The following is a 144179-nucleotide window of genomic DNA, read 5'->3' on the forward strand; positions in this document are numbered from 1 at the left end:
AGCCTCGCGGTTTTGTCATAAAAGGACAAGAGGACAAAGTGTGTAGATGTAAGAAGGCTTTGTATGGGTTGAAGCAATCTCCTCGTGCTTGGTATAAGAAAGCTAACACTCATTTGGTTAAATGAGGCTTTTGTAACAGTCCAACAGAAAGCACATTGTACGTAAAGCGTGAGGATGATGTATTTCTCATTGTGGTTCTTTATGTCGATGATTTGCTGATCACTGGACCAAATGAGAGACGTATTGCTGAATTTAAGGCTATTTGAATGCTACTTTCAAGATGAAAGATTTGGGACTGTTGCATCATTACTTGGGTATACAGTTTAAGCAGTGTGATGGTGGTATTGCCTTAGTTACATAGAGACATTGCTATGTAAGTTTGGACTTGAGGATTGCAAACCTATCGCCACTCCCATGGAAACAGGTTTGAAGTTGAGTCTACATGATGCTGGCGATCCTGCTGATGTCACTCTTTACCAAACTGCTGTTGGCTGCCTCATTTATGTATGCAACACGAGGCCAGATATTCAGTTTTCAGTCTCATAGGTCAGCAGATTTATGCATAGCCCAGGGTCTAAGCATTGGCAGGCTGTCAAGAGGATTTTTTGCTACCTTAGTGGCACTTTACATCTTGGCTTCTTTTATCCCAAGGGGGGATCATTGCCGCCAGACTTACATGCTTTTTCAGACTCAGATTGGGCTGGTTGTTTTGACACGCGAGTGTCCACAAGTGGTCTTTGTTTCATGCTTCGCAGTTCATGTATATCATGGTTGAGCAAGAAGCAACCTACTGTGGCCACTTCGAGTTGTGAGGCTGAGTACATGGCAATCTTCACAGCTACGATTGAGTGTGTATGGCTCAGACGCCTTATGGCTGATTTGGGTGTTGGGCAGGACACTGCCAACACTATCTACACTGACAGTCAGAGCGCATTGGCAGTTGCGACGAACCCAGTTTTTCATGCTCGCACAAAGCACATTGAGGTGCATTACCACTATGTCAGGGAGAGGCTCTCAGCAGGAGAGATCAGCTTGGCTTATGTGCCAACACAGGACAACCTTGCAGATCTTTTCACAAAGGCATTGTCTCGTGAGAAGCTTGAAGCTTTCCGCAAAGCTTTGGACTTACTCCCCTTTGTGGACCGATCATGTCCTTAGGGCATGGTACTTCCCTTTACTCATGTGCCAACTCTCGTTCACCGCATCACTCCAGGGGGGATTTGTTACCATATACATGTGGTAGTGATGTGTGTGAACACACTAGGACCGCTGGGGCATTTTTTCCCTCTTTAGGAGGTTTTTTCCCCCGTGCATTGTATATAAGCCCATCACTCTAGGGCTATCTATCTTTCCTTTGCACACTAAGTAACACACTCTCTATTGTGTGCCTTGAGCTTCCTTCATCTTCTCCAAGCTGTGGGTGTTTCTCTGCAACCCTAATTCCAACAAGAATTTGAGGGATACGATCAAGTTGATTTGAAGCCTTTGAAACCGCTTAGTACGGATAATCCTAGGATTGGAGTGTATTGTTGGCAGGATAGAAATGTCAAATATCTTCTATGGACTGCGCATGCCAAATCAGGACAACTAACATCCATGAAGATCATCTATATCTTCAACATGAAAGATAAGGGTTCAACAAATCTACTAACCTGCCTGTTTAGGGATTTTTATAACAACAACTTTATTATGATGACTCCTGAGGAGATGCAACAAATCAAATAACAAGGGTATTCCATAAGGGATTGGATATTGGGCCAAGGACTAGAAACTATTCCAAGAGAAGAACACCGTGAGAGATATTCCGAGAGTAATGTTAGAAAACTAGAAACCACCTCATCACAAAGAAAACCGGGTGACACTAAAGCCAGTCCAGTGCTACATGAGTCACTATTTCCAACAGACTGGTTTGAAGGACTCAAAACGGGACCAACTGCAAGGAGACCAAGAGTTAATCCTAATAGACGTGTCAGACCAACCGATTTTCAAAAATGGGTCAAAATATACAGTGGATCTGGAGATCCCTATGAACACTTGACAAGCTTTAAACAAGTGCTAAGAACAGAATGCATATTTGATTTCCATACCCAATTCAAGGGGTTTGGAATGACATTAGAAGGAAAAGCATTGACATGGTTCCAAAATATTCCACCAAGGTCAATCATGGACTTGAACACATTAGCTCAAGGATTTGTAGCTGCATGTTCCAAAATGGGATCAAACCCAATACGGTAGCTCAAATCTACAACTTTAAATAGAAACAAGGTGAGTCTGTTAGGGATTGTGCAACTCAAATGAAACAATACATTGCAAGATGCCCAAAGCTAGAGATACCTGCAGAAGAAAGACTAGTATCATTCTTTCTAGAGGGACTGCTAAACAAAGAACTTCATGTTATACTGTATATATAGCAAGAAGCATATACTGTATATATAGCTATACTGTTAAATAGAAACAAGGTGAGTCTGTTAGGGATTGTGCAACTCAAATGAAACAATACATTGCAAGATGCCCAAAGCTAGAGATACCTGCAGAAGAAAGACTAGTATCATTCTTTCTAGAGGGACTGCTAAACAAAGAACTTCATGCTATACTGTATATATAGCAAGAAGCATACAACCCTAGAAGAGTGTGTCTTAGATGCTATTGACTTATGAGACAATTGTGATATTTTCAACGAAGAAGATGTCCCTAAAGATAACCAAAGTGAGAAAATATCATCCACTAAACCAGCACAAGTGGAAACGGCTACTGCAACACCACTTTCAGCCATAGAAGACATGCTCAAAAAAATGAATGACATGATGAATAACATGCAAAAAACACCTATGAGTGGACCAGGGCAAGGGATAGCTCAATAGGGACAACCAATTAGGCCGCAAAAATGGTGTGCAATTGAGGGTAAATGGACCAACCATGAGACCAATGAGTGCTATTACCGACCAAAGTATGGTGAGAATGTTCAATACGTGCCTATGAGGCCACAAGGACAACCCATGTACGTGCCTATGAGGCCCCAACTCAAAGACCACCGATGGGTATGGAAAGACCTTTACCTGTGTTGGGTCAACAACCTCCATATCTGGGACATAATGGAGTGCCTGTAAAGTACATGCATCCAGAGGGAGTCATAGATGAACAAGCACTAGTGCCTGTTACACCCTAGCCGAGCCTAGTCCATCTACAATAGCAGTACAAGGAGATTGGTATAATCCACATCTACCACCAATGGAAGGACCTGTGACTTATACTCTACCAGAGCTTGCACCAATGTATTATGTGGCTAGTTAAGGTGTTAGACCTCCTATGGTAAGACCCATGATTAAGCCAAGATATGAAAACTGTCATAATTGTGGTGCAGATGATCATTGGAAAAATGAATGTCTAGAGCTTGACAAAAACCTCAAACCTATTGAAGCTTATTGCATACAATGTTGCAAAAAGGGAGGACACTTCCCTAAAGATTGTCGAAAGAATCCTTTAAACAAAGGTAAAATAGTAGTGAACGTAGTCCAAGTGATACCTAGTAGCTCATTTGAGAGCGAACCAATTGTTCCAATCAAAGTAATCACCAGAGCCCATGCTAAAAAAAAGAAATATAACTCCTCTGATGATTCGGAGAATACAAAAATTTCCTCTCAGACCAAAAGAAACAGAAACAAAAGGTATGAGATGAGAAAATAGAAACAACGGGATGAAATTGAGGAGAAAGCATAAAAGCTATTCTAGGAAAAGGTGAAAGAAACTGGAAGTGAAATCAAAGAAACCACCGTGAAATCTGGAGGATCAATTTTGGTAGACAAAATTTTTGAGCCTATTAATGCAGCCTTGTGTTTTAGGGGAACCACCTAAAGGAGTAGACAACGACCTACCAGATGCATATCTGTTCTCCGTGGAAATGATACCTCAATGATCGGAAAATATGGTATCATTGATGACCATAGCTCAAGTGGATTTTCAAAAACCACTTCCTATCACAATCGGATTAATTGAGCAATTGGCTATGTATCAATTACTAGCTGGTAGGCTATACAAAAGAAATCGAGATGGAATATTGCTATTGTGCATTAATCCTGAGGAGAAAACCCAATACCTAAATCAAGCACATATCACCATAGTAGGACTTCACTTTGTGAAAGACCAAACTATGCAAAGGATCTTGAGACTTGGAGTATATTGGCCAACTATGAGGAGTGATGTTCATTCTTTTGTAAAAGATTGTCCTCAATGTCAAAAACAAACACCCATACCTCATGTAACATTGTTCCAAATGTCACCTGTTCCTAAGTGGAGTAACTATCTAGTCACTTACTTATCGAGCCAAATTTTTTTTGAGGATATGAGTAAACGCCGTCAAAGAGCAATTGAAACTGAAGCAAGGGACTATGCTCTTATTGGAAACCAATTATTTTGGAGAGGTAAGGATCAACATTTGCGTCTTTGTGCAAATGAAGACGAATATATTCCCATTATAGAGCAAGCACATGCTGGATTAGATGGAGGTCACTTTTCTAGTGACATCACCGCAAGAGAAATCTTAATGGCAGGCATATGGTGGCCAACACTTTTTGCAGATGCCAAAGAATATGTTCGAAGGTGTGATGCTTGTCAACGAGCAAAAATGCCAACCCGTGTAGATAGCATGCCCTTAACACCAATAATGGGGACTAGAGCTTTTGCAAAATGGGGTATAGATTTTTTTGGGCCAATACAGCCACCTGCTTATAGAACCCTAGCTCAACATATCATTGTAGCTATGGACTATTTGACCAAGTGGGCCGAGGCTAAAGCAACTCAAAAGAATGATGCCAAAACCACTCCTGCATTCTTATATGAGTATATATTCACAAGATATGGTTTTCCAATAGAAACAGTCAGTGATAGAGGAACTCATTTTCTCAATGAGGTAATTGAGTATCAGCTTAATGAATTTATGGTCATCCATAACAAATCAGCTCCCTATCACCCACAAGCAAACGGACAAGCTAAGCATACGAATAAAATTCTTAGCTCGGTATTGACTAATGTGGTTAGTTCAGGAAGGACAGACTGAGAAATGAATCTCCATGCTACTCTATGGGCTTATCGAGTTTCATTCAAAACAGCTTTAAATGCTACACCCTTTAGCCTTGTTTATGGTCCTGATGCCATATTGCCAATAGAATTTCTATTGCCGACACTAAGGGTAGCTAAGGATCTTGAGTGGACTAGACATGAATTGTCACAGAGACTTGAAGATTTAGAAAAGATAGATGAGCAAAGGCTAACTACTGTAGCTCACATCTATGCACAAAAGCGAAAACAAAAGCAATTTTTTGATTCCCATCTAATTACAAAAATCTTCAAAAAAGGGGACTTAGTTTTAGTCTATTCACTTAAGCAACACATTCCCAAGTTTAAGAAAAAGGGAAACGGACCGTTTATCATTGAATATGTATCTCCAAGTGGAGCAGTTAAGTTGTTCACCCTAGATGGTGAACCGATGGCTAATTGGATCAATGGATGTCATTTAAAGAAGTACAATTTGCCACTAACCAATGAATTACTAGAAAGAATGCATGTAGCTAAGCAAAGAAAGATAAAATGACAGCAGGTTACTGATGAAGCCCAAGAGGAAGCTCGGCTTTGAATATTCAAAAGGAAAGTTGCTCTCAAGAATCAACAAATACCTGTTTCCATCAACACTCTAGAAACAGATACCGAAAGATGTCGTGTCAACAGATGATGAATGGTTAGATGGAATGGACCTTCGCATCAAAGTACATCTCAACAATCATAGCACAAATGCATTGGTCGATACAGAAGCTCGAGTAAATGCAGTCAGTTATTCCACATACAAGAAAGCAATAAATCAGTCTTTGACAGCAGGAATAGCGACTATAAAAGGATGCAACAAGAACCCAACACCAACATTGGGAGTAGTCAACTTGAATGTGATAGATAGTACATGGATGTTCATGTCCTCATTATTTTGTATGCCTACCAGATGAACACATGAATGAGACAATTATTCTTGGAATCTCATGGATGCGAACGTATAAGGCAGTACCAGACTGGGATACCAATCAACTCAAGCTATCACCTAAAGATGGACAACTCGTTGTTCCAATTGCACCAAGCAAAGAGGAATGGAAAGTAGGTCACCAGCAGAGAAAACCACGAAGCAATCAATCTTCTCCATCATATCGACAGGTAAATGTTACAAGTAGCATGCAAGGAGTCAGACAAATTTGGGTACCAAAAGCACAGCTTAAAGACAAGTTATTCAAATCTGGATGCCCAAACATCATCAACAATACCAAAGATGGTTCCAAGGTTCAAAACACAGAGATGAGCATCTCCAAGCAAGGAACCTAACATGAAATGGATTTGAAAGAAAAAAGAGCATTTATCTTGTCCACAAACTGTAAAACCGATCAAGCAATGGAGAGTTAAGTCTCAGAAGACTCAACCACACCATTCTGACCAAGACAAACCAAGATATCAATGGCGGCTAAAAGCTCGACAACAGTCACTAATGATACCAACAGCTCGGGAAATCAACATGCCAAAGAATCCTGCTAGTACAATCAAGCAAAGAGCACACAAGCTACAAGATTTGGTCTTTGGAAGAAAGCATTAAAAAACCTCGACATCAGGAACCCTTGAGTTAATTACTTAAGACCCAACTCTTGCAGAGCATGACGGTTTTAATAGCATTGATCTTCAAAGCATGGTAGAGCCAACCAAGGCTATGCATAGACACGATTGTTCAACTCATGCACACAGTCATCCCGATGTACGCCATGTAGGAGGGGTGGAAGGGAACTAAGTAATTAAGGGCAATGTTTGAAGAGAGAGGAAAAAGTTAGATGTTAACCTTTTTTTTTTTGCAAAATTACCTAATAATGCCCTTATAAATCATCAACAGGGGAAATTTAATTGATAATATCTCCCCGATGAGTGTAAAGATTGTATATATTATCAGAATATCATAAAAAAAAGAGTCCTTTTTGGTTATTTTTCTTGATATTGAGACTTAAAAATAAACAAATCCAACAAAAACAATAAAGCTGCGTTTTTCAATGGATTTACTTAATTATTGGATTTTCACTGCTTTTTTAGCGCATTTTGTTATTTTCTTTGATTTTTTCAATAAACAGGTAAAAAATTAATAATAAATAGCAAATGAGCTCATATGGAAAAACTAAAGATAGCTGATGATTAGAAACAGGGCGGACAGGCACAAAAAATTTCAATCAAATCGACAGATGGAAGCGGGAAGCCTAAATTAGGAGGCTAAACCTACTTTTGTAGAATTCTTGCAGAATGAGCTACAGGAATCCGATTGAAGAAATCTTTGAGTCTAACATAGATTTCATGGCCTAGTAGGACTAGCAGGGGAATTTGGGAAAAAATGGTTCGGGAAGTCCAAGTATAGATACCCAAGGTAGGCTAAAATCACCTCATTTCTACTTGTGGACTTTGGAGAGAGAGCTTTTCGACCTTCTTCACGCGCATTTTTTGGAGTCCACAATCGCTTGTTTACAGCATCGTCTCACACAAGACATGAGGGGTAAGTTATATACTTATCAATGATCCATTTTGTACGGCCGATAGCTAATCTAAACCCTTGGGAAACACCCTAGAATCCGAGCATTGCACGAAGACCTACGACCAAAAATTGACCATAGCGGCCTGTCAGCTCAACTGAACCAGACGAGATTTGAACTGTAGCATGCCCCTAGATAATAGAACACTTCTATATTAACAGTTGACCATTCGACAAGGATCGAGGGGGGTCCTAAGTAGGAAATCTAGGTTTTTGGCAAATGCCAGAATTGGATTCTGATTCCACAGACAACTTATATACGGGCTATATATACAATGTATATGGTTGGTTTCATAAAATCAATCAAGCCAAGCCCTCAAAAAGCAGAAAACAGCTCGAAGGCTACAAAGCATCAAATTTGATATACAAAGTCAAACTGACTCCAAATGGACCAAAATTGGATGAGTTGCTTTAGGACTATGTAGCGGACAAGTTTATAGCCTCAAAAGTGACTAACCAACTCTACAGGCCATGTGGCCACAAAAATCGATGATTTCAGAGTCGACAAAGCACGAAGTGATGCTGGCAACACAAAACTTTACCAAATTCAATTTAGGACTTGTTTTAGGTGTATATAAAATGTTAAGGTCAAAATTCTCAAGTTTTGCAAGAAAAAGTCAACTGCTATAAATAATCGTGATTATTTACTTTTGCAATATTTTGGCTTGAAAATGGTATCATCATCTCATTTATCACTTGTGTACACCTATTACATGCCACATTTCAAGTATGAGCCAAAAGGATCAATGATAACTTAGAAAATTGCCAAAAAACGCAAAGAAGTCCTTTCAAACCAATTTCTGAGTTATCAGTCACATTTTTTGATCCAAACCACCTCAAATCTCATACGCACAATCTACATCATGCCTAGAACCAAGTTGCTTTGAAAATGTCCATTTGATGAAAAAGTTAATAATCGTGATTATTTATTTTTTTGCCAAGATGAGGGGAAATTGCAACTTTGACCTTATGGGACCAAAACACCCACTGACCAAGTTTGAACAAATTTGGAGCTCAAAATCTCAAAATTCCTTTATATCTATTGTTTTAGAGATGGAAAGCCTAAATCTGACACCATTCTCACCCTGTGCACTCAAATAAGCCCACATTTCACTCAGAGTATCTATTTGACATATACTTCAAGCCTATAATGCCAAAATTGCAAAAAGTTGAAAAAAATTTCCTAAGCTGTAAATAATCGCGATTATTTACTTTTGTGTAAATTTTTGCTTCAACTTCAAGAATTTGATCTTTACATGTTTTTATGCATCTATGCATATTCAAAAATTGATTTGAAGCAAATTGGAATCAATTTGTCAGCAATTCAAACTGAAGGACATTTCAGAGCGGAATCTGTCAAATTTGCTAACTTTGACACTCTATTCACTTAACAGGGGCCATAGCACATAGCAGCAAAAGCTCAGAAAAATGAAGAGAAGAGAGTCAGGCGTGAGGAGATGAAGAAGAAGGCAGTGGCCGCACATCAAGAAGAGCCTCACTAGAAAAAGGTGAGGATTGAACGAGAAAAACAAACCTACAAAAGAAGCCGCCAAGCTGCAGGCTAGGACCCTAGAAAGTGCGTACAAAAAGAGCTAAATGGGCCGAGAACCAAAAACCGTGCACAGAAAGAAGAAGAAGACCCAAAGGATTTCTTGGAAAGAATGTGCCAGGAAGCGGAAGCATTAAAGCTAAAAGAACCCCAAGAAGCTGAGAGAAAAGCTAGAGAAGATGCATCCGAGCAAGAAAAACAAGTTGAGGCAACACAACAAGGTGAGACCCAGCACGAACAAAGTGAGATGTCTCCCAGACCATCATCACCTGCTACAAAACAACACGACCACCCCATGCCAAGTCCTCTGCCATCACCAACAATTAGACCCACTGAAGGAGAACAAAACAAGGAAAAAGAGCCTGGACCGTAAGAGGCAGCAGATTCTGCACAACAAGCATCAACTACTTCTGACCAAGATAAAGCAAAAGAACCAGAGCCGGAAAGGGGAGAAAGTCCTGAACCACAAGATACAACAAGTTTTGAGCAACCAAAGGAACAGAAAACAAAGGAAACCCCATCTACCGCCACCCAACAGGAAACGGCCGAGGCATCCACGAAGCCTTGAAAAGACAAAGCAGTAGAGGAAAAACCATAGCCTCAAGGGGAGGCACAAACAGCCGCCACAACCCCACCAAAAGAATGATCACAAGAGACTGTTGAAACATCTAGGCAGCTCACAGAAACTGAAGACTGGCAGACCAATGATGAGGTAATTGTCCAAGTTAATGAATATGCAAAGCATATGCAGGAGATGACAAAAAAAATGAGGTTAGCAACACTTACCCACAATGCTAAGGCTAAAGAGTTGGAAATGGTGATAGATTCTCTTCAAGGAGATCTAAAAGATAGATTAAATGTCATCACCGATCTGCAGAAACAAGTCCAAGAATTGAAAGCGGAAGCTGGACAACACCAGCTAGCCCGAGAAAAGCAGCAAAAGGAAATGGAAGAGCTAGGCGAACTTCTCATGAAGTTAACAGATGCTTGCAAGACCAAAGATGAACAGCTGACAGAAGTTACCAACGAACTCTTAACTACAACTTTGTCAGTTCAAAAGATCCAAGTGCAGCTAGATGTTGCAAACGCTTCACTAGAATACTCAGAGCAGAGGATCAATGATCAGTCAACCTTCTTGTGACAGATAAGAGAAAATACCATAGTTGCCTCGATCAAAGGTACACATGAAGTGTATAAAGCACTCGAGAAAAAGAATAAAGATCCCGAGCTAGAGCTGAAGCTAGAGCAATCACAACACAGAGACCTCGCATTAATGCGGGTAGAAAGAGAAGAAGAACTGCTCAAGGAGATAACAGAGCTGAAGAGAGTTAACCAGCTACTATGAGATGGACAACAAGAGACACAGGAAGAAGCAGGTACATCCGAACATCCCCACATTGATATTCTGTGAGTCTCATTTGCTGAGATGGAAACATAGCCGGCAAAAGGACTCGAGGGAGAAGAAGAATTTCAAGTACCATTAACATATGCCAATCAAGAGCCAATGGTCCATCTGTCAAAAGTTGAAGAAGATACGCTTAAGGAGAAGGTTGCTCAAGACATGGATGAGCAGTGGAAAGCAGCGATGGATTAGGAGTTGAGAGTTCTTCATTATATCAATGTTACTCAACTCACTCCCAACCAAATCAATGCACAATGGAATCAGCAATCACTGTCATACCCCTTGATCAAGGTTGAGCTGCTACAGGTCAAGGAACGACTGTACAAATACATACAAGTAGAAGGCGCAAATGAAGTCCACCCCAAGTGGAGAAAGATTTGGTTGAGCAAGAATCCTAGATACTTGATTTTGTTCACAAGAGCACCTGCGGCACTTCAAAGAGACCCAACTTTTTGTCCTATACCAAGAGTAAGGACGTGGCAAGCACACGAGGCAATGACAAAGAAGCGGCCTACATGGTTGAATTATCCGAGATTGCCAACTCCAGAAAAGGGAATGCCAACAGAGCAATACATGGTGAAAACCCTAACGAGCGCCATGTCATTCTTCAAAAGTCTCCCTTATCTTTCATGTGCTATGCTCTACAAAATTTTTCAAATGCTGCTCACATGCATTGAAGTCTTTCATTAGCCAGAGTAAGCAGGAGCACCGTGGATGTCCTTCCTTGAGAGCAATACGGACCTATGCTGCGACCTAAGCGGCCAACCTTCCAAAGAAGTCCTCTATGGCTTCTACGCCCGCTGTATGTTCTTGCCATCTCATAATATGTTTGCATTTGAGAAAGCATTCTACACAGGGTTTTTCACTTGGCAAACAAAGATCTTTGGTCCAGTGATCAGCAACATGACTTCCAGATTCGTAGGCTACTCCATTGTCGAGCTAAAGAACATAGTCACTATGCAATTTTTGCAGGTTCCACACAAAGAAAGAAAGATCAGATATGAAAAATCTTTACATGCACTTAAAGACCGCCTCGCTAGCCATCATCCGGAAGATTATTTCAACCCATGAAGCTGTGTCAAGGGAGGACACAGGCGAGGAGGGAGGAAATGTTAGCAGCGAGCTAACTCGGATACCATTTTTGGAGCTCTCATAGTAAAAACATTTATTATTTTGATGAATCAAGAATATTTTAACTCCTATTTTTCGGATAAACCTTGTAATTGATGAGTCGGGGCTACAAGCTTCCAAATTGTATCAACCTGTCTTTACTTATCTTTAGTTAGAGCTCTCAGATTATTAGTTTTGACCACCAAAAACCTTGGCTAAGGTATAAAAGCCAATTTTTTAAAGGTTTTGGATAATGAAATACACAGCGTGAGCTAACGGTGCTCACTTCTCTCCTTCTCGTGCTTCTTACTCCCTCCCCATTGTCACATTGCAGTCGTGTCTATTGCGTTGCAATCGTAGGTAAGAGCTCTACGCACTGACGTAAGCATTTCACAATATTTCGTAGCTTTTGGCGTCGCCGACCCGCAGTCTAATTTCATCATAAGTAAAAATTTACACTTCAAAATAAAAACTAAGCATAGGTAGGATATTGGGGCATCATTGCTAAGCATTTAGATGCATTCTGGGTTGAAAACGACTAAGTCAAAATCCACTACTGTTAATAATCGCAATTTTTGCACTTGACCTAAAGTGGGATTTGAGACCATAAGCATGTATGCTTAAGTCTTATAAACATATCCTAGAACTTTCGTTACATTTGGATATCATTTGATGCTGTAACGAATGTGATTTGTTTGCCGATGAACGATTGGCTTTTAGTGATTTTAGTCACTTGAGTGTAGCTTGAGTTAGATGCAAGTTGTTTGTTGTTTTTCAAGAGCTTGACAACCTTTTGTAGCCTCTATGCACTAGTCAAGTCAGTGTCATCCCATGGATTGACAATTTAATCGCGGTTCTCGCCACGTCTGCAATAAGATAGGAGTGAGGTTAGACACCGTCCCACAATGCTAGTAGTGCTTGTGGATGATACAACTTGTCAAGTAAATGGTATTGGAGATTTATATCTTGGTATCTTATCTTCCTCCACTCGATTTTTGAGAGGGGTATTACATGTTCCAGATCTTCAACGTAATCTTCTTTCAGCTGCTAAACTTGTTGATCTTGGTCTTTCTGTTGGATTTGGTCATACCAAACATCACATCAAGAAAGATGGATACACTGAAAAGAGGGAAATGAAAAATACCCAACACACACGATGAATGCCTCTCTATAGCTCATCGATTTCACAACACCCCTATCCACTAATAATCGCACACAAAAATACTCGATCTGTCAACCTATGCTAGCAATGACTACCCAAGCCCGTGCCCAACCAACCCAGACTATACACACTTAGGTGCAAACTATATCACAATAACTTTCATATATAACCCTGGCATCGCATATTCACAAACATGCAACTCAAAAAATCGATCAATGCATAAATCCTTGCCCAAATCTCCTACATGCACACACTCAAAGACGCTTCAAAATCCGCGACATATACCACGTTCAAATAGAGAGCACCACCACACTTGCATAAAAACGCCTCAGATAGACGACCCACACCATAGCATGAAAGCAAGAAAGAAAATGAAAATGATATATATCTACTCCAACAAAGAGTATATGGAGATCAGAGCTGGTTTCATGACTAGCGTAACCATAAATAAGAACATGTACAATGATGGATCCCACTTCAAAAAGACACCCTCTTTGGTGTAGCATCTGGCAAATCCGTGGTAGGTAAAGGGGGGGAAGAGCATTGCCGCCTCCCCAACTTCTGCTTGGCTCAAGGCCCTCATAACCCTTTTCAGATGGTGGCCATCTCCCTGTTGCTCAGCTTCTCTTGCCCTCCTCACGCCATGTGCTTTCTAACTTCTCCTCTTAAACTGGCTCTGCAGATCTGTTTTCAACCCCTTCAAGCTTTTGCAAGACCCACCCTTGCAATTGGCGAGTCCCCTATAATCATGAAACACCCTTGACTCTCAGCCCCTCCTCCTTTGTTCACGGACTAAGCCCTCCTCTGCGTGTAGGTTGCCTCACCCTCTGAAGCTGACCTCCCAAGCCTTGATATGGCGGCTCTTCCATTTGTAGCACTCGATCAACTACAGACCCTCCTTCTCCTCCTTTCATCCAGCCATCGACCATCCCTTTGCACTACTCCATGCCAGTGCAGTTTCCTCTTGGCAGCCTTTCTTCCCTCCAATTCAAACTCCCTGCAAAACCATGCACTCCCCCCACTCTTGGCTTCTCTTGGTCATCGCCTTCTATCGACCTCCTTGCCTTCTGATCAGCCATTGAAGGCCTTGCTATGCCACTGGATATCCTTGCTTCTCTACCCTATCCATCAGCACATGGTGGCCACTTTTCATGCGGAACCAAAGCCCATCTCACCTTTTCTCTCCAGCACACTATAGTGGCGTCATCATCACCTAAAGAGTCAAGCTCGATGGGTTTTCTTAAAGCTCAAAGCTACTTGTAGCTTACCTTAAAAGGAGTTTTCTGCTTGGCCACCGGTCCCAGCACCTGGGAGCCCATCTCCACTGGAAGCTTCATAAAAAGGACCTTTGCTCACGCTGATGGCCACAACTTACCATAACTGAATACAATCGATTCTTAAAAAAATGATTCCCAAAATATCTATTGAGAATAGCATTATCGTCTTGATCGTTGACAAACAGAAGCTGTCAAGGCTTCCAATATAAAATTGCTAGCCATTGGCCTTTACGATCAGTCTCTGCATACATATCATGATATCATCGGGAGCGAGGATATCCACCCACCCAACTTTAGCACTTATAATAGACCCAATCAACTAAGGTTGAAAGTCCTTTTTGGCCTGTCAAGAATTGCAGTCTGCATTTGTCATACATATCACAATTGGGTCTAATAAACACTTCATCGATCACCTGCTCAAGCACTTTACTATTTGCTTGGGAACCTCCATGTACTGGCTTCTGAGCTCTCCCTGGGCCGACCAAATCTGGCTGCACGTACCAACGCTATAGCTATTGCTTCTGGAAACGATAATCTACTTGAACTCTCTCTCAATGACGTTGTAGCAAATGTTGTCACTACTCCAGGTGATCATGATTGCAAGGTATGGCATCACCGCTTTATTCATGTTGATTTCTCAAAACTCCTTGATCTTCATTTTTGTTATCTTGTTCATGGCATGGATCTTAAAGATCATCCTCATTGAATTTGTAAGTTTTGCGCTCTTAGGAAACATAATTGTAAACTCATTTCTCTCTCAAATAGAGCTCATTCTCATGATATACTAGATCTTGTTCATATCGATATATGTGGACATCTACCTTCTTTGAGATCACAGAACTTCATTATGTTTATTGATGATTACTCATCGTATACCACTATTTTTTTGCTTAGACAAATTTGAGGTCTTGTCTGTTTTCAAACAATTCGACAAGACTGTGGAACTTCAAATTGGTCGTTGCCTCAAAAAGCTTTGCATTGATAATGGAGGCGAATATGTTTCTCAAGAGTTTGCGAGTTACTGTATTGATATTGGCATTCATCACACACTATTCCATATACACCTCAACAAAATGGCGTTGTTGAACAAAATAATTGCACTATTCTCATGATGTAAGACATATGTTGATTTATTTTGGGTTATCTCGTGTTTTTTGGGCTAAAGCTAATTTAATAGCAGTATTTATTTTGAATCATCTTTCTACTACTGCATCTTCAAGTAAGATACCCATCACAACATGGACATGTGACATTCCTTCTATATCTCATTTTCCAACCTTTGGATGTATTATTGTCGCATTAGCTTCTGTCCACTTTGTCACATAGTCAGTCGCAACAATAATATATCAGGATTGAGTGTCACAAGCTGCCAGACTTATTGGGCCTACAAAGTCTAAAGCCTATTTTTCAAACGATTGGGTTACTTAATAGGATGTAAGTGCATCCTTCCCTTGTGTGGTCTTGTAATGTTGGCATTCATCACAACCTTTCGCAAAAAGTGATGCATCCTTGAATAAGATGGGCCACTAAAAGCCTGATTGCAACACCTTTCTAGTAGTTAGTTCTCCTGAAAAATATTCTCTGGCTATGTCCATGTGTGCTTATTGCAGTATGTACAAATACTCATTCTCACCAACACAACATCTAAGAATATAGTCCTTCCCTAGTTTGTAGAGAGTTCCTACAATTAGAAAATAAGGTTCACATTCCTTTAGTAGCTTTTGAGCTCTATCCTTATGAAGTGTTGAGTTTATATGTGAAGCTACTCTAGATATAGCCCTTGGCCCCCTCTATATATATACCATCTTGAGCACATGATGGCCTCAAGCCAAAAAGAATGCGCAAAGCTTGACTTTTGACCATACATCGTGCCATTTTCGTCAGTGACCTGTTTTTCCTCTCAGCAACACCATTTTGCTAAGGTGTATAAGGAACTGTACATTGGTGTTTTATCCCACGACTAGCCAGAAATGCATTAAATTCATGCGACATATACTCTCCCCCCTCGATCGGAACGGAGGGTGTCCATAGTACATTTCGAGACATTTTCAGCCATAGCCAGATATTGTTTGAAGCACATAAAAACTTCGGACTTCGCTTTAAGCGGAAATACCCATGCATGCCTCGAGTAATCATCAATGAAAGTCACGAAGTACAGGTAATTGCCCAAGGACAGAGTTTGCATGGGCCCACAAACATCACTATGCACAAGGTGCAACCTGCATGTGGCCCGGACTGAACCATCCTTTGGAAACTTAGAACGTTGCAGCTTACCCAAAATACAGCCTTCACAAACATTTTTGACAGGTGCTTCAAGAGGTGGCAAAGAAGCAACCATATCAGATTTCTCCAAACACAGCAAACTAACAAAACGTGCATGCCAAAGTTTTGCATCTGAAATAGCCCTTGAATCTGCAACAGCATTTGCATAATTTTGTCCACACTTGTCATACAAAGTGAGCTTATACAGCCCACGGTACAAAAGCCCAGATGCAACAATTTCATCACCAAAACTGAGATCATGAATTGTACATCTGTCATCCACAAATTTGACTACAAGTCCAAGTCTAGCAAGTGCGGATACAAACAAGAGATTCTTCTTGATCCCAGGTACATAAAGTGCATCAACAAGTGTGAAAGAACTACCATTTGCAGCAGTAAGCACAATCTTTCCAACTCCCTGAACCGGATAAGAGGCATTGTTGGCACAAGTGACAGAATTCCCTTGAGGGACAGACTCGAGAGAGGTAAACAATTCACGATGTGAGGTAATGTGCTTTGTAGCACCACTGTCGAAATACCACACATGTGAATCTGCAGCAACTGACAAGCATGCATCATGGACAGCAGGATTGTATGTGCACTATGCGCTAAAAGCCCATTCTGCATCAACATCAGCAACACAATCTCCGTTCACAGAAGACTCAACAATGGCTGCATTTGTAGTGGAACCAGCATTTGCAGTGGAACCACCCTCTTTCTTCTTAGCCTCTTTGGCCTTCAACTTAGGACACGACTTGATCAAGTGATCATTGGCTTTACAATAATGGCAACGCATCTTCTTTTTTCCCTTATCACGAGAATTTCCAGACGAATTGCTGCCAGCAGAAGCATTAGGAACATAATTTTTTCCACTCGCAGCAGAACCATAAGAAGTGGCTGCATTGCTATTACCACCCTTTCTTTGAGAAGCAATAAAATCATGTTCAACTGCACGCTGTCTAGTCCTATTTTTCTGGAAAGTGACTCTTGCAACAGCAATGTGCATAATGCATCAAACTTGACAACTTCTGGATTTCCTTGGGTCATAAGTCTCCAAGTACTAGCAAAAGTCTGGTAAGAATCTGGTAAGGCATCAAGAACAGTCTGCACAAGGGAACTGTCTGAAATAACTTCACCTGCAAAAATAAGTTGCTCATTGATATCCTTGACACTGGCAAGGAAAGTGTCCATATCATCTTCCTCATGCATAATCTTCGACTCCAGCTCTTTATGTAGCAAAGCTATTTTAGCCTCATTGCGGCTTGCATAAAGACCTGCTAGAATATCCCAATCCTCTTTTGCAGATTTTGCTAAATGGATGTGAGGAACAATGGTGCGCTTCACAGACAACGCAATCAATGCATGAGCTTGCGCATCCTTAACATCCCAACGAGCTTGTTCTGCCATAGGCAAAACAACTCTAACAGCTGCAATCCTTGCAGCAAGACCTGCAACATCCTCAACATCGCCTACATCCTCAGAACCAAGACGTACATCAATGCCCTGCACAATGTTCCAGAAACCCTTTGACACAAGAACATGTTGCATCATATAAGCCCACATAGGGTAGTTGTCCCCATCCAACCTGTCCTCAGCAGCAAACATCTTGAACACATCTGTGTTGTTGTTGTGAGCCATGGTAAATGCTGCACCTGATGTGAAAACTGCCTGAAAATAGGAGAAATGGAGCGAGAACAACGTGTGCTATATAGCACAAACCATAGAAGACTATAAGGCACTTGTTATCCAGAAAACAGCATTGACAAAAATTCTGCATAAAATGACGAAATAGCTTGTGCAGTACTGTCTATAGTGGAAACGGAGACCGAAATGAGCCAAAATCAAAATTCTGAGCAGGCCCAGCTCTACAAGCTGTCCCAAAATATTTGTTGACCTGCGAACGCTTGCCAAAGCTCACTGAAATTGGAGAAAGTGAGCAGGCGTGTGCTGGAGCAGTTGACGACTAAGCCGCGGAGGACGGGACCAACTCTTATACCAATTGTTGGAATTAGGGTTGCAGAGAAACACCCACAGCTTGGAGAAGACGAAGGAAGTTCAAGGCACACAATAGAGAGTGTGTTACTTAGTGTGCAATGGAAAGATAGATAGCCCTAGAGTGATGGGCTTATTTACAATGCACGGGGAAAAAAACCTCCTAAAGAGGGAAAAAATGCCCCGGCGGTCCTAGTGTGTTCACACACATCACTACCACATGTATATGGTAACAATTCTAAAGTTGGTGATCCTTCTTTAGCTACCATATTTGGAATTATGTTGTTTACTTCTAACCCCCATTTGTCTATCACGTCAGGATTTTCGACTTGTAAATACTGAGTATCGTTTCTATCCATGTGCATTTTTCCTTGTTTGTTTGCCTCGATTTCCTCTTCGAACTCAATACCATGGTCATCAATGCGAATAGCATACTCTTTGTTAGGATCCAACTAAGCCTAAGCTCCATGGCGATTAGTCTTATAAAAAGAGAGTATGTGCTTATAGCGCACTGCCGTTCCGATTTCTGAGTGAGTTGAGTAGAATGACATTTCAAATGTTGAATCCAAAAAAGTGTCTGAGACTTCTTCAAGGATAGTGTGCAAGGGATTTCCTTGATTCACACTTTCTTCGATGGATACTATACTGGAGGTTTCTCCAAATATGCCTTGTTTTCCTAGTATAGGGCTAGATCTCAGGTTTATATAGACTTGTGAAGCCCTGGATAGAATATCTATCGTTGGATGGACTTGTTGTCAATTTTTTCCACTTGGTTTGAGTGCAACTTCCTTCAAGCTGCCGATTCCTTGTCTGCAACCTGATTCCTGTATCAATTTTGATCAAGTTAGCTATTCTTTCGCAAAGATTGTATAGTCTTTGCTAACTATTGTGATTGGTGTCTATGTGTATCACTTCAAATCGAGCTAATTAAGTCAGCAGTTGAGAGCTTCAGACTCTAATTTTTCAAAAAGTCAAAGGACTAATCTACAACCTGAAAACTGAGTGAACATGTACCAATTTGGATCCGATTGAACCCAAAATTGCCTGGTGGCCTTGTATTATGTTGGTCTAGCACTATACAAGTTCAAAAGTTAAAAATGGTCTCTCTGTGTAGCAGTAGATAGTAAATAATCACAATTATTTACTTTTGTCAGATTTTTTCACTTTTTGGCTTGATTTGCCAAGTATACAAATTGTTAAGATCCCTGGACAAGTTTCACTAAGTTTGGACAAAATTCTGTTCAAGTTTAGCAACTGTTTTGTGTCCGCACACTCTGCTTTCAAGAATCTGGCTTAAGTCTCACTTTTGTGATACAAATTTCACCAAAATTGATTTGTGTGGTCTACTTGATATGCTTGACCTTGTGGTATAATGTGCAAGATTATCAATTTTTGAAGCAGATGTAAATAATCGTGATTATTTACTCCAGCTAAGTTTTTGCTTTTTGTCCCAATCTTGACACAGATCTGTTAAGTATCTCAACTTAAGCACCCTAGCCAAGTTTCATCAAGTTTGGACAATTTTTGGTTCAAATGGTCATCAGTTTTGTATCCGCAGATTGACTTTGCAAATTTGGTCACAATTTTCAATCCAATGATCCAAATCTTACCAAATTTGATTTGTGGGCTTATTATAACATGGTAAGGCTAGTGGTATACTGACTATCAAAAAAGTTAAAAAATGAGACTAATGTAAGTAATCACGATTATTTACTTGTGGTAAATTTTTGCATCTTTTTTATCAACTGAGCATATACACATGTCTATCACATCAATATAAGCCTATGAATCAAGTTTCATTGAGTTTGAACAAGATTTTCCCCAATTTACACTCAAGTTCCCGGAAGTCAGTATAGACTTTAGATTTTACCCAGTTTTTGGTCAATTTGGTGATCCAATTTCTATGGTCCTTTACAAAGGTTGTTTGTACACATACAATGAGTCACTGATATCAACCTTGGTCAGTTTTGAGCTGAAAGTAAATAATTACAATTATTTACTTTAGGCCTAAACTAAACATTTTTTTGTACTTTTTCAATGGACAGTCTTTTCATGAGCTATTTTAAGCTTATGAATCAAGCCAAAACTTAATTTGGCCTAAAATTTCAAGAAAAAGTAAATAATCTTAGTTTTTTGTGAACACTTGAAATTTTTACCTAAATGTGTCCTTGAGCTTACCCACTGGTTCATACAACTTTTAAAGCATACTCTCCAGTCAGATTGAGTAGTTTGGAGTCTTTTCGTGCTATTTTCTAGCCGTAGACCTGAAATTTTGCAATTTCAAATAATAACTCACAATTGATTCTTTCGGAGAGAGCAATGTTCTGAAATCCACCTCGGATTCTACTTACCCTACTCCTAGGTTCTACTACAATGGGGTTGTGGAAAGTGTTCACAAACACTTGATCTTAAGACTTGTCTCGTCTATCAATCATTCTAAAAATCCTAATCTAGTTCTACAATCCTACAATCCTTAAGGCACTCAGCAAGTACGATTACTTCCAAGCTACCTCTACATAGCAAAAGACGACAATATTAAGCTATGCGCTTCTAAAAGAAAGTTTTGACTCTAGGAGATCCTAAACAAAGTTAAAGGATAACTTCACAAGACCCTCGTGCTTTTCCCTAGTTTAGGTCTCTTTGATCCTCGGCAGCGGCGCCAAATGTGGGACGAGTGTCTAATCTCACTCTTGTCTTATTGCAGACGTAGCGAGAACCACAATTAAATTGTCAATCCATGGGACGAAGCTAACTTGACTAGTGCATAGAGGCTACAAGAGGTTGTCAAGCTCTTGGAAAACAACAAACAACTCGCATCTAACTCAAGCTACAATCAAGTGACTGAAATGACTAAAAGCCAATCACTCATTGATAAACAAATCACATCCGTTACAGCATCAATGACATCCAAATGTAACAAAAGTTCTAGGACATGTTTATAAGACCTAAGCACACATGCTTATGGTCTCAATCCCACTTTTGGTCAAGTGCAAAAATCACAATTTTTAACAGCATTGGATTTTTGACCTAGTCGTTTTCGACCCAGAATGCATTTAAATGCTTAGCAATGATGCCCCAATACTCCGCCTATGCTTAGTTTTTTATTTTGAAGTGTAAATTCCTACTTATGATGAAATTAGGCCGCAGGTCGGTGACGCCAAAAGCTACAAAATACTGTGAAATGCTTACGTCAATGCATAGAGCTCTTTGTGCGCGTATGTCGCAAGTGTCAATGCAAGGAACTTGCCAATACACTGTGTGCGAGCCACAGATGGCTCCAAGCACGCGACTAGCCTAAACTAGTAAGCTCAAAGAAGACGATGGTGTGTCACTCACCACTCTACGCTTGCTGTCATGGAGGATTCCTCGCCGCGAAGAAGAGGGAGATGCCACTATGCCACGCTCAACCGTCTCGCCGTCGTCATGCCGCCGCAATGCTCTCTCTCTCTCTCTCTCTCTCTCTCTCTCTCTCTCTCTCTCTCTCACACACACACACACACACACACACACACACACACACACATGTGCGCATACACACACACACAAGGAGATGAAGAAGAAGAAGATGGAGATGGAGCAAGAGCACTCTTCATTGCACAAATGAGAGAATGAATGAATTTTAGGTTTAGTTGACTTTTATATGGGCTCGCCCCATTCACACTTGGGCACCCATGCTTAGCCAACTAATTCCTTGAATGTTCCAGTTAGAGTACGTCTCTCATCGGCGATCACTCTTACCCTTTTCCTATTGGACCGACAAGCCCGGTACCTGACTCTACCAAATAAATAATACAGCGTCCGTCGTAGGTGATAGGAATGTGCGTGAGGGTTAACATGCCCCCCTTCCTGATGTAGATTCCATCCTCGGAAGCTATTGAGTTGAAACTCGTTCGTTGAGGTGGAAGAGCATTTGAGATGAATGTCCTTAGCCTTCTTCAGTCACGCAAAACCAAACAACATTGGCACAGTAATTGCATTCTCATATACAATTAAAAAGCATATGCAGTTTTAGGCAGACAAATTGATTGGTAGAATAATTCTAAACCATTTGTCAGCAATAAACATTAAATTGCAATATAATCAAACGCATAAACAGTTGGGAAGGTAAAAAACTAAACAAGTTCGGGGTCGCTAATTCAACGGTCAAAAGGCACTAAAGATCAACTATTAATACCATGGATAAACTTCTTGATTTTCTTTGGTCAATTAAGTTGTTTAATCATGAGAGCCAAGTATTTCATGTTCGAGGGCTGACTAGAGGCTATACCTAGAAGACCTTGTAGTTAAGCTACGATAAAAGGAATTTCTCATGAAATCAATCACCTGACTGATTACCTTTTCGTTGACCCCCCAAAGTGTTTTCATGGTGATTCAATTTTGATGTGTGTGCTTATTTTGTATGCCTTGGGTTTCTTGCTTTTCAAGGAAAAGCACCCACACTGGGAATCTCTAGGGCTCTAGTACCATAGGCGATACATGTGAGTGGAGTACCAAATCAAGCTGAGGTTTCTCTTCCAGCTTAAGATTTTACATTGTGGCACTTTGATTTTTTGTTTGTTCGTTTTCAGCATTTTAATTTTGTAACTTTGGGGGGTCATATAGCACTGTTACCCTCCCCAGGCTCATCACACTAGTAAACTCCCTTTATAATACTTAAGCTAAAGTTCAATAGGGACTAAGCCCTAGTACATTTCACACAATGCTACCTAAATCGGATTAAGAACTTAAGTAATCATTAATTATTAGGAAGGCATTCCCCATGGTATTAAGAGAAGATCTTTAACACCTAGCTTGGTCAAAATAGCTTAGTCGGACTGCTTGATTTTTAAACCTAGACAAGTGATTATGACAAAAAATTACATTGAATTTAATGTTTAATACTAAGCAAATGCACTGAATATTATGCTACCAATCACAATTAAAGCAGACAAACATGGATGCAAAAAGATAAGGGGCAATGTTAATGGACAAGAAACACCTGTTTGTGTTGATGGTTGCGCTTGATTTGAAGTGTGAACGAGAGAAAGATTCCATAAAGGTCCAAATCCTAACCACAGCAACACGTTCCTGTATACACTAGGAAACACAAAGAATACCTCTAGGAGGCACATCAGTGGTAAAAGGTACCGACACTTATTGAACACGATTAAAAAACATAAGGAATCCTCACCTAATTATTTGCACTCCCCCTAGAGAGTCAAGGAAATAGGATATTGTAGAGATTGGGGGGAAACCCTAAGGCTTGATGGAGAGGAGCTGGGAGCACAACAGAAGAAGAATACATACGCACACACTCACACACACACCACCATGGCCACACACAGGTTGAAGGGGGAGAGCCAACGTACTGTATGCCCCCTTTCTTTCTTCTCTTATCTTATGCACTAAGGCACAATACACATTGTACTTAGTGTTAGTGGCTCACACAAGTGTATAGTTGTACACTTAGGGTTAGTGGCAGTTAGTGATGGGGCGGCGGTCGGCCACATGGCCATTAAACCTAACATTCTCCCACTTGATGGCCAATGTGGGAGACTATAAAAATGGAAGAGCACCACTCTTCACCCAATGCCCATCAACTCACGACAGTGTTGAAACTGATGGCTGGAGAGACTCTTAGTGAGTGCATCCGTTGTGTTCTCTGACGTAGGAATCTTCACTAAATCAAGGCTCTTGTTTGCCAGGCATTCACGACTGAAGTGATAGCGCACATCAATGTGTTTCGTTCTGGAATGAAACACTAGATTGTTAGCCAAGGCAATAGCACTTTGACTGTCACAATGAAGAACTAGTGTACACTACTCCAATCCAAGATCTTTCACTAGGCGAGCAAGCCAAATAGCTTCTTTGCATGCTTCACTCAATGCAACATACTCTGCCTCTGTAGTAGAAATGGATGTACAATCTTGAAGAACAATCTCCAAGAAATAGCAGAACCAGCAAATGTGTAAATCCAACCCGTTGTTGATTTACGACTGTCAACACAGCCTGCATAGTCACTGTACAAATCCCTGAATGGATGACTCTCCACGACCATAGCATAATAGTCTATCTGCAGTGCCACTCAAGTATGTGAGAATCGACTTGACAGCATCCCAATGCTTTTTACCAGGGTTAGACATAAACCTGCTGACAACTCCCACTGCATGTGCAATGTCAGGTCTTGTAGCCACCATGGCATACATGAGACTACCACAAGCTGAAGCATAAGGAATTTTAGCCATCGCATCTTTTTCCTCAACAGATTTGGGACAATCGTTCTTACTAAGTTTCAAATATGCATGCAATGGAGTACTCAAGGCCTTCCCCTTCTGCATGTTGAAACGATCAAGAACCTTGTGCACATACTCTTTTTGAGAAAGGTACAACAACCTCTTCTTACAATCACGAGTAATGCGCATACCCAAAATGTGATTGGCTTCACCCAAATCTTTCATGTCGAATTGACTTTTCAACTTGGTTTTCAAGTCAGCAATGTCCTTCTTAGAATGACCAGCAATAAGCATGTCATCTACATAAAGGATAAGCATAATAAGTTGTCCATTTGGTTGTCTTTTCATGTAAAGACATGGATCCTCATTACTGCACTTATAGCCTAGGGAATCTTTTGACCAAGATGATTATAGACATCTAGTGACCTTCTTAGTAAATATTGGTGTCTCTGATGATGAAGAAGATTTACATGATTATACGGATGGCACATATGGTCTCATGGATGATGACTTTGTTTTTCTCGATGACGAGGATAGGGGTTTAGCCTTGTTAGGTAAAGGCGGTGTGCCTCATCGTACTTTGCCTGTGTCCGCTGGCCAGTGTCCGGCTGCCCACATTTATCTCCTCATTCTTTATACATACAAAGAATAAGGAGCTCTCACTCACAAAAGAGGTTGAATTTCGGAAAGTGACGTTTTTCGATGTATCACCTCCTACACAGATAGCTCCAGAGCCAATTACTACACAGGCTAGTAAAAGCTCTGATCAGCCGAGGAGATCTCAAAGAGTCTCACATCCACCAGAACGGTTTGTTCCAGGTGTGGACTTTGTGTTGCTGACAAATAGTGGTGAGCCTTCTTGTTACAAAGAGGCTATGCTAGCCAATGATAAGGTTCAATGGGAACATGCTATGAAAAGGGAGCTATCCAGTATTGCAAAGAACAAAACATAAGAACTTGTTCCATTGCCAAAAGGTAGGAAAGCTTTGCCTTGTAAATGGGTTTACAAGAAGAAGATTGCATCCAATGTTGAGAATTACAAAGCTCATTTAGTGGGCAAAGGTTTCAAGCAAGAATATGGTGTAGATTTCCAGGAAATCTTTTCTCCAGTGGTCAAGATGACGACACTAAGAATGTTGCTTGCTTTGGTTGCCACTGAAGATATGGAGATTGATGAAATGGATGTCATTATAGCTTTCTTACATATTGATCTTGAGGAAGAGATTTATATGCAGCAACCTGAAGGGTTTGTGCTCAAGGGCAAGGAACGTTTGGTCTGTAAGCTACTGAAAAGTCTCTATGGCTTGAAGCAATTGTCTAGACAATGGTATCTCAAGAGACGTATCAGCCATTCTAACTCCTCGAAATTCCTCTCATATGCTAGCGTACCTACCAAATCCCATTCACAGGCAAGCACCGGAAAGACCATGTGAAACATTTGCGAAAAGTAACGAGGATACCTCTCACCCAAGGCAGGAGTGGATGACTCTAGCGTACTAGCCATATCTGTACACGTAAATAGATGATGATTAGAGTGCAAATATTACAAGGGTTGTGTTCTTGTGCATAATGTGTTTTTATGATTTTATGTTATGACTCTTGCTCTTTTACTTTTATATCTTATATTTGTGAGTATAAGGCTATATACATTCCCTAAGATTGGAGATTGAGAGGTCAGGGAGGAAGGTTGAGAGGGAAGCAAGTGAATGATGGATGTCAGCAAACACTCCCCCCTTCCTTGGGTAGATCATACTTTTTGGAATGATGTCATCACCCTTTGAAACCAATTGTTCCAAGTTGTTATAGGTGAAGGCTTTAACCAATATTTTTTGATCGCCCTATGTGTTTCATCTAGTTGCAAGGGTGGTAAGGTACTCTCCCATGATTTTATTTGCAACATTATTGTAGGTGGTGAACTTACAACGGGAGGTGCAAACTCTTTCTTGCTTGTATGGATATGTACAATGGTAGGTGGAGGTTGTGTTGAAGCTTCTATTTCCGTATAGGAACTACACAAAGAGCAAGAAGCTTCATTTGATTTTGTTGTTGCTGAGCTAGGTGGAACAAATCGTTCTCTCTTTGGTACCCAAACTAGCTCTGGAGCAGGTGTGTAGCATTCCGTAATTTTTTCCTTTCCGCAATCTTCAATTTGTTTTGGAGCCACGGGATTGAGCTCACATAGGCCCGGTGACAAGTAAGAGCACAATTTACGTTTTGGCACCCAAATTTGATCATTTCCTTCATAATAGTCTTGGGCTTCCAATAGTTTTTTAGGAATCCAACGCAACGTTTCTTTACATTTCTTGGGACGAATGGGACGTCTCTTACCAGGCTCCTGTCTTTTAGCATTGGCTATGGTTGTTAAAGAAGCTTTAGGGACCCACTTGTATGTTTTCTTTGTTATATTGGGATGGTTCTTGTGTGTCTCAAGCGTTATTTCAGTTACATCAGTTGAAGCTCTAAAGAGTTGGGCTATGGGGACATATGGTTCACCCTCTTGGATATGCAATGTTTTGGGTTTTATTTCCTTAAGAGGAAATATCTCAGGGACTATGGCTTGAGTGGCAGGGCTAAGAGTTGGTTTCTGTGTTGTGACACCCCCTGTCCCCCAATCAATAGTGCATTTGGTCGATATCATCCACGTGCATCCTAGGTTTATATTACCCTCCATAGTTCCAATAGGCATGACCAAAAAGTCTTGAGCTACAACCCCATTGTCATAACTGACAGAAGTGTGCCAGATTCCAAAAACCAAAGTTTTTTTCTTGTTGACATCCTTGACTTGGATAATACTCTTATATAGAGGTGGCTTCCCTAACTGACACCACACCCCATATGATAGCAAACTATATTTAGTACCCGTGTCCAATAAGGTGTTATATAGCACTTTTCCATAGGTGTTATTTAGCTCAATAGGGTATTGTAGATGTGTGTCAGAGTCCAACCAATCCTCATCGGTTTATACGTGGAATGCATGTGTGACTCCAAGGTTAGCCTCTCGTTTTCATCTTATGCGTTGTTGTCACTCCTTAGCCTCATCTTGAGCTTGTATCTTCTTCAATTCTATTTGTGCATTGGCTACCTTTTTTGTATGGGTGGCACATAGCTCCTCTTGGCTTAAAGGATCATAGTATCTTTTAAATTTGCTCCCATTGAGGAATCCAATGGTTTCAACTCCATCAAGAGTCTCCACACGAATGGTTCCTTGTGGGGTGATCTCACATACTCTATATGGTCCTTTTCCCGCATATTTCAACTTTTTCTTTTGGTTACGCACTCCATACATAAGGACTTTATCACCAACATTGATATCTTTGTTCTTTAGATGACGGTCAAACCATTTCTTCCTCCTATCTTTCTCCACAAGTGCATTTTGCACAGCTAATTGCCTCTCTTCATCTAGCCTTTCAAGGATATATAATCGCTCAACTATGGGGTTACCATCCCAACCTTCTTGAGAAGCTACTCGAAGACTAGGAACAACAAACTCCCATGGCATAACCACTTCTTGGCCATACACCATCTTGAATGGTGTGTAGTTAATGGCAACTTTGTACGCAGTACGATAAGCCCATAGAGCTGATGTAAGCTTTAAATCCCAATCTGTGCGATGAGCTTCCACCATTTTGGTCAAGATAGAGATTAAGGTCTTGTTGGTGCTCTTAGCTTGGCCATTTTCTTATGGATAATAAGGTGTGGACTTATGGTGAGCTATCATAAAGTTGGTAGTGAGTTCTTTTATTACTTCATTTATGAGTACCATTGTCACTCACAAAAGGGACAACCAAATCTTGTAATAATGTTCTCAAAGAGAAACTTGGCAATTGATTTTGCATCGGCCTTACGTGTCGCCCTAGCTTCCGTCCACTTTGTCACATAGTCAGTGGCAACGATAATATATCGAGATTGAGTGCTATGAGCTACCGGACTAATTGGTCCTACAAAATCCAAATTACCCCATTTTTCAAATGGTTGAATCACTTTAATAGGATGTAAGGGCATCCTATCCTTTTGTTGTGTGATCTTGTAACATTGGCATTCATCACATCCTTTTGCAAAAAGTGATGCATCCTTGAATAAGGTAGGCCACCAATAGCCTGATTGCAACACCTTTCTAGCTGTTAGTTCCCCTGAGAAATGTCCTCCAGCAATACCCATGTGGGCTTCTTGTAGTATGTATAAATACTCATCCTCATGGGCACAACGTCTAAGAATATCATCCTTCCCTAGCCTGTAGAGAGTTCCTGCAATGAGAGAGTAAGGTTCACATTCTTTTAACAGTTTTTGAGCGATGTCTTTACGAAGCTCTTTGGGTGGAAAACCATTAACTAGAAAGTTCACAATCTTCTCACTCCATTCAGGTATGGTTTCGACTAGGAATAGAGAAGTATCGGGCAACTCATCATTGACTCCAGTAGGGGCTTTTACCATTGGGTATGCGAGACAAATGATCCGCCATGACATGTCCAGGTCTCGCCACAACGGTAAAATCAAACTCAAGGCAAATTAACAACCATCGTGTAATTCTTCATGTGAAACAAGGTTTATTTACTAGATACAACAAGGCTTGATGATCAACATAGAACACAAACTTGTTGGCCAGAAGGTAGTAGCGAAATTTCTTCAATGCATAAATCATACCTAAATCTTCTCGCTCTGTAGTGGTGTAGTTTCTCTCGGCATCATTCAATTGATGACTTGCAAAGCTAATGGGGTAGTCCAGCTTATGTTCTCCTGGTTGAGCTAGAACACACCCAATAGCAAAGTTCGATGCATCAATATGCACATGAAAAATTACACTCCAATCAGGCACTCGTAGAATAGGAGCGCTAGTCAAGGTCTTTTTCAATGACTCATAAGCATGGTCACACTCTGTAGTCCATTGAAACTCAATAAGAAGCTTGTACAAAGGACGAGCTATCTCGGCAAAGTTTAAAATAAACCGTCGATAATAACCAACATGGCCCATAAACCTTTGAACTCCTTTATAGTTTGTAGGTGGTGGCAATTCAGCAATGGCTTTAATTTTGCTCGCATCTGTGGAAATCCCATTTTTGGACACTATATGCCCTAAAATGACTCCATGTTTAACCCAAAATTGGCATTTGAAAGGGTTTAAGGAGATGCGATACAATCTACACTTCTCAAACACTTTTCGTAAGCATGGTAGATGTTCTTTACAAGAGTAATAAACACAAAGGTCATCTAAGAAATCTTCACAAAACTCCCTCAAATATTCTCTAAAAGCAGTGTTTATGAATCTTTGAAAGGTAGCAGGGGCATTGGTTAAGCCAAAAGCCATAACACGAAATGCGAACATTCCAAATTCGGTTATAAAGGTTGTTTTAGCTTGGTCCTCCAGCGCAATTGTGATTCGATTGTAGCTAGAGTATCCATCTAAAAAGCTATAAGCTTCCTTCCCTGCAACTCTTTCAAGCACATGTTCTAAACATGGTAAGGGGTAATGGTCCCTCCTAGTGGCGGCATTGACATTCTTGAGATCCATGCACACTCTGAGTTTCCCTTTTTGTTTTGGCACATTCACTATTGGAGACACCCGTTCTGAGTGCTCAATAGGGTACATGAATCCGCATTCCACAAGCTTTTCAATCTCTTCTTGAACGATTTTTGCATATTTAGGATTCATTGGGTAGGGTTGTTGCTGAACTGGTTTAGCCATGCTATTCATGGGGATTGTGTGTTGCACCATGGAAGGTGGAACACCCTTCATATCATGATATGTCCAGGCAAATATATCCCTGAATTCCTTGAGAAGTTCTTTAAGTACACACTCCTCAGTCTCTGTCAAATCTTGGGCAATGAAAATAGGTTTGGACTCTTCTCCTGGGTCTGCTAACTCTATTTCCTTAACTATCGATGGACCATCATAGACTCCATTGCTCCCATCGATAGGTTTTCTTTGAGCCTTTGTATACACAACCTTACGTTCCTCTGTGGTATAGGATTTGAAATGTTCAAGTGCAGGGTGTAAGTTTGTGGGGTCCTGTTGTTCTGTGGACTGTGATTTCACTTCCGATTTCTTTTATTGTTGAGTTAACTCTCGATTTTGTCGTCTCCTTACGGTACGGCTCAACTTTGGCTTCTCTGTAGCCTCTAGTTGTGCGATGTCAATGGGTTGTGGACTACACCACATAACGCTTTGAAGGTATTCACCCCAGTTATCTACCAACTTTCAATGAGCATCACTATATAATTAAGCCATTCTGCGGTAGATTTCTTTTCATTTATTCTAGCACGCACATTTGCTCGATATCGTCGCCTCTTATATCTCTTACTCTTCTTGTTTAATTTTCGATTACAGCCGATCTCTAGTGAAGAGTCACTAGATGAATCACTACTTATCCACATTTGCACTAAGATTTAACTCAGATTCTTCGTCCTCATAGTCAATTTCCATCATCTATGTTTAAATCGTGTGGGTTATAGTCTTGTGAGGCTATACTGGTTCCAATGCCAGTCAAACCTTCATCTTGTAGGTTATTAGAAGCTATAAGCATTGCTTCTAGCATATTGAAGGGTATGAGTGGTGGCATTTCATCCCCCTTAGGTGTTACCCAGGTCGTCCCCCTATTTCCCCAAGTGTCTATGGTTGCTGCTAGGTGGACCCAATCCACATTGTCCGACTCAGTCATCCCAGGTAGTACATCCATATAAGGAGAATCTTCCCCAACATCAGTGTCTGCTTTACACGTGTAACAATACTGCAATGGGGCCGAGTGAATTGTGGTGTTAGATCTATGATCAATTATAAACCTGTTTCCTAGAGGATGTGCTTGGCCAGTTACAAGATCCACTCTAATGATAGAATCTTGGAACTGCAGGTAGACATGGTTTTTAGACCAGTCATGCACCATTTTTGCTTCCCTCGTGACAGGACGTCCTAAGATCATCTCCAATGCCATAGTGTGTTTGGAGAAATCCATAACAATGAAGGTAATTCTTATTTTATGTCCAAAGACCTTGATCTTGAGATCTTCTAGCATCCCAATAGGTTTAACAATAGACCCACTGGCCATCTTCACTACTATGGTTGTGGTCGCAAGGTGAGGTCTTCCCATAGTTTCCCAAAAAAATTTAGTCACAATGCTAACCCCAGCACCACCATCAAGGATTCCCTTCACAGTTAATCCCTTAGTAGTGATTGGTATGGTCGCATTGGATTCATCACCCTCAAACTATTGTCCCAACTTGTTAACAGGTATTTCTATAACAAGGTTCTCATCTAGGTTGGGTTGTGGATCTAAGTAATCCTCCTCTATTGGCATCTCCCCAACTCCATCCATCTGTGCAAATTGTGGTAGCCCAAACTTCAGTTCTCCATTGAGGAAGGCTCAAAGAGCTGAGACTAGCTCAGGGTCTTTATATAGTTTGGCCATGATGGTGGTTCTAACTTTTGAAGACATGAAATCCATCAATTGGGCAATGTTTAACGCCACCTTTTGGGCTTCATTCCCTTGATGTGGGGAAGATGGGATCTCCATTTCTTCAATAGGATCAAGTAGTCCCTTTGTAAACATTCTTTCCATCAAGAAGTGAGTACGCCCACTTTCCCGTGACTTTAAGTCACTTTCTTCTTGGATGACACTAGGTATGGCTAAGGATCTATGGAATTGGTGAGGTTGTTGTTGCGTAGGGAACACGGTGTCTGTAATCTGGATCTGCCTAGGTGCTGGTTCTAGATCCCTTTGGGTATCTTCTACCAAACTCCTTAATTGCTTGACTCGCTCAATCTCCTTGATGCATGGTTTTTAGGACCCCTTCTGAAGATGCAATAAAGGCACAGTCAGTTGTTGGGGAGATGAGGATACTCTAGTCCAAGGGATCTCGAAAGAGAAGAAAAATCTACTTCACAAGCACCAAAGAGTAAAAAGTGCCATGGACAGAAGATACGTGGGAACGAGCTCTTATGCATGCCTACAACCTATATCTTACAGAATAGCCCATTCTAGGTGTGAATTTCTAGTGAAATTTACACGAGGATGTTCGTGTGGACTCACAGCACAGCATACTCCGTTTTCACTTTTTTACCGACAGTAAATATTTTTACCACAGTAAATATTTTTTACCTACAATAAATATTTTTCACCTACATGGTAAATACAAATCACTTTTTACCTACAATAACTTTTTTTACCCATGGTAAATATTTTTTACTGCACCATAAGTATTTGGTAGGTAACAGTTCACTGTTACTAGAAGCAGTGATTGGGCATCAACAATGCAGTTACAAGAGGAGAAAAGGAGAAAATCTTATGGTAAAGGTGAGTCAACAGGGATAAAGACTTTTGAGTTGGAAAAAGACATGCTGATTTTTTCAAAGAACACGTGTCAAAAGAAGCCATGGTTGAGGATTTTTTGAGAATTTGATATTCAGGAGAATCCAGCTGCCACCCCCCCCCCCCCGCAGGTCCCCCCCTGACATGTGCAGAACCTCCAGTTTCAACAGCCACCTCACCTGCTCTTAAATGCTGGTCAAGGCCTTATCCCCATGTGTCACAATCAGAAAAATCAGCATTTACCCTCCCCTCTCACATCACTCTAGAGAATATCTTGATGGTGACATATCAGGTGACCTCAATCTGTTGACCACCCTAAGCAAAAAGTAACCCCAATTAGCGGATTTAAGCATGTTTATCCCTAATCCTAAACCCTCTCAGAAACCTATATAAGGAGGCCTTCTCTCACTCAAAACAACACACTTCACCCACTTCACCAAGCAATGAAGCTATGACGACATTGCTCACAACGAGGAGCTATGGATGGAGCTCTACTCTCTCTCTCTCTCTCTCTCTCTCTCTCTCTCTCTCTAATATGCTACATTACTAGCCCTAAAACCTAAATAAGGAGTCTTCTCTCATGCTCCATGGCCACCATCCTCGCCATCATTCTCTAAGGTATTGATGTGTTGCTAGTAGGATCATACCTACTTGCTGGGTTGATTGTTTTTGACAAGGGATTATGCTATCCTTGGCTTGCTTCTCTATATCCTTGTTATGTATGATCAGATGCCGTTGTATTGTTAAGATGATGTCTTCGTTTCTATGTGTTTTGCCATATGTTTTGATGCCATCATAATGCCAGAAGTCTCACTTGCCTATGTGCACTATGTGTGAGGTCCCTAAACCTCTTAATTTAGGGTGGTGCCCCCCTTTGTTTTGTTCTTTGCTTGTTTGCATGAGGCGTGGTTTGTGGAGTGTGCACGAGAACAGAGGCCACCCGATTGCACTGCTCTTTTTCCCGCTATCATTTTGGTGCCCCCACTGAGGAGGGCTACACAGACCTTCAGTCCACAAGCAATGAAGATGTGCAATCTACAACATGGACGAATGGCGTGAGGAGTTTGCAAATTGGAGAACAGAAGAGGAGGAGGCTTTAGAGGCCTTAAAAGCTTTCATCGAGGTCTTGTTACCAGGTTGCAGTGTCATTGAAATTCAAGAAGTAAGTTCTTCTACATGCCTTGTTCGTGATTGTCGCCAACGAAGGAGAGTAAGAAGAAGAGCTTGATATACCTCTCCTCTCAACCTATGAGTGCTCCAGAAACCTCAAACGCACACGAGCTTACAATATTCTACATCAACATACACGAAGGTACTGTGACACACATTAAGGGAAGAGAAAGCATCACCAGGCCTCTCTTTCCTGAGGAGCCGACTAAGAGGAGGAAGATCACCTCTACACCTAAGTGGCCCAAGGCCGCAGCGCGTGCTCAAGCGTAAGGTAAGATTTGGCTTAATCTCATTAATAAGGGATTACATGACCACTACAGGCAAGAAAAAGGCTAGTGAGCAACCAACTTCAACCTCCAACTTGCAACCACGACTCTCACCCCTAAATCCTCCTGAAGCAAAGAGGCGAAGGCTTGCCTACAAGATTGCCGCCCGTCTGCGAGTGCTCCCAGTGCACTTTGTGAATCCAGACACCACCAATCCCAAGCCAACCTCCTGTCTGCGTGAAGATCACTTTGGATATTGTCCAAAGTGCTTTGGAGACCGGGTGAAAAACCTCCCTGCCCTACCTTTGCTGCTAATTTTCAAGAAGTTATCTCAATCTAAGGAAACTATCTTAGTTGATGATGTGCTGCACATTAATGGTGTCACTTTCATTCGTCATGCTGATTATGGTAATAGCATCCAATTGTTGCTTGCTAAAAGGCTCAGCATTGTACAAAGTGTTTCCATCACGCCTTACGTCTTCACAGATGCATCAGGAAGAGTCAAAGTGATTCGAGGTGCTGACCTTATGTGGGTTATCAGGCTCATTGGTCCCAAGGTGGTGCAACTAAGCTAGGCTCTTGTGTGTAAGTATGGATGACAATAATGAGAATGATGATCCCCGCATGTTTCCTTTCCATTTTGTGCGTCATATCCGTGTGAATATTTGTATTGATAGAAAAATCTTTTATCAGCAAAGAATAGCCCTGTTGTTTGGAGCCGAGAGACTTGGGGAAATCTTGCGCTCTCCTCATCCTGTCATTCTACCCTTACTAGACTATTACCATTCTTTTGATGTGTCGATCTTCATCCTATTTTGAGCTAAGTTGTGCTAAAGCTCCAAATTGTAATTACCATACTCTATTTTAAAATAAATTGGAGCTGTTTGTGTAATTGTTTACTCTCTCACTTATGGCCTTCCCTAATTTTTATGGTAAGCCTGGGGAGGTTGCTCCAGACTTTTTGGATAATTTGGAAATGGCCTTTCTGGTATCGGGAAGGGATGACGAAGCTACTAAGTTAAGGGCCTTTCCTTTGGTCTTGAGGGAAGGTGCAAAATTATGGTATCAAACTTTGGCACCTGAAGAAAGAAGAGACTGGGAGTCCTTAAAGATGGCCTTCATCGAAGAATTTCGCCGCCATGAACCTCCAGAGGAGATATGGAGACAGCTCTTAGAGCTACGCCAAACATCACCCAATGACTATAGAAGCTATGAAGGAAAGTTTTCCAACCTGTGGGAGAAATGGTGTGCATCACTAGGTGAAGGAGAAAGGGCGCCAGAATGCCTAAAGAAGGACTATTTCCTGGCAGGGCTTTACCCCATCCTTCAAGAAAAGGTAAAAGGTAAATTCCCAGATACCTTTGATAAAGCTATGACTTATGCAAGGGAGAAGGATAGGAAGTTAAAATTCCAAGCTCAACTACAAGGGGGAATGGAGCCTCCACCGCTAGCTCAACCTACGGCAAGGGTAGTAGCAGGGACAGGAGCAACAGACCAAGAGTCCTCTCAACAAGAATTACTTCAACAAATCACCAATCAACTAGAGAGCGTGTCCATCAATCTGGTTCAAGGTGTAAGGGCTCCCCAGCCAGGAAATGAACGAAATAGACAAGAAGGACAAAGGCAAGCACGTGAGTACATTTGCTACAACTGGGGAGAGGTAGGTCACGGCATGTATTATTGCCCCCATCCACGATGCTATCAAGGAAATGGTAATCAAAGACGGCCTCCTCGCCAGCAAGTCACTCCTCCTCGAGCTAGGCCACTAAATGGACAAAATGCACACGTGGCTCCACCAATCCAAATATTGAGACCCCCTCCTCCACCACCACAAGCACCAGCAGATATCCCTCCACTACCATCGGGAGGGGAGGACAGGGTTGTCTCTGTCATAACTCTTGACAATGGTAAGGATAAAGGGAAAGAAAAAATGGAAGAAGCTGTTGCCATGCCAATAAAGAGAGTTAGGAGACAAAGAACTGATGAAATGGAAGCTTCAAAGCCGGATAAAGGGAATGAGGGTTCCTCCCAAGTGATAGGAGACAAGAAAAGGAAGAGTAGGTCAAGGAGGCACATAGGAGTAGAAGACTTTCCACTTGGGGTAGGATCCATACCTTACGACCTGGTAGCAGATGTGAGTAAGCAAGGACCAAAGATTTCATGGCAGCAACTCCTCCACCTTTCCCCAAAGATGCGTAGAACCTGGTCTAAGATGGTCAGCACCAGGAGGGCTAAGGCAAAGTCAGTTGGGTCTATTAGTGCAAGAGGCATGAAGGATATCGTGCCAGTCATTGATGCAAAGATTAAGAGTCAGCGAGTCTCCAATGTGTACGTAGATGGTGGAGCCGAGATTTGTGTTATGACAGAGAAATTAATGCACAGGTTGGGTTTGGAAGTAAACGAGCAAACTTCCTTACAAGCTAAGATGGCAAATAATGTAAGGGTGGCTTGTGTGGGAAAGGTTAATGGAGTGAAGGTTTCAGCTTTTGGTGTGGCAATCTCAATTGATGCTTATGTGATCCCAACTAAGGGGGAGGGCTATCCGCTAATCCTTGGAAGACCTTGGCTTATGGCTATGAAAGCTAGGCAAGATTGGGAGACAGGTTCCCTTGAGTTGCGACCAAATCATAAGGTAGGTGGCAAGCAACAAAAAATTGTGTATGACATGAAGCAGGGTAGACAACAAGACCTAGAGATGGAGACTTCTATGGATGAATGGAGCACAAGCAGCTGCTCTTCCTCTGAGGATGAGTCATCTGAGGAGGATGCTAGCTCTTTGGAAGTCATGGGTATAATACTGCGAAACCCAGAAGGAGAAGGTGGTCAAGACTCTCTAAACAAGGAAGAAGCCACAGGCTTAGAGGAGATGCTAGCTAAGGACCTACTAGAAGAAGAGAGAGAACCCTATTTGCAGGTACTAAAGAAGCATGCTGGCCTCTTTATAACTGATTACGAGCACATTAAAGGAGTGACGGTAACCCAACACCATATCCAATTAAAGGAAGGTGCCAAACCAGTGGTGCAAAGGCTAAGGAGATTAGGGCTAGTGCAACAAGATGCACTCTTAAAAGAAGTAAAAAGATTACTCAAGGCAGGATTTATCTACCCAGTGGAAGATTCTGAGTGGGTGTCTCCAGTTGTGGTAGCACCAAAGAAAAATGGGAAGTGGAGGGTATGTGTGGATTACAAGCCTCTAAACGCAGCCACAAAAAGGGACCATTTTCCTTTGCCTTTTAAAGATGAAATACTAAATGAAGTGGCTGGTCATGAAAGGTACACAGTGTGTGATGGGTACTCAAGCTACTTCCAAATCAGAATTGCAGATGAAGACCAAAGAAAGACTACCTTCATAACACCTTGGGGGTGTTTTGCTTATAGAGTTATGCCTTTTGGTTTAACTAATGCCCCAGCTACTTTCTAGAGGTTTATGAACTTGGTGTTTCAACCTTACTTTGGTAAGTCCATACGAGTCTTCATTGATGATTTTTGCATTTACAGCTCTAGGGAAGTACATCTGTCCAAGGTTGATGAAGGTTTCACCCGTCTGGCCCAATTGGGTGGGAAATTGAATAAAGACAAGTGCCACATAGGTGAGAGCAAGGTCACTCTACTAGGCCATGTTGTGTCTCAAGATGGTATTGAGGCTGACCCTGAAAAGGTAAAGACATTGTTAGCTTTACCTACTCCTTCAAACGTGAAGCAACTAGTCTCCTTCATTCAAAAGGTTCGCTACATGGGACGATTCATACATCTCCTTTCTCAGGCAATCTATCCTTTGCAGCAGCTCACTAAACACACTACATTGACATGGAGTGAGGAGGGTGAAAGGTGCTTTCAAGAAGTTAAAAACCATTTTGAGCTCATTGCCTGTCGTCCTACAACCCACATGGGGTGAATTATTCTATGTAAATCCTAGTGTAGGTCCAGAAGCTCTAGGAGCTGTCTTGATGCAAAAAGACCCAAAGACATCTCTCATGAGACCAGTCTACTTCTCTAGTAGAGTGATGACAGCTGCTGAAAAGGGTTTCAGCGCAACTGAGCAATTGGTGCTAGCTCTTAAGTTTGCAGTGGAGAAGTTTCGGGCTTACTTACTTCCGAGACAATTTGTGGTGATCACAACTGAGGAGGTTTTTCCATATGCCCTACAACACATGGAATTGTCTCAAAGAATAGCAAAGTGGGTGGTGCAGCTTCAAGAGTTTGAGTACACACTACAAGTAGAGGATTCCACCCGTGCTTGTTTGGCAGATGTCCTCACACAAAGGTGTTATGAGAAGGCCAAGAAAGAGGCACCTAGTAAGGTATCGCCTATCCCGGAGCCTGAAGTTCTACTGGGAGCACACAGTCTGTATTTTGATGGGGCTTACAAGAGGACCAAAGACAAGGCATCAGCAGGCATAGTAATATTAGGTCCAGAGAAGGAGAAGATCTTTGCAAAAGGGTTTCATCTAAAAGAGGTTCATTCTAACAATGAGGCAGAGTACCATGCCCTTGTTTTAGGGTTGCAATGTTGTCTTTCTCAGGGCATCACAAAGCTAAATGTTTTTGGTGACTCCATGTTGATTGTTAAGCAAATGGTTGGTGTATGGGCCTATAAAAATGACAAATTGTCTGTTAAGATGAGGGAAGCAAAGGCCTTGTTGAAGGGTTTTAAAGAAGTTCGAGTGCACTTTGTACCTAGAGATCAAAATCGAGAAGCAGATGCCTTAGCAGGTGAAGAACTACAAACTCTCATAGTAGGTGTTATCCTTGTGAAAAGTCCTTTATACCAGGGAAAGGAGGAGCTGCATGATTTACTTTACTTTCTTGAGCATTGTGAAGCACCCTCTGGTATGAGTAAAAGTGAACGTAGGTGGTTGGCAAAAAAGGCTACCAGCTATAGCTTAGTGAATGAGGACTTGTATTGTAGAGGGAAAGATGCTGTCTTAAGGAGAGTTCCTGCATCCCAAGAGATAAAGGATATTTTGTTTAGTTGTCATGAAGGTGTGTGTGGTGGCCACTTTGCACAAGAGATTACTAGCAGAAAGATTTTACAAGCAGGGTTCACGTGGCCAAGCCTCCATCGAGATGTACAACATTGGTGCCGCACATGTGAGGTTTGCCAAAAAGCTGGACCAAGGCGTCTTACCCATGAAAATCAGCATCCAATCAAAACCTATGGGCCATTTGAAAAATGGGGATAGATGCAATAGGGCCACTACCTTGCACTCAATCAGGGAAGGAATACATCATTATGGGGGTGGAGTACATGACCAGATGGGCAGAAGCTCGTCCCACAAAGCGCATCACAACCAAGGACGTGAGTGATTTCATTTTTGAATGCCTTTGTTGCCGTTTTGGCACACCTTTGGAGATTCTCTCGGATAGGGGACCGGGATTTCGAGCTGATTTAGTCGGGCAATTGATGAGCAAGTTAAAAATCAAGCGCAGGCACTCTACACCATACTACCCTCAGTGAAATGGTCTTGTGGAAAAGGTAAATGGTCTTATATGTAAAATCATCACTAAGCAAGTGCATTTACATCCTAAGACATGGGACAAACACCTAGATGCAGCACTTTGGGCCTACAGAACATCCTTTAAAACTTCCTTGGGGTATACACCTTTTCACTTGGTTTACGGGCAGGAGGCACTATTGCCTATAGAAGTGGAGCTAGCGAGCCTCCGAGTTCTAAAAGCACATCAAGAGGATAGTCAAGAGAAGCAGGTGGAAGGAAGAATCATCGATTTGGAGAGGTTAGGGCTAGATCGAGAGTCAGCAGTGAAGTACTATGCAGCCCAGGCAGAGAAGAAACGAAAGAAGTTCAATCGCAACCTTGTCAAGAAAGGTATCAAGGAAGGTTCTTTAGTGCTCAGATACGACAATCGCTTTGATATGGGAAGGCCCTTTTGTAGTGATACAGAGGTTCTCAAATGGTAGCTACCAACTAGGTGACCTAGATGGTAAGGTACATCAGACCCCGGTAAATGGTTGGCGATTGAAGGCCTACCAATGTCGTCTTAAACAGCCATATGCTGGTGAAATCAATGCTAAGGATGGTTCAGAGGAGAGCTCATCATATTTGAGCTCCAACTAAGGTAACAATCATGTACATAGTCGTTTTAAAAAATTTTAAAAAAAAGAGAAGAAAAAAAGAGAATGCTACCAGTGAAAGCGGATATTGACAATGGATGGGGTATGGCTTTCAAGGGTCTAGGAGACCAGTTATTAGTCATGGATGGATACAATTATTCATCAGAAAGGACTAAACAGTGTGCATCAGCCAAGAAAGCAGTAACATGGCAAATCCAATTGGTACCAGGTGGGTAAGTATTCAAGAGAACCCTATTGTAGCACAACCTACAGCTAGAGGCATCAAATACCTCTAGCTTAAGGGGGAGGGCTATATAATGCATGGTTTTTAGGACCCCTTCTGAAGATGCAATAAAGGCACAGTCAGTTGTTGGGGAGATGAGGATACTCTAGTCCAAGGGATCTCGAAAGAGAAGAAAAATCTACTTCACAAGCACCAAAGAGTAAAAAGTGCCATGGACAGAAGATACGTGGGAACGAGCTCTTATGCATGCCTACAACCTATATCTTACAGAATAGCCCATTCTAGGTGTGAATTTCTAGTGAAATTTACACGAGGATGTTCGTGTGGACTCATAGCACAGCATACTCCGTTTTCACTTTTTTACCGACAGTAAATATTTTTACCACAGTAAATATTTTTTACCTACAATAAATATTTTTCACCTACATGGTAAATACAAATCACTTTTTACCTACAATAACTTTTTTTACCCATGGTAAATATTTTTTACTGCACCATAAGTATTTGGTAGGTAACAGTTCACTGTTACTAGAAGCAGTGATTGGGCATCAACAATGCAGTTACAAGAGGAGAAAAGGAGAAAATCTTATGGTAAAGGTGAGTCAACAGGGATAAAGACTTTTGAGTTGGAAAAAGACATGCTGATTTTTTCAAAGAACACATGTCAAAAGAAGCCATGGTTGAGGATTTTTTGAGAATTTGATATTCAGGAGGACCCAGCTGCCACCCCCCCCCCGCAGGTCTCCCCCTGACATGTGCAGAACCTCCAGTTTCAACAGCCACCTCACCTGCTCTTAAATGCTGGTCAAGGCCTTATCCCCATGTGTCACAATCAGAAAAATCAGCATTTACCCTCCCCTCTCACATCACTCTAGAGAATATCTTGATGGTGACATATCAGGTGACCTCAATCTGTTGACCACCCTAAGCAAAAAGTAACCCCAATCAGCAGATTTAAGCATGTTTATCCCTAATCCTAAACCCTCTCAGAAACCTATATAAGGAGGCCTTCTCTCACTCAAAACAACACACTTCACCCACTTCACAAAGCAATGAAGCTATGACGACATTACTCACAACGAGGAGCTATGGATGGAGCTCTACTCTCTCTCTCTCTCTCTCTCTCTCTCTCTCTCTCTCTCTCTCTCTCTCTCTCTCTCTCTCTCTAGTATGCTACATTACTAGCCCTAAAACCTAAATAAGGAGTCTTGTCTCATGCTCCATGGCCACCATCCTCGCCATCATTCTCTAAGGTATTGATGTGTTGCTAGTAGGATCATACCTACTTGCTGGGTTGATTGTTTTTGACAAGGGATTATGCTATCCTTGGCTTGCTTCTCTATATCCTTGTTATGTATGATCAGATGATGTTGTATTGTTAAGCTGATGTCTTGTGTATATATATGCTACATAAGGTCCCTAAGCTTCGTTTCTATGTGTTTTGCCATATGTTTTGATGCCATCATAATGCAAGAAGTCTCACTTGCCTATGTGCACTATGTGTGAGGTCCCTAAACCTCTTAATTTAGGGTGGTGCCCCCCTTTGTTTTGTTCTTTGCTTGTTTGCATGAGGCGTGGTTTGTGGAGTGTGCACGAGTACAGAGGCCACCCGATTGCACTGCTCTTTTTCCCGCTATCACTCCTCTGTAGGGTTTGGATAAGTTCTTATCTTCTTCTTGGATCCTGGCCATTGTGGCTCATGAAGATCTTCCTTGTTGGTTTCTATCTTAGTGGTCGTTTTGGTCTCCATGGTTTCACCTGAATCAGAATCCTCTTCAGCGTCGTTCATATATACGGGGTCGTCACCAGTTCCTATGTTGGTCTTTGAACTGGGGTCTGACTTCGCTGCTTTTTGCGATCTCTTCCTTTGTGTTTTCTTCTTTTTTTGAGATTGGGCAATAGATGCCGTGTCTCTTTCCTCAAGAATATAAGATTGTTTTTGGAGCATCGATCGTGTGAGTACGTTTACTGGTACCATAGGTGTACTTTGTGATGGCTCCTCGGTAACTTCAATCAAGTTTAATGTCATGATCTTCAGTGCATTTGGATATTTGGACATTGGGCAATCAAATGATCTGTGCCATATCGATTACACATGAGTATCGGCATTGTAAACGTGCTCGCTTGATTGGTTTGCATTAGTGTGGCGTTCTTTTGTAGCCTAATAGGACACTCAGCTACAGGATGTGGACCTCCACACTCATAGCATTGAAGAGGTGGTCTCTTAGCAGTGTAATTGATATTTTGGCCTCTTGCAGCAAGAGAAGCTACTTGATAGACAGGTTTGACTTGTCCCCAATAGTCCTCCATGTAGTATTGTGGACTTTCTTCAAGCACATCCATCCCATAGGCAATATTAGGGTCCATACCTTCCTCACAGCCTTCCAAACAAGCAATAGATGACTCACAACCCACTTGATTCACAGAAGTGATTCTCCGATGTGGTGGTTGCGGCCCTAGCACTTTAGGTGGTAAGGGTATTGTTTGAACAACATTTTGGGCCCTAGGGACCATGTGTTGTGTTGTTTGTTCAAGAGGTGGGGCCGGCATCAATGCAGGCACTCGAGGTGTGTCTGTCCATGCTAAGGTTGGTCTATTGGTCATCGCGCGCTTAAATACTATGCAATCCTTAGCTTGATGACCATACCTTCCACAAGCATTGCAATTCCCATTGAATTTTACTGTAGAAGTAGGGCATTCATTGGTACTATGCGGTCCATAGCATACTGAGCACCATTGTTGCTCCCTTCTTGGATACATATGATTGTTTTGCAGAGCACGATTGTCTCTAAGACACTCTTGAATAGCCTTGGTGAGATCTGCTAAAGTCATCTCATATATCTTTGGCTCCTTAGCAATAGGCTTTAGGGTCATTGGCTGATGCCCTGATGCTTGCGAGCTAATAGATTTAGGCTCAACAGACACTCTTTCTCCTTGAATCATTAAATTATCCTCCAATTGGATCGCATTGGTGGTCACTGCTTCCCAAGTGGTGATACCTCTAATGACTAGGCCATTGCAGATATCTTCATGTCGTAATCCCCTAATGAATCTATCAAGCAATTGATTATTATTGAAGCGCTCATTTGGATTACAACGAGAATTCAAATGCTTCAAGCGACTAATAAAGTCTCTCACCGACTCTCCTTCCTCGCGTTTGGCTTTCTGGAGTTGAGAGGCTACTCTCCAAAGCACTCCCTCTCATATTTCTTTCAAGAACAGTCTCCTAAGAGTAGGGTAAATCGTTTTTTCTTCCACCCTTAGGGTTTTATACCAATCCCCAGCCTTTCCACTTAAGGTTAGGCTTAAGCATTGCTCTTATGCAGGTCATTGTGTTCTCCTAGAGAATCGTATATTTGTTCAAACACTTCGATATGCTTTCTCACATCCCCGTCTCCACTAAATTTTTGTGTGAGCTTGGCTATTTGTATTGCCTTACTTCTAGGCTCTCTATCAGGCGTGTTACGCATATTCTCAGCAATAGATCGACCAATAAATTGAGCAAATGTTGCCAAGTCACCTAAGTGAGCAGGCACCGTGGGTGAAGGTGCTCCAGAGACCACATGTGGAGTAGGTATTGGCATTGGGCTTGGCGCATAGGAAGCCCTTGGGTTCCACGTTGGGTACGATGTTGTGCCATGTGGTGGCTCAAGGTTCATGTGGGTGGCCCTAGGCATACAGACGTCGGATGTGACATGCTAATGCTAGCCGGTATAGTCCCATGGAAATAAGAACTTGGGTTTTGTGGTTGTGGAGCATAGGTTGTTGAGACAATGGGAGGGGTGGGGACTACATGAGTACGAGGACCCATGGGTGTATACATTGGTACACACTTGTAGGTACTATTGTAGGCATTGAGCTACCATGGAGCGGTGCTTTACTAACAAATGAGTTCCATGGCGTGTTTCTTGGCATGCCCTTTTTAATCATGGCGTTGCAGTCATTGGTCCTCTCCTGCATGGATTACCGCAAAGTACCTTTGGTTTTACCACGGTTGAAACTTTGATGATATCTAAAGAGGTGCCACTTGACCTTTGGCACTACTAGCCTCTACTTAGGTCTACTAGTATGTATATGTATCTACATGTTTGTGTGTTAATATACTTGTGTACGTATTTATAGATGAGTGAGTAAGGGGAAAAGCTAAATCTTATATTGCTCTTTGTAACGTAGATGTCAGACGAGAGATCACTTGCTCGTGGGGAGCATCCAGCTGGCTCTACTTTTGTTTGGTTCACATCCCAAGTGGGCTCCCACCCGGGGTGGATATCGCCTCCAAGGGACCCAAATCTTGAGACGGTGAGAACAAGCAAAGAAATAAATAATATTTTTGGCTAGTTAATCCTAAACCATGAGTGTCATAGGTTTATTTTTGTTATTTGCAGGCATGGCATCCTACAACTACCCTTCTCAGGTTCCTCCACAGGTCATAGATCCAGACCTACAACGGGCTCTCTCTTTACTAGACTAGTACCTCCATTCAATAGAGGAATTGTTTGGTCGTTACACTCCGCAACAGCTTGTGACCTATGGTCTTTCTCCGTAGACTACACTATGGGGGATTCAGGGAGGGACTCCTTACCTACAAAGCCTCGCACTGACGAAACCTCAGTCTACGGCCCCTTCTTATCGTCCTACTCCGCTTCCATCGCAGGGTCCTACTCCCCTTCCATCGCAAGGTCCCACTCCCATAGCATCACAGGATCCTACACCACTCCATCTCACTCCTACTTCACTAGAACACCATCGACGAACTTCCTCTAGTAGCAGCGCGCGTCGACACTCGTCTCAAGGCAGTGAGTGCCGTGAGAGATGAAGCGGCTCGGCAGATCTTGTGGTTTCGCTTGTTTTGGTAGTGGTGGGGGAACGGAGTCCCCATTTTCAAAGCGTGTCGTCCCTGACGCAGAGGACAAGAATACTGACGCACCCGTGCCAGACAGGCATGGACGCTACTACATGTTTAAATATGGCAAGGAGGTGGACTTCTGCATAGCACAGGGTAGGGCATTTCAACGCCTTCTACAAATTCTTATACATTCAACGTATAAGAACTATTTTTATAAAGTTTAGAGACCATTTGTCTGATCATGCATGGTACATCGAGGATGTGATGTGGCTAGATTTCCAAATGCCCTCGATCAACGTTTTTCACAACAGTGGTTGGAGGGCTACATAAAGACATTTTTGAAAAACAAGCAATTGTCATCAGTCCCTATGTTGGTCTTTGAACAGGGGTCTGACTTTGCTGCTTTTTGCGATCTCTTTCTTCATGTTTTCTTCTTTTTCTGAGATTGAGCAATTGATGCCGTGTCTCTTTCCTCAAGAATATAATTTTGCTTTTGGAGCATCGATCGTGTGAGTACGTTTATTAGTACCACACGTGTACTTTGTGATGGCTCCTCGATAACCTCAATCAAGTTTAATGGTGTGGCCTTCGGTGCATTTGGATTATTTGGACATTAGGCAATCAAATGATCTATGCCACATCGATTACACACGAGTATTGGCATTGTACACGTGCTTGCTTGATTGGTTTGCATTAGTGTGGCGTTCTTTGTATCCTAATAGGACACTCGGCCACACAATGTGGACCTCCACACTCATAGCATTGAAGAGGTGGTCTCTTGGCAGTGTAATTGATATTTTGGCCTCTTGTAGCAAGAGAAACTACTTGATAGACAGGTTTGACTTGTCCCCCATAGTCCTCCATGTAGTATTGTGGACTTTCCTCAAGCACATCCATCGCATAGGCAATATTAGGATCTATATCTTCCTCACAGCCTTCCAAACAAGCAATAAATGACTCACAACCCACTTGATTCACAGAAGTGATTCTCGGATGTGGTAGTTGCGTTCCTAGCACTGGAGGTGGTAAGGGTTTTGTTTGAACAACATTTTGGGCCCTAGGGACCATGTGTTGTGCTGTTTGTACAAGAGGTGGAGCCGGCATCAATGCAGGCACCCGAGGTGTGTGTCCATGTTAAGGTTGGTCTATTGGCTATCACGCGCTTAAATACTATGCAATCCTTAGCTTGATGACCATATCTTCCACAGGCATTGCAGTTCCCATTGAATTTTACTCTAAAAGTAGGGCATTCACTGGTACTATGTGGTCCATAGCATACTAAGCACCATTGTTGCTCCCTTCTTTGATATATATGATTTTTTTGCGGAGCGCGATTGTCTCTAAGACTCTCTTGAATAGCCTTGGTGAGATCTGCTAAAGTCATCTCATATATATTTGGCTCCTTAGTAATATGCTTTAGGGTCTTTGGCTGATGCCCCGATGCTTGCGAGCTAATAGATTTAGGCTCAACAGACACTCTTTCTCCTTGAATCATTAAATTATCCTCCAATTGGATCGCATTGGTGGTGACTGCTTCCCAAGTGGTGATACCTCTAATGACTAGGCCATTGCAGATATCTTCATGTCGTATGTAATGGAATTTGCCTATTCAATTTGAGAGTAGTGGAATTTAATGAGAGTACTTTCAAGAAATGATTTTGTGAGCATAGCGGGTAGACATAATTGAAGATAGAAACATAATTATAGCAATTAGTTAACTTGGCATGGACAATACTTTTGCAAGAGAGAGAATTTAAAGAACATGACAATAGTTGAGGACCGGATTTATGTGGAGCCGGTCCCCCCTCCAATAGGCATTTGTATTATGATTTCTCCCATAAAGAGAGACTTGTTACAATACATTCTTTGTGTTCCTTGTGACCTAGGTGAAGCAATGAAGATGGAAAGCTTCATGCGTCACCAAAATAACATAAACTTGAAGAAAGCTTTAACTATCCCAAGCCTCAGTCCCAAGACCTCAAACACCTTCGAAGGTGGAGAGAGCTAGCAGGGAATGAGTGTAGGGAAGAGGAAGAAGAAACATTTCGTAGGAGAAAGAATTAGTTCCTCACTTATCATACTCTTGTTGCTAGCATACATAATAGCATAGTAATGAAGAAGAAGGAGATGGCAAGCTTAAGCATTGAAGCATGGCTCTTGGTTGGATTTGCACTCCATAGCCAAGAGTGTTGGTGTAGGCTCTCAACCTTTACTTGCTTGGAGAGGGAGCTCTTCCACTTTGCATAGCACACAATGAGAGTGCTTGTGAGTGTGTGTGGGTGAGTATACCCCCTAAGCACCCCCCTAGCTTGCTTGGGTCGACCCCCCCTTGTAGCTCATGCTTGAAGCTCATTGGACCCCTCCAGGCCTAGCCAATCACAAGCAACAGGGATAGCCTTGGGACAAGTGTCCCCCTTTCCCCTTTGAGAGAGAGGACTTGATAAATGCAAAAACAATTAGATAATTCAAGTAATTTATCATTGGACCCCTTTGAAGCCTAGCCAATAGGCTTCAAGCAACACATGAAGGTAACATGGGTAGGGACCTGACATGTGTCCTTGTTGCCTCTTCAAGCTGGGGCTTCCCTTGTGAGTGTGAGTGTGTGTTCTCTCTCTAATCCCTAGGAAAAGGGCTCGCCCCCCCTCTTGTAAGGATGCTTTTGACTTTAGGAGCTCAAGCACCTTAGTCATCAAGCATGACAAAGCACTTGGACTAGGGGGTATTCCCACAAGCATCTCAAGCAAGCATGTCAAGGCACCTCAAGCACCTTAATCAAGTGGAAAGTCAAGCACCTCAAGCATGGAGTAAGTCAAGCACCTTAATCAAGCACCTCAAGCAGGACAAACACCTCAAGCACGATAAGCACCTCAAGCAGGACAAACACCTCGAGCTTGGGCCGGGTTCCCACCTCAAGCTCAGTCCTAGCTTACCTAAGGTCAAAGGACTTTTACACACATTATTGGAGGTCTTCAATGAAGCTAACCCTAAGGTCTTATGCTCCATTGGTTAGCCTTGCTCTTGACAGACCATCTCCCATTTGGGCCCCTTTACTATCGGCCCGTGTTGAGATAGATCTATAAGCACATATCTATATCTTAACACTTGTTCCCATTTATTCTCCCACATTAAGTGATCAATTTAATATGAGAAAATCATTTGGGTTGGTTAGATATTAGATTTTATGACATCGTAATCCCCTAATGAATCTATCAAGCAATTGATTATTATTGAAGCGCTCATTTGGATTACAACGAGAATTCAAATGCTTCAAGCGACTAATAAAGTCTCTCACCAACTCTCCTTCCTCCCGTTGGGCTTTCTGAAGTTGAGAGGCTACTCCCCAAAGCACTCCCTCTCGTATGTATTCTTTCAAGAACAGTCTCCTAAGAGTAGGGTAAATCGTTTTTTCTTCCATCCTTAGGGTTCTATACTAGTCCCCAGCCTTTCCACTTAAGGTTAGGGTTAAAGCATTACTCTTATGCAGGTCATTGTGTTCTCCTAGAGAATACATATTTGGTTCAAACACTTCGATATGCTTTCTCGCATCCCCATCTCCACTAAATTTTTGTGAGCTTGGATTTTGTACTGCTTTACTTAAGTACAGCCTGGTTCTCCTACTGCATCATCTTCTGAGTCACCCGTACTAGCTGAAAGAGTCTTCGAAGAACAATTGCATGTTCCCCTACCGTTGATGGAGCAAAAGATGTCATGCGCACACTCACACACCCAGACAACTCAACACCACACAAGGAATTCACTGAACTTCCTTACCTCACTCACCACCACTCAAGAGCTCCCTAAAAATTCTACCCACAAGCCTGATTCAAACTTCAACGCCTCCACTTACAAGCCCTTGCCTGCCCGCAGACACTACAAGGTGAGTCGAGTTGATCAATACTCGAAATCACACTTGATGGTGACCAAAATATACAAGAAAAACCATCAAAAATTCAAATAATCCAGCCACAAAATGCCTCTCTCAAACCATTGCAAAGCCTTTACCAAACTCCACTCTCTTGGACTCTTTGGAGTAGCGCCAACCCTAATGGCACTGATACACATCGTCTTGCAGAAAGCCGCACCTTCTTCCATCAATTCCTTGCACACACACACTAGCACTTTAGTCAAATTAAATTTACTTATTTTGGCCTCTCTCAAACCATTGCAAAGCCTTTACCAAACTCCACTCTCTTGGACTCTTTGGAGTAGCGCCAACCCTAATGGCACTGATACACATAGTCTTGCAGAAAGCCGCACCTTCTTCCATCAATTCCTTGCACACACACACTAGCACTTTAGTCAAATTAAATTTACTTATTTTGGCCTCTTTCAAACCATTGCAAAGCCTTTACCAAACTCCACTCTCTTGGACTCTTTGGAGTAGCGCCAACCCTAATGGCACTGATACACATAGTCTTGCAGAAAGCCGCACCTTCTTCCATCAATTCCTTGCACACACACACTAACACTTTAGTCAAATTAAATTTACTTATTTTTTTGATACAATTTGAGATTCGTCTCGTACTCCATCGCCTCCATATTATAGCCATGGAGACCACTCTCATACGATTGCACATGAAGAACCTTCAGAGAGAGCGCCTTTAGTTTATTATAAAGAGGAACGGATTCCATGTTGGTACGATAGATGTCGAGGCTTACATCAAAGACCACGATGCCAATGTTATTCACATGAGGTGGATTGGGGTGTTTATGCTCATGCACCAACGCTCGCACACCGAGATCAACCTATGGTTAGTATTCTTTTTTCTAATTTATATTTATTTAAATTTTATAGATAATTTTGTCAATAATATAATTAGTATTTCACATGTAAGGACATGCATCTCTAGTTGATGATGAGGATACCACCTATGATCAAGCTTCTCGTCATTCTCACACACGACATGGTCATGCAATCCAAGAATTGTAAATGTTGTCTTGCGACAACCTTTTCCTCCAGCCTTAAGAGCAAGACTCGTGGTGATTATGCATTACCCAATCATCTATTGTCGTTAGTGCAGCTGTATAACCGCAAACATTATGGGGGATCGCATGGAAGATCTCTTCCTAGAGATGGAGGGGGTTTTTAGCTTTTGGGGTGCTTGTTACATGATAGCTCCTTCTAGCCTTCCGGATGGAGAACGTGGCCTATTCATTGCACAAAGTCTACAAGTCCCACCACATTCAAAGGTGACCCTTATGTGATTTTGCGGACCCATATATGGATGGGGCCCTTGGCGATCAATTGGTGTGCTAATCCATAGCATGACCACTTATGGTTTGTGTCTCATTGCAGCATCCCTTTTCAATAGAGGCATTACCCATGCAGAAATTCAAAGAATTTATGTAGATGACATACCATATACACATGGAAACATATATAGCCGGCTAATTAATAGTAGTTGGGGAAGGAATGCACAAACCAAGTGCACATTTGTGGAATGCAAAAATGGACATGAATCGGAATACATAAGTAGAGATGTTCCAAGATACATTCTTCTAAATGCCATTAAATCATTACATGTCAGGGATGAACTATTAGTGAATTACGGATGTGGTGTTTGCTCAAATGTTGCAGGCTACTATCTCAAAAGTTTATATGAAATGTACACTTGTGGATTATGTATCAAATTATTGAAATTTACACGTCTATATTTGATATTAGTTGGGTTTTTTTGCTTAATCAAATTTTTTTCTTCATAAATGCTAAGTATGTTTATAAAATATGAAGTTTAATTTTTGTATATAGAACGCTTATAATTGTGTCTATGTGATAGGTTCTAGAGTATGATGTTGAAAATGATGTGCATCTACCTTCTCATGGCATTTTACGTATGTCAATTGGGTAAGCCTCATCATGCTTATATTTTCCCTTAAGAGATTCCAAAAACTCCCTTTGTATTTTGGTAAAGAGATCAATGAAGCTGATCTCAGGCATTGGACTAAGAGCATCAGCTACCACATTTATTGTCCTTTACAATACAAGAGCTTAGCATCATACTCATGAAGAATATCGACCCACCTAGCCTTTTGACCCTTCAAATTAGATTGTTGTGTAAACCATTTTATGCTTCCATGGTTAAACATAATCTCAAATTGTGGCCCATATAAATAATAATGCCACGTATTCAAAGGTGACACTATAGCATAGAATTCTTGTTCATAAGCAGAATAATCCTACGAGGCTAAATCAAGCTTCTTTCTTTCAAATGTAATTGGCCTTCCCTCTTGTTTAGAAGGATTATTCTAAAAGCACAGTTATTGGCATACGTTTCTAAAACAAATGGCTTCAAAGAATCCACAATAGCTAGAATAGGACTTGTATCTATTGTGTCCTTCAGAGCATCAAAACTTTGTTGTTTTGAGATAGACCCCACTGAAAACTTTCCCCATTGGTCTCTCTCTACAAGTACGGGGAAGCATGACAATTTCAACAAGTCTAATCACTCTCTTATTTCCTCTAGTGATTCCTTTTCTAGGAGAGAGAGTCAAATCACAAAATCTCTTGCATTATTGCAAGAGACACAAAGCTCTTCAATATGGTATTGGCTACTTTGGAGAATTCTTTGCCAAGTATGGCGGTCTTACCCTCTCCAACGACTTCCAACCTCCTACAAATCCCTTGTAAAATTCCCTATCCTCTCTCTTTTATTAATCTAGTGTCCCTAGAAACCATGTAAATTCCACACTCTCTCTTCCTATCTTTCTCTCTCTCTCTCTCTCTCTCTCTCTCTCTCTCTCTCTCTCTCTCTCTCTCTCTCTCTCTCTCTCTCTCTTGTAAGACTATTAATCTGAGACACATACTCCTAGCCAGGCAAGGGTGATGCACGCTCACATGGCCCTTGTTTTAGTCTAATAAAATTCTAGAAAATTCCATCCTCTTTCCCTATATAATGAGGGTCTCTATCACCAAAAACAATCTCCCACATCACACGATCTAAGTATTAGAGGTTATGAGCATTTTGAGGCACATGCCTCCACTTCTAACATAGCTAGAATTGCTAGTCCATGCAAAGGGTTTTGGGAGACACCATCCACACCATCACACCACACGGCTTAAGGAGGTTATGCAACACATGATGCACACACAAAAGAACAACTAAAAAGCATGCAAATCATAGTGCACATCCTACCCCTCCATCACCATCAATTGCCACACCTTGGTGCAATCAAACTGAAGGACTCGTCATTCAACATCAACAAGAAAGAAGGTACTACTCCTTGCCATAAGTTCCCCCATCAATGAGGCACCCATGGTCTCCACCCTTCTCTAGCCATTATATTTTTCCCCTACAAGTAATCTACTCTTTCCTATATGCCATTCCCATCGTGCTGGGTATCAAACCCTTATGAGTATGCTATATGTTTGTTTCTTCTTTTGATTTCTATGTTGAGGCGTGCGGGTTTGCCAACTCTTTCATGAATGATCATCCATACACTCTCTCTCTCTCTCTCTCTCTCTCTCTCTCTCTCTCTCTCTCTCTCTCTCTCTCTCTCTCTCATCTCATTTCTTTGTCTCCACATCCCATATATGGTGTGAGTTATTGGATCAATTCATAGCATGTTGATTGTGTGACATGGTGTGTAGTGTGTCTTATAGTCTTGCCCTTGCATCCTAATCGCATTCTCACTAGGTGGTGCCCCCCCCCCCCCCCCCCCCCAATCCTTGTGCCCCCTGGGTATTGTCTTGGTGTAGAGGCCATTGTGACCGATTCGCCTCCTCATTAAAATGGCTCCCCCATTAAGGGGAGATTTTTAAAGACCTTCAATAACAAACGGAGTGATGCATGTCTTCATTCATGGACAAGTGGCTACATGTATTTGAAAACTGGAGGATTGAAGAAGAGGAAGCCACGAAAGCACTAAAGGCCTTCATTGAAGTGCTATTACCAGGTTGTAGTGTCATCAAAATCTAGGAGGTAAGCTCCCCATCTTGCATTGCTAGTGTCGTGGCAATGGTAGAGTGGTGGCCCAGCCATATGAAGCTCAACCTAATGCCATGCGGGTCGTGGACAAGGTGCTCCTCAACCAACAAGAAGGTTTATCCCTACTTGTTATAATTGTGGTGAACTGGGACATATCAGCACTCATTGTACAAAGCCAAAGAGGATGGGAGGTGATATGTACCCACTTCCTCAGCAGGCTTGTGACAGGTCTAATGATTATGCCTTGGATATACAAGAGGATCGTGGTGTTGAACAAGAGAATCAAGCTTCAACATCAGGTGGTCACGTGATATGATGCCATTGGGGAAGCGGGAAAAGGCACCAAATGGTGCTGGCCCTAACAAGAAGAAAGGGAAGGAGAAAGAGGGTGAAGATGCAAAGACCAAGAAGAAAAGGAGACCTCGCAGGAAGTTTGAAGTAGCGGATTTGCCATTGGGAGAAGGTTAAACAGCTTATAGTCTCAAGAAGGATCTGATTGAGAGGAAAGTAAAATGTACTTTTGGACAGTTGATGAACATGGTACCCAAATTTAAGAGGCAGTGGAAGTCGTTAGTGAATCCTATTGAAAAAGAGCCGAAGCGTGGTCATGTCAGAGTGTTTTCTCTGGAGGAGTTACCCGACATCTGTCCTGTGGTGAACGCTTGGCACAAAGGTGTGGGCATGGGAGACCTCTCAGGAAGTTTGAAGTAGCGGATTTGCCATTGGGAGAAAGTCAGACAGCTTATAGTCTCAAGGAGGATCTGATTGGGAGGAAAGTAAATTGTACTTTTGGACAGTTGATGAACATGGTACCCAAATTTAAGAGGCAGTGGAAGTTGTTAGTGAATCCTATTGAAAAAGAGCCGAAGCGTGGTCATGTCAGAGTGTTTTCTCTGGAGGAGTTACCCGACATCTGTCCTGTGGTGAACGCTTGGCACAAAGGTGTGGGCATGGGAGAGGCCTACATTGATGGAGGTGCATAAGTTTGTGTGATCACACAGTCATGTGTCGAGAGACTTGGCTTCATCATGTCCGGAAGCTCTGGGTTCAGGATTCGATTAGCAAACCATGCCAAAGATTGTGTTTGGGACTAGTCAAAGGTTTGGAGATTGATGTTTTTAATGTGAAAGTTATGGTGAACTTTCACGTTATGCCGACAGGTTTGGGAGCTTTTCCTCTCATATTGGGACGACCTTGGTTAAGAGCTGTTGGTGCTATACAAGATTGGGGCAAGGGCACAATCGCTGTGTATAGCTAAAAGGAAGAGAAGAGGATGTTTGATATGATTACCAAACAGCCTCTGGCATTAGAAGAGGTGTCTGAAGATGATGAATCTGAAATTACCAGTGAGGGAAGTTTAGAGAATTTAGATAGTAGTGCTACTTCAAGTTCCAATGACGAGGGTGAGGCGTCTTTTTTGTTACTAAATGAAGAGGAGAAAGAAGATGGTGAAGTGCTGCAAATTTCAGAGGATATAAATGTGTCAAGTCGATTGGAGCAGCTTGAAGAGTTAATGCAGCCCAAGCAGGAGCTATCAGTGAAGAAAGGACTTGTTCAAAATATGCTAAGTACAGATTTGTCACAAAAAGAAAGGGAAGAATACCTGAAGATGCTGGACAAGAGTTAATGCAGCCCAAGCAGGAGCTATCAGTGAAGAAAGGACTTGTTCAAAATATGCTAAGTACAGATTTGTCACAAAAAGAAAGGGAAGAATACCTGAAGATGCTGGACAAGTTTCCGAATCTTTTCATTACATCATATCAAGAAATAAGGGGTTTTGTTGGGGACCTAGTGAAGATTGAGTTGATAGAAGGAGCAAGCCATTGAGATAGAAACTAAGAAGAATGGGTAAGGAGCAAATGAATGCTTTAAAAGAAGAAGTGGATAAGCTTTTGAATGCAGGGTTTATTGTTCCAGTAGATAATGCTGAGTGGGTCAGCCCTGTAGTGGTCACTCCCAAGAAGGATGGGCGTTGGAGAGTTTATGTTGATTATAAGCCGTTAAATGCAGTGACCAAGAACGATCCTTACCCGTTGCCTTTCATTGATCAACTCTTGGATACAGTGGCTGGTTTTGAAAGGTATAGCGTCTGTGATGGTTATTCAGGATACTTTCAGCTTATCCTTGCTCCTGAAGATCAGAAGAAGACTACCTTTATCACTCCATGGGGTTGTTTTTACTTTCTTTGCCTTCCCTTTGGGTTGACAAACGAGCCTGGGGCTTTTGAGAGAAAGGTAGATTGGGTTCTTACCCCGTTCCTTCGGAAGTTTGCCAAAGGGTTCATAGATGATTTTTGTGTGTACAGCTCACGCAAGGAGCATGTTCAAAAACTTGAGATGACTTTTGCAAGGTATGATGAATGCGGGGGTCAGTTAAACCCTAAAAAATGTCATTTGGCACAGCCAAGGGTGAAGCTTCTTGGGCATATGATCTCTGAAAATGGAATTGAAGCAGATCCAGGAAAGGTAGAAGCTTTGCTATTGCTGTCATCCCCAAAGGATACAAGACAATTGGCTACTTTCATTCAGAAGGTCAAATATCTATCTCGTTTCATACCTTTGGCGTCACAGCTGTTGTATCCTTTGCAGCAAGTGGTAAAAAATGATCCTTTGGAGTGGACACGTGACTGTGAGGATGTTTTTGACAAAGTTAAAGAAGTGTTGAGCACCTTACCTGTTATGCAAGCCCCTAATTGGGAGAAGGAGTTTTATGTTAACCCGTTAGTTGGAGAAGATGCTATTGGGGCTATGTTGTTGCAAAGAGGGAAAAAGTGTCAGTATATGAAGCCTGTTTATTATGCTAGTAGGGTGAAAACTCCTCATGAAAGAGAGTACTCAGAGGTTGAATTGGTGATGATTAGCATGGTCTATGCGTGTAGACGGTTTAGATATTACTTGTTGCAGAAACCGTTCACCTTTCTCACCAGTTTTTCATTGCTTCCTCAATTGTTCAATAACTCAAATATATCAAAGGCAGTGATGAAATGGGTTATTGAGCTGCAAGAGTTCCAATTCACTTTTCTAGTGGAAGAGAGTACTCGGGCTACTTTGGCAGACTTACTCACTTATAAAGAGACTCATGTTTTGGTCAAAGAGGAGGTGGTCCAAAGGAAAAAAGTGGAAACCCCCGCTATATCAAATGCTTCACTGCTACATTTTGATGGCTCTTATCGAAGAAGTCATGATGCTGCTTCTGGTGGGGTTGTTATTTATGATGCGCAGGGAAATCTTGTGAGGAAGCAAGGGTTAAAACTCAATGCCAAGAGTAATAATGAAGCGGAGTATATGGCTCTTGAAGGCGGGTTACACATTTGTCTACAATTGGGAATCAAACGTTTGCAAATCAAAGGTGATGCGCTGTTAGTGGTAAAGCAGGTGTTGGGAGTATGGAAGAACAAGAATCCTAGACTGAAGAATCTATGCTTCAAAGTGAAATCGCTACTCAAAAAGTTTGAGGCATGGAGCATGTAGCATGTCGAAAGGACTCAAAATGAAGAAGCGCATGAGGCCGCACAAGCAATGATTACTTGTGTGTTTGTGTGGAAAGCGGATGCCCCTTTGTATCATGGAAGAGAGGTGCTGTCAAAAGAGGTGGATTTCTTATTGACCGGTCTCTTGCCTGAAGATTTGCCTTCATCTAAAAAGTATGCTTTTATGAGAAGAGCAAGGAAGTACAAAATGATTGGTGATATGCTTTACATGAAAGGAAGTGATCTGGTGTTGCGTCATGTGCCTTGGCAAGGAGGAGATTTACAAAATTTTAGAAGAAAACCATGAAGGGTCTTGCGGAGGTCATTTTGCTATGAATATTATGCTTCATAAGATCTTGCAAGAAGGCTATGTTTGGCCTAGTATTCAACGGGATGCCAATCACTGGTGTAAATCCTGCTCGGCTTGTCAAAAGATGGGAAAAAGGGTTCTTAAACCCGAGATGCGGAAGACAATCCTGGCTAATGAGGTGTTTGGAAAATGGGGCCTCGATGCTATTGGGCCATTACCCACTACAAGTAAGAGGAATGTGTATATTCTGACAGCGGTGGATTATTTATCACGTTGGGCAGAGGCTAAGGCTGTCAAACAAATTACTAGCAAGGAGATGGGAAAATTTGTGTACGAGCACATATGCTGCAAGTTTCGGGGTGCCATTGGAGTTACTGTCTGACATAGGGCCAGGGTTTAGAGGTGAAATGTTTGATTTCTTATGCAAGAAGCTTGGCATAGAGCATAAATATAGCACCCCTTACTATCCGCAGTGCAATGTACTTAATGAGAGGTTTAATGGAGAATTGGTGAAGATTCTGACAAAAATGACTTTAACACATGCCAAAACTTGGGACTCATAGTTGCCTTGTGCGTTATGGGCATATAGAACGGCAATAAAAACTAGCACGGGATTCTCACCATATCACTTGGTTTATGGCAAAGAAGCCTTGATGCCTATTGAAGTGGAAATCCCTGCACTCAAGTTTTTGTCATTGCAAGATGAAGAGTAACAAGATGCTTGGCAACAAAGGTTGTTGGATTTACAATGTCTGCAGCTAGACAGGCTTTTGGCCTTGGATTACTATCAAGAAACATGTAAAAAGGCCCAGATTAGAGGTAATGAATGCATGAAAGATAAGGGAATTGAGAAAAGAGATCTTGTTTTGCGATACAATAGTAAATTGGACCACACTTTCCAAAAGAAGTTTCACATCAAGTGGGAGGGTCCTTTTACCGTTGTAAACAAGTTTGATAATGGGACATATCAACTGGCTGACTTAGATGGTACACTACATAGCTACCGTGTTAATGGTTATAGAGTCAAGAAGTATTTAGCACGGTTGATGACTATTGTGACAGATGAGATGCTATCAATGGAAACAAAGAGTGTGAATGCGCCACAAAAGGTGGATGAGGTTTCTGGGGATGAGCTGCAACAATTGTTCACCCTGGGGACCTCTGCTTGTCATGAATGATCAAGCAGGCTAGGGGGGGTTGACAAGTTATGTCATGCATTTTTTGGATGAGTACAAAAGCCATAAATGATACCAAAAAAACTTGCTGACCACCCTCATGTATATATATGTACATAGTGCTTCCAGCTTTGAAAGTGTCCGTGTAAAAAACCCTGTACAAAGGCTTGGTTTTGGTCAAGCTATTGGTTGAGTTTTGGGTTGGTCGAGCTTTCAAAAAATAGTTTTTAATGAGCATTCTTAGCCGTGCTTGAAAGCTTGCAAATCGGACTCCGACATCATAAGTTACACGCACTCGAAGTGGATAATTTTTCACTTAAAAAATGGTGACCGATGCACGTGGGAAGACGGCAAGTGGGCCGACTTGATGGTTTTTTTTAGCAATGGCATGTTTAGAAATTTTTGGAGTTAGCCGGGGTAATAAGCTCCAAGCCGTGCTTTACGGCGCTATATTTGGTGGTCGGGGTCACCCGCTACGCCTCCGAGAAAATGGCTCAGTTTGGGGGCAAAACAAAAATTTCAGGTTTGGAGATGGGGAAGTTGGGGAGAGCATGCCATGTGGCAATGGAATAACCCCACATGGGGGGGAGCATGTGAAAATTGGAGGGTATAAGGGGGGGAGTGGGTAACCCGAATGGTGTATCAAAGGAGTTAATGGAGCTTCTTGGCCTTGCTTGAGAGGACTCGTGGGCTTTGGGGAGAAGAGGGGGCGCTCAATTTGTGTTCCCACTGCCATGGTTTGAGTTAGAGCTATTTCTCGCCCATCTTCACAGGTGTTCGACTTTGGTGTTTTCTGCCGTCATATAGGGTTTCTTTCCAACAGTGTGACTCATGCAGATCTATAGAGGCGCTTGTTTTCCTTGTTGTTTGCACGCTAACAATGTCAATTAGATTTTGTGTAGCACCAAGGGGTTCTCTCTCCAACATCCGACGAAGAGTCATCAATCACATCATCCATAAGGCCCAAGCCACAAAGTCTGAAGCATTTATAGTGGAAGCAAGTAGACCTACACTCTCTCTAGGCTTAGAGAGTTCAAGTGAAACCCTCTCACACAAGCGTTGGCTTTGCATGCAAAATGGAAGGCCAATCAAAGTGTACTCTTATCGTCCAGTGTGTTTTAAGCCTACTCTGGAGGATTATGTAAACTTCAGCAAGTGTTAGAGGCCGATGGTGGAACTATCGCCTTGTCAACACCTAAGATGGATTTCCCTAATTTCTACAGGATGACGGGTGAAATTGCTCCAGATTTCCTAGACAATTTAGAGATGGTTTTCTTGGTATCTGAGCGGGATGATGAAGCTACTAAGGTGAGGGTATTTCCTCTAGTTTTGCAAGAGGGAGCTTGGTACGAGATGCTCTCTCTAGAGGTAAGAGATGATTGGCAGAGATTGAAGGTAGCCTTTTTTAGCAACTATCAGCATCAAGACTCGCGAGGCAAAATCTGGAGGAAACTCCAAGAATTTTGCTAGAGTTCTCCTAATGATTACAAGGCATATGAGAATAAATTTCTCAAGCTCTCGGAAAATTGTTTTGCCTTGCTGGATAAAGGTGAGAGGGCATTGGATTTTCTAAAGAGGGATTACTTCTTTGGCAGTTTGCACCCTACCTTCCAAGCTAAAGTAGGTGGTAAATTTCTCTGTACATTTGAAGAGGCACTAAGAATAACTCAAAGGATGGAGGAAAAGCAAAAACTTTTGGCAACACCATCAAGTAAGGAAACTGAGAAAAGTTGTGTTTTTGTAGTTACCATCCCGAAGAGTTTTCACTTAGATCACAAGTCCAAGAAATATTTGAAAAGCGTCGACGTTGATGAAGAATGTCAGTCAACTAAAAAGCTTGAAAACCCACTTGGAAGAACAAGGAAGGATCCCTCTGGCAAGTTAAGCTCAAGGAAGGCAGACACATGGTGAGTACTACCCTCGTATCAAGTGCAATCAGGACAGTGAGAGTCTCTCAATTTCGTTGGCCATAAGGAAACTCATCTGGTCAACCATGCACCACAACTCTACCTATTCTAGATAAGAAGGTAGAGCCTAAAGAAGAAGTAGCATCAAGATCTAAAGCGATGATGGATCACGGTAGTTTGGGGATAGTAGATGAGGGAGGCCTCTTAAAGAAAGGTGAAAAACAAGAGGAGACATCATCCACTTCATGGTAATGATTCTTATCCCATTGTTCAACCCTTTGAACATGATCCGACCTCCAGCCACACTTACTTGTTGATTACTGACCCCAATCCTCCAACCACACTTACTTGTTGATTACTGACCTACGATAAATCATTCCTCATGCAGGGTGCCTTTAGCTTGCTACATTACTCTTGATCTATGTTAGGCCTTTGTCTTCAAAGCCCTCCCCCTTGTTTTGTACGTCTTCCTTCTTATGCAAAACCATGCTAAACAACTCGTCTTCCTTCTCTCTTTTATCTTTTCTCCTATTTGCATGCCTTTTTCTTTGGCGAGTCTTGATCACAACCTTATATCTTTTGACTCTTACTACCCAACACCATTGATTGACCACTTCAGTGCCTACCTTGCTCAAGACTAGAGACTTACTATCATCTACAACCAAGCCACCTTGACTTACCTTGTCTAGTAAGGTGGCATCTCTTGATGCTTCAACTTCCTTCTCAGTTGCTACACACTCTTGGGTGGTATCTTTCTTTGTTTCTCTTTCTACTATGTGTGGTGATGCCTAGTTAGGAATGGGTGATGCCTATATTCTATGTAGAAATTTTAGGAGTATGTTTGATGTTCAACACATTGCCAGCCTGATGAAATTTATCCAACCTCTTCTTTGTGAAGGTCTAACGTTTGCATGAGATGCATGGAATGGATGGGATGCTTGGTTTCTCTCAGCTGTTGTAAGACTGCGGGGGACTAGACCATGCAACTCTCCACCCAACCGTGCCATATATAGACTCCTAGCCCCTAAATATAGCGCCCCTTGACCTCATGTCCGTCCTGGCCCTTGGCCCTGCCCTTGGCCTGACATTACTCCCCCCTTGGAGAAGCGTTTTCATCCTCGAAAACACAAGTGGTAGTATCTTCGTAAGAACACTGATGTTTTCCTTATTGGCATCCTCTACACGGTCCAATTGTCCATATAACCGATACCTGGTGCAGTGAGGAGGTTCAATGAAACCAAGAGCAACATCTTGATTTTCAACATTGTTGTCCTTTTGCAACCACCCGTATCTAAATGGTAACTCATGATAACTCATGTGAGTATCTTGAAAAGCTCATAGCTACTGAAAGATAGAATAGGGAGTGTCCTCATGTCAGACTTCTGAACATTTTGGAACACACAGAACCACATGTTCACCCCTAACAAAGGTTACATGCCAACATACTCTGTCAGCACACCTACTAAGTCCTTGACTTATGAAACTATCGGTATCCAACCCCACCACAACAGGTGTTCAAAGTTGAAAACCTAAGCTAAGCAAATTCTAGAATAAGGAGAGAATCACCTATTCAGAATGCATTGTGCTAACATATGCTCTTAGCAGATCCTTTAGCACGGTTTACTAACGTATGCGCTTAGCATATCCTTTAGTAATAAATAGAATACTTGTAAGTTGCCCATCCAACGTGGGATGAGTAACAGCAGTAAGAGTGAGGTACTTTCCCCAACCACTTACAGACAGTCTTCCAGGACTGACGACAAACTATGACTCAACCATTGAGTATCCAGCCATATACTCGATATGGAATGGAGACAACCAACTAGGTTGAAGGTAGATTGGAGGTTCCAGCAACCAATCACTAACATCCATACTCAGGCATCACCTTGTATGGCAGGGTGTAAACTCATACGAAATCTGCAAGAGAGATTGCACTAGCAATGCAAAAGGGTGCAGAAAGAATAAAGTCCATGGATTTGCATGCCGCTCCAAATAAATTTGTGTTAAACACTAGGGCCCATAACACCTAGTGTGCATGCATTTAACACAAACATATCCAAACCGCAATTCCATGACGAGACTTTCCACGATACTTACGTGAAAATCTTGCAACAAAGTTGGACCATAATAGAATGTGACAACCCGGTCACACCTAGGAACCAACCATGAGACCTTCTCATGAACGTAGCATACTTTGCAGCAAAAGTTGGACCATAATAGAATGTGACAACCCGGTCACACCTAGGAACCAACCATGAGACATTCTCATGAACGTAGCATACTTTGCTATATGTAGAAACGACCCTCTGTTAAGGTGGTTTCACAGCACTTGTAATCACAACAAGTCTGTACTTAGTACCCGACAATTTTTGGCCACTAAAATTGTTCCTGATACTGTGTGCGTCAATTGGTCTAATGAACGGATGCGACCAGCACCTAGGGACTTCGTCGCGACACATCATTTCGAATTGGGCGCCAATGTCAGTCCCAGAGACTCATATTCTCCACATCTGGAATATGTCTCAAGTAAGGATGCCAGGAAAAGTGACATCCATCAAGTACGAGTTGTACGTGTGTGTGGAGGTAACTACGAACACTGTGCGACGCGAGTGAGAGGGACCCTCATTATCCTGCTCCACACTGGCTAAACCAAACTCCTTGAGTTCCTAGACCATGTTGTTTCCCATGTGACAACATGTGCCAAATCGAACCCTACAAGTAGGTTCGTAACAGCATAAGGCAGAAAGGTAGATTGGACACTTGGCCCAAAATACTTTGTGCCGACATGCCCTTGGCATGGCTTTGCAACATTCAAGCGTACTTATACGTCTTGAAAAAAAAACAAGCAAAGCATACCAAAAATGGAATAACACCAAATCAATAGATGCGTACCTGGAGATTTGAACGTAATGTTCACTTACTCGTACGCAAACGGAGAGGATCACATCTCCTACCTGAACAAACAAACAGTATTGCACTGGGAACCGTGGGTGTTTCCTTCGCAATCCAACCCCTTTGGTTAAAATCTACGTAGTCAAACCCCTTGGTAAGACCCTTTGTAGAAACTGCTCAAGTAGCAGTTAACGGTAACCAACATAGTTAACCGTGTACATACTGATTGGAATCAACTTAAAAAGTTGAGTTTGTCTGCTACCGCGTGGTAGATCGCGGAATTCTTTCCTTGAAAGTCTAACTAGGAGAGATCAAACTGTGATCCTCAAGGCAGATCAACTGTGATCCTCAATACCTATGGGATGATGTAGCAGTTACCCGCCGGGTCGTACCCCAAAACACTATGTCCATAGACACTCCGTAGTGCTAGAGAGAGAGCGAGAAATCCACACAAGTGAACGGCCTAGCGCTTGTGGACAGCCATGCTGTCGCAACTGATTGCTGCATCTATACTTCCTTGTATAGAGCAGCTGCTGCGAGTTGAAGATTTATCAAAAACCCAACTGGAGTGTCACACTGAAAACATGTAGTGCAAAAATGACACTAGAAACATCCTAAATGACAAGACCCTTGCTTGTCCATTAACGTCGATGTATACTTCCCTGGGTAGATCTGTTCACTCATGAAAACAATCACCCAAAGAATGCCAATAGTTGGGTCTTACCCTTGGCTTAACAATGGCTTTTAGCCTGCGTGGCTCATAGCCCGTGTGCAAATTAGTGTTCAATGGACGAATCGATGAAGACTAATTTTGAGTAACATCTTAGCCACGTGCTAGCTAAGAGTTAGGGCACCTTGACTCAGACTGACTCTCTAGCAAAACACGTATCAAAAGCTTTTTAGAAGATTTTCATTATTCCCTTAAAGAGAGAGAGAGAGAACGAAAAGAAGAGCATGCTGGGCTGAGGAAATTTCCTTAAATTTCTAGTGGGTGTGTGCCCAGAATGTGTGCTCTGAGACATCTTATGCCCAAAATGCAGCTTATCCTATAAGCATTCCACAATTTGCATGTTCGATGCTCTCATCGAGAGAGGCAACAGAAAACACAAGTTAAATCTTGACCATCTACCATGTAGGGTCGTGACTGTATGAGGATGACTTGAAAGTGGCACCTTGCCGGTGAATCTAGTCAAAATTTTAGGTTCTGTTTAGTATTGTTGAGTGTTGATAACAACCAACAATCCATCCGTACTCTGTCCTTGATAGATTTGGGAGTGTGTTAGCGGAAGTGTAATGCGTGAAATGGTAGAATCGAATCTATCTCGCTAGCATACCTTGCCGAGAGTGATGGCCTCAAACGTGAAAACCAAAACCATAAGTGCCTTGCACAGTGTAAACTGGTAGGAATTGTGTGAGCTAATATTTCCTATTTTTCCAGTTCCTCAAACTTGTGTGCCAATGCCCTTGACTCCAAGTCAATGGCAGTATCTCGGCACAAGGGAGAAGCCGTGCTTCATGTAAAATTGCCAAAGCACTTTGCTTTGCACAATGACAGTAATTGCCAAGTAAAGTGTAAACATGGAAAATAAAACAAGAAAAACTTAAACTTTGCTAACCTGGTAGTTGTTGTTGCAACCAGTCGTCATGAAATTCCAAAGGAAAAGCTCGCGTAAAGGTGGCTCGTAGCCAAATCTTCCGTGCGAGAGAGAGTTGTCGCGTATGCTCGTACGCCCTCTTGTATCATGTACACCATGAAAGATCCTTCAAGCATAGTGTCAAATCCCTCCCAAGTTTGTATGCTCATAGCATATACCAAACGTGGGCAGTTGCGATGCAAGATGCGTAAATTGAAGCCTTGCTGATAGCCAACTGAAGCGGTTGTTGACATACAGATAGCAGGACAAAAAGAGTCGACCTTGTCGAGGGAGTTCAACTGAAATTAGCTAGTAATGTGTGGCAAACGTCCTCTGTCCGCTTCTAGACACAGTGACAAGGAGTCGGCCATGTCGAACCCCCCACAAATTGAATCCTTGCTTCACAGACACGCTGTTGTGCTCATAGCCAACGTATGTTCCTGCCATGATATAGCTATCATGGCAACAACGAATCGATCGTGTCGAAAATGACATTGTATGGAGAATCATGAAAGTACCTGCAATAGATATGTAACTTGATTGCAGTTGCAAGGTGTACCTGGAATTGCGAATACCACTGCATGGTAAGTATTCTTCGCCGTCTGCTAGAAGCGGCGACAAGGAGCTAGCCCTGCAACATGGCTTTTGATCGAAAGGATTTTGTATTCAAGCCATGCTTGACTGGGTCTTCCAACCAATCAGTGATGCTTAACAAAATCAATGCTTAAATACTTTGAGTGTTTAGAGCGCACACACCTCGTGTGCATGGCACAATGAGCAATCACATCCGAATCAAAAACACAAAACAATTGCATACCTCATGAATTGCGTGACGACTTGTATTACCACGGTGTCAATCTGCAACATCATGCATGCCAAGATATAGCTTGCCTTGGAGCTTTGCGTCCATACCATCATAACTTACACTCAGAACCGTGTCTGTCTTTGTGCATGTTTGGATTCCCCTTGCAAGCGTTATGGTTGCAGTAGCTTCCTCTTACGGTAGCATACCGCACCACTTGCAAGAACATGCATGATGCCATAGCTGAGGGAATGCGGACTTCAATTCCCTTTGTCGGCTACATGGCTTTTCGGCCTTTGGCACCTTGCCGATTGTAGCTGACGACCACGACTTTGTGGAAAAATTCAATTCCCAAAACACGGGAAACTCGTACTTGCCAAGCGGGAAATTGAAGGGTCTCATCCCACGTAAATCCGCAATCTCTGAAACCTGCGGCGTCATGGCGATCTTGTGCAATCCTGCACATCACAGACAACCTCCTCCCTGCGTGGGAGGGGGTGCTTAGGATGACCCTAGGCCACCCTCCCTTGGGCGGCCAAAAGAAAGTGCCAATTTTTGTTTTTTTTATAAAAAAAATCTAAAAATACAATTTGCATGTGAAACCTATGGCGCCATGGCGGCTGCCGACTGCGCAGGAGCAGAGGAAGACACCACTCGTGCATGGGCCAGATTCGAGCAGTGCTGCAGAAGCGAAAAACACTACGGATCTCGGCGCGCATCCATCAAGCTAAACCCCAGGCGCTTCTGAGATGGTCGAAAATCTGCCCCTTCCCGACACGAGCTGGCATACACACGCTGCCTTCGATTACCCCTTTCTCGATTGAGCAACCCCGACTTTGCATGCCTTTGCATGTTGCTCGTTCCTCCTTCCTCCTTCCTCAAAGCCCGAGACAGAGAAAGAGATGCCACGTTTAAACATGTAGCCATAGCTAAGCTTTTCCCTTCCTTGGAAGCTCGCCCAAAGAGAAAGAGAGAGCGAGAGAGAAGGCCATGCTTTCTCTTTTTCCATGGCTCCCCCCTGCTTCCTCTCCACCTTGCTCTGATACCAATGTAAGACTGCGGGGGACTGGACCATGCAACTCTCCACCCAACTGTGCCATATATAGACTCCTAGCCCCTAAATATAGCGCCCCTTGACCTCATGTCTGTCTTGGCCCTTGGCCCTGCCCTTGGCCTAACAGCTGTGTCTAATTACTTGGGCTTTTCTTTCTCACTTGTATTTTTTCAAGAAAAGGATTCAGTGTTTTTTACAACCAACCCACTCGTTTTCTACAACAAACAAGTGTTTCATCTGCACGTAAGTCTAGCAAGGCCAAGGAACAATGGCAACAACACTTTGAGTGGTTCATTGCCTGGAGTAGGATTAGAGCTTTGAATAATGGGCAAGGACTCATGAAGGACCCTTGTTCCCAGTAAGCTAGAGGCATAAATACCTCTAGCCATCAGGGGAACGATATATAATGCATGCTTTTGACCACCCTCCCTAAAAGCAGTCAGCTAGACATACCTAGGAGGAAAGAAATAGAAAATAAAAAAAAAGAAGAAGAATAAAAATCTCATCTTGCATCTTGAAGGTCCGCGGTGATATACAAGATGCTAATGTAATGAGGGTCACTTTTCAAATCTTGGGTCCACCAATCGTCATTTGCATCCATATCTCATGTGTATGCGTTTTCTTGGACCACACAACTAAATTATGAGGCAGTAAACATCTTCTGTTCCTTACAATCTAAGGGGAGACATAGTACTGACTCTCCGCCATACTTGTTTATGACACTTTTGTATGACGTGGACCATATGGTATGCAGCTTGTAATGTCATGATGCAAAGTTCAACTAGTCGTACGGTTTTCTTATAACTTGAGAAAAAAACGTCCTCTACTTTGCACACTCGGACGAGACATCTACTCAATCACCAAGTTAGTAGCCCACTTCAACTAGCTTGCCGCAAAATTGCTTTAGCCACATGTTTTCTTAATAGATGAGTGATGTCAACCTTCGTATGCGTGTGATGGATACACATGTATACATACCTTTGTTGCCACTATGGAGTTGCGACTGCTTGTACGCCAAGTCGTGGATTGAAACTACCACTGCTCGTATGCTAGGAACAATCCTAAGGGACCTCTTGCATCTATCCGATAGCACTTGTAAGGACACTCAAAGGTGAAAATGCTAGAAGAAGCGGAACGAACTTAGGCTGGATACACACTGAGTCTCTGCCTGCCCATCACTTCTGCGCACGGACAGGCAGGTGTTACACACTGAAGGTATCGCGTTCTCCAACTTGTCAGACTTAATCGGCAGCGTATTGGCTCGACGTGTCTTGCAGGAAGCGTTGTCAGCAGCTCGTTCCCCGCCCAAGCTTGGGCAGGGAGTCTTGGCAGCCTACGTTCTTGTCCGCAGCCCATTTTGCGCTGCCAATCGTGTTGTGCCGGCTGGATTCCACGTCTTCACGCCCAAGCTTGGGCGGAAGGTGTGTAAACAGCCTTAATGTAAGTAATGTAAAAATATCGCAGCTCTTAGGTTCTCGGGGTGGATGCTTTGTATACCCGCGCGCTACAACGCAGCGACGAAGACACGTGCGGGGTTGGATCTGAAGCGCAAACATGGCGGACGAAGGTTGGCAAGTTGTTCGCAGCAAGAAGGGACGAGGCCGGTCGCAGGCGGAAGCAGGTATTCTATGCGGCTTGGCTGTTTTTATGACCGCATACAAGAACTTGTTTTGCGCTTGGTTGGCCTTGCCAAAGAAATTCGTTGATATGGTTTAGTATTGATGTGTTGATGTGCTTCAGTACTAGTCAGAAACAATCTGTTTACAAATAGCATATTGTAGTGCAAAGAAACGCAAAACTCCTAACCTGATACTTGTCTGCCTCAATCACCAGCCAGCTCTTGATTTGCAGCATGGCTACTAGCGATCCCACTAGTGACTTGCAATCTAGTGTCATACCCTTTTTTGCACTCAGGAATAAATGGTTGCCAGCAGCTCATCTCAAGACTCCAATCACGCTCTGGCGTAATGTCACACATAGGTGCCCTCAACATTTCAAGCCGATGTGCAAGCGTGCAGGTGCTTGGTCTTCTCCACGTGTAGACTATTACTATTGTTCCTAGCCAGCATCGACATCATGGATTTTTTGAGAGATTTGCCGCACTGCATCATGATTCGTGGTGATGTTACTTTTTTGTCAACTTGCCTAGGAGTCAAATCATGAGACATGTTGATCTTTGAAGATCGGGCCTGATGGAGCACTACTGTCTGTTGTTGCCAGATCATCATGCTATTATAGAGGTTATTCCCTACTACCTAGTCCATATTGGCCCCTCTTCTCTCCTTTACTGCATTAGCCTTGGATAGGCTAAACAATCTCCTAGTCTACTGCCTTTTGTCGAGACAATTGACTGCAAGAGAGAGAGAGAAAGAGAGAAGCTACCAGCATTACTGAGAAGATAAGCCTCAAGTTCAAGGCTTGAGACCAAAGGGAGACCTTCATCACAGCATGACAAGTCCCAAGTTCAAGGCTTGAGATCAAAGGGCGCCTTTCTTCACAGCACCGCCTGTCCTTAACTGTTTGCATGTTGGATTGTGATCATCTTGCTGCTGTTCCGTGCGATGCTTTTGTGATCAGTAATTGATGTTTAATCATCTCGATCCCTCTTATTGGAGTTTGTATGCTCAACATTGTCGTTACTGCTAGCATATCTATTGTATCTATCCTTGCAATTCTACGAGTCCTCCGGTCACTACATCCCTGTGATTATGTTCTTTAATTTCATCCTCTCTGCCATGGTCTCTTCTGTCAAAATCGTCGATGCCAAAGCAGGGAGAACACGAGAGAGAGAGTGTTGGATCAATGAATCTTGGCAATGAATTGATGATCTATACAATGGGGGCAAGGTGTGCTTATATAGTCACCTTAGCAAATTGCCCTACCCGAGACTTGACAGATAAGTAAATTAAATACCTAAAGCCAAAATAAATATTGGGGTCACATTGGGCCATTCACTTTAGATTCTATAACTCTTAACACCCTCTCTATAACTCATAGTGGACATATGTAGGAAGACCAAGTCAATGAAGAAGCTACCATGGACACCCCATAAGAAGCCTCCAATCGGGTATGCCTCTGTTATACTACCTCCAACTTTTTACCTAAGAAGAATGCCATCTTGATCACCATTTTCCTCGTAGAAAATTGAACTGTAGACCACACTACGTCCAATAATCCCCATTCATGAACTGTGACAATATCACATCCAAACTTTCCTAGACAATGAACTTTGAAACACATCTTGTTCATAATCCGGTCAACAACAACTTTAACACCCTCTCTCCAGCTCATAATGGACGTATGTAGGAAGACCAAGTCAATGAAGAAGCTACCATGGACACCCCATAAGAAGCCTCCAATTGGGTATGCCTTGGTTATACTACCTCCAACTTTTTACCTAAGAAGAATGCCATCTTGAGCACCAATTTCCTCGTAGAAATTGAATTGTAGACCACACTACGTCCAATAATCCCCATTCAGGAACTGTGACAACATCACATCCAAACTTTCTTAGACAATGAACTTTGAAACACATCTTGTTCATAATCCGGTCAACAACAACTCTAACGTGGACATATGTAGGAAGACCAAGTCAATGAAGAAGCTACTATGGGCACCCCATACGAGGCCCCCAATTGGGTATGCCTCAATTATACTACCTCCAAAATTTTATCTAAAAAGAATGCCATCTTGAGCACCGTCTGCCTCGTAGAAAATTGAACTGTAGACCACACTACGTCCACTGATCCCCATTCATGAACTGTGACATCACATCCAAACTTTCCTAGACAATGAACTTTGAAACACATCTTGTTCATAATCTGGTCAACAACAATGATTTGATGCACTCATCCATAGTGTTTTAGATAAGTTTGATTGGTTCCTTGCTAGATGCATATGCCTTCAACTCTGACCCCGAGGTTTGAACACTGACAACTTCATTTGCAACACATGGGTCTAAATCATTTGTAGGGCGCATCGTTTGTCTCTCTCTAATGCTCACAAGCCTCTCCTTGGATGAAGCTAGTTGCGACAACTGCCGTTGACTAGAAATTTGGTGTCGTGGCCATATGGAAGTTCGAATGTGAATTCCATTGAGGCAAATGTACAGCCTATGGGGGTTTCCGAAAATGTTACAGATCAGCCTATTACTGATGCAGATGTACATGATGTACTTGATGAGGAAAGGGCTGAAAATGAGCAGGCTAGAGGTATGCCAATGTAAGGTGCAACGGAATGAATGTTGAACTTTGCTCAAGATGAGACTGTGCTCAAGGGTTCCTTTTACTTACGGAAGGGAGAGCCTTCTGTTCCTTTAGTGAGAGAGTGCAATGGACACAAACAAAGTGGTGAACATTGTGAATGAAGGTACATGAGACTGAGAGATAGAGAGAGAAGAGAATACGACACCGGGAAGTTGTCAAATCCTCCTCCGAAGGCCCCACTCTCTATGGCGAGAGCGGTCTACTTTTGATTGCACAAATCTCTACAATGCTTGGACTTGCCGACGATGTCGACTACGATGAGGACGACGATGAGACGGGCTGAAATCTGAAAATCTTTATCTGCTGAATTCTGACTCTATGTTGGTGACGATGTCGATGACGACGACGACGATGCAACGACGACGCGTTGAAAACGCAGATGCTGAAATCTGCGTTTTCCGGGCCGAAACTGTAAACCTTGCGGAACCTGACCGTGCGGCGAGGAACTGCTGCGGGAAGGTGAGATATGCGAGGTTCGGGACTTCTTCTGCGAGTGCTAATTGCTGAAAACTGAAAACGCTGATGTTTCTTGATGTTCCGTCGCGGTGAATCTGCAAAACGTTGAAGTGTGATGCTGATGCAAAAACGCTAGGGCTGAAAATGGTATGGCTGTGGGTAATCTGCTAACGTTGGGAGTCTTCTGCTTCTTGATGTCTTCAAGTTGTTGCCAATGCAAAAACGCTGGCTGATCTGGTCCAAAAATGCTAGCCTTCTGCTGTGATGCAAAAACGCTAGGCCTCTTGGGGGTTCCGTTGAGAAGTTGCCTGTTGAGCGTGTGCTCCTGCTGCCTCTTCTGCTAGAAAGTGCTAGCGCTGGGTTTGCTTATATACAAACTTAGCAAATTTGCCCTACCTACTTTCCAACAAAAGTCACTTAAAAATATTAAGTGAAAAATGTCAAAAATAGGAAAAATGCACTGGAAAATGCTCCTGATAAAATCTGATGGGTTTTAATGGAAATCTGATGATCATGCTGTGTGCAACCAGAGGATATGCATCTACTCTAAGTGTCTAGACATGCACGGTCTGCGAACAGACTCACAAAAGTGCCAGATCACTTCCTATTCTAGATTGACTTGACTGACTGAATCGTGGTCATGCTGTAGCTTGTCCACGTACACATAGGGTTAGATGTGTCACGTGACATCCCCTCCTTTTCAGAGTGAGATACTGGTACCGAACTGTATGGCGTCGAGGGAGATCGCCAATATCATCTGGAATTTTGGACGGGACTCTTCGCCGGCCCACTCTGATGTGTGGGTCGTGTGGTACTTGAACTTCATAAAGATCTGCAACGCTTGCTTCTCTGGGCCGCGCCGAAAGCGACAGAAAGTCTTTTGAGGCTCCTTCGATGCTTCAACTTCATCTAGACTCATGCTTCTTCCTTCTTCAAGAATCTCCGAGGTTGAAAATTCCTGAAACCACTTCCAACACAAAAACATGAACATACCCATTCCATGTAAAGTGAGTGGAAAAAATCTCGTCTTCCTCAAAGATTGTGCATGCAATGTAGATGAATAAAGAGATGGAGTGCCAAACCGTTCACCACACACACGCAAACAATGAGATCGAATCTTTCTCTTATGATCTAAAGCAATCAACTGTGGCAATTCACAACGGAAATGCCCATGCTTGGTGCTCATACTTTCTTGTGCTCTTTCTACAATCGTGTCGTGCCAAGGAAGAGACATGGAATGTGACTCCCTTGAATGCATACTTTTCAGCTTTTCATGAATAATCAACATACATCCGTGCTCATTCATGAGTGAAACGTGCTCAACGTACAATATGTCATGCCTAGGAAAAGGGATCACATAAAAACGCTGACTCAAATACAAGAAACGATCACGAATGAAACACTCGAACAATGCGTGCTGACGAATCATTCGAACATATAGTACTTCCTGTAAGGGTTCTTTGGACCTAGGCTCGAGAGCCAAGACCGGTTGTTCGTGATTGATCGAATCTGCAATGAGGTTAGCTTCGCGAGAAAAGTAATCAACTAAACCATCATCCTTGTGAACAATCACGTCATCTTCATGCAAATCAACATGCTTGTGAGAATTCACATCTTGATCATCATGCAAACCATCATGCTCATCATTATCATGCAATTCATCATGCTTATCATAATCATTCAAATCATCATGCTTATCATCATGCAAATCCTGTGTATCATGCTTTGCAAAAGAAGAGACTGAGAGAGTCTCCTTTTCCTGATTCTGTGCAAACTGTGCCTGCACAAAAGAGTCGCAACATCTCTTCCATGTGTCGGTCGTCCATTGCTTTTCTTGCTTTGTTCTCGCGATCCAATTTGGCTTGACTTTCTTTTTCTTCCAAGTCGTTCTTACGCTCTATGGCTGCCACTGTTTCTTTGTAGTCACGATCTATGGTTGCCATTGTTTCTGTGAACTCCTTGTCCATCATCCTCTTGTCAATAAGCTTCATAGGTTCTGGTGCAATCTTTGGCATAGATGGGGAAGGGTCAGAAAAACCGCATGGTGAGGAAAATCCTTCTTCGCCTCTATCATTCTCATCACCTCCAAGTGAAGTATCCATTCTGCTTTGAGTGATGACCATCCACTGAAGTCTTGGGTTCTTGTGGGTTCTTGTAGTTCACGAGGAACTTGGGTTCTTGGGGATCTTGGTTCTTGGTTCTTGAGGGTCTTGAGGTTCTTCTTTTGCTTGCAATCTGTGTTAGAGAAGGATCTTCTCTTCACCCGAGTTTTGCTCTTTTCCGCGGGCGCACCCCTTGGCGGCCTTGTGCTCAGGTTGCTTTTTTCCACCTCACGTCGATTGGTTGGCCGTTAAGTGCACGGTCCGCTCTCAATGAGTGAAAAGAGGCACAAGGGGAGGTTGGACAAGCCCTTCTTTCTTGGGTTTCCTGTCACTCTTCTAAAACAAGATTAGGAATCGACACGCCCAAGTGGACTTGGGTTACGTGTGACTGCAACAAGCAAAAACAATTCTGTGGTTCTTTTCTTGAGTGATACAGAACACTGCCAAAGCTTTGATACCAATGTAAGGTGCAGCCAGGGTGGTCTCGTACGGTCACGTACGTTTTGTCCACGTACAAAGACGTACGGTACTCATCGAACTAGAAAATTTTATGTCGTACGACATGGTTACGTACGTTCAAAAATAAAAACATGCAATTCTTAATCCTAGATTTTACACTTGGGACAATTAGACAATTGGTTATCACAGTGGGGATGTCGTGGTATTTAGTCAATACTATGCAAGATGGAGCTGATGGTTATATAATATATTGTCTTGTGGGTGACTACCATGGGTCTATACCTTGCACTTTCCTTTAAGGGTGAATCTGGGCTTATCTTGGATTCATTGAGCCATTGAGCAATCTCTCATGACTCATGAGAGAGCTTGAGAATGACTCGTGAGCTTGAGCCTTGAGTTGGAACATACTGGAGAAGAACAAAAAGAGGGCATCCATATATAGATTTAGAGTGTAGATACTTGCCCTTGAACAAGAGAGTTAGATGAGAGAGAGAGAGAGAGAGAGAGAGAGAGAGAGAGAGAGAGAGAGAGAGAGAGAGAGGGGAGCCTAATGGAATCCAAGGTGAAGGACCAAAGCAATGAGAGAGAGGGAGAGGGAGAGGAAGAGAGAGGAGTAATGGAATCCAAAGCAATGTGTGTGTGTGTGTGTGTGTGAGAGAGAGAGAGAGAGAGAGAGAGAGAGAGAGAGAGAGAGAGAGAGGAGGCTCAGGGCATGTGGGATGTGGGGGGAGGGAATCCTAGGCTAGGTGGGAGGGATCCTATGCCAAAAGGTAACCCAAAAACCTCCCAAAAAAAGCACAGTCAACGGACTAAAAAACCGGTCAAATGTATTAAAAAACCACCGGACGCCTTGATCGGACGGGACGCCACCGGACACCACCGTACGCCTCGTTCCGTCCGCCGAACGAGAACAACCCTGGGTGCAGCTCTATGTCGGTGACAGGGTGGTTTTCGTACGTCGAACGGAACTTGTCGTTCCGTCCGGCCGGTCTCGTCCCGTCCCGTTTGTTCCGTTCGTTCTGTCTGGCCATTTTTTTCGGTAGTTTATGACCGTTGGCAGTTTTTTGACCGTCTGTAGCGTCCACTGCGTAGGCCTTTTGGAGCCGTTTACGGGCAGTTTTGAAGCCAAATGCAATGCCCATTGCCCATGGGCCATTGCCATGCTTATTGCCCAATGCCCATTGCCACATGCTCTTCCTGTAGGCTCTTCCTATTTAAGCAACCCTTCCCCTTTGTTATCCAACACAACCTACAACTACAAGCTACATTGTACAAGCTCTAGCCCTAAGCCTCTCAATGCTCTAGCCTCTTATCATCCATGTGCTTCCATTGAAGCTCTCAAGTGGGCTCAAGCTCTCGAGTCTCCATTGGGTCTACTGTCTCTCTCCTTCAAGCTTCCTTGGGTCTCTCTCTCTCTCTAATCTATTGATACATCATACATCATACTAGTAGCTACTAGCTACATACTACATAATGCCGCCTCCTCTTCATGAAGCCTTTGAGAAGCATTGCCGATATTTTGAGCGGGTGGGGGGCAAGCAAAACTCTTGCAAGTGGTGGTGCAAATATTGCCCAAAAGGTATGACCTCTTCCGTCACCCGTCTCATCATCCACTTGACAAAGATGGGAGGACAAGCGGGGCCATGTCCTAATATCCCCGAAGATATCCTTGCGGAATGCAAGAGAAAGTATCTTCCATTGAAGACACGCAAGGGTAGAGTCACCTCGGATGAGTTCGTGTCACCGGATGTTGATAGCTCCGATTCGGAGGAAGAGGCCTCTCCAACTATGTCCATGGCTACCGGTGCCACCGCGGCCTTATGTGATGGTAGTGCCTCCTCCAAGAAGTCCAAGAAGTCCAAGGGGTCTTCAAGTGATGGTGGCCGGCCTCCGAAGATGGCAAAGCAAACTTCTCTTGCGAAATCGGTGGGTGGATGCTCCGGCCCCTTGTCTTTCCTCAAGGAGAGAGAAAGAATCGCGGAAATAGAGATTGCCCGCACGGTGATTGAATGCAATCTCTCCTTCAACATTCTTCGGTTGGAGCGATGGAAGAGGATGATCATAGCAATTGCGGCGGTTGGTCCATGCGAAGGGTGGACGGGTGTGTCATACTGTCACAAAGTGATGACGTGGCGGACAGCAGAAACCCTAAAATTCCTGCAAACCCTAATTTCTGCCAGAAACCCTAATTTCCGGAAATCGTGGAGGCTGATTTTTTTTTTAAATTTTTTTTTTTTGGAAAATGACGAGCGACGCAAATTTCGCTTTTCCTCTACTTAAATGAGAAAGAGAGAGAGAATGCTTTTGCTTTCATGTTTTGACTCTCTATGAGAGAGAGAGAGAGCAATTGCTTTTGATTTGAAGCTTTTGGGGCTCTGCTTTTGGGCATCCCTTGTAACCTTTAAATTAGTGGTGAGGGCCTCACTTCTCAGAGCATCTGGACGCAGAGTCTGAGAGTGAAACCCTAACCGCTCTCTTGTACTTTGATGATTGATTAATATAAAAAGAAATACCGAAAGGGGCGCCAGTCTTTGGGGCCAATATCTCTAGGCACGGAACTCCGCCGGGCCAGTGCAAATCTATTGTGATCTGTGAATTGTTTTGAAGTGGTTATTTGGTGCTGTCGCGGTTGATTCTTGACTTGGAGTGTCCAAGTCTGTTACAGTGGTATCAGAGCACGGCCGATTTCTCTTCTATGGGAAATCCGATCCCCGAATTTTTTTTTTTCCGCGGCACCTATGGCTTTAGGCAATGATCAGTCGACTCCCTCTTCATTTGGAGATGCGGGCTGGGATCACAACGAAGATTCAGACAGAGAGTATAGCCCGCCTCGGCCTACTCAGGCGGAGCAAAGAAAGATGGAGCGTCGTCAATTGATTGGCGATGCAACAAAGATGATGCTCAATTTTGCCAAGGATCCAAAGATGGCAAAATATATGAACCAGACCTCTTTGGAAGAGGTATAGATGGAGTGGCAGAGAACCACAACACCACTCCCGAAACCCGCTCTCAAGAAACCTTCTGCCTCCAAGAAATATACGGAGAAGAAACTGGAGAACGTGGTTGATGCACGGATTGCTCAGCTTTTTGACACGCAAAAGAAAGCCAAAAAGCACGGCAAAAAGTAGAAGAAAGGCACTGACTTCCTGGGATATTTGGGTCGTCGGTCGACATTTGACAAGGCAAAGAAATTGAAGAAGCGCGTCAAGTTTGAAGACCTACCCAGTTCTTCTTCTTCTTCTTCTGACAGTTCTTCTAGCTTCTCGGATTTGAGCGAAGAAGACAGAAAAGGTAAAAAGCGAAGCAAGAAACAAAGCTTCGGAAAGGTCAAGAAGAAGGCTACATCTCGCCCAGAGACTGACAGTTCTACTGAGGACTCGTCTACAGACAGCTCAGATTCCGATGACGGAAAGTTTTATGCGAACAAGAAGAATTTTTACAAAGCCAACCAGTATGACTTTCTCGAAGATAAAAGCAAGAAAGTCCGAGAGTTAAAGGAAGGTGGCCACTCGATCAAGTTTGATACTTTTTAGGATACTCAGATGCTTCGAAGACTTTGTCTTTTATACAGCAGTTTGACATCGCTTTCGCGGGAGGACGCTATTCAGAGCACTCCAAGATTCGGAGAGCTGCCTCTTACTTTAAGGGGAATGCTCGTACTTGGTGGTCCACGCTTCTATTAAGCAAGACTGTGCCAGTTACATGGCTGAAATTCAAGAGGCTTTTTATTTCTTCTTGGTTGACTCAAGAGTTTGAGTGAGATATACGAGCTGCTTGGAACCATCTCCGGATGACCAAGAGCGATACAGTGAATTCTTATTGTGAAAGATTCTGGAGCTCTTTTCTACCCGCCTCTTCATTCAAGAAGATCTCGTTCATAGAACAGATTGAGCGGTTTACCTTGGGTCTACCTACAGAAATCCGAAATCACTGCTTGGAACAAAAGTCAGCTTCTGTTCAGGAGTTGATGAGTCATGCGAAGTGGGGCTTTGCCATTCACTCTGGCAGTCTGACCTACCCCACAGATGAGGCCATGACACAACGAGCCGAACAGACTTCTGGGAATGAAAGTAGAATGAAAAAGAGCAACCCAGAGAAAAAAAAGGATGCACGACCCAAGCTTACTCCTGAGGAGAGAGCTGGCTTCATTAGAGAGGGGAAGTGCTTTGGATGCGGGGAACATGGACACATTTCCGCAAAGTGCCCTGATAAGGCACAGAAAGAACAGAATGATAAAGACGACGACAGGTCCGAGAGTTCGAGAGCAGCTGAGGAATGTGGCAGAAAAGGCAGATAGAAAAGCAGAACTGGTACCACATGGCGTGGGACCTGCACCGAATCTAATGAATGAAAGTACAAACTTTGCCGCTTTCGGGGCAAAGTGAAGGATCAGGAAGCTCTTTTGAAGGAGCCAAGGCCAACTTCTTTTCACTTGGAATTGGTGGCTCGATTTGGAACTACGCCCGACAGACTGACGCCACAGGCGGAGGTAATTCGACTGGCACCCGGATGGGATGTTGCCATTACACCGAGCATTGGCAAACTTCGTTTGCAATGACAGGGGTGTTCAGGGCACGCGAGTGACTTTCTTCTCGGGATCCCTTGGTACCACAAGAACTACGCCGTGGTTGACTACCGGGCCGAGAAAGCGACTTTGATAAATGAAGGGCTTAGAGATTGTACTCGATGAACTTCAGTTTTCTTACTCATTCTTTTGGGAGAACTGAACGATGGACAAAGGTTGAATATGTTTTGACCTGAAGAAAAGAACGCCAAGATTTTTTTCTCCACGCTCATGCCGATTCCTTTTGAGAGGGCCTGAAGATCATACCATTGATCTGATATTTGGAAGCACGCCACCGAATCGGCCACCTTATCGTGTGAGCCGAGTACAGAATGAAAAGATTATGAACCCAGTGAAAGACCTCTTGGAAAAGGGTCTTGTCCAGCCTAGTACTTCACCGTATTACTCTCCAGTGTTGTTGGTTTTGAAGAAAGACGGATCTTGGAGAATGTGCATCGATTGTAGCACTCTCAACGAAATTACCATCAAGAACAGATTTTCGATTCCTAGGATCGATGATATACTCGACAGGTTACAGGGATCCTCGTGCTTTAGCAGGATTGACTTGAAGAGTGGATATCATCAGATCAGGATAGCGCCAGGAGATGTCTACAAGACGGCTTTTCGGACGACTTTTGGGTTATTTGAGTTTTTGGTGATGCCTTTTGGCTTAACCAATGCTCCTGCGACATTTAACCGGATGATGGATAGGATTTTTCGAGAGTACAAGCTATTTGTTGGCACTTTCTTTGACGACATCATTGTTTTCTCCAAGAATGAGGCAGAACACAGAGATCATCTGCTTTAAGTCTTTCAGGAATTACGAGATCACACATTAGTGATTAATGCTATGAAAAGTGAATTTTTCCTACCAGAGATACATTTTTTGGGACACATTGTGTCAACAGCAGGAGTGCAAATGAACCCGACCAAGATAGAGGCTATCCGTGATTGGCCCGATTTGAGGAATGTCCATGAAGCTAGAAGCTTCTTGGGACTGTGTTCGTACTACAGGCGGTTCATACGAAAGTTTGCAGAGGTTGCTTCCCCTTTGCATACCTTGACACAGAAAGGAGTACCTTTTTCGTGGGGACCCACAGAGGTGACTGCCTTTTGGACATTGAAAGAGAAATTGACTGCGGGACCAGATTTGACTTTGAAGCTAGAAGCTTCTTGGGACTGTGTTCGTACTACAGGCGGTTCATACGAAAGTTTGCAGAGGTTGCTTCCCCTTTGCATACCTTGACACAGAAAGGAGTACCTTTTTCGTGGGGACCCATAGAGGTGACTACCTTTTGGACATTGAAAGAGAAATTGACTGCGAGACCAGATTTGACTTTGCCGGACTTGCAGAAGTCATTTGAAGTATATTGTGATGCTTGTGGTCGTAGTCTGGGTGCGGTCTTGATGCAAGAAGGCCATGTCATAGCTTACGAGAGCCGTTTGTTCTCTAGTCCGGAGATGACAACACAGATCTATGGGAAAGAGCTTTTGGCGGTTATCCACGCTCTTACTCAGTGGCGGCATTACCTACTCGGAGCGGATTTTACTGTCTTTACAGACCATCAGAGTTTGCGCTACTTCTTGTCACAGAAGCAGCTTTCGGAAAAGCAGATGCGGTGGGTGAACATCTTGTCACAGTTCCACTTCCAGATTGTCCATGTGCAGGGACAGAAGAATGTGGTGGCAGATGCTTTGTCTCGAAAACCGTTGGTTCTGGCTATTTCCGCGATACATCATAGGAGCTTCGAGGATATGGTCGATCAGTGTGCCACAGATACAGATTTTGCAGATATTTTCACACGGATACGGGATGGGGAGACAGTAGCTGGATACTCCCTTCGGGAAGGCTACTTGATGAAAAAGACTATGTTGTGCGTTACACAGCCGTTGAGGGAAAAGGTTATGACTGATTGCCACTGTCCACCTTTTACGGGTCACTGCGGCATTGCTACCACCATGAAAGGGGTAGAGAGAGATTTCTTTTGGCGGAAACTCAGGAGGATGTGGAAGAGTTTGTGCGCAGTTGCTTGGTATGCTAGAAGTTCAAGTTTGACAGGCATAAGGCACAGGGATTGTTAGAGCCTTTACCCATACCCACCCGCCCCTGGGAAAATATTGAAATGGATTTCATTTTTTTGATCTCCCGAGAATACAGAATGATCACGATGATTTTCCGATTACATGGCACGTCTGAGACGATTCTCTCCGACAGAGACCCCAGATTTATGAGTTGGTTTTGGAAGGCAATTTGGGAGAACATTGGCATGCAGTTGCAGTTCTCGTCATCGTTCCACTTGCAGATTGACAGGCAATTTGAGATTGCCAATTAAGTGATTTTAGATTTATTGAAGTCTTGTATCTCGGATCAGAAGACTCAATGGGAAAAGAACTTACCTTTGGTGGAATTTGCCTATAGTAACACGGTATACTCTTCGACGGGGAAGACGCCATGTGAGATTGTTGAAAGTGCTGCGAAGGTTCCATCCTTCCTGAGCACGAAAGATTAGAAATTTGAAGCGGATGAATATTCGCGAGATTTGGATACGGCTTTTGCCAAGGTTCATGAGACTTTGCAGGAGTCTCAAGAACGACAGGAAAAGGCAGCGGATTGCCATCGTCGCGACTGGAAACTGAAGGAGGATGATTGGGTGCTCTTACTTTTGAGAAGGCACGTCTAAGAAAGAAAAAGGGAAAGGAGAGGCTTTTTCCAAAGCTTAGTATGTGATACTACGGACCTTTCCAGATTACTGACAAGATAAATGATGTCTCCTTCCGATTGAAACTGCCAGATACTTGGAGGATTCACAATGCATTGCATGTGAGTCTCTTGAAACCTGCTAAGGGTGATGTGCCTGATGATGGGGAGCCTGATGAGCAACCCAAAGTGGAAGAAAACGAGGAGATCCTTGTTCCTGAACAGATTTTGGCACATAATGATACGAAGAAAGGTAAAGTCCGAAGGCGGTTCTTGGTTAAGTTCAAGAACTTTCCTGCATTTGATGCGAAGTGGATGGAGGAGGAGGACCTAGCAGATACTCCTCGGATTGTGAAACTTTACCTCGATGTTTTGGTTTAGCATAGTCTACTCCAAACGGAACCCAGAAACTCAGCTTGGCCGAAGATCTGGTGCAGTGGGATGCACAAGAGGGGAGTTACTCCGCTCCTTTGTCAACAGATGCCTCGATTTTGATACTAAAGTCACTGATGTCTCTTTGAGCTTCAGGGATACTGAGAGCTGACAGTATTCTGCTGGATGACTTTATGAAATGGAATTCCTGATTATGATACTGATTTGTTCTTGACTTCTTGTGAGTGCAGGAACTGATAGCCGAAATGAATGCAGCATTTTGGTCTGATTGATCTCAAATAGACATGGTTACAATAGGGGTTAGTCAATCGGACATCGATGAGGTCCCGATTGGACCTAGATGTGATTGCTAGCTACATTGCCGATAAATCATGGTCTAAGATCCGAATGAATGTTGAATGTCATGTGATGTCCTGTGATGTCTGGTGATGTCCTGTGATGTGACTGTCGATTTTGTACATGTGCTAGATGTGTGTTCCTAGTACGTAGGTACTAACAGTCAGTGTCTGCTAAGACGGTTTATGGCTTTTGTCGGTTTTGCAGGCGTAATCGCGGGCGATTACAATGCTTTCAAGAGGGGGGTATGTCACAAAGTGATACGTGGCGGACAACAAAAACCCTAATTTCTGCCAGAAACCCTAATTTCCGGAAATCGCGGACGTTGAAATTTAAAAAAAATAAAAAAAATAAAAAATGGAAAATGATGAGCGACGCAAATTTCGCTTTTTCTCTACTTAAATGAGAAAGAGAGAGAGAATGCTTTTGCTTTCATGTTTTGACTCTCTGTGAGAGAGAGAGAGCAATTGCTTTTGATTTGAAGCTTTTGGGGCTCTGCTTTTGGGCATCCCTTGTAACCTTTAAATTAGTGGTGAGGGCCTCACTTCTCAGAGTATCTGGACGCAGAGATTGAGAGTGAAACCCTAACCGCTCTCTTGTACTTTGATGATTGATTAATATAAAAAGAAATACCGAAAGGGGCGCCAGTCTTTGGGGCCAATATCTCTAGGCACGGAACTCCGCCGGGCCAGTGCAAATCTATTGTGATCTGTGAATTGTTTTGAAGTGGTTATTTGGTGCTGTTGCGGTTGATTCTTGACTTGGAGTGTCCAAGTCTATTACACATACCACGACATGAGAACAAAGAAGCTTGATGAAGAGAGGGCAAGGATTGGCAAGTCACTTGAGCCCGTACGTGCGGGTTGGGCAAAGTATGGATGCTCTATCCTCTCCGACGGATGGAGCGACCGCAAGAAGAGGGGCATCATCAACATTCTTGTTTCTTGTCCTCTTGGCACGTACTTCTTGCGGGTGGTGGATGCGGGTTCGAGAGGGAAGAAAGTGACCGAGACATTCATTTGGAAGCACATCCGCCAAGCCATTCTTGAGGTAAAACCGTAAATCGAGCCTTTATGTCTTGAGCAATTGCCAATGAGTCCTATGTTTTAATTTTTAAGTTTTAACTCTTCTCGTCACAAATGCCTCTTGTGTAGGTTGGTGCGGAGCATGTCGTGCAAGTGATTACCGACAATGCTTCAAAATGCAAGGCAATGAGTAAGAGGCTAGAGAAGGAATTTCCATCCATAGTATGGACTCCATGTGCCTCTCATTGCCTTGACCTTCTCTTTGAAGACATAGGGGAGCTAGGTTGGGTGAAAGATATCCTGAACCAAGCACTCTCCATCATCAATTTCATCAATGGCAAAGTGAGGGTGCTTGCCATTTACCGCACCTACTCCGACCTTGAGTCGGCCACTCGCTTTGCCGCCATGTGGCTACTTCTAGAGCAGCTCTATGATGTGCAAAACAAAATACCAAAGACCATGGTCTCCGATGAGTTTAAGGAGTGGATGAATGGAGAGTCCGCCGCTTCACGACAAGATGCAAAAGCCATCCAACGGCTTTGCTTGCGGGAGGAGTTTTGGCAAGAAATTAAGGGTCTTGTCGTTGCGATCTTGTCCTTGTACAAGGCTCTCCGCATGACCGACATGGAAGGGGCAACTATTGGGCTTCTATGGCACTTCATGGAGGAAGCTTACAAGGAGATTGAGAAGTCTACAATCCTAGATGGGGCTCCCGATGGAACACGGTATGACTACATAATACATTCTCTATATATCGAAATTCTACATGCTTGTTTCTCTACTTAGTACATTTCCTCTCTCTTCTTGTAGTGATTACCTCGAGGACTCTCCCAAGAGAGAAGACATTCTCCTCCTAATCACAAAGCGGTGGGATTGGATGAAGAGACCTATCCATTACTTTGCGGCTCTCTTGCATCCGGCTTACAAGAAGCCCGAACTCTTTGCAAATCAAGAGCTTATTGAGGAGCGCAACAATTACCTCTTTAAGGTGCTAAAAGAAGAGGACATTGGAGCATTTCTCCAAGAGGTAATCAACTATAGCGACCAACGAGGCACCGCATTTACTTCCAACTTATGTTGGAAGCGGCAATCCTTGGTTAAGCCTTTATTTTGGTGGGAGAGCTTTGGTTATCAATTGCCTACTCTCAAACGACTTGCTTTGAGGGTTCTTGGCCAAGTAAGCGAAACTTTTACATTTTGTGCTTAATCTCTTCAACTATAGTCTCTTATAGCTTATGCCTCTCTTGATGTGTTTTAGGATTGCTCATCGGGAGCATGTTAGCGTAATTGGTCCGCATACTCCCTCATCCACACCAAAATCCAAAACAAGCTCTCAACGAAGCAATTAGAGCGACTTATCTATTGTCGCTCCAATTTACGCATGTTGCGCTCTATGCATGAGATGCCTATGACTCGATAGGTATAAATTATAAATTATAATCACGACTCACTCCATTTTCTATACTCTAGTTTTTAATTAGTTTCAATATACTAATTATGTTTTCATTGTAAATGTCAAATAGGTCAACATGGATGAGCTCACACTTACGATTGACACTCTAAAGAGTGTCAATAAAGAGCAAGACCCTGAGGAGCAAATGATTTTTCGTGAGCTCTACTTGGAGCTTGAGGAGATTGATCGCCGGGTTTCTCGCACACGATCACGCAAGAAGGTCGTCATCCATGGAGTTACATCGGCTACAAGGGTTAGAGGTGCCAGGGCTACAAGAGGTAGAGGCAAAGCATCAACAACACCCACGGAGGCTCCTAGGACCTATGTGCGGCGAGGCTCCGGAAGCGGCTCTTGTGCGGCGGCCATCACTATGGAGGATAGAGAGCCTCGAGAGCCAGAGTATGATGATGAAGGCAACCTCATTAGTGATGGAGATTATGAGCCGTCATCCTTCGACTCTTGTGAGGAAGAGGATGATGTTGATGAGCAAGGCTCAGAAGAGGAAGATGATGAGAGCACTAGTGACTAGTGACTTTACTATTTAGTCTCTCTATTTTGGTGTGCCACTTTTTGAGTACTTTGTAGCCCTTGCCACTTGGTCGCCCCGCTTTTTTGTATCCCTTGCCACTTTTTGAGTACTTTGTAGCCCTTGCCACTTGGTCTCTACTTATCAAATTTCAATGATCATTTTGGTTTATGTAATGCTCATTCTCTTTAGTCTTTGAGTCTTGACTCTTTACATTGTAGTATTGTAAATACTAACTTGTAATCTATACAAATGTCAAGTTGCTTATAAGTAAGTATTAAGGCCTAAGCCTTAGGTCCTTAGATTTGAGAATTATTTGTTTTTTTAAATTTGAACGTACATAACGTCATCGTACATCATAAATTTTTTTAGTTCGTTTAGTACCGCACATCATCGTACGCGTACAAAACGTACGGGACCGTACGAGACTACTATGGTCGGTGACGATGTCGATGACGTCGATGCAATGACAACGCGCTGAAAACGCAGATGCTGAAATCTGCGTTTTTCGGGCTGAAACTGTAAACCTTGCGGAATCTGACTGTGCGGCGAGGAACTGCTGCGGGAAGGTGAGATATGCGAGGTTCGGGACTTCTTCTGCGAGTGCTAATTGCTGAAAACTGAAAACGCTGATGTTTCTTGATGTTCCGTCGCGGTGAATCTGCAAAACACTGAAGTGTGATGCTGATGCAAAAACGCTAGGGCTGAAAATGGTCTGGCTGTGGGTAATTTGCTGATGTTGGGAGTCTTCTGCTTCTTGATGTTGTCAAGTTGTTGCCAATGCAAAAACGTTGGTTGATCTGGTCCAAAAATGCTAGCCTTCTGCTGTGATGCAAAAACGTTAGGCCTCTTGGGGGTTTTGCTGAGAAGTTGCCTGTTGAGCGTGTGCTCCTACTGCCTCTTCTGCGAGAAAGTGCTAGTGTTAGGTTTGCTTATATACAAACTTAGCAAATTTGCCCTACCTACTTTCCAACAAAAGTCACTTAAAAATAATAAGTGAAAAATGTCAAAAATAGGAAAAATGCACTGGAAAATCCTCTTGATTGAATCTGATGGAAATCTGATGATCATGCTGTGTGCAACCAGAGGATATGCATCTACTCCAAGTGTCTGGACATGCACGGTCTGCGAACAGACTCACCAAAGTGCCAGATCACTTTCTATTCTAGATTGACTTGACTGATTGAACCCTGGTCACGTTGTAGCTTGTCCACGTACACATAGAGTTAGACCGTGTCACGTGACAGTTAAGATGGCTGGTGCATACATTGCGTGACAGTAAATTGAATGCACCTTTGTCTAGTCGTACTCGTTCAGGCTCTGGCCATGTATCTTATGCATCAGATTGTTATGCTTTGGCTGTGTCTAGCCTACATGATGTTGAAGAACCTCTGTCTTTTGATGAAGCACAGAATTTAGAAAATTGGATGGCTGCCATGCAATCAGAATATGATGCACTTATAGAAAATAACACATGGACTTTATGTGATTTGCCTCCTAGCAAAAAAGCCATTGGTACAAAGTGGATTTACAAGTTGAAACGGAAGCCGGATGGTGAGATCGATCGCCATAAGGCTTGACTTGTTGCAAAGGATTACACACAACAAAAAGACATAGATTATGAAGAGACTTTTGCTCCCACTTGTTGTATGACTACTTGGCGTTTTCTATGTGCATTGGCAGCTCATTTTGGTTGGGATGTACATCAATTAGACATTGTTACTGCTTTCTTGAATGGTGACATATTTGAGGAAGTTTATGTAACGCAGCCTCACGGTTTTCTCAAGAAAGGACAAGAGGACGAAAGTGTGCAGATGTAAGAAGGCTTTGTATGGGTTGAAGCAATCTCCTCGTGCTTGGTATGAGAAAGCTGACACTCATTTGGTCAAACGAGGCTTTTGTAACAATTCAACAGAAAGCACATTGTATGTAAAGCGTGAGGGTGATGTACTTCTCATTGTGGTTCTTTATGTAGATGATTTGTTGATTACTGGACCAAATGAGAGACATATTGCTGAATTTAAGACCGATTTGAATGCTACTTTCAAGATGAAAGATTTGGGGCTGTTGCATCATTACTTGGGTATACAGTTTAAGCAGTGTGATGGTGGTATTGCCTTGTGTTAGAAAAGTTACATAGAGACATTGTTATGTAAGTTTGGACTTGAGGATTACAAACCTATTGCCACTCCCATGGAAACAGGTTTGAAATTGAGTCTTCATGACGCTGGTGATCCTGTTGATGTCACTCTTTACCAAACTGCTGTTGGATGCTTACATTTATGTATGCAACATGAGGCCAGATTTTCAGTTTGCAGTCTCACAAGTCGGCATATTTTTTTTTTTCCGAGAAAAAGATGCTTCTATTAGTTAATGAAACTGCCCACAGGGCTACAATCACCTCTTCAAGAGAGGGCTACAACAACCATGAAGGGGAGACTCTCCCAATGAAAAAACAGCATATGTACAATGAGGCTAAATCAAGAAATGGGAGGAGGGAAGAGCCACACAGGTGGACCGTACTGCCATCTGAGTACACCCTGGACCGTGGTGAAAAAAGGCCCAGGACGCCAGAGTCGAAGGAAGGCCTCTCTACGCTCCCGCATGCGATCGGAGTCTTCCCTGGAGACTCTCGAGCTCTCCTCTGAGAGTGTGGATCAGCTCTAGCCAAAGATCGCGAACAGTCTCTGTTGGTGGGACAGGGCGAGCCTCAAAGATGCGGAAACAGCGGACCCGCCAGATGAACCAAAGTGTCAAGCCACTGATGAGCTCCCAACACTCCTCTCTCACTGCACCACTCCTGTGGAGTAAACTTTGTGGCAGGCTGGAGTGTAGGTCGCCCCCCTTGCATCACTATCATCCTGCTGCTGGAAGATAGCTCAAAGTGAAGTGCCGGGCCTGTGAGGGTGGACCAAGCCGCTGCCCCCCAAGTGTACTGCCGAGCCGTGAAAAGAGCAGGCATCAGTCGAAGAACACAAAGCCACACCTGCTGTGCCAAAGGCGAGAGACCACTATGCACCAGCCAACTCCCAACTGCTGTAGCTCTGTGTGCGACCAGCCACTGAAACAAAGTGACTCTCCTCGGCTGTCTGGAGTCCCACAACCTCTCCCAAAAAGCTGCCAAGAACTCAGCAGTGAGACCCTCCTCCTGCCAATGAGGTGCTGCAGCAGGGCGAGCCTCTCTGTGCTGCCAGTATGTGACGTCCAAGTCGAACAGTGTACTGAAAGAAAGGGACACCTGGGTGGTCTGCAGAAGAGAAAGGGTCCCTCCAGAGCCACTCTCCAGGGTCCCACTGTACTCGTGCCAGTGGACAACGCTCCCAGGCCCACAGCCTCCAATGTCCAGTCTCAAGAGCTGCTGGGTCAGGATCGATGACACAAGTCCTCCCACAAATGCCCACCACGCGGATCCTCTGAAAACAACACTCTGCCACCTGCTGGGCCTCTATTGCAACTCGCTGTAAGCGTCCCTCACCTTGTAGCTCGAAAAACAGGGAGGGAACAGTCTCTCAGTAAGCCCGAACAGAGATGAGAACCTCCAGTCGCGTGAAGGCTCCCATCCATTTGGACGCTGCTCACTCGAGAGGCGTGAGCCACTCAGCCGGTACTGCCTCTGAGATGTCCTGACACATGCTCTGCACACCTCTCATGCCCTGTAGTTGAAAGCCCCGTAGCTTCTCTGACAAGCCTGAAAACTGTAACCAGTCACCTAAAGAGTGTGCTGGACCGGCTGCCACGGAACCCCAGGAAACATGAGGTCGACTACCAACCAAGTGCCCTCTCTGAGTACTAACCATGGGGTTCCAAACAAGTGGCTGTCGCAGGCGCTCCTCTGTGCAAGTAGGCTGGCGTTGCTCCAGGCCTCGCCGCAAGTGCTCCCAAGATCGAAGCAACCCCAGAGCGAAGCGATCCTCCAGTCTCCTGCTCAAACCAACTCTACGCATCTCGGTGAAGATCCATCTGGTCGAAGGTTGCCAGCACGAAGCCGCTGTAACAAGAACTCCTTCCAGGGCTCCTCACCTGGAAGAAGACCTCGGACGATGAACTTCCCAAGAAGGGCTCTGCTGTGCTGTGCTGGGTCAATGATCCCGAGCCCTCCCTGTGAACAAGGAAGAATGATGACCTGCCAAGCCACTTTGGCTCGGACAGTTAGAGTGTCTTGCCATGACCAAAGGAAATTCTTGATCGATCGCTCTACTCGGCTGATACACGAACTCGAGAAGATCCAGCAAGAAGTGATGTACCACATAGTAGCCAACAGCACCTGGTTGGCCACTACAACTCTGCCAGCCAAAGAAAGTCGTGCAGAGCTCCAATGTAATAGCTTCCTCTTGATGGATAGGGGGAGGTGAGCAATTTGCTGCTCGGGAGACAAGTCCAAACCAACTTGACAGTCCAAGTACCGAACTGCAGTCCCTGGGGGAAGCCACCTGAAACCCTCACCTGGCGTCCAGTCGGGCACAGGAGCACTACCAACCGAGAAAGCCACTGTGCGCCAAATGCACAATAGAAGGTCTCAAGAGCCTGCTCACACATGTGAAGGTTGGCCTCCTGGCCATCTAAGTACAAGGCTGAGTCGTCAGCAAACGCAGCGTCCAATAGCTCATCTCCCCGAATAGGGAGTGCTAAGCCCCGTAGACCAACCTGCTGCGACACCAAAAACCTGCTCATCGCCTCAGCATAGAAGAGAAAGAGGAAGGGGGCAAGAGGACAACCCTGTGTGACCGAACGTGTGAGCATGAAACGATCACCTCTACCTCTTGTCTTTCTCCAGTTGATCAGTGCGCCAGATGCACAACAGAAGGTCTCAAGAGCCTACTCACACCTGTGAAGGTTGGCCTCCTGGCCATCTAAGTACAAGGCTGAGTCGTCAGCAAACTCAGCGTCCGGTAGCTCATCTCCCCGAATAGGGAGTGCTAAGCCCCGTAGACCAACCTGCTGTGACACCAAAAACCTGCTCATCGCCTCAGCATAGAAGAGAAAGAGGAAGGGGGCAAGAGGACAGCCCTGTCTGACCGAACGTGTGAGCATGAAACGATCACCTCTACCTCCTGCCAAAAGTACCTGACTGTGTGCTTGTCTGTACAAAGCTGACAACCCTCTAATCCAAGCATCTGAGAAGCCCATCTTGCGTAGAGTGCCCTCTAGAAAGTCCTAGTCAACTTTGTCGTATGCCTTCTCAAAATCGAGAAGAAGAATCACCAGATCCTCACCACGGAGCCGCGCTAGGGCAGAAGCCTCCCAAAAAGTAAAGATGTTGTCAAGGATACTCCTTGACAAAACCTGCCTGAGTCCCATGTATAAGGCTCTCTAGAAGTGGTTGGATCCTCAAACTCAGAGCCAATTTTGTAGGCTGAGTTGAGGATGGTGATGGGGCGCCACTGTCGAATCTCATCCAAGGAGCCACCCTCCTTGGGAATGAGGTAGATCAGACCCTCACTCGTGCTGTCAGGCATCACTCCTGTGTGCAAGATGTACTGAAAAGCACTACAGATATCTAGGCCAAGCAAGTCCCAGTACTCCAAGAAGAAACTGGGAGTCAATCTATCCTCACCTGGACAGCTACCACGGGGGAGTGCACTAAGAGCCGTGTGCAGCTCCTCAAGCTGAAGTGGCAGCTCAAGCCTCTGACGCATCTCCTCAGTCATAAGGCAAGGCATCTGTGCCCACACCTGCTCCCTCCATGCATCCTGACGATCTGATTGAGGCTCTGCAGACAGTAACTCACGGTAAAAGTCAGTAGCAACTGCACGCATGTCCTCTGGCTCAAAAGCAACTGACCCATCGGGCCTCCTCAACTGACTGACCTTGGCATGCGTATGCCGAGGTCCTACTGCCTCGAAGAAAGCACCAGTCTCTCTGTCGCCCACCTGTGTCCACTGAGATGCCTGTCGATGGAAAGCAAACTCATGTCGCTGCTCCTCTGTGCTAACAAGCTTCTGGCGAGCCTGCTGTAGCTGCTCCTCCAACCAAGGAATGTCTGGATGCTGCTCCTGCATCCTCTGCAACGAAGCAATGCCCCGTTCGAGACGCTGCTCCTCCTCTCTCGCTACAGCCAGGCGAGCCAATGACTCCTGGAGAAAGAAACGACTAATCTGAGCTAGTCTTGAGGCCACTTTGTCAGCAGGAGAATCCTGCATGTCCAAGCTCTCTGTCCAGAGAGCCTCTACTCGCTCTCTGAGAGAGTCCAACAAGACCCTCTCTAGGATGCGAAGCATCGTGCTCCCCCTCCTCTGCCTGTCTGCCACTGTGAGGATCACTGGTGCATGGTCCGAGAAGGAAGTCCCTGCCAGAATGCCAACTGTCCCACCCAAGTCATTGAAATGGTCACTAGTATAGAAGCGATCTATCCTCGATCGATTCACTCCTCCCACTTTGCGGTCCGAACGAGAGAAGGCCAGGTTGTCTGGGGGCCTCACAAAACTAGAGTGCTGCCACACATCCGAGACCCTTAAAGAGTCATACAAAACCTCTCCCAAGCTGCCAGCTCAACTCCATGCACAATAGCATAGCTACTACCAATCCTATCAGAAGGGTCCTCCAACATGTTGAAGTCTCCCCCTATGCACGAGTGTTCTGCCTATGGCAGAGACTCAACTATCTGTGACCAAAACTCTGCTCGTGCACTCGCCACATTGGGCACATAGATGTTCAGGAAGCCCACAAGGCAACCCTCAACCTGCATAGTGATCCAGTCAGCCCTGCTTGACACAATAATCCCTCTGCCCACAATGGCCTGCTGCAAAGAATCTGCAATAGTCATACATACCCCACCCTGGATGCCTCCAGGTCCAAAAGCAGCTGACCAAAAAGTATCATATCGTCCACGCAAGAGCTGACCACAACGTCTAATGCGGCTCTCACACAGATGGTGCTCCTGAAGCATAAGGAGATCAATCTCTCCTCCCACAAGGCAGCGCGGAAGCTCCTGACGCAGTCGGCCCTGTTGACGTTGAAATTGGGGTCCACCAAGTCCATGCACGTTCCATGAGACGTTCCTCATGGGAAGCGAGAGAGAACAGATGCTGCCGCAGCAGCTAAACGTGCTATCCTCAAGGCTGGCCTGGATAGGGAGTAATCCGCATCCGAGCGTTCTCTAGATAGGCGTGATTGCAACGAGTGCCTGGCCCAAGCCCAAGTAGAGCGAGCCGTACGTAAAGCAACCTCCTCTGTCGAGGAGTCCTCATGAATGTGTATATAGCATGGCAAGCACTGCGTATCGTCTAAGAAATAAACCACAATGTGTCTACATCCTGCTGTATCTGGAGGGGTCACCGCAAACTTGGCCAATGGCCACAAAGTCTGAAGCATGTCTGTAACTCCTAGTTCTCTCATGTGGTGAGAGAACTCTAGGACCTGTGTATGCAACCACTCCAAGACTGAGTCGAGAGTCCACTCAGTCTTGTCTCTGCCGCAAAGGGGAAAAGAGAAGCCAACCGCTGAGTCCAAGGCCTCTATCCCCCTAGCTTCAAGGAATAGAACATGGACCCTGAAGCAGGCTGCCTCATGGTCACCGAGAAAACGAGTAAAGTCGTAGTTGAAGAAGTCCCATCGGCGCCGAATGTTGAAGCTCGTCAGACCACGAGGGACTGCTGCAAAGGGAGACGTCTGTACCTGTAGAGGGGGTCGCAAGAAAGGCTATCCCTCTCTCGCCAAGCGACTCGTGGCAAAGGCGCTGCCAAGAGATCTCCTAGCAGCCGGAGATGGCCCTGCCCCCTGGGTCGATTGTGGAACTGGAGCGGGAGGGGGGGGTGTAAGAGCAGGGGGAAGAGGTGGAGAAGAGGGGCGGGGGGGCGGAGCGGTAGAGGTAGAGGGGCGAGGGGAAGAGGCGGCGGGAGCAGGAGGCGGGGGGGGAGGATGATAAGGAGGGGGGGAACTCTGGGGAGGGGAGAGGTTGTCGAGGGGGAAGCTGAGGTGGGTGCTGGAGCAGGAACCTCGTCCTGCTCAAGCAGACCGAAACGGTTCCCCGTGGGAACCCATTGCTGCTGGGCAGGCGCCTGAGGACCACCTTGAGTGCCAGGCTGTCGCTGTGGCCCCTGTTGTCGTCGACCACGGACTTGCTGCCATCCCTCCTCCGTTGGAGCCCTAGGCTCGGAGGGTGGCTTTGCATGAGTGCGCTGTGTCTCTGCCTGTGGCTGCTGGTCAGCCCTTGCAGGCTAGGGCTAAGTCTGTGGTGTAGGTCGAGGCCTCCTCCGTGGACATGCCTTCGCAAGATGGCCCATCTGTCGACAAATGAAGCACTGGTTCGGGAGGCCCGAATACTCCACGCTTTGTCTAAACCAACCCCCACTAACTCGAGGCAGAAGAATGACCTTCGGGAGAGTGTGAGTGTCCCTAACCAGAATGCGAACTGAGGGAATGCCGGCCGCCTTGGTAGCTACTGAGGCTGCCGTGCGAGGTGTCTCCATGACAGTCTCAATCGCTGAGCCTATCTAGGGCAAAAGTGGTAAGTACTCCCTCCGTAAACCAGGAAAGCAGACGGTGTCTGCCTCCTCTACCAGAACATCTGAAGCAGGGTCAAAACCATGTCTCCACTGTCGAAAGTGGGCTCGAGTTGCTCGGATGGTCAAAGGACACATGGCGACGACCTTGGACGCCATCTCGGAGGTCTCAAACTCGATCTGATAGTAGCCTCGTTCGAGGATCTGTACGTCCAAGATCTTGCTCGCCTCTGCAAGAAGGCGGGCCTGGAGAAGGTCACACAGCTCTCCTCTGCTGGGTCGGGTGCCGAGAATCTTGAGCCTTCATCTGTGTCTGTTGCTGTGAAGAAAAAACGACGAGTCGATGACGAAAGGAGGCTGGGAATGCGAGGATGCGAGGCGTGGTTGGCGGGCTCAGGAGGCGAGACTGGCAGATTGAGCCAAAAAGGCGGGGCGGCAACGGCGAATGCGGGCAAGGTGACAGGCGGGCTAAGGGCAGGGGGTGGGGTGCTAGGTGGGTAGAGGGCGGGCTGGGCAGTGTAAAGGGGGCGACCTCAGGGCAGCGGGCGGGCTGGGTGAAACCTGCCTGTTCAATCCAAAAAGGGCGGTAGACTTTACTTCAAACCTTGATTTAGCTTTCACCCATTATTAGTCGTCTATTATACCTGCGCTATAGTGACACAAGAGAGGGGAATGGGATACAAATGCTAGAATGCACCTGTATGAGAAAACCGACACCAGATTGGCCCCTAACTTAGGCGCCCCTTTCGGTATTTCTTTATTGTTCAAAAGAGGGAATAAACGCTGTGGTTCTTTCCAAGCTGCCCCGCACAACCTTGGCCGAATTTTGACTGTTCTGGCCTGATTTCTGCAGCATAACTGGACTAGAACCCTTCACGGTCAGTATTCCCACGCATTAAATGACTTTCCCGACGCATACGGGCACTTTGCAAAACCTGGCGAGAATCTGCAGCATGCTGAATTCTCTGTTTTCAGCCCTGAAAATGCGCCAGATCGCCTGTACAGCGGTCCCCTTGCGTCCCCGAACCTCCTGGGGGTATTAGGGTCCGTTTAGGGCCAAAACCCTAAACCTGCAAAAATACACAGCAGGCTGTAATTTACTGTTTCGGGCTCCGTTTCGCGTGCCGGTCGCATCCTTAGCAAGTCCTCAAGCTCCCGCACCTGTAGGGCTACTTGCCCTTTGAATCGGACGAGATTTCTGGCGTGAAACCTCTCCGAATTCACCTGTACCTGTGGGGGGATTAGCCGCTAGCTAATCCAATACCTGTGCAAGAGGCTCTTGCCTCGGCAATCGCGCATTATCCCACACAACTGTACATTGGTCAAATGAAGAGCCCACTAGAGGGGCATAACATACTGGCAAAGGGGAGAGAGAGGGCAGTGCGTAGCGTGCAGGGCATCACTCCTGGCACCACATCGTGCATAAGAGGGAAAGCAAGCACTCCATAGCTCTTAACCTGTGACAAAAGCTGAAAACTGAGCCCTCCTCCTCTAAATTCAGCGCCACTTCTTGTTGCATGAGGAAAGTGCACCAAACTGTGCCACTTGGCACATTTACAAGCATTTTCCCGTTTCGGGGTTGCCGCCTAAAAATCTCCCAACCGGTTGCCCAGTTGACTTCACGGCAAAGTAAGAAAATGTTCCCCTTGTCATTCAAGAGGTAATGACGCAAACACATTTTCAGGTCCCAAAATAGCAGTTCCCTAAATTTTAGGAGATACTGCCATTGTATCTTACTAGGTCATCCGACCCTCTTTGTACACTGCGGCCACATCCAGAACTGAAATGTAGCCTTTGTAGCAAAGGATTCCACTTTGGCTAGTCAATGACCCCACTTTGGCTAACCATAGTCCTTGTCCAACCTTAGTGCTCTCTTGCCCTCAGGCCTGGACTCCCTTTGGACAGTTCCACACTAGCTATGCAATGCAGGGCAGTTAGATTTCCCGAGGGGTGTTTCCAAAAAGTGAAAGTAAATAGATAATAAGAAAGAAATCAACAAAAAGGATAGATAGTAGTCACACGCTGGTGACATACCCCCCTCTTGAAATCTCAAACGTCCTCGTTTGCATCTATGTCGTACATGCTCATAGTCAACACTGATGTATTCAACACCTGTCGACACATATACGACACATACATGCTCATTGTCAACCCTGGTGTATTCAACACCTCGTCGACTCATGTATTGCCTGCGTGTGAACCCTGTCCCAATGACATAGTGGTAGCTGCGCACTCTGCCATTGCTTTGAGTCACTAACTTTCCAATGACAAAATGGTAGCTGCACATTTTGCCACTGTCTTATAGTACACGTTGGATCCCGTAACACTTTCGAGCATACCCAAACCGATAGTTTAAGAATGCAGTTACACATGTACTCTTTAATAGAAGCAATTACTGTATACTGTATGCAGGCGGTAATGGCAGGGGGCAGCGACGGCGCACGAAGGCAGGGGGGGGGGGGTGGGAGGCGGCAATGGCGCGCGAGGGTAGGGGGGTGGGGGGCAGCGATGGCGAGGGGAGGGCGCGGCGGCAGTAGCAGCGAGCGACCCTTCAAACTCGTTAAAGGTTCGTATCTTCCCTTCAAGAGATGACAAAAAGCCAATCCATCACAAGTCAGCAGATTTATGCATAGCCAAGGGTCTAAGCATTGGCAGGCTATCAAGAGGATTTTCCGCTATCTTAGTGGCACTTTACTTCTTGGCTTGTTTTATCCCAAGGGTGGATCATTACTGCCAGACTTATATGCTTTTTCGAACTCAGATTGGGCTGGTTGTTTTGACACGCGAGTGTCCACAAGTGGTTTTTGTTTCATGCTTCGTAGTTCGTGTGTATCATGGTTGAGCAAGAAGCAACCTACTGTGGCCTCTTCTAGTTGTGAGGCTGAGTACAGGGTAATCTTCACAGCTACGGTTGAGTGTGTATGGCTTATACGCCTTATGGTTGATTTGGGTATCGGACAGGACACTGCCAACACTATCTACACTGATAGTCAAAGCGCATTGGCAGTTGCGAAGAACCCAATTTTTCATGCTCGCACAAAGCACATTGAGATGCATTACCACTATGTGAGGGAGAGGCTCTCAGCAGGAGAGATGAGCTTGGCTTCTGTAAATATAGGACAACCTTGCAGGTCTTTTCACAAAGGCATTGTCTCGTGAGAAGCTCGAAGCTTTTCGCAAAGCTTTGGGCTTACTCCCCTTTGTGGATTGATCATGTCCTTAGGGCATGGCACTTCCCTCTACTCATGTGCTAGCTATCGTTCACCGCATCACTCCAGGGGGGGATTTGTTACCATATACATGTGGTAGTGATGTGTATGTACACGTTAGGACCGCCGGGGTATTTTTCCCTCTTTAGGAGGTTTTTTCCCCCGTGCATTATATATACGACCATCACTCTAGGGCTTTCATTGCACACTAAGTAATATACTCTCAGTTGTGTGCCTTGAGCTTCCTTCGTCTTCTCCAAGCTGTGTGCGCTTCTTTGCAACCCTAATTCCAACATTGAGTCTCGGCCAAAAGAAGTATCTCTCCACACCTTTCAAGGTGGTACCAATGCCGCGGTGAAACGTAAAAGGTGGACAGTGGCATCAGTTAAAACCTTTTCCCTCAACGGTTGTGTAATGCACAACATCATTTTCTTCATCAAGTAGCCATCCCGAATGGAATATCCCGCTACGTATCCGAGTGAAAATATCTGCAAAATCTGTATCTATGGCATACTGATTGACCATATCCTTGAAGCTCCTATGATGTATCGCGGAAATAGCCAGAACCAATGTCTTTCGAGACAAAGCATTTGCCACCAAGTTCTTCTGTCCCTGCACATGGACAATCTGGAAGTGAAACTGTGACAAGATGTTCGCCCATCGCATCTGCTTTTCCGATAGTTGCTTCTGTGACAAGAAGTAGCATAAACTCTGGTGATCTGTAAAGATCGTAAAATCAACTCCGAGTAGGTAATGTTGCCACTGAATAAGAGCTTGGATACCCGCCAAAAGCTCTTTCTCCTAAATCTGTGCGGTCAATTCCGGCCTTGAGAACAATTGGCTCTTGTAAGCAATGTCATGGCCTTCTTGCATTAAGACCGCACTCAGACTGATCACAAGCATCACAATATACTTCAATGACTTCTGCAAATCCGGCAAAGTCAAAACTGGTCCTGTACTCAATTTCTCTTTCAATGTCTAAAAGGCAGTCACCTCTGTGGGTCCCCACGAGAAAGGGACTCCTTTTTGTGTCATGATATGCAAAGGAAAGCAACCTTTGTAAACTTTCTAATGAACCGCCAGTAGTAAGAACATAAGCCCAAGAAGCTTCTAACTTCATGGACATTCTTCAAATCGGGCCAATCATGGATAGTCTCTATCTTGGCCGGGTCCATCTGCAACTCTATTGCTGAGACAACGTGTCCCAAAAAGTGTATCTCGGGTAGTGCATTAATCACCAACTTGTGATCTCGTAATGCCTGAAAGACCTGTAGTAGATGTTTTCTATGTTCTGCCTCATCCTTGGAGAAAACAGTGATGTCGTCAAAAAAAGTGCCAACAAATAGTCTATACCCTCGAAAAATCCTGTCCATCATTCGGTTAAATGTCGCTGGAGCATTGGTTAGGCCAAAAGGCATCACCAAAAACTCAAATAAACCAAAAGTCGTCCGAAAAGCTGTCTTGTAGACATCTCCCGGAGCGATTCGGATCTGATGATATCCGCTCTTTAAATTGCTCTTGCTGAAACAAGAGGATTCCTATAGTCGGTCTAGAATATCATCGATTCTAGAAATCGGAAATCTGTTCTTGATGGTGATTTTGTTGAGAGCTCTATAGTCAATGTACATTCTCCAAGATCCTTCTTTCTTCAAAACCAACAACACCGGAGAGCAGTAAGGTAAAGTACTCTGTTGGATAAGAACCCTTCCCAAGAGGTCTTTCACTTGGTTCATAATCTCTTCGTTCTGGGCTCGGCTCACTCGGTAAGGTGGCCGGTTCGGTGGTGTGCTTCCAGGTATCAGATCAATGGTATGATCCTTAGGACGAGCTCGTGGACGAGCTAGTGGCAACTCGCCTGACAGGCCCTCTGAAAAGCAATCGGCATGAGTGTGGAGAAAATCTTGGCTTTCTTTCTCTGGATCAAACAGATCGACCTATGATCATCAATCAACTCTTTCAAAAAGATTTAGTAAACAAACCGACTAGATTTCGTTAATTTTGAAACGACCGAAGGTGATATAATAGGGACAGACTCGCCCTTAAGTTTCACATCAAGTTTCACATCGCCCTTGAGTAAACAAACAGACTAGATTTCGTTAATTTTGAAACGACCGAAGGTGATATAATAGGGACAGACTCGCCCTTAAGTCCCCAAAGAGTTGGTCTAACGGTAAGGCTTTGGCCTCTCAACCTATGGGTTGTGGGTTCAAATCCCCCGTTGGGTCACACTCTAGAGGGACACCTTGTGCTCATCTGGTGTTCACGTTGCTAGGGCTCTTGCCCTTGGACACTCGAGTGCATCCTCCTCCTGGAGTGGGTCACCCGAGGAGGAGGTTCCTAGCTGGTTGCTACGAGTTCTCTCCGCCGTTCCCAGCATGTGGTGCATCAATTAGGTGGCCATGGTGATGCCTACGCGTGGCTCTTGCCCGATGGTACGCGGCCCTTGCCCGACCATGTAACATGGCTAATATTTGGAAGGGATAAGCACCTCCCCCTGTGGGCCCTATGGTGTGTCGAAAAAAAAAAAAAGTTTCACATCAAGTACAATGGTTCGGCCCTTTTCTGTAGTCAAGGTTGCTTTTCTCGCCCGATAGTCGACCACAACGTTATTCTTATGGTACCAAGGAACTCCCAGGAGGACATCACAACCTTCCAAGGGAATTATGTAGAAGTCCTCATGCCCCAAATACCCCTGACAATGCAATCGAAGTTTGCCAATGATAGGTGTAATGGCTACGTCCCTGCCGGGTGCCACTAGAACTGCCTCTGCTTGTGGCCCCATCCGATCGGGTGTAACTCCGAGCCGCGTCATCAATTCAGGTGAAATGAAGTTAGCCTTGGCTCCTTCATCAAAGAAAATTAGGGCTTCTTGATCTTTCACTTTGCCCCAAGCTCGGCAATGTTCTGTACTCTCATCAATCGTGCTAGGATCAATACCCATGTAATCTGGAACTAGTCTTGCTTTCATCTTGCCTTTCCGTCCACATTCCTCAGTTGCTTTTGAACTCTCTGGTCTTTCTTCATTTGTTCTTTCTGTGCCTTTTTAGGGCACTTCTCGGAGATGTGTCCTTGTTCCCCGCATCCAAAACACTTCCCCTCTTTAATGTGTTGGCTCTCTCCCGCGGAGTGAGCCCTTCCTTATTTTTCTGATCTTGGGGGCCCTTCTTCTTTCTACTTTCATTTTTAGAAGTCTATTCTGTTTTCTGTGTCATGATCTCATCTATGGGGTAGGTCAAACTGCCCGAGTGTATGGCAAAGCCCCGTTTCGCATGACTCATCAGTTCTTGAATAGAATCTGACTTTTGCTCTAATAGGAAGTCCCAAGGTAAACCGCTCAATATGTTTTTTAAACGAGATCTTCTTAAATGAAGAAGCGGGTAGAGAAGAGCGTTAAAATCTCTTGCAATATGCGTCCAAGGTATCTTTCTTGGTCATCCGAAGATGGTTCCAAGCGATTCGTATGTCGCGTTCGTACTCCCGAGTCAACCAAGAATAGATAAAAAGCCTTTTAAATTTCAGCCATTTAACTCGTGCTTTCTTGTTCAATAGAAGAGTGGACCACCATGTTCGAGCATTTCCCTTGAAGTAAGAGGTAGCCTTCCGAATCTCGGAGTGCTCTGAGTAATGTCCTCCAGAGAAAGCCATATCAAATTGCTGTATGAAGGCCAAAGCCCTCGAAGCGTCTCGGAATCCAGGAAAAGTGTCAAATTTAATTGATTGTCCACCTTCTTCAAATTCTCGATCTTTCTTGCTTTTATCCTCCAGAAAGTCATACTGGTTGGCTTTATAGAAATTCTTCTTCTTTGCATAAAATCTGTGATCATCGGAGTCCGAACTATCTGAAGACGAGTCCTTTGTAGAATTGTCAGAAATTGGGCGAAATTTAGGCTTCTTCGCCTTTTTCTTGCCCTTTCCGAAGCTTTGCTTTTTGCTTCGCTTTTTCCCTTTCCTGTCTTCTTTGCTCAGGTCAGAAGAGCTATAAGAACTGTCAGAAGAAGAAGAACTGGATACTCCTTCAAATCTGACATGCTTTTTCTGCTTTCTTGCCGAGGCAAAAGCAGATTGATGACCCAAAAAACCCGGGAAGTTAATTCCTTTCTTCTGCTTTTTGTCGTGCATTTTGGCTTTGTTGGTTGCGTCAAAAAGATGGGTAATCCGTGTATCAACCACCTCTTCCAATTCTTGCTCTGTAAACATCCTCGGAGTAGGAGGTTTTTTGAGTGCCGGTTTGAGGGGTGGTTCTGTGGCCTTCCGTCACTGAGAGTGCACTTTGTCGAAGGATCTCTGCGTCAAAAATTTTGCAAATTTGGGATCCTTCGCAATGTTGATCATCATCTTTGTCGCATCGTCAACCAATTGTCAACGCTTCATCTCTTCAATCTCCGCCTGAGTAGGCCGAGGCGGGCCATACTCGTGAGAATCTTCTTCGTGATCTCTTCCCACATCCCCAGATGCAGAGGAAGTCGATTAATCTCTGTTTGAATCCATAAGTGTCGCGAGAAAGGATCGGATTTCCCGGTAGAAGAGAAATCGGCCGCGCTCTGATACCACTGTAACAAACTTGGACACTCTCAAGTCAAGATTCTACCGCGACACAGTAGAGATTCACTTCAAAACAGTTCACAGTTCACAATTGATTCAACACGGTCCGACGGAGTTCCGTGTCTAGAGATATTGGCCCCAAAGACTGGCGCCCCTTTCGGTATTTGTTTTTGAGTTCAAAGTACAAGGGAGTGGGAGGGTTCTCACTCTCAGACGCTGTGTCCAGATGCTCTGAAGAGTGGGAACCCTGCCCACGTTTATAAAGGTTTACAAGGGATGCTAAAAGTAGAGCCACAAAAGCTGCCATATTTTTGAAAGCATTCAAATAAAGCAAAGCTTAAATTAAAGCTTCTAAAACTGCCAATTTTCAGCATTGTGTAGAAAAAAGCAGCCCAGCTTTTGCGTGGAGAAGATTGTCTGTACAGCTGCCGCAAATCCCGTCGTGAAATGTGCCGCAAATTGCGGGGGTCCGTTTCCGAGACTGCTTGCCAGAGAGAGGGTGTGTATCTGCTGGCTGCCACGTCACTGGTTTGTGACACAAAACCATCCAAAATAGACATTTCCACACACTTGTTTGCTGGCATCTAGATTCCAGATGATACAGGCTCCGTCAAGATTTCTGGGTCTTTTAGTACACGAGGCAAAAAGTGGCCATTCATTGAATGACCCGGTATGCTACCCTATACATCCTACTACTGAGATTATTGGGTGAATAAGAGAGGTACAATTTGCATTGGCACCTGGATTTTATTCTCTGAAATCAATTTGACAAGAAAGAGAGTTTTGTAGCTTCGTATAAAAAAGGTCTCTCTCAAGAGGGAGGGGGAGAAGGCCAAATCTCTCTCTCTCACACACACACACACACACGCACACACGCACCCAAGCACGCACGCACGCACACACACACACACACACACACTCATTATCTGGATACAACTGCCTTTACACACTTGCAGAGCTCTTCACCGGGTGTCGATAGCCTTACTAGATGATTGACACCTTAGATGCTTGCTTCCTTGTGTGGATTAGCCTTGGTTGTAACTACTGGGTGAATGCCCCGGACTAATAACTCTCTGTTGGTATGAGCTTACCATTGGATTTGGGCTTTCGCCTAGCTAGCCCTGTGGTTTTTCTGCTTCCTCGGATTTTGCTAGGGATTACTTCTTCCTGCGAGGTCTTTTACTCTTTTCCTCTAGGATATCTTTATATTCTCTAGGTGGCACTATCATGGTGGGAAGCAGGGATCATCTTCATTTGCTGGCTATCCTTTAGTCCCTTGCCCCTTTTCTAGCTAATGTGGGGCTATACCCGTAAATCCTCAGCAGCTAAGAAGTCTCTGACTCCCAAAAAGGATTGCCTTGATACTATTGTTTAACCTGATGGGTATTATTGTACCTATATGCGCTATGTCCAGCAAAAAGATATACCACCTTTGCAATCCTTGTCTGCAAGCTTCTACATTTGTGAAGAGAAGAGCGTGAGAAATTCTTTTTCATTTTAGAGCTTTCTTTGAATGCTCGACATGAGGGACTTATATAAGAGTTGCAGGCAGATGCTCTCAGACTCATTGCATCACTTGAACCTCAGCACTGTGGAGTACAAACTCAGTGAAGCCCTTAGCCCTTGCTAGAAAAGAGCATTGAATTACAAACTACTACTCATGAGTGTAGTGTGCCCATTTCATTCAAATGAAATGCTACGCCTTGTGCTTTGACATAACGTAGCTCCCTAGCTAGCTCTATGGCTCAGCCTTGCGAGGTTTCAAAGAGAGCCTTCACTCCTGTATCATGCCAAGGGGCAATTGATGGTGGCTATGCAAAGGGTTTTGGAGTATGCATTCTCTCTATTTTCTCCTTTATCCTCCAACTTCCAAGGGACAAAGATAGCTGCGCACATGTTAGGTGTAGCGGAATGAATGTTTGCGCTTTGCTCAAGATGAGTGCTCCGAACTGTGCTCAAGGTTCCTTTTGTTCTTATGGAAGGTAGAGCCTTCCGTTCTTAATGAGAGAATGCTATGATCACAAACAAAGTGAATGGACACTGTGCGTGCAAGTGTATGAGATTGAGAGATAGAGAGAGAAGAGAGATACGACACCATAGACGACGTAAAACCCTCCTCCGAAGGCCCCACTCTCGTCGGCGAGAATGGTCTACTTATGATTGCACAATCTGCTACTGATGCAAGTCTAGGCTATGTCGATGATGACGACGGTGATGACGAGATCGACCTAAGGGCTGAAATCTGCAATCTTTCTACTGCTGTCCAAAAACGCTATGGGCTGAAATCTGCTAATCTTCTATCTGCTGAATTCTGACTCTATGTCGGTGACGATGTCGATGGCGACGATGCGACGACGACGCGCTGAAAACGCAGATGCTGAAATCTGTGTTTTCCGGGCTGAAACTGTAAACCTTGGCGGAAACTGACCGTGCGGCGAGGAACTGCTGCGGAAAGGTGAGATCTCCGAGGTTCGGGACTTGATCTGCGATGTCTAACTGCTGAAAACTGAAAACGTTGATGTTCCTTTGACTTTCCGTCGCGATGATCTGCAAAAACGTTGAGGTGGTGCTGCAAATAAAAAAAGGGGCTGAAATTGGTCTTTCTGTCGCCGTGGTTCTGCAAATGCAAAAACGCTAGGCTGATCTGCTGTGTAGCGATGGCGCCGGGGCTGATCTGCTGTGCACCAACACGCCAGGGCTGATCTGATCCCAAAACGCTACCTTTAGGCTTCTGCTCCAAAAACGCTAGGTCTCCTGGGGGGTTTTGCTGAGAAGTTGTCTGTTGAGCATGGAGCTCCTGCTGCCTCTTCTTCCATTTAGTCCTAACTTGGGTTTGCTTATATACAAACTTAGCAAAATTGCCCTACCTACTTTTGTTGGAAAATCACTTAAATTAATAAGTGAAAAATGTCAAAATAGGGAAAATAGGCTAAATGCATTGGAAAAATCCCCTAAGTGATTCTAATGGATTCTGATGGGAATACTGATGATCATGCTGTGTGCAACCAGAGGATATGCATCTATGCTAAGTGATTGGGCATGCACGGTCTACGAATAGACTCACAAAAGTGCCAGATCACTTGTAATCTAGACTGACTGGACTGGACTGATTGAACCCTGATCATGCTGTAGCTTGTCCACGGACACATAGGGTTGGACGTGTCACGTGACATCCCCTCCTTGTCAAAGTGAGGTACTGGTACCGAACTGTATGGCGTCGAGCGAGAGCGCCAATAGCACCCGGAATCCTGGAAGGGGCTCTTCATCGGCCTACTCGGATGTGTGGGTCGTGCGGTACTTGAACTTCATAAAGGTCTGCAACGCTTGCTTCTTTGGGCCGCGCCGAAAGCGACACAAAATCTCCTGTGGCTCCTTCAATGTTTCAACTTCGTCGAGAGTCAGGCTTCTTTCTTCTTCAAGAATCTCCATGGCATAAAATTCCTGAAACCAGTTCCAACACAAAACCATGAACATACCTATTCCATGTAAAGTGAATGGAAAAAATCTTGTCTTTCTCAAAGGCTGTGCATGCAATGTAGATGAACAAATAGACGGAGTGCCAAACCGTGTTTTCTTGATAAAATATTTTCCATAATTTTTTTCACAAAAGAAAAAGTTTCGATGAATGGTTGGTGTCCAATTTATACAGTTACTTGGGAGTGCTTTTATAAAAAAAACTACTTTGGAATTCGCCTATAAATCTGTACAGAAAATATATAGTCAATCTATATCTGAAATCAGATAAAATATGTGGAGGTGCTTTAAAGACGAAAAAAGAAAGGTTTAGTGCTGGCTAAAGTTTGAAGTTTGCCTCTAGATGTGCACTTCAAATATGTAGTCAATTTATATACAAACTTTTCCATGAGTAGGTTCTCCCCAAGCTTTTAGAAATAAGATGATTTGAGCACTGCTCTGTAGCTCGGGGATCTTGTTGGCTGATTATTCTTGTTGGCTAGTGCTCGCAGTTACAAGCCAGGGACAGACGTCTGCAGGGGCAGGGCCATCAGAAGCTGGGCCCGCCTTTGGCTTGACATTGCTTGCTGAATGTACAAGACCGCCCAGGCCTGATCAACTGAGGGCTCCATTCCACGGGCCAACTGGCATTGTATTGGCCAACCACTTCCTGGTGAGAAGTCTACCAAACACCAAGACAATCTACCAGTATGATATGAAAATAGAACGTACCAATAATGAGCATGCCAAACCTCCCATCAGAAGCAAATGCAGGGCAATCAAGGCGGTTCTCAAAACCCGCCACAGTGACATTTTCCCAGCAAACTTGACCACTTTTTATGATGGCAGCCAGACATTGTACACGACCGGTCGATTGCAATTACATGGTCCAGAGCAGTCCTTCGATGTGCAACTCAGAGATGCTCTCAATCGAAATCTCCAAGAGGATTACCGAGTGACTTTAAAAGACAGCAAGCAAATTGACCTGGAAGGGAGATACGCTTTTGTTAATGGTATCATCCAAACCTACGACATCCCGCAGGACCTTGTTCAAGCCTTGGACGTGGCAATGCGGGAAGCGATGACATGCAGTAATGTGTACTTCGAGCATGGGAAGCGGTTCTTTCGGGACAATGCAGGGGAATATAATGAAACATCATATGGAAAGTTTTGGGATGGCTTTTATCAAACCTTGAAGAAGACAATGCAGGGGCTGGCAGTTAACGTTAATAAGGCTGTAGCCGCTTTCTATGTTGACAGATGCGTCGCCAAAAATGGTAGTGTCATCAATGGTGCACCCACCGTTGCAAACTATATAATGTCCAATACAAATTTTAGCGAAGCAGAGACGATGAGTCAATTACGGGGGGCGACTGTTGTTGTGGGAGTTCCTCAACAAAGCAATGGTACCAGAACATTTATAAAGAAGACATTCAAAATAGAGACATTCGCGGGCAGACCTAGAGATGTATTTTTCAAGCTAGGAGACACCGATCAGGAAATCTCAGTGGCCGATCATTTCGAACAAACTGGGAGGACAATCCAATTTGGTGACCTTCCCTGCGTCAAATTGCAGAGTGCCCCTGGTAAAAATGTGATGGTTCCCTCTGAGTACTGCCTACTTCTCACACCCCAGCACATACGCGTGAGCACAGAGAAGGCTGAGCAGAACGCCTTTAGCAAGGGAATCATTTTAAAGGCAAGCAGCGCCCCCCATGTTACTAGAGCCACAATCCAAAGGCTCATGACAAATCAAAACAACAACCAGCAGCCCGCCGGCCAGCCCCTGCTCCCGCGCCCTGGCAGGTATACAACTAACTTCACAATAAGCTGTACGTGTGTGCATGTGCATGTGTCTGTGACATGAAAGAGAAGCAGAAGAAGAAAACAGAGTATCTTAACGTCGTAGGAAACTATCCCCAGAGAGAGAGAGAGAGAGAGAGAGAGAGAGAGAGAGAGAGAGAGAGCGCCCTAGCACATCTAGCCGTGCTGCCAGGTAGCGGCCGTCTGTTGATGCTGTGGAATATACCATGGCTGCTTGGCAATCTTGAGCACATAGGCTCCAGCCAGCCGTCGATTAGTGAACATTTTCTGGAACACATGCAAAGACAAGTTTCTGATTGGTTGGAAAAAGGAGGTGCTCAAGCTGGTTGAAAGAGGTAGGCTTGGGCTACAACGGCCAGCCAACCACTCGCCGGCCATAAAAAGTGTGGGCCACGTAGACACATGCCCTTGCAAGATTCCGTCTGGCTGGCTGGTCAGCGCTATGTGCTCATGCTAAGAGAGAGAGGTCTTCCTCCGTGGCACTACTGAACACCTTTAAAAAATCCAAGATCTTTCATATCAAGGGCTAGCGAGCGCTAGTGCCTGCGTGGCACTAGAGCTTGAAATTTAACGTTGTGGGAGAGACACACAGAGAATGAACAAGGAATGCACGAGGTGTGGCATTTCAAAACAAAAAGTTACAAAGGGGATCAATACTAACTAAACAAGCTAAAGGTTCACACTTGCCTATATAAACTTATGGGGAGGAATTTTATAATAAGAGGCTTCTTTCTAAGAGACAAAATGAGAAAGTAATAGTAGTATTTTAAAACATTTGTTATCACATTGAAACATTATGTTTTCTAAATCAATTGCAACAACGAAATATTTAGCTTAGAATATATTCCAAAAGCATAAAAAATGATGATAGGAAAAACATTCGAAAGCTTTGCAACAAATTGAGAAACAAAAAAGATAAAAGAGAATAAGAAAAATTGTGTGGCCAATACCCAATGCCAGAGAGGTACACAAATGTAACACCTCTCTCACAAGAGCCTACAAGAAATAGTAAAAAAGCAAGTTGGTTGCTATGGAACATTTATCGGCAAGCTCTATCCGATGGTCCACAACTGCACAAAAAGAACCTTTCACTAAGGCACTAGGTAATTCAAGAATTGGATTCAAAACTTTGTACTTCTTTCTCCTTGTTCTCTATGGCATATTTTAACACTCCAAAAAAGAATAGAAGTTTTAACATCATAGGAATAATCCCAAGAGAAATCATCCCTCTAACTAGCGACTTGATAAGTCTTGCATTACGAGGGTACTTGGATAATAAATTGAGCATACTTTGGTGATAAAAGTTTCCTCTTCTTTTCACAAGCATATAGAGCGTTGCTTGAAAAATACTTTCTTTCTAAAAAAAACTACTTATGGAAGAATTTAGTGGCATAATTTTTTAGATTTTATTGGTTCTCTCACCTTCGAATACAAAATGTAAATGTAAATTATAAATTAAAGCACAAACACTAGACCTAGTGTTTTTCTTAGCACTCGCACACATATGCGTGCACACATACACATGATGTCGTAGAGAAAATCTCAAGAGACCTTATAGATCTATCCCACGAGTCTCGAAGTTAACACCAGTCATTCAAGATGAAATTGGATAAATCAACCTACCACACTTGGATACTAGAATGGTTACTCCATCTTCCTCTTCACTTATTCACACTCTCTCTCTCTCTCTCACACACACACACACACACACACACACACACACACACACACACACACACACACACATCCATGCATTTACATACACGTTGGAGAGGGGGGATAGAGATCACACCCATAACACACACAAATGCCCCTATGTAGCTCAGGGTATTCAGATTACCCTTATCCTCTCAAAAACACCTTATGCTAGCAAACTTTCAAATGTGCACAACCCAATACACATGCTCTGCAAGAACATAGATCGACACACACATCCAATGCTTTGGTTTTCTACCACACAACACACCTCTCTCTCGCTAAAAACCATGAATCTATTGGCTCATCCTTTGAAGAGGTATACATATAGTCAAAGCATCCACAAATAATGTGCACAAAATGAAGCCAAACACAGAGCACTTGTGAGAGGTTCTATCAACACTAGAGCCTTCTCAGGATTAGTCTCTATACCATATTGTGAGACCACATGATCTAAGAAATGAGCTCAAGGTTGAGCCAACTTATACTTCTGTGGATTCGATCAATTGTCCATCTTCCTTGTCTAGATTTTGGAAACAGATTTGAAAGATCAAACTGTAATATCCCTAAATACCCTGAAAAGGCCCAAACACCTTGTTCATCCAAGCTTAGAAAGTTGCATAAGCATTAACCAAACCAAAGGGTAGATAATACTTGCTTCAAGTAGCTTATTGATCTCCTACCACAAATCTTCCTTTTGAATCTATCCCAGCTATATTAGCTTATGTGCCTTTGGTTTGTACCCGTCCTTGAGTAGAATCTTATGTATCGCTTTTAAGTTTTGATTCTCATAGATCTTTGTACTCTACTGCAAAAAAATTAGGATAAGATGCACACAACTGCACATAACTCTCTTTCTCCTGCTTAGTTAAATCTTCACCTAACATACCCACCACCTCTATTGCATCTATGCTAAGAACTTGAGACTGCGTATCTTTGTTTGCTAGGGGAGTATTGATGGTAACTCCAAATAGATCTGCATCGACCTTCAAAAGGTTTTCATTGCTCTTATATTCCTCCGTACCCATGTAACCTTCATCATAAGACAACTCAGTTTCATACTCATAATCTGTCATTGAATCATCTCCGTTACCCTCTGCCATAGGATGGAAGTGGCTTTCCTTGGTCTTGAGATCTAACACTACCTGCGTACCATTCCCTTTCTCTAACAAGGTCAACATCCCACTTTCTTAGTCTTTCTTGGATCCCTTTGCAAGAAGCCATGGTCTCCCCAAGATTATAGGATAAGCATTATCACTCGCTTTTATCAATAAGACATTCAATACCCATTACCTTTACCTTCACATCATGAGCTATGCCCAACCACCTTGTATTGGCATTGTTGTCCATTCTCATTCGCCATTCTCTATTTTCTCTTTACCTTTGCATACTCTATTTTTCCATCGTGTCTCTATCTCCCTTTCTCCATGCGTCCTCTTATTGAACAAAACATCAACATCCTATTTATCCACCCCACTAATGTTAGCTCTATGAATTATCTCATTATCCTGTGGGATAATAAGTGGTGCATGAATGTCAATCCGGCTGCTCCCTTGGACCATTGAGTGGCCCCTACCCTCTACCTTTTCCAAAAAGTAGAAACATACAGCCTCTTTATCTAGGCAGATGCAGACAATTTGGAGTGTAATGCCCTTCCTCCTCGCAATTATAGCATTGATAAGACAAAGGCCTCACTTAAATAGAGCTCTTGCATTTCTCCTGATAAATCTTAAACAATACGTACCCAATGTTGTGGAATGGTTGCCACACATCGATTTGCCCAATTTCGCATTTGAACATCATCCCGCAGACTTTGAGGTTGAATGGGAGCCATCTCTTTGTAGCCCAATGTGCCTTGATTGATCTTCTTCTTAATATTTCTACTCTTGGCTTGGGCAATCATCACATCACCGTTCTATTAGTTTGAACTCTCAAAATCCACCTTTTCCCACAATCTAGGGTGCAAGCATGCTCTAAACTTGTCCAGCTTGAGGTATATGCCCATTGGCCAATTGCATTGATGTTTCCAATTTTGCCCTACATTCTTCAAAACACTAGAATCTCTACTTATGTCCTTTTTGAGAGCTTTCAATTTTTCATCCATGTTGATTGAAGACACGTCTTTGTGAAAATCTTGTAGAAAATGGGCTTGTAGGACTCTTCATGCTTGTCTCGACTCACTTTTTAATCCATACCTTGGCCTTGCCGCGAATCACCAAGGAGATGGTCTGCATCTTGCTATCTTCACATGACATATACACTAATAGCACATACAATTCAAAGTTTGTAGCCTTCTCCTACTATTGGCGTAGTCCAAAAAGATGCCTCCACAGATCCTAAGGCATCCACAAAAGGGGGTCTTGTACTTTTTTAGTATTCTGATTTCAGCCACTCAAGTGTCTCACTATTTTTAATAATTCTTGCATGTGCCCCCCGCATGGTTGGTAGTGGCCATGAGACTTTTCTTGCCTATCATGTTGCATGTGAAACGGCCGGTGCCCACTCCAAAAGAGTGTTCCATTCAGGCCACCATGGAAATTGTCCCTATAGGATGCAAGGCAGCACCACCACACATCACAAACCCCCCAGCTCCCTCTCTCTCACTTGTGATACCCAAATAGAGGTGCCAATTTTGTATGTATACCCCACATCCCAGCTTGCTCCCATTTCATGCGGGTTCAATAGTGGTGTCACATGGCAGCTCCACAAAAAGCACCCCTTTGCGGCTTGAAAAAAGCACCACAATTTTTTTAAAAAAAAGGAAGTCCGATTTTTGGACACAACTTGGGAATCCCATAACTCTTTGCTCCCTTGCTAGATGGACCTTCTATAAAAACCCTCCGAAATTCCACATTGCCCATAGAATCCCTAGCTTTGCCCTCACATTTTGGTATTCCCGAGGACTCGAACCACCGCTTCAAAGTCTAGTAAAAGCCATCTATTAACTGCAACTCAAGTTACTGACTTCAATCGATAATAACTCGACCCCCAAACGCTCGATTAGTATGCTTTAACTTCTAAAGCATTCCATGCGCTTCATATTATCTATGTATACTTCAGGAGATTTAGAGAAATTTTGATGACATGCTTTTCAAAGCTGTCAAATTACTGTAGAAGTAGCCCCTAACAAATTTTCCTTGCTCATAACTTGATCATCTGGACTCTGATTGTAGATTTGAAAAGACTGGCATACACCATAAATTGAGAACTTCAATCCTACTAGCACACATGCTCTTTGAGCCATTGTTGTGATTGTCCACCTGGTGGGGATCTGCAAACCGCGTTTCCCTTTTACCTTCAATGACTATCATAGTTTGGATTGACAAGTCGGTTGGACTAGCCTGGAGAGAACACAAAATTTTCACTTTTGGACATCTTGAGCAGCCATTTGGATCAACCTCATAATAGAGCTTCTTGGCCAAAAATAAACCACAAAAAACATACACTCTTGGATACCTCTTGGATACCAAAAACACACACTCTTGGATACATTTTCCCTTGATCCTCATACCTGCTCCTTTATATTGGCAGGCACCTATAAACATCCATAGCTTGGCTTGTGCCCATTTCTAGCTTTAACACTCTTTTGTTTTAAAATTTTCAAGGACAATCCCAAGGAACCTCATGGATCTATCATGAGTCTTGAACTAAAACCCATTATTCAAGAGAGAAGTTGGACCAATCTACCACACCTTGGGGGGGGGGGGGGGGGGGGGGGGGGAGAGAGAGAGAGAGAGAGAGAGACAAAGCCAACTTCATTTTCATTGCATATGATATTTGATATGGGGTTGTTATCTATTGCTAGAGATTAGTCCTATCGATTAGCATGCCATGATTTGAGGACAAACAACTTTAGTAGAGGGTTGGTTAGCATTCTTTGAACTTGGTGGGACAAGTAGATTGTCACTTATCATAGGGATCTTGTTTTGTCCATTGCTTGGAGTAGTCAACATGGAGAACATCAAGAGCTAGACTTTCAAGGGGTGATACTGTTTGTGGAGCATCTAGAATTCATCAAAGCTTATTCAAATAGTGGGCCTTAGCAAGAGATCTTGTGTTGATCCTATTTTTTCTACTGAACATGGTATTCTTTGGAAATCTTGAAGTTGAGATAGAATATCGTTCACAGAGTTGTTTTGGGATCTTGGTGTATGATAGTGGCCTTGTAAGTCAACTAATGCAGGCAGATAGCGAGTGGTTGTGTAGATTCATGTGTTTTTATTTATGCCACTTTAGAGTGATTTTAAAATGTTGCATGGATTCTGAGAAAAGGATCTTGACTTTATTTGTGGAGTATCTCATGATAGTTGTTAAGTTTCTTGAGATTAACCGTGATTTTGATATTTCATAATTAGCGCACACAGATTCTATTTTGTTTTTTAGTTACATGTTCTCTCTTTCCCTCACATATGCTACTTTCTCCATGCGCGTATGTTATGTGAGTGGATGATTGAGTTTTGAGGCTTTTTTCGGAGTTTTGAAGTTCACTGCTTGTCGCTTAACGACAACAAAAGCGCTTATTCATGGCAAGATTGTGATTGTGAGTGCAATTGAGATTGTAATCAAGAGCAAGAAAAATTGTGATTGTGATTGGCTGCATTCAAAATGAGATTGTGATTGTGATTGTGATTGGCTACCTTGTTGCAAAGAGTGCACATGGTTCCTTCGGAAAGGATTGCTCTAATTTTCCTAGAACAAGTATTGTAAGATTGTTATAAGGCTATGGTCATGAGAGCCTTAGCTACCAATTATAGACAGCTATGCCCAGATAGAGCATTAGATGATTAACTAAGCTTGAACATTGCATGATCACATAAGGCTTAGTTATTCATTCATCCTCAAATCTATGCCTTGAATTTCACAACCATGCCATAATCGGCATACTTACAAAGGATAGGCATAGTTTTTTCATTAGATGCTCTTTTTTGCGTGTGACCAAGAATGATGCTTAATTAGGAGTTCAAATATTTGATGACTAAACCAAGATATGATTATCAACTTTAATATCAAGAGAGGTGTGTGTGTGTGTGTGTGTGTGAGAGAGAGAGAGAGAGAGAGAGAGAGAGAGAGAGAGAGAGGGAGAGAGAACCTGATCAAGACAGTCCTCTAATTAATTCACAAGAAGATTTAGAAATTTTCTCATGTAGGAGAACAGAGCCCTTTTCAGTGTTTTTCGTACAATGCATAACATCATGAGCTTCTGCTCGAGAGGCACATCATACCTAGCTAGGTACTATTGAGGGCAGGGGACCACCGGCCCCCCCACTGGGCCGGTGGTCCCCTGCCCCCAATCGTACCTAGCTAGGTATGCGGTGCCTCCCTCACAGAAGCTCATGATGTTCAGGTAAGTCACAATGTGGGAATTATTGTGAGAATTAGATGATTATCTAACCTGAACATTGCATGATCACGTAAGGCTTAGTTATTCATTCAGCCTCACATCTATGCCGAGAGAGAGAGAGAGAGAGAGAGAGAGAGAGAGAGAGAGATGCATATATAGCGGTTATGGCGCGTTGCAGTACTCCACAGGGGTTTCAGATGAACGTTTCTGCCGACATGACACAAGTAATAGCCAAATTACTGGATTCACCTCTGCTATGTAGCAGTCGTCGTGCAGATGGTTTAGTGCCAAATGATGGCACGTGGAACATATTGGAAACCAAGGTTGCACGGGCAGGACGTATTGATTCGTGGCTTATCATCACGTTTAAGCCGCTTCGGGAGGATGAAACGCAGTGCTCAGAAGCTATTAACCCATTTCGACAGCGGCTGATGACCACATGCAAAAACGACCTAGGGATCGATATCTTGAAGGAAGAGAGATTCAAGGTAACATTTCAAAACAACTAATTATTAACTGCCGCTAATTAGCTGTATTTTTCATAAGCAGTTATAAGCCGCTAATTATTCGGAAAACCAGGACAAAGATGCTCTATTTTCTCTTGCAAAAGGCGCACAGGTATCTGTGTGGGTAATATAATTGGGGAAGATCCATGGTTGAGAATACAAGACAATATTGTGCACACTTATGGTCTACCTGGTGATGCCAAAAATTCATGAGCAGGCGAACCCTGCAGATATATGAATTCTTCATTTTGTTTCTAATTCTGGTTGCGGGAGCATTAATTTTGTTAGTTTCTATTTGTGATGTGATAATTTCACTCATCATCTGCTCTCTCAAGTAATTACTGACCGGCACTATATTCTTGAACTCGATTGTTTCAGCGACCACTACACTATGTTGATGCCGGGATACTGGACAACTACGGAGAACTATACCAATCACTGAGAGCGATAATAACACATTCGCCTAATTACGGGACGACGCTGGTAATCTTCGTTTTTTGGGCGCACTCGTACTCGGGCTATCAATTTGTAAAGCACATTTGTGAGTGTACTCTGGGCGTCATTACTCAATGCTGTAAGTATGACAACATCAAGAACGGAGCAAGTAAACCATACCTGAGGAATCTGGCCCTGAAGATTAATGTGAAAGCTGGCGGCACGACTTCCTACTTGCAAGGGGGTGCTATAGCTGCAGGCAGCCGGAGCAGGTGCATTGTGATGGGAGCAGACACTTCGCATGCGGGCAAAGGCGAGGACCCTGCAGTAACGGCGGTGGTGGCCAGCCTCGCGAGCCCGGCGCTCAATGGCAACTTCCAGAAGTATGCCGCCCGCATTCGCCTGCAAGCCCCGCGAGTAGAGCTTATTCAAGATTTCAGAGTCATGGCACAGGAGTTGCTGGGTCCATTGAGGAGTTCTTTAGGCGTCCGAGACTTTCAAGCCACGAGGGTGATCATGTTCCGGGATGGAGTGAGCGAGGGGCAGTTTGAGGACATGTTGACACAGGAGGTGGAAAGTCTGCGGGCGGCGCTGGCGGACGTGTTCGGCACGGCAACAAGGCCCAGAATCACGTGGGTGGTTGTGCAGAAAAGGCACAATACCAAGCTGTTCACCGATGACCCAAACCTAAGAATGAATTCGAACGATCCAAACCGTAGGAGCCAGCTAAAACCAGGTCTTATGGTTGATGAGAAGATAACGCACCCTGCTGACTTCGACTTCTACCTCTGCAGCCACCCCGCCCCCAAAGGCACCGGCAAGCCCACGCACTATCATGTGCTCTATGACGAGAACGGCTTCGGCGCGCTGGAGCTTCCCACGCTGGTGAACCGGCTGTGCTACACCTATGCACGATGCGCCTCTGCTGTTTCCATTCCCGCCCCTACTTTCTATGCCCACCTTGCCGCCTACCGCGGCCATCAGCTGTACACAGCGCTAAGAAAGAAAGGCGAGTTAAGTAATCTAAACTTTCAACCTGATCAGCTCCCGGCGACGTACGACCTTTCCGGCCAATTGACAGCTGGTATCAAAGACACCATGTTCTTTTGTTAGCCTACGTCCTTCTCGTTATATATAATCCTCTCTCTCTCTCTCTCTCTCTCTCTCTCTCTCTCTCTCTCACACACACACACACACACACACACACACACACACACACATGCGCGCGCGCACACACACAAACTCGCATATCACATGAGTTGAAGGACTATTTCTGTAATTTGTTTGTGAGAGACCGAAGTTTTTTCACACTTCCTTTTATGTGAAAGACTACAAGTTTCACATGTTTTTTCCCAAGTTGGAAATTTGGGAAATTAATATGTGGGCATATATTTCCATAGAGAATGAAGGGGGAAAGAGAACCCCATATGCATCCACAAGAAGATTTAGAAATTTTCTCATGTAGGAAAAGGGAGCCTTTTTCCGTGTTTTTCATACAATGCATAACATTATGAGCTTATGCTCGGGAGGCACCGCATACCTAGCTAGGTGCGATTGGGGGCAGGTGTGTCTCTTGTCTCTCTCTCTCTCTCTCTCTCTCTCTCTCTCTCAATTTCAAGGCATAGATGTGAGGCCGAATGAAAACTAAGCCTTACATGATGATGCAATGTTCAGGTTAGATAATCATCTAATTCTCACAATAATTCCCACATTGTGACTTACCTGAACATCATGAGCTTCTGTGAGGGAAGCACCGCATACCTAGCTAGGTACGATTGGGGGCAGGAGACCACCGGCCCCTCCACCGGGCCGGCGGTCCCCTGCCCCCAATTGTACCTAGCTAGGTATGCCGTGCCTCCCTCACAGAAGCTCATGATGTTGAGGTAAGTCATAATGTGGGAATTATTGTGAGAATCGGTCCAAAACTTCTTGTGATGGTAGTGTACTTTCCCTTTTAAGGGATTTGTATCTCCCATAAAGGAATGTTTTCTTCCAAGTGGGATGTGTGATTCCCTCTTTCCTACATGGAACTATTTTCTCCCATGTGGATTCGAGGTAAATTATCCTATTGGGATTTATTTTACCTTGTGAAAAATTTCTCTCGGGAACTGAGGTAATGTTTACATTTGTTCTGCATAGACATTTTGTCATGTATTTTTTGCTTTTCTTCCAATCAACCATTCTCCTTTTTCTTTCATATAGCATATTAGAGTAGAGAAATAAGTAAATAAATAATAGAAAAGATGGTCAATGAGGCTAAATAATTTGCTTGCACCTTGATGATGTCTTCTCTAGTGTACATCTTCTCATTATCAACCATGAAAGCATCATTTCTACCTATTTAGGATACCCCCACACATAGGGAAGATAATTGTTATAAATTACCCCCTCCCCCCTCAACTAATAATCTACCTCAAAGAGTTATTTACCTATTTAGGGTACCTTATCTAGCTTTTAACAACCTTTTATGGTCCTTTATGATAGAACCTTATACCACACAAGAAGCACTGTCAACTAAATTTAGTAATAACTAATGTCATGGACTTTTGGCCGGAAACATGGAAAAAATTGAAGTGTTACAATATTAGACTTCATAACACATCTCGAATTCAAAGTAATGCAATATATAACAAGGTAGTGCTCAAAAAAATGCATGACTACACTAGTGCTAAAAAACAAAGATATGGTTAAAGCATTTATGTAATCTAGTAATATGAACTGACATTGCACATCCCTTATTAAGCTCTTTCTTCTGTGATCATTATCATTGAAACCAAAGTGCACTTTTAGTTTAATAATTAGGCAATGTATGATGATGCAGAGTAAATTATCTCCTGTGTATACTTTTTCTCAGGAATTTATATGTATGTATGGTGCAAAGAGTACTTAATAAGTTTTATAGTGACATTAATAAGAGCTAGCAATGATGTCTTATGCGCATTTTTTATATTGAGATGTACAAACATTAAAAGTAAAACCCTACCAAGTACTAAAACTAATAACCAAGGAGTTATTACTTGCACACTTTCTCCTTAAATCAAGAAATCTTCAAAGAAATGTTTGTAAAGGATATATGTAACTATGTACACAATTATTGTATCTATCTTTATCACTCAAATAAGACAACATATGATTGCATAAATGAGTTCAACATACAAGTTTGAATGTCTACATTGTAGTTTGGATCCAATGCCATTGGCATTTTTCTTATTTAACAAAGTTGTAGTAATTTCTCAAACATCCAAATTCCTTCATGATAGGGTTTTGGGACCAATGATATTAGTTACCATAGCCATCTAAAAAAGCAATGAAGAAGATATGAGGGCTCGGAGCATTTGAAATAAATCCTAAAGAACTTTTGATTTCCATCCTTCACAGACTTGATTGTATCATTGAGTTTTCCATACATGATATCAATATCATGTATGTCCATGGCCTCCATTGAAAGAGACTCGAGACTATCTCTCTCTAGGCAAGAAACCTCATAGATCTACAAAAGAGATTTTTTTTGTTAGTAACACAATAAAAAGTCATGTGTATATCCAAAGAATTTCAAACTGCTCATGTGGATAGACTCCCTACCAAGTCTTGTGGGATGCTCACTTTACTCTTACTGCTAGATTCATTAGTTTTGATCAAATTTTTAATGTTTATTTTTTTGCATGTCACCCCTTTTGACAATTTAACTTTTCTTTTTCATGCTTTCAATCAATTAGAAGACCTTGATATCAACTCATTCTACACAAAGATAATGAAATTGGAAGATTCAAAATATCATGTAGCCAAGACCTGTGTGTATGTGTGTGTGTGTGTGTGTGTGTGTGTGTGTGTGTGTGTGAGAGAGAGAGAGAGAGAGAGAGAGAGAGAGAGAGAGAGAGAGAGAGAGGACTCTTAGAATACATTGTAGAAACTGAAGGTAACAAGAGATATTTGAGGAAATAACTCCTTTAGATTTCACCTTAATAAATGACTCCTTTAAGTCTTTGTTTGCTAGCGCACATAAAATTTATAAATAAGAGCTTACAAGTCAAAGTTCTCACGTTATGCTATATTTAACATCTAATTTTGCGATCAAATTTAACATTTAACTATTCATATTGTGGTCGTCAATATTGAGTCTCACGTCACTCTATTTTGAGGACTCTTTTATTATTGACGTCTCCTTTTACCTGTTTTTTTGGGTGCCATCTCTCGTCATCTTTGAACTTTCATAGATTGAAAAAAAATAACTACGATATTTTTCTCTCGTGGCCTTCATCATATTTAGTGTGCAAATTTTGCGCTCTTATCTTTTACGTCTTCTTACAACCGGATATGGCTACAACTATTCTTGTCAATGGTTTTCCTTTTAGTCAGCGTTTTGTTTTTCCTTTTCAAGATCAAGGATTTCCTGATTGAAAAGAAAAGATGTTGTTAATTCTTGAAGGTTATAAACTTTCTAATGTTGTTCTTGGAAATCATGTATGTTCGTCTCAGCCTATTGATCCAGATCATGGTAACGTTCTTCTCACTGAAGGACCTGTATTTGAAGAGTGACATCTTGTGTATACGGATTGACAGCGACGTGATAAAGCATCTCATTAGTACATTCTTTTTTCTCTCACTGATCCTCTTCTTCTTGATGTGTATGAAATTCCTACTTTTCATGACATATAGAAGTACCTTATTGCAAACTTGCAAAAAAATCTGACACAAAAATACTTTATTTGAGAGATTTTCTTACCAAGTTACAATATGAAATTGGTACTGCAATGAAATAACACATTTAGTCTTTCAAATCTATTATTAATTAGATTCCTAATGTCGGTAAACCTGTTCTCCAAAAACGGTTGATTACACTTCTCCTTGATACGGTAAAAGACTCTTCCTATGATAACATTGTAACCATTCTTTCTAGCATGAACGGTCTTGATTTCGACCAAAGGTGCATATCTTTGCTTGAATACTCTCAACGTCAAGAACAACGTAACGCTAGTCATGATACAACTATGATTTCAAAAGAAGAGATTGAGTCATAATAGATGGACATTGCTTTTTATGCTCAAAGGCATCCATTTCAACGGGAAAACTAGAAAGTGGTTGTTGTGAAAATATTTTCTCTTGTCTCAAATTTCCTAACAAGCACTGTTCTTACTGCAGCAGAAATGGCCATATTGAAGATGACTTTTGGGTACATCAATATGATAAAGAACACAATATTATCACTAAACAACCACGTTTAGAGTCTAGAGATTTTTCTTCTTGTGAATATTGTGAACGGTATGATCATCCTACTCATATGTGCTATAAGCGCCGATTCGACACAAATGGCAATAGAGTATATGCTGGTGATTATCATAACAATATTGTACCAAAAACAAGCTGCATCTTATGTTTGGTTGCTCTAGACGTAATACTTCATATACATAAGGGTTCAGTTTTTATTATCGATTGCGGTGCTATAAGAAATATGACATATCAGTCTTAAAGGATTCAAAACTATCATCTACTACGAGTTCAACGTGTTGTTTATCTTGTCGATGATACGAATTGTCAAGTAAAGGGTATTGGAGATTTTTATCTTGGTATCTTATCTTCTTCCACTCCAGTTTTGCGAGGGGTGCTACATGTTTTACATCTTTAACGTAATCTTTTTTCAGTTGCGAGACTTATTGATCTTGGTCTCTTTGTTGGATTTGATCATACCAAATGCCATATTGAAAATGATGGACAATTTATTGCGACTGCTTCTTGAAATGGTAATTTGTTTGAACTCTCTCTTAATGATGCTGTAGAAAATGTTGTCACTGCTCCAGATGATCATGATTGTAAGGTTATATATGGCATCGCCGCTTTATTCATGCATGATGATTTCTGAAAACTCTTTGACCTTCATCCTCGTGATCTTGTTCGTGGCATGGACCTTAAAGCTCATCCTCAGATGGGAATTTGTGAGTTTTTTGCTCTTACAAAACATAATCATAAACCCTTTCCTCTCTGATATAAAGGCCACGAATGGGGATCTCCAGCAACCTACAATGTCCACTAGTTTCAAGAGATTGACGAATCTCTTGCACTAGTAACATCATTGAAAGCAATCTTGCCCTAAGGGGTAGAGTTACTAATGGCAGTGTTAAATGCATCCCATGACGCAACCAAAGGGAATAGTAAGAAAATTTCTTTCATACTCATTCTCATGATATATTGGATCTTGTTCATATTGTGTCGGGGGATATGTGTTCGAAACGTGAGCTGGGAAGGCGTGGGGCCTCTGGCTGTGAGAGGTGTGGAAGAGAGAGAACAACAGGCACTGAAAGCTCTGGTAATCATAGTAATCATTAATTAATCGAGTAATGCTTTGAGTACAACTTAATCAATAACCAAGGCGGGGTCGTAAACTATGTTCTCACTCGGATTAACTTGAAAGTAGGAGTTTAAGCTCCCTTTACAAGGTTAAGTAGGCCGTTAACGGCTCCATGACTTATCAATCATTGATTAAAAAAACTTAAATTGATGATGATGATGCTGAAGCTTCTTTCCGTGCTGGTTCAATTTCCCCCATGAGCTCCTCTATGACGTTCTTCTCCTTTCAATTTGATAACACTGACAAGAACCGATGCATGATTGCCAAAGTGGTGCCGTTAACGACATTGATAATCTGATTAATTATAGATTAAGGAGCTTAAACTTCCTCTACAAAATCTAAACCAACTTAATGTATCTTGCATTGAAATGGAGCGTCCATCAATGCTCGGTGTTGATGGATGCTAAGTTTCCTATGGTGATGAAGAAGAAGGTGATGACGAAGCCCCATTCTTAGTCCACGCTCTTCGCACACCTTTTTGGCTTCGGAAAAGAAAGCTCCTCCCACTCGAGAGTGCTCTCTTCTTTCTTATGCTTCCACTCTTATTCTTCTTGCTCACAAAAATTGCCCTCCTGTTGCTCTTGATCGTCAAAAATCTCCTCTTCCTCTTCTTTCTTTCTTTCCTTCTCTTTTTCTTCTTCTTCAATTTTTTTTTTCTTTCTCCTTCTTCTTCTTCCTCTTTCTTTTCCTTCTCGTCTTCTTCTTCTCTTTCTCTTCTTTCTTCTTCTTTTCTTTCTCTTCTTTTTCTTTTTCTTCTCTTTCTTTTCCTTCTCTTCTTCTTCTTCTCTTTCTCTTTTTTCTTCTTTTTCTTCTTTTCTTTCTCTAGACGGTGCTCTCCTTTCCCTTCCACCTCTTTTCCCTAACTTTTTATGACTTCGCCTCTCCCCATTTAAAAAAAACTTATCAATGCTTGCTTTTGAAGAGGGGCAACGTGGTGCCGTGGTTGCCTTTTCTCTCTCTCTCTCTCTCTCTCTCTCTAAAAACTAAATAAAAAAAACCACTTAGTGGTTATTAGGTTTGAGTTCATGGGTGGTTGTCTTCTTTTGAGTGGCTTTTGGATGCTTATGGGCAATTGGCTTCTCTTGGGCAAGTGGCCCTCAAAGGGAATCACATTTGGATTATATGTCGACCAAAGCCTCACCAACCGCATCATGTTTCTTTGGAAGCCTTTAATGACATACATACCCGATCAAGGCACCGTCTGACCGCCTTCCACTAGACGTGTTGGACATTTCCCGTGATCAATGCTCTTCAAGAGTTGACCTTTTTAAGTGAAGGCTTATCAAGAAATTTATGTGCCTTCATAAAGGCACCATACTTAATTAAATATCAACCATGGTAGTGCTGAGCACAAGCCCACCAGTATACCCAGCTACTATCAATGCATTGCAAGAGATGACATCCCGGACAAGATTCTCCTTGAGCACTTATCCTATTGCATTCCAAAACTTGGTTGAATCTCAAAACTCCCAGGTAGAACAATGACTAAGGCGCCCAAAATGGTATAGAACTGGCCTCCGATGGAACTTAAACTGACAATATCTCAACAATCGAAACTCCGATTGCCGATCTAAAAAGACCAACATGCTCCACAAAGTGAGCACTTTAGATCCATGCATTCACTTCATCTCTGATCCTTCAACTGCACTTGTCCAGCCGAGTACGGATCTGCATAAACTTAGAATTCAAACTGCCGTAACTTCTTAACCGTAGCTCCAATCGACGAGCCGTAAGACAGACCGGTAGAGCACTTTGAGCACTACAATTCAAGACCATAATATCCCATCTATAATCACTTCAAGCATACTCCTTTTTAGCATCATCAAGACATCTATTGGTCCTTTGAAGCCGCATCTGATATACATTAATCATACAATTATCTTGTTAGAAAGACTTGAACATTGATCATTAATTAGGTAAGCTTCAAGTAAGCTTCATGTGCATCTTCATTGTATCTTTCTTAGAATAGGAGCGGAGCTACATGACATCCACTCCCTCCGAACCTGCACAACCTCTGGTCGTGCCAATTGCACTTCAATTTGCATCTGCTATAGGTACCTTAAGCTCTTTGCCATCATAAGACTCATGTAGGTGATAGACATATGGAAAATAATATAAGGATTATACCCTATCACCAATGTTCTAGCTTAATCATTAGGTAGTTGTCCATCAAAAATCTATGAACCATATCTGCTGTATCTCCAAAGCATTCAATGATGGAAAACATGTTTAGTGAACCCGACCATACTCAAATGCTCCAGATAATGGTGCACACATTTTGACCATCAAGCTCTCTTTAGGGAACCATGTAAGCTCAATTATGCCTTAGTTTGTCTGTCCATGGAATGATCGTGCATTCCTTTACTTCAAGTTTTGGCAATAGAACCAAATCAAAAGATGTGAAGATATTTCATCAATTGTCCAAAGAAGTCAACTGGAAGCTAGCCATGTACAAGCTTATTGATCACATAACCAAAAACTCTTCCCACTTAGTATAAATTTGAATGAAAAATCTACTACCAAGTAATCTGCTACAAGAAAATAACTAGTGTCCTTTGAATCTACAGCATGTACTTCAATAGCCCCCAGGATCAAATGGAATAATTTAGAATTGCCAAAATACTTGAGCAGCATAATATCCACATGAGCATAAATTTACTGTATCAATCAACATCAAGCATTTATGGTGCAAATATGCTACCTCGTGTTCAAATAGCATGCAATTACAATGCATACTTAACAATAACCTGTTAGGTTGGGAAGCTATGGTGGGTGGTAGCGGTGAGCAGGCATGGCGTGAAGGGTGCAGAGAACACGAGAGCGAGAGATCGACACGGCAAGGCAAAAAAAAAAGAGCCTTTTTTGTTGTGTGTATATTTCTTGTGAAACCCTTACATATAAAGAAAAGTGCCATGCACACTCCTAAAAGTAGTGGAGTTGCAATTGCATGCTACAGTGTTATGTTCCCACGGGTAGAGGATATAGGGCTTGAACCCAACAATCCCCCCCTCAAGCCCGAACTAGACAAACCCTCTCATGATACCTCGAGTTTTTGGTGTACTCGTCAACCGTGAGTTTTAGGTTTTCTCACAACCAAGGATTTCTGGTGTATCCATAACCTGGTGCTATGATAAACCCCCCCTTGAACATATAAGGTGTAGGTCAAAAAATTAGCTACCAAAAATGGAGTTTTTGGTTCACTGCCAAACCTTGGGTTTAAGGTGTACCCACTAACCTCATGAGAAGTGATAACAAAAAATGGGACTTGAAAATAAAATTTGATAATTTGGGAGGTCTTACCACTCATGTGTGGCAGTGTCTATAACCCGTACAAATTTTTATCATGGCATGACTGACAGCAGATAAAGTAAAAATAAACTTGGACTAAAAATGTATGATTGTTTTGACAATAGACAAACAAAACAAATCTATGACGCTGAACATGATTTTTTTTGGAGAAAATTGATGTTGATGGACCAGCTCCTTCTATCAAGCCTTTGACTTCTGTGCTTGAGTGGTTGTCTATGTGTTTGAGCGTGTTGTAAATATTTCTTGGCATGTTGAACATGTCCATGCATCGCCTCGATTGCAACCGCGAGCCGTGACCTTGAATATTTTTTCCTATTACCTTGTCGTCGATAAGATGAAGGCTTGCCAAAGGCATCACCCACCGTTTAGTATAACTCTTGCACCATGGCCTTGCTGGAGATAGTGTTTTGAGAAGCCCTTCAATGGGTTGCAAGTGCTTTAGACAATATTTTAAACGCCTTGCAAAACTGCCAAAGGTAGCAGCGTTTTGATATGTCGCAAACACACCTTGCCAATTTAGCACATGCAATCTGGAAATTCACAATTGCTTGATCTACTAATCGACTGTTCGACTATTAGCGTTGACGAGCACCGTGCTACAGGGTCGAGGGTACCCAAGTGTGGGAATAGTGCCCTGCTTGAAAGATTAATTGGGTGGCCACTTGAAACAAGTGTGAAAATCAACACACAAAAAAAAACTCTGTAACACAGCAATGGCACAGGCGACAGTCAGAGCAACAGAGATGCTCAGGGCGCGCTGTACAGGCCGAACTGGGAGCAATTGAAGTGACAGAATTTGCTGCTTAGGCTAGGGTGATGCTGTTGATGCAATTTGTGTGCAATTTGATGCAAGTCGACATGTTGCTCGCTCCTTCCGTAAGCGACTGTACCCACGTGTTGCTTGTCGAGCACCGAGGCTGAGCCAAAGCTCTGATACCAGTGTTAGGTTGGGAAGCTATAGTGGGTGGTAGTGGTGAGCAGGCATGGCGTGAAGGGTGCAGAGAACACGAGAGAGAGAGAGAGGAGAGAGATCGACACGGCAAGGCAAAAAAAATAACGCCTTTTTTGTTGTGTGTATATTTCTTGTGAAACGCTTACATATAAAGAAAAGTGCCATGCACACTCCTAAAAGTAGTGGAGTTGCAATTGCATGCTATAGGGTTATGTTCCCACGGGTAGACGATACAGGGCTTGAACCCAACATAACCATCTATATTGAATCTGCTTATGAATATCCTTAGAATCACTTGGATCAAACACCATTGAGATCACTTAGCATTGATGGACTCCACAATATAGTAGAGCTTCACCTGAAGCATAGTGCAACACCCACATCTCATAAACTTTTGGCAACTTAACTCATTACCAACAAGCATTAAAGAATTTTGACTCCTTTTTACTAGCAGTCAAGACATTACTGACATAACCATCAATAGGAATAGCATCCATATCCAGTCACATTTGGCACATTGTCCAAGGAAATAAAAAATCATGTGAACTTTTTGCAGTATCAAGGATAAATTAGCATCATCATTGCCTCTAGTTTCATAGCCATTACGAAAAACCTTGGGAGTCTTTGGACGTGTATCATCAGAGGAGTTTTTACATATTAGGGTTTCAGCTTGATCATGAAAAATAGCTTTAGCCTGTAAATCTTTATCCCTAACAACCTTGAAAAAATACTCTTCAAAATATCAACGTTCATCAAAATTGCAGGAGTTATCTCCTCATGCAGCCCATGTACAAGCATAGATGTAGAATCTAGGTCGGTAACTTGTTCACAATTAGCATGATCTAGGAAATCTTCATACTCATCAATATCATCCTTTGCTTCCTCATCTGCATTCATGTTACTTAGCAATGCATCATAGCAATGTAAAGGCTCATCTGGCACTCCCTTTGAAGAGTTACACGCATCAAAAAGCTCTTCTACAATGTTATAATCATCTCCTTCAAGTCTAGTCAAGAAATCATCAATTATGGCATCTTCTTATGTGATAACAACATCTGCAAACATATTGTTAGTAAAAATCATAAGTTCATTGGCATTCTCAAGCTCATCCTATGCTCGGTCCACAATCTCGATCGCTTTATGAGCTACTGTGTATATAATAGCTTTATTTATGCAATTATCTGCAACAAACATGTTGTCCTGCTTAGCTATAGTGCTGATAGTTTCATTAGTATCGTGTAGAGGCTCATCTGCTTGATGAACTCCTTTAGAATAACCCATGTCAAGGTCAACAGCTTGTGAACCACTTGTTGTATAGTTTACGTCTTCACTGGGACCATTATTGGAGATGGTGTCCATGCAAGCAATCTTTGAAAAAAATTAATATAATTTTGTTTTAGCATTAAATTCATCGTTTACCTTTTGCTACTCTAAAATTGAATTTGCTACCTGCATTAGCTTTGTCTTTTCTTCTTGCAAAAATATGCTTCAAGAATTGATTGTAATCACTACAACACTAAATGAAGATATCGACACGTATATATCGACGACCATGCTTTTCCACGCGTATATCGACGACATTAGCGGGCGTCGCTATACACGTCACTATACACGTCGCAGTGTGCGTTGATATACGCGTGGAAAGGCTTTTATTTGCCACGCGTATAGCGACACAAAAAAATTTGGGGGAAAAAAGAGAAACCCGCGCGCAGGGGCCATTTTCGCCTGCTCGGGTCTTGGCCGAAACCTGCTGCGCAGGTATTATGTCCATCTCCACCCTCCCCAACCCCTCTCTCTCTCTCTCTACCTCTACATTGTGTGTGTGTGTGTGTAGGAAAGAGAGAGAGAGAGAGAGAGAGAGAGAGAGAGAGAGAGAGAGAGAGAGAGAGAGAGAGAGAGAACGGTGTGTGTGTGTAGGAAAGAGAGAGAGAGAGAGAGCGGTGTGTGTGTGTGTAGAGGAAAGAGAGAGAGAGGTGTGTATGTGTGTGTGTGTAGGAAATAGAGAGAGAGAGAGGTGTGTGTGTGTGTGTGTAGGAAAGAGAGAGAGAGAGGTGTGTGTGTGTAGGAGGGTAGGAGAGAGAGAGAGAGAGAGAGAGAGAGAGAGAGAGAGAGAGAGAGAGAGAGAGAAATGTGTGTGTGTGTGTGTAGGTAATCAGAGAGAGAGAGAGAGAGAGAGAGAGAGAGAGAGAATTAATGCATGCTTAGGAAATTAAAATTAAAGAAAAATAAATTAAAGAGAGAAATGAAATGAAATGTTATATTAACGTCTTCGAAAGGCCAAAGTGACCTATGAGACATGAGACAAGAAAGTTACAATGTGATGGATCTGATATAAAGTCAGAGTAAGAAGATGAAAAAATAAAATAGTATGGAATCCTAAACTATTGGGTGTGGACTAAACGGCTAAACGAGCTAGTTGGGATAGGTATATCTCCTCCATGGTCAGTACTCTGACTGGGCGTTGTGCATGTCGAGCCAAAGTGACCTAGCTAGATCCTCTGATGCAGCCTGTGTCGATGTTGTGTAGTCCTCCGCAGTCGTGGGCATCTAGATCTCCCTAGATCAGTCGCTCGTTTGATCATTAGAGAGATAGGGAAGTAGAGAGAGAGAGAGAGAGAGAGAGAGAGAGAGAGAGAGAGAGAGAGAGAGAGAGAGAGAGAGAGAGAGAGGGAAGTGGAGCTCCAAGAGTTATGGCAGAGAAATAGGAAAATAGAGAAATAGAGAGAGATAGGAAAATAGGAAAATAGAGAGAGAAAGAGAGATAGCGAGAGTGAGATCGAGAGAGAGAGAGAGAGAGAGAGAGAGAGAGAGAGAGAGAGAGAGAGAGAGAGAGAGAGAAAGAGAGATAGCGAGAGTGAGATCGAGAGAGAAAGAACGAGAGATAGGGTACGTAGATAGAGAAGAAACTATGGAACTAAAAGAGGCAAAGGGGTTTTGCCTGCTACATGCATTGCCATGTACACCTGGGAGTGCACGTATGTGTCTACCCATATAGGATTTGACCAATAAAGACGAGATTTTGACCCTGTGGTCCTAATCTCCGTACACCTCTGGACCGAGGTGTACGGAGATTGGGCAAGACTATAGAATGCGAGGTAGTTTACGTTGTGAGGAGTATATATATATATATATATATATATATATATATATATATATATATATATATATATATATATATATATATATATATATATATATATAAAACAACATTCATAATCATTGTAGATGGCAACGTCATCAACTAACATGGAGGAAAAGATTGCATGCTCGTGCATGCTCTGCAAGTATCAAATCCTGCGCAAGCGTAGGATATGTAATGAGCATGTGCACAAGTACGGAGAGTTTTCTAGAGAAATCGTACAGAATCTGCGATACAACTCCTACGGAACGGGCATTGATTTCCGCGACATAGCACCTACATCTGAGAGAGAGAGAAAAAAGATTATGTGTGAAGGTCCGACCAATATAGAGCCACGGATGGAAGCAGAAAAGGGCTTACAGACAGAAGACGACGGCATGGAGGAGATGCTAGATGCCTTCTTCGAGACAAGCTCCAGGAGTTATGGCATGGGATCGACATAGCAGATGCGGTTGAAACAGTAGGACAACAGCATGCAAGGATCCATGGACTTCTTATGTGGACTATGCATGATTGGCCAGGATACGGAGAAGCTTCTGGTAATGGTTATTGATTTAAAAAATTCTCGCTATTCGCAAGCCCTTTGCCTTGGCCTGATTCCTGCTTTGATATATGGAGGACTAACAACTTCGAGATACAATGCATGTCCAATTTGCGGGCAGTCTTTGGATGTGCGCTATTCTACCTCTCTTGGAAAGACAATTTATCAAGGCCACCACCGTTATCTTCCAGATGGCCATCACTTGCGCGAAGGCCAGCTTGGTCGCGTCGAATGTCGTCCTATGCATGTACAAGAGTGGCGTCGCCGATGGGAGCAACATGAGGGGCAACCTGTTCCAGGAATGAAACGTTTGTCCACTCTCCATACGTTGCCGTACTGGGGTGATCTACTAATTAACCATTTGCTGGATCCAATGCATATATTCAAGAATGTGGGAGAGCTCCTCTGGAAGACAATCATGGGAATGAAAGACAATCGAGCTTCACGAGATGATTTGCAGTCGGTTGGAAATTAACCAGAGCTGTGGCCTTTCACCAATGTAGATGGTCAAACAAAACTTCCAAGAGCGCCATGGGTATTGCTAAAAAACAAAGAGCGACAAGTGAAAAGGGTGATTTCAGAGTTCAGGACGCCAACAGGATATATGCGATGTCTCAAGACAGCATTCACCCGTGACAATCAACTGTCAGGGTTGAAATCGCACGACTGGCATGAGTTCTTGCAATTCATTCTTCCAATTGCGATCAAGGGGTGTTTAGTTATGGTTATGGTTATGCTTTTAAGTCATGGTTATGCTTTTCAGTTGGTACGGTTGTCTTTCATTGGCCTTAAATCTCATGTGAGATCCTACATGGATAGCATGTAGGAGGCGTATACATGATATGGTTTTTTTTGAAAAGTTTATGTAAAAATAAAGGGAACTCTGTCAAAATTTCTGCTCGCGGGAGCATGGTTGATATTTTGGTGCTGCTCGCTTTCTTGGGTAGAGGGCAGGAAGTCTGGCTGTGGCTGTGTCCATCTTTTAACTGCGCACAGGCCAGGCTACCTGCCCTCTGTCCAAGATTTTTTTTTGTGTTATGGTCGTCGCTATGTGCGTGGCAATCTGCATCGCTATATGCGTGGCAATCTGCGTCGCTATATGAGTGGCAATCTGCGTCTCTATACACGTCTATACCTGCGTCGCAAATAGCGACTGGTTTCACAGCGACGTGGATAGCGACGCGTAAAGCGATGCGCCGCGTCGATATTTGCGTCGATGACACCTTATTTTGTTGTAGTGAATTAAGGAACTGCATCTGATCCCCTTCACCTTTAGTGAAAATAATTTGTCTTTGTTTAGTAGTCTCCTTCATTTCCAGATTTGGAATCCTTGAGCTTTCGCAAATAAAGTCTTCTGTAAAATAGTCCCACCGTGTGGGATATGCTTATGCTAGTTCTTAAACCTACTTTTCAAAACCTGAGTTTATAAGCTCTTCAAAAGCTGCAATCATCCGATTTTCTGAAACATTTTGGCTCTTCATTTCAACTTCATAACATGCAATTAAACCTTCTAGATCATATCCCTAGAAATTACAATGCTGCTCCCATATAGCATCAAGTGCTAGCTCTACAGAATCATCAATCTACTTTTTTATTTGCATGGCTGTCACTTTCTGCAGACATCCCTAAACTAATTCCAGCATTTTTGACAAGTCTTCAATTGCAAGATTTTTTATCAAATCCATTGGAATTGAAATCTTCAACAAACTGCATCAATTATTCTGGCATCTCTATCTTAACCTCTCACCCCGGCTCATTTAACGCTGGGCTCACCAAATATATAAGGGGATATGTGTTCGAAACGTGAGCCGGGAAGGCGAGGGACCTCTGGCTGTGAGAGGTGTGGAAGAGAGAGAACAACAGACACCAAAAGCTCTAATTATCACCGTAATCTCAATTAATCGAGTAAAGCTTTGAGTACAACTTCATCGATAACCACGACAGGTCGTTAAGGATGTCATCACTCGGATTAACTTAAAAGTAGGAGTTTAAGATCCCTTTACAAGATTAAGCGAGCCGTTAACAGCTCTGTGACTTATCAATCATGATTAACAAAACTTAAATTGATGATGATGATGAAGCTTCTCTCCATGTTGTTTCAATTGCCCTCATGAGCTCCTACTCTCTGACGTTCTTCTCCTTTCAATTTGATAACACTGACAAGAACCGATGCATGATTGCCAAAGTGGTGGATCGATAATCCGATTAGTTGTAGATTAAGGAGCTTAGAATCCCTTTACAAAAGCTAAACAAAATTAATGTAGCCAGCATTGAAATCGAGCACTCGTCAATGCTTGGTGTTGATGGATGCGAAGTTTCTTATGGTGATTTGAAGAAGAAGGTGATGACGGAGCTCTGTTCTTAGTCCACGCTCTTCGCACACCTTTTTGGCTTTGCGAAAGAAAGCTCCTCCCACTTGAGAGTGCTCTCTTCTTTCTCTTGCTTCCACTCTTGTTCTTCGTGCTCGAGAAAATAGCCCTCGTTTTGATCTTGATCGCTGAACATCTCCTCTTTATCTTCTTTCTTTTCCTTCTCTTCTTTTTCTTCTTGTTCTTTCTTTCCTTATCTTCTTCTTCTTTTTGCTTTGTCCTTCTTCTTCTTTCCTCTTTCTTTGCCTTCTCTTCTTGTTCTTCTTCTCTTTCTTTTCCTTATCTTCTTTTTCTTTTTCTTCTTCTTCTTCTTCTCTTTCTTTTTCTTCTTTTCTTCTTCTTCTTTTCTTTCTCTCAAGGGGGCTCTCCTTTCCCTTCCACCTCTTTTCCCTGAGTTTTTATGACTTGACCACTTCTCCCCATTAAAAAACTTATCAATGCTTGCTTTTGACGAGGGGAAACAACGGCGCCGTCATTGCCCTCTCTCTTTTTCTTTAAAAAAAAAAAACCACTTGGTGGTTATTAGATTCGAGTTCATGGGTGGTCCACTCCTTTTGAGCGGCTTTTGGATGCTTATGGGCGACTCTTGGGCAAGTGGACCTCAAATGGAATCACATTTGGAATACATGTCAACCAAAGCCTCACCAACCGCATCATGTTTCTTTGGAAGCCTTTAATGGCATACATACTCGACCAAGGCACCATGTGATCGCCTTCCACAGCCATGTTGGACATTTATCGTAATGAATGCTCTCCAAGAGTCCGCCATTTTAACTGAAGGCTTATCAAGAAATTTATGTGCGTTCGTAAAGGCACCACACTTAATTACATATCACCCACGGTAGTGCCGACCACAGGTCCACCACTATACCCAGCCCTCGAGCACTTATCCTACCGCATTCCAAAACCTAGCTAAATCTCAAAACTCCCAGGTAGAACAATGATGAAGGTGACCAAAATGGTACAAAAATGGCCTCCGATGGAACTTAAATTGACAATATCTCAACAACCAAAACTCTGATTGCCATTCTGAAAAGACCGACATCATGCTCCACAAAGTGAGTACTTTAATCCCATGCATACACTTCATCTATGATTCTTCAGCTACACTTGCCCAATCGGGTATGGATCTGCATGAACTTAAACTTCAAATTGCCATAACTTCTTCACTGTAGCTCCAATTAACGAACCGTAAAGATAGGCCGGTAGAGCACTTCAAGCACTGCAGTTCAAGACCATAATCTCCCATCTATAATCACTTCAAGCATACTCCTTTTTAGCATCATCAAGGCATTTGTTGGCCCTTTAAAGCCGCATCTGGCATACTTTAATCGTAAAACTAGCTTGTTAGCAAGCCCTGAAAACTGATCATTAATCAGGTAAGCTTCAAGCTTGATGTGAATCTTCCCAGTATCTTTCTTAGCATAGGAGTCAAGCTGCACGACAACTGATATATGTCCTCCTCTACCTTCTTCAAGATCAGAAGATCATTACTTCATTATGTTTATCGATGTCTTCTCATGGTGTACCAATGTTATTCTGTTTTACAAAAATATGAGGCCTTATCTGTTTCAAGTAATTGTAAAGCTGCGTAACTTCAGACTCATTATCTCATCACGAAGCTTTGCAATAGTGACAATGGAGGAAAATATGTTTTTCAAGAGCTTGCGAGTTACTGTGCTGACAGTGGCATTCATCATGAACACAATATTCTATATTTATATCAATAGAATGACATTGCTGAACAAAAGAATCACACTATTCTCAATGTTGTAAGATGTATGCTGATTCATTCTAGGTTATCTCATGTTTTTTGGATTGAAGCTACTTTGAAAACAATATTTATTCAGAATCATCTTTCTACTATTGCACCTTCTAGTAAGATACCATCACAACATGGACAAGTGGCATTCCTTTTGTAAATCATTTTCAAATTCTTGAATGTATTTTTTATATTCATTTTCCCAAAGAAACAATAACAAAGATTGATGCTCTTGTCTTAAAGTTATTTTTTTGGATATTCTAACACTTCCAAATGATGAAAATTTTATGACCCTTCCTCCAAGAAAGTAAACGTGAATCGTGATGCTTTCTTTAACGAATAGCTATGGGAGGCTCATGGCCCATGGATGATGTTGATGATACTAAATCACTACTTCAGGCTTTTCCATATATTTTAAATTATGAAACTCTTCCTATAGAGCAGCTTCCCTCTTTACAACCATCAATTTCAAATGTTATCAATGATGATATTGAAAATTTTATTGATCTGCCTTTTGATTTTGAACATGGTTTATGTCATGTTTATGATAACAATATTGTTGATAATGTTTTCTCTACTTCTAAAGATCTCGTTATTTATAGTGAAGTTATCTCTTCTTCACAAAAGGATCAATGGCAAGACGCTATGGAAGCAGAGTATAATTCTCTTATCTCTAAAGGTATATAAATGCTAACTGAACTACCTCCTGGTCGTACATCTATAAGTGTAAATGGGTGTATAAGACAAAAGTAAAAGCGAATGGATCTTTTGACAAGTTCAAGGCATATTTAGTTGTGGAGGGTTATTTTTAAGTTGTTGGTGTTGATTATCAAGAGACCTTTTTACTAGTTTTTCCCATCACAAGTGTTAGAGTTTAACTGGTATTTGCTATTTGATTTGATTTAGAAGCTCATCAAATGGACGTGCGAAATGCTTTTCTAATTGCTGATTTGAATGAGGAAATTTATGTGGAGCATTCACAAGGGTTTATTATTCCAGGTAAGGAAGACCTTGTTGCTCAGATTTATAAGGATCTATATGGTCTCAGACAAGCTTCGCGGGTATACAAAATTTAATCTTTTTCTCACCTCCAAAGAATTTTTCTCTTTCTCTTTGGACCCCAACTTATATATAAAGCGCCAAGGTGATAGTTTTGTGATTCTTGCTTTTTATGTGGATGATACCATCTTTGTATCCAATGATTTGGAATTTCTTCAGTAAAAGAAAAAGTTATTGCCTTTAGCATTTAATATGGTGGTTCTTGCAGAGATTCTTGGCATTCAGATTTAACGGAACTGCACAAAAGGTGTTTTGCTCCTTTGACAATTAAAGCTTATCACAAATACTATTAAAAGATTTGCTATAAAATATGCACACTCAATTAACACACCTTGTCTTGCGAGTTCTACAAAATAGTGATAGTCAGCTTATCACAAATCAACCTTATGCTTACTTGATCGGATATCTTCAGTTTGTTGGCATGAATACTCACCCTGATATTTTGTTTGTTGCTAACTATCTTAGACAACATCTTGTGCGTCCTTCTCTTAAGCATTGGTTTGCAGCAAAGCATATATTGAAATGCTTAAAAGGCACTATAGATTCTGGTTTGGTCTATCAATGATAATTCACATCGGACTCTATGCAATCCCTCTCTCTTTTGGGTTACACAGATGGAGATTGGGCGAGCTCACATTTATCTATGCAATCTACTAGTGACAATTGCTTCTTCATAAATTATTGTCTTCTTTCTTGGACCAGGAAGAATTAACATTGTGCTGCAGTTTCTACGACTGAGTTTGAAAATGTTGCCGCGTCACTTGAAACTCATGATCTTATCTAGCTTCCACAAATGCTGGTTGATGTGATGGCATATATTCTTACCAAAGGCCTCAATGGGTCACGGTTCATTGTCTTCCACTTGAGCTTGAAGTGTGGCCTCACTCTTTCTAGATTAGCCTCTTCGCTATTATGGTAGCTTTGTATATATGACATTATAATCATATAAGTACCATGCACTACGCACACTCCAATTTTGCACCCTATGATTTACTGGCCACTTGTGTTAGGTTAAGGTGGATGGGTTAGTGTGCCATTCATGGAATAAGATTGATTAGAATAGAGTTAGCTTAGGGCTTGATATTGGGCACACAGTACAATAGAGTGTAGTTTCAAAATGATAGACTTAGTTTTATTCTGCATATGTGCCTTTATATAGGAATATACAAAGAGGCAACCTTTTGACACATGGGTATTAAATGTGATTGCTTATGCACAAAAAAGATGTGGATTCCTATGCACAAATACAAGTGGTTGTGATTTATACAAGGATTGTAAGATGGGTTATTGACACATGTATTTTCTAGGTGGAAGAGGTTGTTCACACAAGAGATGCAACAAAAGGCCGCATCTCAACAATACTTCCCTATGTCGGTTTTGGTTGCATATCCCTGACGCAGATTGTCCTCCCCTTAAAACACACTAGGGTGAGGCACACAAAATACAAGACTCCCCTTGTACAAAAATCTGCCTCCCCTAGACACAAAGGGTGTAGACATATCAAAAATTTGTGAAGGGGTACTCCATGAATTTGGAGAGTGACTTCACAAACCATTCGTAAAAATCATTGAGATTGATTGCTCATGAGGACTAGACACTGTCCAATCACTCAGGTAAGACCTTCCTCTCACCACACATGGAAGTGCACCATCATGGGAGAAAAGGGAATTGCCAAATTCAACGGCCATGGTTTTCACACGTGGAAGAAAAAAACTAAGGACTACTTAATGCGAAAGCAATTATGGCCTGTCTCGTTAAGCCACTATCTGAAGATGACATAGTAGAAATGCGACAAAGCTTAGTGCAAGTTGCAACTAAAGATGATCAAGCTCTCGGCATTCTGCTCACCTCACTTGACCACAACTTTCTGCATTCTTTGGATGATTGCACCACTGCACACGATGCATGGATAAACTTAGAACAACATTTTAGCGCTATTGCCAGGCATTATAAAATTGCATTAAAGATGCAACTTTATGGATTACTTATGGAGCCTGGAGAAGATGTTTCATCTCTCTTCAATAGGCTCAAAAGTATCTGCACACAACTAACATATATAAAATGTCCGATAGAAAATGAAGACCAAATTGCTATGCTTCTCAAAGCTATACCAGATGCAAATTTTGGCCAAATTTTAATAGTGCTTAAAGAGAAAGAACCAATTCCTAAAATTGAAGATGTAATAAACTCTTTTCAAAAGCACAAAAAAAACTCAAAGGAAATCAACAACATTCAAATGGCACTTTTGTGGTCTCATCCAACTGCTACAATCAAAACCACAAAAACAACTTAAAGTGCACACATTGTGGCAGAACAAATCATCTTTCCAAGGATTTCTATGAAGTCAACCCTTGCCACATTTGTGGAAAGAATAACCATGCTACAAAGTATTGCAGGTTCGATGATAAATCTTCACAGGTAACCAATCACAAAGAGAATTTCAAGGATAAAGGAAAAGAAAAAACCAGTCTCGTCTCACTATTGAAGATTTTGATGACTAGTTGTTAGGTTAAGGTGAATGGATTAGTGTGCCATTCATGGCATAAACATGACTAGAGTAGAGTTAGTTTAGGGCTTGATATTGGGCACACAATACAATAGAGTGTAGTTGCTAAATGATAGAGTTACTTTTACTCAACATAATGTGAATCTACGTATGAATATACAAAGAGACAGCCTTTTGGCACATGGGTATAAAATGTGGCTGCCTATGCACAAACAAGATGTGGCTACTTATGCACAAATACAAGTGGTTGTGCTTTATACAAGGATTGTAAGAAGCTCTTTACATGGGTTATTGACACATGAAGTTTCTAGGTGGAAGAGGTTGTTCACACATGAGATGCAACAAAAGGCCGCATCCCAGCACTTTGTATATTTGTACATAAATACACAATGCACTTTCACATTATTATAACTCGTTCATGCCTTCACATTTGTATAAGGGATTGAGTTTTCCACTTGAACTCCCCAAGGGTTTTTCCATCCAAAGCTAAAGACCTTTGTTTGAGTGGGAGTTTTGTAGCTACATATGGCTCACTCTACTCATCTTGGTCTCACCTATATATATATATTTATCTCAATATGAATCAATCTTTGAGAGTTTAGATGGTGTGTCTCTTGTCTTGTACTCTCTCTCTCTCTCTCTCTCTCTCTCTCACACACACACACACACACACACACACACACACACACACACACACACACACACACACAACAAAGATAGCATCTACATGTATATGAGAAGTCATACTTACTGATAGATGTGAATGAAGGCCTAAATATACTAGTACGTTATTCTCACATTTTGGAAGGTGAATCTGAAGATAACATTCACATGTATATGAAAAGTCATACCTACTGATATATGTGAATGGAGGCCTACATGTGGACCAAAGCATGTACCAAAAAGGGGTGTCTTGGACAGTCCTTTGGTAGCACTTTACAAGCCCCATCTTCATGTGTTACATGTAGAATAAGCAAGCATGTTATATATCAATGGATAGATTTTTGCAAAAGTATGAAGTCCGACAAGTTTTGATTTTTTTTTGCAAAAAATTTACCGGTCCCCACTTTTTTTAAGTGGTACCTCCAAAAGGTGCAAAAAGTGGTACCACCAATACATGCTTTTACCCATGTACTAGTCATTCTTTCATATTATATATAAAAAAGTATAACTTGCTGACCTTAGTGAGTCTCTTGTGTTACCTCATTGTCCATGGGATTGTTGCTTACTCCTTGTGTAAGCTATATATGTGAGGACATGGAAACAAGGCATGGCCTAAGCAAGTTTCTAAGAGACAACATGGCATGTTCAAGGGTCTCAAAGGCCAAGGAGCTAAAAAGAGAGTGAATGGGTGGTGATTAGGTCACCTTACATTGGTGTGAGAGTTTAGCGAACTCTCTTAGTCTCTCTTACATCTTATCTTGAAGGAAAAAATGATTAGGAGGGAAGGAGGGCCACAAGGATACCCTTCTTGTATCCATGCCTTGCATGCAAGGCAAGGAAAAAATTGGAGGAATCTTGGTCAAGGGGAGGGCATGGGAAAGCCCCCTTACATAGATAGCAAGGCAGCCTTGGACATGCATGAAGTGAAAATCTCAAGAGCACGATGAAATAAGCCTTGGCCAAGGGGCTATAGAGAGATTGGACGGGTGGTGAACAAGATGCCATTTTCTCTTTGTTCTTATAGTATATGACTTGTTATATTATTCTTTGGATGAAGAAAAGTTCAAGTAAAGTTGAGACCTAAAAAAATTGTTTTAAAACTTGAGTTGTATCATTTCCTACAAAGGTTTCATGATACTCACTCATGATACATAAGAACTATCTTTAATCATATCCATCATGAGAAGAGAGATACAAGAAAAACATTAATCACAAACAATATGTCTATTGTTGACCCCGTTTTCCTAATCATAACATAATTTAAGAAAATTTCAAGTGCACATGAGAGAAGCAAGTCACTAGTAGAAGTTTTCATGGACTCAAAGAAATTACACAATCAGGTGTGAATCATGCATGGTATGCCCTCCCAATTTCATCACCTAAATTAATTTTTTTCCTTCAAAAATATCAATTGTTAAGTAAAGAAAATACAAGTCTTGCTTGGCAAAGAAATCACTGTTGTCATCATCACCATATCCAATAGTCTTAGGTCAAATGGGTTGATTTTTTAATGTGGGTTCATCAAACACATACTGAAACATTGAAATAAAAATATGAAATGCCAAGATTTCAAGTACAAAAGATTAGGATATGCAACATCAAATTACATCCAAATTGAAAATTTACTTATTATAAGAAAATTCTTTAAAACTATTGAGAGCTTGGATTGAGATCGCACAATATTTTGGATATAGTGTTTTTATATAAACAATTATTTTGGGATCACTATAAAATGTGCAAGTCATAGAAGGGATATTGGTAATAAGTATAGATACTAAAAGGGAGTTTCATAAAACTATATTATAATTTTGTGACTTCTACTAAGTTCATACCACACCTAGAAATTGGAGTAAAAATTTTAAAATTAAGTCCTTAATTTCACCATAAAGTATATCACACGTAGAAAACAATACATACAAACCAAATAGAACAAAGGATAGTAATATCATATTCATAATGCTTGGCATGGATACATGAAAGAGGCATGGATTATAAGACCATGCAAGAAATAGTATTTCTCAATTATGCTAGTCAACAACGAATATTTTGACTAATTTATATCCTATGTGTTGAATATTTTCCTTTGTCTTGAGGTTTTTTTACTCTCTTGGCTTATATGGGTTTCTCTATGAACAATTTTTTTTTGGTTAAGTAATAGTACATTGAATAAAGAGATTATTCGTTACAAAACTTTAGCCACTAAAACAAAGTTTTTCTTAGAGATTTTTTTTTTCCTTATATTAAGTTTGGTGAGAAAATGATTGTGCATTCCCCTCTTGCAAGATTTCTACAGAGGGGTGACAAATCTATAACCTCTATGTTGAAGATGATCATTTTTCTTGCATTCCCCTCTTGCTTGTAGGTCTTTCTATGAAAAATTGTATTGGTTAACCAATAATGCATTGAATAAATGTTTTTTTGCTACAAAGGCTCAACAATCTACAAATGCTTTTTTGATGCTCACTCTAGAAGCTTGATTAACATAACCATAAGAAGTATCTACAAACATATCCATTATGAAAAGAGAGCTCTAGCATAAATATTGTGCATGGAGAAATAAGTCTATTTATGAATTTTTTTTGCTATTAAATATTTATAATGATATTAAAGGAGATTCAAAATGCACATGAGAGAAACCAACCACTAGAGGTTTGTTTGGACTCAAAGAAATTTGGAGTAAAATAATTACACGATTAGATTTGAGTGATGCATGTTATGCCCTCCCTATCCCTTTTACCAAATTTACATTTCCTTTAAAAAATAGAAATAATTAACCAAATAAAATTCAAGTCTCACTTTGCACTCATATTTGTAGCAAAAAAGTCACCACTGTCCTCATCATCCTCATACCCAACATATTCATGTGCAATGGGTTGATTCTAAAACACGTTCTAAAACATTAAAATGAAAACATTAGATGTGAAAAAAAAAGAATATGTAACATTAAATTACATCCAAATTGCATATTTATTGATAAGAAAGCACTCAAGAACTATTGAGAGCTCAAGGCTTGAGATCCTATCTAATATTTTGGTTATCGTTTCTGTATATATATGTATTTTTGGGATTAATCTCAAATATTTAAATCATAGAAGATATATTGGCAAAAAGTCTAGCTACTAAGAGAGAGTTTCACATAAGTATATTCCAATTATTGTAACATTTGTACTTAGGGTTTTGAGTCGCTAGGCTTGTAGTTATTTCTATGAACAATTAGTCAAATAAAATATAGGTTTCACTTTCTACTCGTTTTACATTTGTAGTAAAGAAGTTACGATTGTCTCCATCATCCTCATACCCAACATTCTCATATGCAATGGGTTGATTCTAGGAAGTGGGTTCATCAAATACACACTGAAATATTGACAAGAACACATTAGATGTAGAAATTTCTCAAAAAAAAGACTAGACTATGCAACATCAAATTAAATTTGAATTTCATATTTACTTTGAAGAAAACTAGCAAAATTTATTGAGAGTTTTTCTTGAGATCGATATATCGTGGATATTATATCTTTATATAAACAATTCTTGTGTTATTAAACTATAAGATAAGGTATATCGACAAGAAGTCCAATGACTACGAGAGTTTCACAAAAGCATATTTCAATTATCATATCAATTTGAGTAAACATTATATGTACTAAGGTTAGGTCATACATAAGCATTGGACTCAATCAAGAGTTAAAGGTTAGGCCCTTAATTTTGGAATAAAATTTACCACATGTAGATAACAATACATACAAACAAAAATAGAGAGAAAAATTTTTGTGTGTGCGATAATAGTGGCGAGAATGAACGAGGTAATGGTTTATCAATAATATGTATGATAATAGTTACAATAGTATATCTAGGACTATTACCATGCCTACTATTAGCGTGCATATTACAGAGAGATGATACAAAGAGAGTGCAACCACAAAGTGTGTAGAGTACGTATTCTATACACACAAAATGGTATTTATATATAGAGGGGACTAAGGGCTATATCTAGAGTTATAAACTCAACAACCCTACTAAAAAAAGGGTCCCTAATTATGGATGAAAATACCCTTAGAGGCTCAAGGAAAAAATCCATAGTACTATATATATACCCACCATTATATTAATATATTGTTCAATTTATCAAAATGGTTTATAAGGAGCTACATCGCTGCTATTACATACAATGATTGCCTCAAAGGCTCAATAAAACGATGTGATTATCTCTTCAAATACTTCAAAGAATGCTTTGGATCATCTTTAGCTTTAATAAACATATACCATCTCTTAGATACTTCACTTTGTTTTTGAGTTATGTATAATCATTCCATATCACAAAATCAAAGAGCACAAGATGGAAATCATATCAAGGTTAGAAAAATACAGTGAAATAATGTCTTTCGAGACCGTTTGCAACACTTCAACACACAAAAAATATTAAATGATGATTAAACCCACATGAAAATCATTGAAATTATAAAAAATCATTGCGAAATAATTATATGGAATAAAAACTATCTAGATCATAGAAAATCATTATGAAAGAACTTCCTGACATCATAGAATATAATAGAACTTATTTATGAAAAATTTTAAAGTGGAAAAGAATGTAATAGGCCATATCTTTCTTTGAACATGGTTCAAAATATTATTGAATAGTTCATTAGGTAGAGAGTATGAATATTATGCAAATGCGTTGAAGATATTGAAAGAAAAAATATATTCTTTTCTTTTGAAATAATATACTAAAGACATTTTTAATAAAGATAACTAAATAAAAGATAGTTTGACTATAGACAATAAAGTAAAAACGCAGTCAAAATTTTGAACGATTGCCAAGATTCTTTCTATTTAAGATAATCTTGTGGTAAACAAAAGATATTAGATAGTGAAATAATCATTCTAAAGGAAGAACTAGATATCATTTTGGTTGTAGAGTTAGATAACCTAGAAGTAGGATTATTCTTGAAGTTTTGGTTAAGTGAGATGTATCCTGTAAAAGAGACCTCTTGGGTTGATTTGATGTTTTGTATACAAAAAATCCCTTCTTTCAACTCTGAGGACAGAGTTAATTTTGATAAGGAGCTAATGTAATAGGACTTATTTATGAAAATTATTAAAGTAAAAAAGAATGTAATAGGCCATATTTTTTGTTGAACACGATTTAAAAGATTATTGAGTATTTCATTAGGTAGAGGGTATCAATCTTATGCAAATGAGTTGAAGATATCGAAAGAAAAACTATATTCTTTTCTTTTGAAATAATGTACTAAAGACATGTTTAATAAAGCTTAATGAATAAAAGATAGTTCAACTATAGAGAGTAAAGTAAAAACATAATCAAAAGTGATGTTTTTATCAATATTAATGTTTTATTTTTATGCATTTTAGCTTTAAATACATGGGAAATCTTAAAATAAGTTGAGAAAGTTGTGGAGATATAAAAATAGTGTTTCTTTGAGTCACGATCCAAAAGTTGCGTTTTAAGTCAAACAAAGGGTTTTTTCGCAATTTTGTCCACGTTGTCTTGTAGATCAAACCTATTTTCATCGTTTTGAGTACCTGAAAGTCTATATTTTGAGTTTTTATTAAAAATATATGGCACAAACAAATTGCCAGCAACCATAGGATAGCCTACAAGTAGCAACATGCTAGCTTACAAACATATATACCCACACACTGAAAAAACCAATGTGATATCTACTCAACAAAGTGAAACACGACCTGTGCAAGGTGTCATGAGATTTTTCACGATCATGATCGTCTTGCTTTTTTACATTATAATCGGTGTTGCCATCAGAATATTGAGCATGTGATTAAGATTGTGATTGAGGTTGAGATTGGGAGTGTGATTATGATCCAGATTTAGATTGTGCAAAAGATTGCAATTGAGATAGCTTGGGGGTGGTTGGGAGGTTATGAAACAAGCTATGCTCTTCTTGTAATCATTATCTTACATCCATGTAGATTCTTTATTTCTTCTATTTAATGTGCATACTCTGTAATTTTCATTTTCAATGTATTTCGCTCTCTCTTGTCATGTCACATATAACAATAAACACAACAAAATATCATGAAACGATATCATGATAGTCATCTTAATCATTAAAAATGAACATAAAATAATATAGTATAAGGATCCTAGAATGATCAATAATTTTTAGAAGGGTCTCTTTGAGAATTTAGGAACAAGGCTAAATTTCTCTTCGGCCTATCACCCACAAACAGATGGCCAAAGTGAAATAGCTAACCTAACAATTCTCGATCTACTAAACGCCTATGTGAAGGAACTAGATCAAACATCACAATGGGAGAAGTACTTACCCTTAGTGGAGTATGCCTAGAATAACACTGTACATACTTCCACGCAAAAAGCACCTTTTGAGGTAATTGAGGGAAGATCAAAAAGTTCCCTGCTACTTAAGGTACACGGGAAGATCTTTGCTGCGGATGAGTATAGCCGAGACCTACAAGAATATTTCCAAAAGGTTAAGGATGCTATCTCTATCTCACAGCAAAGGCAAAAGGTTGTTGCTGACAAGCACAGAAGAGTCCAAGCCTTTAAAGAAAATGATTGGGTCTTACTCAAATTGATTAAGGCACACGACGGGCAAAAATCCTACGGGACACCAAAAGTACTATGCTAAGTTAGCAAAAAGGTACTATGTTCCCTTTGAGATTCTTAGCCTAATCAATGAGATGGCCTATCAACTCAAGTTGCCCAGCCATTGGCTCATACACAATGCTTTTCATATGAGCCTATTACAAAGGAGAGCTACCTCAAGAGCCTACTATTGAAGACCCACCGAAGATCGAGGACCAAGAAGAGGTGCTGCAATCCGAGTCCATCCTCCGATATGAAGACAAGGTACTAAGAGGCGGTAAGACTATCCGAAGACATCTTATTAAGTTTAAGAATTATTGTTTTGAAGATGCTAGATGGATGCAAGGCATACAATTAAAGGATGACCTAAACCTTATCAATGCTTACAATGCTTCCCAAGAGTAAGCAAATGTACACAGCCTCAGTAGGGATCCAAAGGAGGGAAATTAGGGATCCAAAAGAGGGGCCATCTGCAAAAGACCTAGGTGCAACAATGGGCTCCAAAGACCTTAGGGTTCAGCCCATTAAGACTTCCAAAATGCTAAGGTTCCAAAATTCAAAGGTTGTGTCCAATGGTCAAAGGCTTAGGAAATTGGATGCTTTGTG

General features: G+C 42.5%; 1 protein-coding gene across 5 annotated transcripts; it reads left to right on the forward strand.

The window, feature by feature from the left end:
- Positions 1–13176: 13176 nt before the first annotated feature.
- LOC147442939 (protein argonaute 14-like) lies at positions 13177–115592 on the forward strand. 5 transcript variants are annotated; one of them, XM_086528915.1, is made up of 5 exons: positions 13177–14695; positions 51231–51298; positions 105047–106349; positions 113582–113891; positions 114288–115592. In XM_086528915.1, exons 2-5 carry the CDS (start codon positions 51241–51243, stop codon positions 115455–115457), a joined length of 2841 nt encoding a protein of 946 aa, XP_086385041.1. In that variant the 5' UTR covers positions 13177–14695; positions 51231–51240; the 3' UTR covers positions 115458–115592. The 5 variants fall into 5 exon arrangements, with proteins under 5 accessions (XP_086385041.1, XP_086385043.1, XP_086385045.1 ...); XM_086528917.1 differs by having other exon boundaries at positions 105056–106349; XM_086528919.1 differs by lacking the exon at positions 51231–51298.
- Positions 115593–144179: the final 28587 nt, after the last annotated feature.

The sequence above is a fragment of the Adiantum capillus-veneris genome, chromosome 14 (assembly GCF_014529385.1).
Source record: "Adiantum capillus-veneris isolate H3 chromosome 14, ASM1452938v2, whole genome shotgun sequence".
NCBI lineage: Eukaryota > Viridiplantae > Streptophyta > Polypodiopsida > Polypodiales > Pteridaceae > Adiantum > Adiantum capillus-veneris.

Excerpts from the sequence above, each read along its gene's own strand:
- LOC147442939 (XM_086528915.1), top strand. The coding sequence starts at position 51,241 with ATGATGTTGAAAATGATGTGCATCTACCTTCTCATGGCATTTTACGTA. Across the intron at positions 51,299-105,046 it reads ATTTTACGTATGTCAATTGG|TGCTCGCAGTTACAAGCCAG; the intron begins GTAAGCCTCATC and ends CTTGTTGGCTAG. Across the intron at positions 113,892-114,287 it reads TGAAGGAAGAGAGATTCAAG|CGACCACTACACTATGTTGA; the intron begins GTAACATTTCAA and ends CGATTGTTTCAG.